The sequence below is a fragment of the Sus scrofa genome, chromosome 2 (assembly GCF_000003025.6).
Source record: "Sus scrofa isolate TJ Tabasco breed Duroc chromosome 2, Sscrofa11.1, whole genome shotgun sequence".
NCBI classification, from domain to species: domain Eukaryota; kingdom Metazoa; phylum Chordata; class Mammalia; order Artiodactyla; family Suidae; genus Sus; species Sus scrofa.
Window position 1 is genome coordinate 129,499,944 of NC_010444.4, and position 144,179 is coordinate 129,644,122.

At 42.6% G+C, this 144,179-nt stretch overlaps 1 protein-coding gene across 5 annotated transcripts; it reads left to right on the forward strand.

Annotated features, from left to right (window-relative positions):
- Nucleotides 11,129–119,747, forward strand: GRAMD2B (GRAM domain containing 3). 5 transcript variants are annotated; one of them, XM_021079888.1, is made up of 15 exons: nt 11,150–11,402; nt 40,422–40,524; nt 89,014–89,133; nt 93,713–93,824; nt 96,962–97,028; nt 98,419–98,522; nt 103,421–103,516; nt 105,346–105,417; nt 105,532–105,612; nt 108,842–108,953; nt 109,497–109,619; nt 110,221–110,308; nt 111,479–111,583; nt 115,769–115,862; nt 118,501–119,747. In XM_021079888.1, the coding sequence occupies exons 2-15, from the start codon at nt 40,439–40,441 to the stop codon at nt 118,540–118,542; spliced, it is 1,302 nt and encodes a 433-aa protein (XP_020935547.1). In that variant the 5' UTR covers nt 11,150–11,402; nt 40,422–40,438; the 3' UTR covers nt 118,543–119,747.

Below are 144,179 nucleotides of genomic sequence, written 5' to 3' on the forward strand. Positions count from 1 at the left end.
GAAAGAAGCCAGTCACAAAAGATCACATATAGTATAATCCCACTTATATGAAGTATCCAGAGTAGGTACTTCCTCTCTCTAGAGCTGAGAATGAATTGTCTCATATATAAAGAGAGAGAGCATCAGCAGATTAGTGGTTGCCTACAGGCAGAGAAAAGAGAAGTCAGAGGAATGGAAAATAACTGCCATTGGGTACAAGGTTTCTTTCTGGAGTGATGAAAATGTTCCAAAATTAGCTGGTGGTGGTGGTTGTGTAACTTGGTAAATAAACGAAAAACCACCAAATCATACACTTTGAACAGATAGACTCTATGTAAATTATATCTTAGGCTATTTTTAAATTTTTGAAAACATACAACTAGTTACTTTATAAAGGCCCTACGATTTTATTATACATGTTGGTTAAAAGAATTATAAATGTTGGCAGTAATATTTATGGCAACTTACTGAGTTCTCATTATTTGCCAGGCAAATATTCAGTCTTTATAAGTATTAACTAATTTCCTTTCCCAATATACCTATTAGGTAAATACTATTATTATTCCCATTTTACAGTTTAGAAAACGAAGTGGCATTGTAAAGATTCAAACACAAAGGATCTGGGCTGTTAATAAAATATGTGCTGGCCCTGGAATCCAGTAGCAAAATATGGGGTGAAAAATCCCTGAAATTCAAGGAATTGAAGATTTTTTTTTTTTTTTTAAGGGCACACCCACAGCATATGGAAGTTTCCAGACTAGGGGTCAAATCAGAGCTGTAGCTGTTGGCCTGCACCACAGCCACAGCCACAGCAATGGCAGATCCAAGCCACCTTTGTAACCTATACCACAGCTTCAAGTAACACCCAGATCCTTAACCCACTGAGCGAGGCCAGGGATCAAACCTGCGTCCTCATGGGTACCAGTCAAGGTTCGTTACTGCTGAGTCACAATGGGAACTTTGCAAAGGGAACTTTTGAAAGGGACCTTTGAACTCCATGAAGGGGAACTCCAAGAACTGAGGACATTTTAAAATATTATAATTAACAATAAAACACTAAAAAGTTAATGCCTAAGAGGAGGTGCCATCTTGACTCAGTGGTTAACAAATCCTACTAGGAACCATGAGGTTGCAGATTCGATCCCTGGCCTCGCTCAGTGGGTTAAGGATCTGGTGTTGCCGTGAGCTGTGGTGTAGGTTGTAGATGAGGCTCAGATCCCATGTTGCTCTGTGGTGTAGGCCAGCAGCTATATCTCCCATTAGACTCCTAGTTTGGGAACCTCCATATGCCACAGGAGCAGCCCGGAAAAGACCAAAAAAAAAAAAAAAAGTTAATGCCTAAGAGTAAAAAAAAAAAAAAGAATTGTTACCTTACTCAATAGCAGTGGAGAGTGAAAGGCTGTAGATTATATGATCACGGCCCTCTCTTGCTCTGTATGAAGACAATAGGAGACAGGCTGGGCTGTTGCTGGGGGTCCGTGGTATGTTTTCACTGTCCTGTGAGTGACAGGAGGAGGAATGGTATGGAGCTATATGGTGTGAACAGGTTACCAGGCCAGGAGTGAAGGGAGAGTCAGGAAGGCAGCACCAGATGTGCCACTAATTCTTCGTGTGACTTGGGGTAGATGGTCTAACCCCTCTGGGTCTGTATCCTGAAGTATCTTTAGGTCCCAATTTGTTTCAAAATCTCATCATCTACCATCTAGTTTCTAGACGAATCTCAGAACCATCTTGGCCAGAGGTACGTTTATTCCAAACAAATCTTCCTCACATCTGCTTCATGGAGTTCTCGGAACATGTCTTTTCTGGTTCTATGTCAACGCCTCCGGCCCCTTGTGCTCCAACTGTGGGGAGGGAACTGAGAAGATGTGCCTGTTTGTTCCTCATTTTGATTGCAAGTCCTCTTAAAAATAATAAAAATTTGTTTAGTACATGTTGGGTATGTTTCCAAGATTGCCAAACAATTCGTTAGAGGAAAGCATAATTTTGATGATGTTAAAATATCTGATGTGATTACCTCTGGGAACTGAGGATTACAGCTGATTTTTAAATTTTTTTCTTTGCATTTTAAGTATTTTGTTTTATGAACAAAGTACATTTTAAAAATGTTATGGAAAGAAAAAAATGCTGCCATGGAGTTCCTGTCGTGGCTCAGTGGTTAACGACTAGGAATCATGAGGTTGTGGGTTCGATCCCTGGCCTTGCTCAGTGGGTTAAGGATCCGGTGTTGCTGTGAGCTGTGGTGTGGGTCCCAGACGCAGCTCCGATCCCGCATTGCTGTGGCCCTGGCGTATGCTCATAAATATTTCCCTGGTAATAATTAACAATTAATATAAAATCAAACAAAATAGAATATACTATGTTATGCAATTTATCAAATGATAATGCTACTTAAATTTTTTTTATCTTTTTTTTTTTTTTTGTCCTTTTTAGGGCCACACCCTCGGGATATGGAGGTTCCCAGGCTACAGGTCCAATCAGACCTACAGCTTCCGGCCTATACCACAGCCACAGCAAGGTCGAGTCTACGACTGACACCACAGCTCACAGCAATACCACATCCTTCACCCACTGAGCGAAGCCAGGGATCAAACCCCCAACCTCATGGTTCCTAGTAGGATTCACTTCCGCTGCACCACAACAGGACCTCCCTAAATAGTTTTTTAAATCTCGTAACACTGGAGCCAAATTCATATATTTACCAAACATTAAAGTTGGAACATTTAAATGTTTACTGTATTGTGAGAGAGTCATCTTGTACTGATTCACAAAGCAGGTTGTCAGCACCTCTTCCTAAAGCCATGTTCCGTGGCATCACGTTGGTAGCTTAAAAATCAGCCATGGTAGGAGTATTTAGACCCTGGACATTGACAAATGTTACAAATCAGAGAACGTGGGTTTTCAAGTCTCTTTTCCTAATACGACAGGGACCAAATGCATGAAAAGAAAGATTGCCTTAAGTCTGAGACTGCCATGGTTTACTGGAACAGCAAGATCATCTTTCTAATCTTTCTGGCAGTAAAACTTTTCCTAAAGAGACCAACTGCTGCAGATAGAAATCATTTTCCATTATAGGCAACAGTCAGTCTGTCTGTATCCTCTCAAAGAAGGGCTTAGAACTTAGGAAAGGAATTAACCCCTCTTCAAGCTTAGAAATCACAGAATAAAAGAGCTTGAAGCAAGAGGAAGGGACTTGAGATATGATCATTCAAATATTAGACTAATGGCCAGGCCATTAGCATCAGTGTCAACAGTCCATGGCCCCAAATTATTAATACCTTCTCTCTCTCTGCGGTTAAGTCTTCCACAAGCCTCATGCAGACACACAGGGGATGTGACCTTCAAAAAAGAAAACTGTTATCTTTCAATTATAATGATCCACTCAACTTCAGAGAAAATGACCAGCTCCAATCATAATCTTCCCTCCTTCTCATCAACAGTGTCTTCTGAATGCTCACTATGTTCAGGCTTCATGCTTGAACTTAACATTGTCATCAAGTGCTCACGATGGTCTTTTAATGATACTACTGTCATTACCATTCTTACAGAGGCGTGGAAAGGTTAAGTACCTTTGTAAAGTAACATAGCAAGGAAATAATGGAGCCACCCTTCCAGTCCAGGCAACCTGACCTCCAAGCCCACATTCTAAACCACAGCATTACACAGCCTGCTCCAGAAATGTGGGTAAATTCACATTACACCCAACACTGGTTTTCCACATATGGCGATTCCTTGATAAAGTCCGAATCTCCCTGTGACAACCAGTCCACAGGCTCCTTAGCTCAAATAGCAGCAGTTTATGCTCAGAGTAGATGAACTTATTAATACTAGCCTGATCCATCAGATAAATACTAGCATAATCCATCAGATAAATCTTAAAGCATAAATATTTATGTTACTTAATTGTAGAGGAAATCTAAATTCTTTATAAATGGAAATTTATATTCCATTCCTTAGAAAGCTGGTTTTGAAGCTCTCTTTAGCTGATGCTTTTGGTTTGATCTTGTGCCTCCACATCCAACTCCCCACCTCTAGAAGGAAGAGGAGAATATACAGTCATGAATTCCTCACCTCCTATCTAGCCTGACACCAGTAGGCATATCTATTCCTTATTTGCAGATTTCAGAATGGTTGGATATAATAACCAAAGATGATCATCCTTCCACAAGATGAAATCCTTGGAACTATGGACCTTGTTTCATTGAAAAAAAAAAAAATCTCAAAGAAAAACTTTAATGAGCAGGGTTATAAGAAAGAAAACTAGGAGTTCCCGTTGTGGCGCAGCAGAAATGAATCTGACTAGGAACCATGAGGTTGTGGGTTTAATCCCTGGCTTCACTCACTGGGTTAAGGATCTGGCATTGCTGTGAGCTGTGGTGTAGACCGCGGACATAGCTCAGATCTGGTGTTGCTGTGGCTGTGGCGTAGGCCGGCAGCTGTAGGTCCGATTGAACCCATAGCCCGGGAACCTCCATATGCTGCAAGTGTGGCCCTAAAAAGAAAGGAAGAATGGAAGGAAGGAAGGAAGGAAGGAAGAAAAGAAAGAAAGAAGGAAAGAAAGAAGGAAAGAAAGAAGGAAGGAAGGAAAGAAAGAAAGAAAGAAAGAAAGAAAGAAAGAAAGAAAGAAAGAAAGAAAGAAAGAAAACTAGAACTAGAGAAGACTCAGCATCATCTAGGCTGGGAGTTTTAAACTCAAGTGCAGCTTCTTTTTTTTTTTTTTTTTTTTTGTCTTTTGTCTTTTTGTCTGTTGTTGTTGTTGTTGCTATTTCTTGGGCCGCTCCCGCGGCATATGGAGGTTCCCAGGCTAGGGGTTGAATCGGAGCTGTAGCCACCGGCCTACGCCAGAGCCACAGCAACGCAGGATCCGAGCCGTGTCTGCGACCTACACCACAGCTCACGGCAACGCCGGATCATTAACCCACTGAGCAAGGGCAGGGACCGAACCCGCGACCTCATGGTTCCTAGTCGGATTCGTTAACCACTGCGCCACAACGGGAACTCCCAAAGTGCAGCTTCTAAGAAGAAATGAAGCCAAGGAAGCAGAGTGAGACAATAAGGAAGACTGGAGACTGAGGTCAGCTGCATGGCAAGGGGGCTCTACAGCTTAGAACAAGCCAACTATTGCCACATTCTTGTCAGATCTGGTTTTCCAGGCAAGGCTAGATAACCATGTTCTGCATGACGTGTATAGGAAATTTCTACTTACAAAACATGGTAGAGGCCAGCCAGAACATGTCAGCAGGCCAAATCAAGACTATTCTCTCTTCGTGTAAGAGGAAGAAAAAAGTCCAGAGATGTTAACTGAACTTGCCAAGTGGGAGAGCCCACATTCATTGTTCTCTTTTCTGTGTCAGTCTCTTTTACAGTCTCTGTTTATACAGGTACAACATTGTGACTTTTTGGAGAGCATCAAAAAAGAATGAGCTATTTCCTTCATTGGTTGTCTTATTTAAAACTGCCTACCAATTGTCAGTTTTTGTCTTGTTTTGTTTTCTTTGGGTTTTTTTGTTGGTGGTGTTGTTTGTTTTGTTTTGTCTTTTGGCTCTTTAGGGCCACCCCCAAGGCATATGGAGGTTCCCAAGCTAGAAGTCAAATTGGAGCTGTAGCCACCAGTCTACACGAGAGCTACATCAATGCGGGATCTGAGCTGTGTCTGCAATCTACACCACAGCTCACGGCAATGCAGGATCCTTAACCCACTGAGCAAGGTCAGGGGTCAAACCTGAACCTCATGGATGCTTGTCAGGTTCGTTAACCACTGAGCCATTATGGGAACTCTTGGTTTTCTTCTTAATTTCATCTTACGTGGAAAGATTAAAAATGTCTCTGCTACACGTGGCATATGGAGGTTCCCAGGCTAGGCGTTGAATTGGAGCTTCAGCCGCTGGCCTGCACCACAGACAGAGCAACGCTCGATCTGAGCTGCGTCTGTGACCTAAACCACAGTTCACGGCAATGCCAGATCCTTGACACTACAGCTCGTGGCAATGCCAGATACTTAACCCATGATCGAGGCCAGGGATTGAACCTGTGTCCTCATGGACACTACTTGTGTTTGTTAAACTCTGAGCCAGAAAGGGAAATCCCCAAGGCTCATATTTCTTCAATGTCTGTACTATTTAACATCTTTTGAGTCTATGTAGCATTTCTGCATTTAATCCTTGCCAAAACCACCTTTTTACAGATGATGAAAATATATATTAAAAAGATTAAGCAGTGTGACCATAATTAAGTGGTCATAAGTATGTGGTTTTGCCAGAATTGATAGATTCCTTCAAAAAATGTGTCGCTGTGGCTGTGGCGTAATGAAACACAGTATGTTGCTGTTTTCCAGGCAGGTTTGGATTTTAATTGGGGGCAAAGCTTAACTCAGGACAACATGTCTCTAAAGGAGGAAACCCCAGTGTCCCTAGCTAGTCTTTGGGCATATTTTTCAAAAGAGGAATTTTCTTAATTCTTAATTCTCATTCCATCAACAATGTTTTATCACCAAAACTCCATGCTAGCTGCTGTGAGTGATACAAAAATATTTTAAGAAGTAGGTCCCTGCTCCAATAATGTAGCTAAGAAAATATAAATAATACAAAAGTTAACTAATAATAAAAGAGGAGGAGAGGCAGTAAGTCAGGCTCATATTTCTTTTTCTTTTCTTTTCTTTGTCTTTTTAGGGCTGCACACGTGGCAAGGATTAAATGAAATGTGATTATGAAATTATCTAGATTTTGAAGGGCTGCTGCTAAGATATGTATTTACTATATATTTTCTCCTAGGCTAAAGGTACAATTTAGAAAAAGAATTTTTGATTTTTATGAACTTGCCTGAAGATATTTTTTTACATCAAACTAATGTGGAAGATGCAGTTACATGTGTATGCAAATGTGTAGGCATTTCTCTTAAAAATAATCTGCTCGTGACATAATGTGTTTACATTTGGGTAGAGAAGTAAAATTGCGAAAGAAACTAATTTTTGCAGTTATTAGGATCCTTTGAATTATGGTCATTTTAACAATTGTTTGGGAGTGGAGTGATGGAAAGAAAGGAGGAAGCTCATGAGTGAAGGAAAGAAGGAAGAGGGATAAAGGGACAGAGAAGGTAGAATGTCTAAGAAATTCTAAGTGGCCACAGAGACCTTAACTGCTTCTTTCCTTGCATGCACTTTGAGTCCTGCACTATGATATATTTAGTAACTCACTGGTCAAGTTAAACAATTCTGATGTAATAGAAATTTATTGTTCTGGAAAAAGACATCCCTTCACTTCCCTTTTCATATATATTCTAGTTGATTTATGTGGTTATTTGTTATAAAAAGAGCCAGGACAGCCGACAGATCCTTCTACCCTCCATGGGACAGAAGGTAATTTTTAGTATTTGCAGGAAAGAAAAGGACTGAATCAGAGTCCTCCTGCTCAGGGTTTATTTCTCAAGAGTATGTCTTAGCCATGACATCTGGGCTAATAGGAATAGCTGGGTTGATATATATTTCCAAGGTGTGTCATGAACTCTCTTCTCGGTGATGAGCATTTTGGCCTCCATTCATCTGTAGGAATTCTTTCTTGAATGCCAAGGCCAAAAGGTAAGCATCAAAGAATCTTTGTAATTCAGCTATACTTCTTTGTACTGCTCCTCTGGAAAGACACACTGAAGCCAAGAAAGCACCAAGGGTTTCCTTTCACTTGGAGAGCTGGAACGAGGAAGGCCGTGATGGGGGTAATTGTCAGGACTTAAGCTAGAAACTCCAGGGACCACTTCAAAGTGATCAGGCCTAACTGGCTCTAAGGCTATGGGATCAGTCCTTTTGCCAGGGTTGTAGGTGTCAGTGGATTTCTGACCTGAGAACCAAACCTTACAGTATCCCTTTGGCCTTGAAATCCCACTGAATCTACGTCAGAGTCTCTTAGTCCTCTTCTTCTTTCCCTCGAGGACCTGTCTTTGTTGGATGGTGGTTTTGAGATCTTTTCTACCCCTGTGTGGAAAAGAGATAACACAGCAGGCCTGAGACTGCTCTTAGAAAGATAGGTTTGCAAGTTTGCTTCTTAGTTGGCATTGGGGAATATGGGTTTTTGGCGTGTTCCTACTGTTCCTCAACTGATGGAAGTGGCTCAGTGAGCCTAGACTTGGCAAATAATACGATTGATGCCAATCATCTTTTTTTCCTGGGAGTTTACATAGGGAGTATGGACTAGGCAGAGGGTGCCTACCTGACCAGCAGCCAATAAAACCCTCGGGTTGAGTCTTTAATGGGTATCTCTGGACAGAAACATCATACGCATGTTCCCACATTTTTTTTTTTTTTTGTCTTTTTGTTTTTGTTGTTGTTTTTTGTTTTGTTGTTGCTATTTCTTGGGCCGCTCCCACGGCATATGGAGGTTCCCAGGCTAGGGGTTGAATCGGAGCTGTAGCCACCGGCCTACGCCAGAGCCACAGCAACGCGGGATCCGAGCCACGTCTGCAACCTACACCACAGCTCACGGCAACGCCAGATCGTTAACCCACTGAGCAAGGGCAGGGACCGAACCCGCAACCTCATGGTTCCCAGTCGGATTCGTTAACCACTGCGCCAAGACGGGAACTCCAGGAACTCTTGATTTTTTTTTTTTTTTTTTTTTTTTTTTAGTTCGCAAGGCCTATCCTTTTTTAAAATTCTTGTTAGAGTTGATTTACATTGTTCTGTCAATTTCTGCTTTTATTGAAGTATAGTTGATTTACAATATCATGCTAGTTTCAGGTGTATAGCAAAAGTGATTCAGTTATATACATATTTTTCCAGATTCTTTCCCATTATAGGTTATTACAAGATATTGAATACAGTTCCCCATGCTTTAGAGTATGTCCTTGTTGTTTACCTATTTTATATATAGTAGTGTGTATCTGTTAATCCCAAACTCCTAATTCATCCCTCTCCCACCTTTCCCCTTTGGTAACCAACCATAAGTTTGTTTTCTATGTCTGTGAGTCTATGTCTGTTTTGTAAATAATTTCATTTTGTATCACTTTTTTAGATTCCACATATAACTAATAGCGTATGGTATTCATCTTCCTTCTGTCTGACTTATATTACTTAGTATGATAACCTGTAGGTCATGATGATTTGATTAATCCTCTTTAGTATAACTTAGCTTTATCTTTCCAACATAACTCCAATGCAAAAGGCGAACGTGAGAAGTATAAGGGGAGAAAGAGACATACAGACACTATCAAAAATGGATAAGGAGGGCAGCTGGGTGCAATGCAGCATTAGAATTGTAGCACGAGAACAGTGGAACCAGGGTGATCACCTGCTTCAATTTCCTTGGCCCTAAGAGGTTCCTATGATGTGGGGCATTCAGTGATAAAACTAAGAAAGTCCTGGACCAAGTGGGATGAATTGGTCAACTTTTTTTTTTTTGTCTTTTTGCCTTTTCTAGGACTGTTTCCCATGGCATATGGAGGTTCCCAGGCTAGAGGTCTAATCGGAGCTGTAGCCACCGGCCTATGCCAGAGCTACAACAACTCGGGAACCAAGCCGTGTCTGGGACCTACACCACAGCACACGGCAACGCTGGATCCTTAACCCACTGAGCAAAGCTGTGGATCGAACCTGCAACCTCATGGTTCCTAGTCAGATTTGTTAACCACTGCACCATGACGGGAACTCCAAATTGGTCAACTTATTAGGCACCAGCAAAATCCCACTGAAAGATATGCGTTAATTTCAAAAGTGTGCTTAGAGTCAGTGCTGCCATGGAGCAGCCCAAACCTGTCCCTGGCTGGTTATCAGCGGGTTAGAGCAAAGTGCTAACAAGGGCCAGGCTCAAGGTTTGATTTCTGAAGAAACTTTGCTCTCTTCCACAATCAGAACCTGTGTACTTCACTTAAGCCAGTCATTCTCCAATGTCACTGACTCATCACAGGGGGAATCGCAGAGAGAGTACAGAGCTACACTGGACCAAATCCTTCCCTGCCACTAGTAACACTGGTGAAAAACTGATGTTTTTCTTGTGCATAAACAGTCAGTGATTAAAGATCGTCGCAAAGGAAATTCACTTCCCCTCTTGCTTTTATTAGGGTTCCTCATAACTATAATGATAATACAGAGAATATTCTCCTATGTGATTTCATCCTAGTCTTGGAAGAAATGCGAGGCTAACACCACACTCACCAGGACTGGCATCACCTGTGGTTATGCAGCCAAAAGCAAAGGATGGAGCCCAAACCCTTGCTTCCTAGGTTTTTTGTTTTTTAATTGGAGCATGGTTGACTTACAACGTTGTGTTAGTTTCAGGTGTACAGCAAAGCGAACCAGTCGTACATATAAATATATCCATTTTTTTCCCATATAGGATGTCATAAACAATTGAGTAGATTTTCCTGTGCTCTGCAGTACATTGTTGTTAATCATCTATTTTATACAGTCGTGTGTATATGTTATTCCTACCATCCCAACTGCTCCCTTCCCTCAATGGTTTCCTCTGTGGTAACCATAAGATTGGTTTTGAAATCTCTGAGTTTGTTTCTGTTTTATAAATAAGTTCTTGGTATCATTTTACTCCACTCCACGTATAATTGATATCGTATGATATTTGTCTTTCTCTGTCTGATGTATTTCACTTCGTAGGATAATCTCTAGGTCCATCCATGTGGCTGTGCCTAGTGTTTTTTTATTTGTCTTTGTTGCATCACCTTTTTGGTACAAGGCACAACCTCCTGTAACCAGCAAAATACACAACCTGAATAGTGAGGTTCCCCTAACTTGTACACCTGGCTTCCATGAGAACCCCAGAACTCTTCAACTTCTAAGGACCAAGCAGCGCAGCCTTAAGGCTTCTGTGTGTTTTACCAAACGTGGGCTGGTTAGTTTCTGTGTGTGTAAAGGCATAAAGCACATCCACATTCCTTGCCCTGCTGATCAGGCTCTGGGAGTTAAAGAAAGCATCCCAGCTTTCTATGTTTAGATGCTGCTAGTCTCTGCACCTTGTTGTTTGAAGTCTTTTACTTTTCCATAGACTTTTCTGCCTAAATTCAGAGTCATATGGTGTTCATGTTAGTAAACCGAAAGCTGTTTTTCCCAAACACGTTTATTTTTCCTTTGGAGCAAATGTGAGTAGGATGAAAACCACTCTGTGTCATACTTACATGTTACTCATTAACTGACTTCAGAAAAAATCGCCTCAGCTAGATTAGGAGTCATGTGAAGAAAGAGCTTCCTGCAATGTGAGAATTGAGCAAGGCTGAAAGGCAGAGACTTTCACGTTACTGGGGAGGAGGAGAAATGAGCCCTTGAGTTTATTTCTCGGCGTAGCGATTGACAAGGGCACAATGGTGAAAAAGAGGCTGTCGTCATCCAGCGACACGACGTGGAGGTCTGAGGTTCCGGGCGGCCCGAGCAAGGTGGGCACCGAGGCCCCGCACAGCGCCCCTGACAGCCCCGGCTCGGTGTTTCTCAGGTGAGTACATCCCACCTGCCTCTGCAGGTGTTGCTTGGAGAGTTCCTTCCTCCGGAGGATTTGACCAAGGAGAAAGAGAAGGCACAACCAGGCGCATGGGCGGGTGGGTTTCAAGGAGATTCACAGCAAAGGATGTGATGTGCTGAGCAAATAGAACTCTTCACCACCATGAAGGGATAAAAGTTGTTAGTGCCTTCTTTAGTACTTTTTAGTCCTGGAAACCTGGCCGGCTATGTCGTTACTCAATGCCTTACCCACTCTCAGGTTCACAGACAGTGAAGTCAAAGAGTTAAACTAGGGAAGGGGTAGGGAGAGGGGTGGACTAGGAGTCTGGGGTGAGTAGATGCATATTATTACATTTACAAAGGATAAACAGTAAGGTCCTACTGTATAGCACAGGGAACTCTATCCAGTCTCCTGGGATACATCATGAAGGAAAATAATATTAAAAAGAACATATATATATATATATCTACATATATATCTGAGTCACTTTTCTATACAGCAGAAATTGCCACAACACTGCAAATCAACTATAATTTAAAAAACAATTTAAAAAATAGTTAAACTAAAAACCTCACTTGGATGGACAATTACTGTATTCCTATCGAAATAGTAATGTATTAAAAATATTAAAATAATCTCCCTCTTTTGAGCTTTCTAAATTAAATATTAAAATAGTATTAGCTGTGCTCTCGTTCAACTACTTGCTGTAAGTGATTTGTAGCAGCTTTGACTAGATTCAGAACATGTCTTTTTTTGGCTGTAAATATTAATATCCACATCATCACCACTCTGATAATTACATATTTCTAATGAAAATTCACTTAGGTATTCTTCATTTTGTCTCTTAATAATTCTATGGCAACTTGTACAATACAAAAATCAACTGCAAGTGGAAATAAATAACAAGAAAAACTTCCTCATCCAGCTTTGTTTTTTAAATTGAGGTATAGTTGATTTACAATATTAGTTTCAGATATATAACATAATGATTCAAACTTTTATAGATTTTACTTTCACTTTGCTGCAAACTTTTTTTCTAATGAAAGAACTTTAGGTGATGACATTACATAAGTTTTGTGTTTACAACATTATATTTCTTTCTATATTGTCAAGGTCTAAACAACAAAAATTTGCTTTTCTAATGTTGTAAACTTTGATGTCACTTTCACGTAAACTTACCAAGTCAAGCCGGATGAATAACCTCCACGCTGAAACTTCGCTTTAACATAGTACCATGTTAGAAAGTCGATCATTTATTTTTAATCATTTCTGCAAAAAAGTGCTCAACATTATAGCTTTTTAAAATCAAGTAGAAAACTAAGAAATCTCACTGCATTTAATAGATGTCACCTATCAAACTGTCCGGTGAGGAAAATAAATTCAATAGTCGATAATTTTTTTAAAGAGGTGTTAGGGACCAAGAGTCTGAATCTATGAAAAATGTTTCTTAGTAAATCTATCTAACGTTGGCCTAATGTTTCCATCCCTCATTAAAATGACTCTACCTAACTTACGTTGTGGTCGGTTGAGCAAGAGCACAATTCCTATGATTGAAATGTAAAACTCTTGCATTATTTCCATATTTTGCTGAAGTTTGGGTGTTTCTTAAATCAGTTCATCTCCTTCATCCTTTTCTTATGTTGACTGTAATGCAGACTCTTCTTAGAGCTTAAGTTCTAACCAGGAAAAATACTATTAAATTAAAATACATAAAAATACTTTTAAAATGATAAAGTATACAAAGTATAATTTAAATAAATATTATACATATGATTTAAATAAGTACAGGTAAATAAATGGAATAAAAATAAAATAAAAACCTATATCAACGCAAATTCAAGAACCCTCTTTAAAAAGAGCCCAGGCCTCTTCCACCTGCATATTTGATATATTTCTAAATGTCTTTACAATTTTTAAATGTGTATTAAACCCAATCTAAAACATTACATGTACTTCCAAACAGTTTGACAGTAGATACTGTATGTAAAAATCGTTGAAAATAATTTGTCAGGAGTTTCTGTTGTGGTGCGGCGGAAAAGAATCCAACTAGTATCCATGAGGATGCGAGTGGGTTGGAAATCTGGTGTTGCCCTGAGCTGTGGTTGTAGGTCGCAGATGCAGCTCCGATCCTGAATTGCTGTAGCTGTGGTGTAGGCCGGCAACTGCAGTTCCGATTAGCCCCCTAGTCTGGGAACTTCTATATGCTCTGGGTGCAGCCCTAAAAAGCATTAATTAATTAATCAATTAATTAATTGTTAAAGCTCTCAGGCACGTGTTGGCTAATGATTTGAGGTCAAAAATAAGATAGAAACCAACAAGGACCTACTGTAAAGCCTAAGGAACTATATTCCATACCTTGTAATAACCTATAGGAGAAAAGAATCTGGAAAAGAATATATATACTCATATATATAAACGTATATATATTTGAATCACTTTTCTGTACCCCTGATACTAACACAACATTGTAAATCGACTATACTACAATTTTAAAAAGAACAAATAAAAAGATAAACACTTCCCCTCCCTTCTAAATAAGCATGAAGAACTTATGTGACTGTTTATCCAATTATCCTTCCCACGGACTAGAGGAATCAGGTGTACTCCCAGGTCAACAAATCACTCAAGTAAACACAGACGCACTTCACGCAGACTTTTTATTCAAGCATTCACTTCAACAAAGATTCGCTCAGTAACCCTTATAGGCTATGTGGAAGGCACCGCAGATAAAATCATAAGCCGGTTTGACCTAGTCCCTGTCTTCCTGGAGGTCATTTGTTTAATGTCAAAGACAGGCCAAAAAATTAGGAATGAATGCACGTACACATACATACATCATTCACATATTAATATCTATTACTATCAAAAACAATTATAGGGCAGAGACGGAGAATAAGATGGGGAAAACAAATTTGGATGTGGTGGCAAGTCAGGGACTCTCCTGGACGTGGTATTTAGGCTGAATTGGGATGAAAGCAGAACCAAGCATGAAATGATTGGGAAGGAGCCTGTTGCCCTGAGAGACAAGCAGAGGATGAAGGGCTTTAGAATTCTCTTCTAAGAGCGACCGATTGGAAACCACAGGCAGGTGTAGAGTAGCAGACTATCACGATGGGGTGATCCCTTCAGAAGGACGTTCTGGCCCCTCACTGGGTTAGCTGAAGTTTCTTTCTCCTTCAGGCATTGCTCCTTCTTGCGCATGTCTCCAGTGCGCTTGTGCCAGGGCGTCTCTAAGGTTCACACCTAGGAGAGGGATGCAATGTGGGCATGACCAGCTTTTCTCGTTATGTCATATCTGTTCCAAAGTTCTGTGTTATCCACGCTCAGACCAGCAGTTACTCCACTGCCCCAACAACACAACAACATTGTCATTGTCTGACTTCTTATTTTTTCTAATCTGGAAGGTAGGAAATGGCATCTCGGCGTCAACAGTTTGAATGTGCCTGTCACTTATTAACATAAGAGAAGCGTCTTTCCACATGTTTATTGGTCATTTTCGTTTCCTCTTCTTTGAAATTCCCACTTATGGGTTTATGACCCTTTCGGGGAAAGGCAGAGGGAGAGGTTGCTATCTTTTCCTTATTTTTATGTACTTTTCGAAAGACTTCAGATACTGATCCTTTGTTAGCCGTGTGTGTTGTAAACGTTTTCTTCCAGTGTATGACTTGTCTGTTCATGCGCTCTGTTGTGTCTGAGCTCTTCTTTTTAATTTCCCAAGTTATTTTATTTCTTTATTGAAGTTTAGTTGACTTACAACTTTACACTAGTTTCAGGTGCACAGCATAGTAACTTGATATTTATATTGATTTTAATCCATATGAAGTTATGATACAATATTGAATACATTCCCTGTGCTGTACTTACATCCTTACAAGTTATTTATTTTGTACCTAGTAGTTAGTACCTTTTAATACCCTTCACCTATATTCCCCTGCCCCTACCTCTCTACTCTGATAACCACTAGCTTTTTCTCTGTCTGTGAATCTATTTCTGTTTTGTTATGTTTATTTGTTTTATTTTTTAGGTTCCTCATATATGTGAAATCATACACTGTTTTTCTCTGACATATTTCACTAAGCATAATACCCAAGTCCATCCATGCTGTCAAAAATGACAGATTTTCAATATTTTTTGTGGCCAAGTAATATTCCATTGGATGTAAATACCACATTTTCTTTATCCATCCATCTGTTGCTGGACACTTAGGTTGCTTCTGTGTCTTAACTATTATAAATAATGGTGCTGTGTACATTGGGGTGCAGGTAACTTTTCATTATCATGTTTTTGGTTTCTTCATATAAATACCCGGGAGTAGAAATACTGAATTGAATGCCAGTTCTACTTTTAAGATTTTAAAGCACCTTCATACAGTTTTTTATAGTGACTGTATCGATTTACATTCCCACCAACATTGCATGAAGCTTCCCTTTTCTCCATAGCCTCGCCAACACTAGTTATTTGTAGACGTTTTCATGATAGCCATTCTGACTGGTGTGAGGTGGTTTCTCATTGCCTTAATGATTTGCACTTCTGTGATTTAAGAAATCCTCCCCTACTCTGAGGGTATAAGAATGTTCTTGTGTATTTCCTTCTAGAAGTATGTTTTCTTTTCAAACTAGGATCCTTTTGTAACTGGAATTTCTTTTTGTTTCTTCTATGAATTAGCACATCATTTAATCTTGTATATGGGTAATTAATTGCCCCATGTTTATTGACTAGTCCTTCCTTTCCCCATTAATCTGCAACGCCAGCTTTGTCATACATTGCCGACCTCATTAATGTCGCATTATAATGAAGGTTTTGTTACCTGATAAGGTAAGAGGTTTTACCAAATTCAGAAGTGATGGGCTACTTTTGACCCTTTGTCCTTCCATTTAAAGTTTAGAATTATAAAATTTAGCTTGTCAAGTAACAACTTTTCTGAATTTTGAAATTACATCAGATTTCTTGCTCAATTTGAGGAAATTTGGCATTTTTATGGTGTTGAATATGCCTATTCATACACATGGTGTTGCCTTTATTTAGGTCTTTAATATTCTTTGATAACGTTTTGGAACATTCTACACAAAGATCTTATGCATCATTTGTTGGATTTATTGCTGGGTACTTTACACTTTGTTGCTTTTGGAAATATATTTTTAATTGCATTTTCTTTTGTTGATGTAGTACAGAATGATAATTAAGTTTCTAAATTGATCTTATATTCCACATTCTTCCCAAACCTTATTAATTTTAATAATGTGTAGACTAAGTTTTTTGCAGATAATAATATTATTTGAAACAATAAAATTTTTTCTTACCCTTTCTGAACATTAGTCCTTTTAAATCATCTTTATTTTATTACGCAAACAAAGAACTCCATTATAATGTTGAGTATAAATAGTATTCTTGTTTTGTATTCAGGCATTCTTGTCTTATCCCTAGTTTAAAAGAGAATACTTTTAATATTTCTGGTTTTATCAGCCCTTCTCGTGTTAAAAGTTTCCTTCTAATTGCGGTTTACTAAGAGGTTGCTGAAACTCTTGGATACTAACCCAGCCTCCACTGAAATGATTCGTATTTGAAAATCCCTGGCACTCATAAAGTGGACAGTCCCTCAACACTGAAAGTTCACAAGCCATCATTTCCCAAAATATACAGAACACTGGACAGCCTTGAAAAACATGAATCACTTTCAGCTTTATAGAAAGACTGGAAAAAACTCAGATGAATTAATAGTTCCATAAATTAGTCATAAGGCAAATAAAAATCAGGAATTTTTGAAAATTATTTTCAGGGGATTTATTATGCAAAGTAGTCACTAGATCTCTTGGTTTTAATAAATTTTCTTTTCCCCAAATATTTCTCTTTAAAGCTTCATTCTATTTCAGTTGTAGGCAAAGAGGAAAGTTGCGCAGTGAAGCTAATGTGTTGAATAGGTGCCATGGGCTTGGCGGGAACAAACAAAAATGACAACCAAAAAAGCCAACTGTGGGGCGGCAATAAACTGGAATGTGAATCCAGTTTAGTCGGGTGGGACCAGCCCAGGGCTCCTCATCCTCCCTGGGCTCTGGTTTGGTGACCACTCCAGGCCACAGTCAACAATCACGTTGGCAGGCCCAAGGCAGCCTAGACTCTCATTCACCGTGTTCTCACTCAGTGGCTCCAAGGACTCTGCTTCTTCTCGTCTACTCATCCAGGTGTCACCCTGAGCGGAAAAGTAGATGCTGGCCTTCTTCTAATTCACTCTCCCCTCCCAAGAGCCTTGCTTTTTCTTAGCTCATCCCACTTCTCCTGCTTTTGGGCAAAGGACAGAAGCACTGGTACCTAAAGAACAGGAACAGAATAGACATCATACCTTGACCCATGTTTACTAGGTAGCTCCATGGCCCCAGCTCCTGTTGTAGAGTTAAGTGTGCTATTTAGACCCTGAAGGGAGTCTGAATTCTAGGAAATGAGTTTCTTTCTTCTGGAGCAGGGAGGAGGGGTTGCAATCAAAGAAAGCAGAATTATGTTAAGGGGAAAGAGTAGTTAGTGTCCTGAGCGTGAGGCAGGTATTTCAGTGGATGGAATAAACTCTTTCTGATGGGTGAGGTCCCGCTCCTGCCGAGCCTCACAGAGAGTGAGGGATGCCAAGTGAGAAGGCAGAGAACAAAAGGCCCCAGGATGTAGCGAAGCGGGGCTGTGGAAGTTAGATGACGAGGTGGCAGCAGAATAGGCCTCTTTGATAGGAAAGTTAGAAATTTCCAAGAGAACAGAACCCCCTAGCACTAGCCAAAAAGAAGAGACCTACAGTATCTTTCCCAGAATCTTCCCCACAGTCTCCATATACAGAGCACTCAGCATTCCATCAGCACACGTGCTCTGTCCTGTCACCAGGCTTTTGTACATGCAGGAAGTCTGAAAGTTCATATGCATCCTTCCAGATCCACCTCCTCAAAGGTCCTGTAACCTCAAAGAGGTCTCCCCTTTACCCCTCACTTCCACCCCTCAGAACTAGTAATCTTTTCTTAATTGCTGGTACTATATCCCATATTAACCACTTACCAGAAGGTATCACCATCAGGGGAGTATTTATTATAAAAACCAAAGAAACTTAAGCTTCTATCCTCACTTGTGTGGGTCCCTTCCAAGACCCTGGAATGTTCCTAGCAATATGTTCACATAGTCGTACATTTTTGTAAACGTTTCAGACAACATTTTCGCTACACCTCTAATTGCTGCCTCTCTCCACTCCAATTTTCCCTCCCACCAGTTGGATAGCCAAGGGCATTTTTGGCTCCATGATCCTAAAGGCAAGTTGTTTGGAAATACATTTAATTTGAGATGAGTGAAATATATTTGTATGATTTGCCGTCACTTCTATGTGCATGTAAGTTATTGCTAGTCACTCTGGCTTCCAGGATTACTCTGCTAAGCAAATTCACCCTGCTTGGAGACACAGAAGTTCAGGGTCAGAGGTGGTCCCATCATATCAACATATCCTCCAAGTGCAGTGCATCAGAGGGATGTAGGTAATGGAAGAGAAATGAGGTTGAAAGTGTACAGAGCCAGAAGGTTGTCTCTAGCAAATTCTTCCCGCCATCACACGTGTAAATTATAGCTGCTGGATTCTGTTCTCCTTAAAGCCAAGACAAAGCAGAAATTCTCTCCTGTTAGGACTTGCTGGTGCAGCTGATAAAAGTATATCAAACTTTGCTTATGCTTATTGCGTACTTTATCAGAATCCCTGTGTTTATGGCACACAAACCCCAGGTGGTACTGAAAGCAACCACTGTCCCTGTGTAGGTGACATAGTACCTCACACCTTAGCATGACATCATCAAGAATCATTTTGAATCTGAAAGAAAATGCCTGACCTATCAATAAGAATTAAGCTTTCTCTAGAGAAGAGACTAAATTATCTCTTCATTGGAAGTATTACAGAACTCTCGCCATATGAAGAGATCAACAACTATCAGTTAAAAGTAAGAAAATAAAAATAAGAAAATAGCAGCATTCCCTTCATGGCTAAGGGAAAATGAATTTGACTAGTATCCATGAGGATGCAGGTTTGAGTCCCGGCCTCCCTCAGTGGGTTAAGGATCCAGGGTTGCCATGAGCTGTGGTGTAGGATGCAGATAGGGATCTGGCATTGCTGTGGCTGTGGTGTAGGCTGGTGGCTTCAGATCCTATTGGACCCCTAGCCTGGGAACCTCTATATTCTATGGGTAGGGGCCCAAAAAGACCAAAAGAGAAAAAAAAAGAAAATAGCATATAGTATGTCAGTCAATTTATGAGTGTTTCATTCATTTTCTGAATTTGAAAATATTTATAGAATTGGTCAGCTAGCTCATGGATACTAGTTAGGTTTATTTCAACTGAACCACAACAGGAACTCACATATGCTACCTTTGACTTACTTTTTAAGTGAGATTTTTTTTTTCTTTTTTCTTTTTGTCTTTTTAGGGCCGAGAGTTAGAGCTATGAAGGCACACAAATGAACCTGAGTTTTAAATTTTATGGCCGCACCCATGGTGTGTGGAAGTTCCTGGGCCAGGGATTGAATTTGTGCAGCTTCGGTGGCAACACCGGATCCTTTAACCCACTGTGCCAGGCCAGGGATTGAACCTGCATCCTATCATTTCAGAGATGCAGCTGATCCTGTTGCACCCTGGTGGGAACTCCAATGAATCTGATTTTTGAAAAAGCATTTAATCAAAGTGGGTCTTTGAGCTTTTAATGGAAGTGGGACTTTGAGTTGAGCTCATCTGTAATAGATTTCAATGAAGTTTTAAAATCTCACTTAAGGAGTTCCCTCCCCCCGCAACCCCTACCTTCGTGTTTAGCAAACAAAACCAGCCAAGGGTTATTGACGTGGACGTTCTAGGAGTTGCTTCCGTGTGTGACTGCGTGGGGCCACATGAGGGCAAGTGGAAACCCCTGCCAAGAAGCACATAAGTGATGAATGAGGGTTTCTATACAACCGAATAGTAATAATAATAATAGTCTCCTCTATTTGCACAGCGGCTTACTCATAGGAACTTTTTACAGACGTGACCTTATATGCCTTGGTGGCTTTTTACTGTGGTAGATGGATTATAGTCATTCTCTAAGTTGCCTGGGTGAGGAAAACAAGGAACAGAAGAGGAAAAGGAATTTTTGGATATCTCCGTACGGCACAACTGAGCCAAAGAAATAACTTCAGGTCATGATTGTGCAGTCAGTTGCATGACCCAAGCAGCATTATCCAGCCTCACTGGCCCATTTCTTCACCTGGCTTGGCTCAATTGATTTGAGCTATTTCCCCAAATCAAATCCATCTTCAAGGGTCATTTCATTTAGTTTCTTCATCTCACCCGGGGTGACTTTTAATGCCCCAGAGGGGACACTAGTTTCAGAAGCAGGCAGGATTCCCTGTTTGAAAGATTAAAGAAGACCTATCTGGGATTCTGATTTCTACATTGAGTCATTCTGTGATGCCGTGGGTTTCAGTTCAATGTATCCATAAAAAGACAGTGGCGTTTGCTCTGGGCACTTGCATGCGGTTAGAAAAAGTATGGTGGATAATTTCATTGAACAAAAAACCTGGGAGCCCTTTCTACCATCTCTGTGGGGGGAGGCTCCGTCTGGGGAGGACTGCCTGGCAACCATCTGGTCTCATCACTTTCTCGGCTGGCAATCCCTCTGTGCCTCAGTTTCCTTAACTGTAAGATCGAGTAATCGTGGGGGTGTGGAGAGGGTTCGGTGAGATAATACACAAAGTGCTTGGCACACAGCACGTGTTTAAGGGTTGCTACGGTTCTTGCAGGGCAGTGGGGGAGATCCACAGAGAAGTCATGCCAATATTCACTTATCACCTAGAGCTCTTAGAGGCTAGGAATACGTCCTTTCCTCTGTATCCCCAGCAACTAGCACAAAGAAGAAACTATCGAAAGAGAATGGATGTGTGTACTTATGTAACTGAATCACTTTGTTATATAACAGAAATTATGCCAACATTGTACGTCAATTATGCTCCAATAAAACTTTAACAAATGGGAAAAAAAAAAGAAAAAGAAACTACGATGAGGAGAGACTCTTGCAGAGTAAAGAAATGGCTGAAGACCCAGATCCTGCTTCCAGGGGCTCCAGTCTCTGTTGGCGACAGATACACACTCTGGCAACCCTAGAGGGTAGGCAATGCGCATGCACCTTGAAAATTAAATTATTAGCCTAACTCTCCAAACTATAATTTCCCACATGTTTCCTGTTAATCCCCATGTTGCAATACTTAGATCTAGAGATAAATTGCGTATTTCAAACACTCAGTGGAACAAAATAAACTTTGCTTATGTGAAAGACTCACAGCAGCCAGATGATCCTGGAGAAAAATAAACTTCTGTTTTATTCCTTCCAGTAAACCCAGGGGCAGAACGTTCTCCTGCAAAAGGGGAAAGAACCCTGGAGGCAGGAACGATCGGGTCATACAAGTGCGTTCATTTATCTCCGAGCTTTGTCCTTTGGACTGTGAGGAGGACATTCAGTGACCTGGTTGGCTTTCCCGTCACATCTCTTGCCCTCTCCATGCCCGGAGAAGATCACAGTCCAGCCATGTGTGCTAGTCTGGGCCTTTGAACCTTCTCTGCCTAGGACACTTGGGCAGAGTGAATTCTGAGCTATCCTTCAAAGCCCGAGCAGGTATCCCTGCCTTGGGACAGTCTGGCCCCACCCTGTCTCCCTTTCTCTGTGCCGACACTGTACCTCTTGGATTTCCATTGCAGCCTCCATCACACACTCAGTGTCGCTTATTGTTGTGTTTGTCTTTCTCCCTCACTCTGCTGCCTTTTATTCCAACCAATCACTCAGCACAAAGTAGACAACGATAAGTGTACAACGATGTGTTGGGCAGATGAATAAATGATGGCGGGTGATGGATAAATAAAGAGCTCCCCTAAGTTGACAAGTGAGGCTGACCCTTGCTGAGGTGCTGCTGCCCTCATCCCAGGAAGGCTGAGGGTCAGCAGCACCCCCTGGGCTTGCAAATCAGTAACAACGAGCTTGATGCACGGAGGACAGCTAACAGCAAAGCCACACGAGCTCTCAGACCCTCTCAGGTCCGAGTCCAGGAGCTTTTCACCCTTCCACGATGATTCATTCTTAGATCTCAACTGGTATTTGCCTCACTGGGGTCCCAAGTGTCATACCCTTGCCAACTGGGAAAAGAGAGGGAGAAATTAGGCTGCAAGGAACAATAGAAGCTGAAATTCCTTTTTCCGTAAATGTAAATACAAGCTTACTTTTAACTTAATACTACCCTGAATTAATTTAAGTTGAAAAATACACCTAATTGCTATAAAATTGAGTTAAATTAGACATAAAAGAAATGATGTAATAAAATATTGGGTTTTAGTTTAGTAAATAATCCCTCACACATGCCACACGTTTTCCTATCTTCGTGCCTTTGTGCCTGTTTTCTCTCTGCCTGGAATAGCATTTCCCTCAAGCAATACTTAACAAATGTTTCGCATTTTTGCAATATCCTGTTGGTTACCCAAGTCAGTCCTGGGTGTTCCGTGTGGACGGGGACCGTCCAAGGAGGAGAAAACCAAGGGGGGAGTCACATGGGGCCATGTTGGAGGCTGGCCAGCATGGTAGTCATGACAGCAGCAACACTAGCACTTATTTCTACTCTGAAAGGTGATATCCGATGAAAGGGCTGTAGTCTTGGAGTTACTCAGACTTGCATTTGTGGTTTTTTAAAAAAATTCTTATTCATTGAAGTGTAGTTGATTTACAATGTTGTGTTAATTTCTGCTGTACAGCAAAGTGACCCAGTTATACACCTATACACATTCTTTTTCTTGTATTATCTTCCATCATGTTCCATCAAAAGTGATTAGATCGAGTTCCCTGTGCTATACCACAGGACCTCATTGCTTATCCACTCCAAATGCAATAGTCTACATCTACTAACCCCAAACTCCCAGGCCATCTCACTCCCTTCCCTTCCCCTTCCCCCTTGGCATCCACAAGTCTGTTCTCTAAGTCCATGAGTTTGTGTCTGTTCTGAAGATAGGTTCATTTGTGCCATATTTTAGATTCCCTGTATAAGTGATATCATATGGTATTTGTCTTTCTCTTTCTGGTTTACTTCACTTAGTATGAGACTCTCTAGATCTACCCATGTCGCTGCAAATGGCATTATTTTGTTCTTTTTTATGACTGAGTAGTATTTCATTGTGTGTATATATATGTACCACGTCTTCTTAATCCATTCAACTGTTAATGGACATTTAGATTGTTTCCATGTCTTGGCTATTGTAAATAGTGCTTCAGTGAACATAGGAATGCACGTGTCTTTCTGAATGAAAGTTTTGTCCATGTGTATGCCCAGGAGTGAGACTGGATCACATGGTAGTTCTATATTTATTTCTCTGAGGTCCCTCCATACTGTTTGCCATAGTGGTTGAACCAACTTACATTCCTACCAACAGTGTGGGAGGGTTCCCTTTTCTCCATGCCCTCTCCGGCATTTGTTATTTGTAGACTTATTAAAGACAGCCATTCTTACTGGTGTGAGATGGTACCTCATTGCAGTTTTGATTTGAATTCCCCTAATAATTAATGATGTTGAGCATTTTTTTTATGTGCCTGTTGGCCATCCGTATGTCTTCATTCTTTTTGTATACGTTCTTTTCCGTTATGGTTTATCTCAGGATATTAAATATAGCCTCCTGTGCTATATAGTAGGACCTTGTTGTTTATCCGTCCTGTGTATAATAGTTTGCATCTTCTAACACCAAAGACTAATGTCTAACTCACACGACCCCTCTCCCTCCTCCTTGTTCTCTTTGCTCAGATCTGTATCTGAATCACAGTTCTAGCACTTTCTGCAGTTTTATTTGTATTTGGGGCAGTGGGTTTTTTTCTTTTGCTTTTTTTTGTCAAGTTATCTAAGCTTTTCAAACCTCAGTTTCCTCACTTGTAAGATGGCGCAAATAACACCTACCTCTTCTTAGTAACATTTTGAGGATGAGGAATGGGTGGCTGGCAAGTAGGACACTCAGGAATTGCTGTTATTAGAGTTGCAAGGTAGGTGAAGTGTTACTATAGAAACAGGGTTGGAAGTCATAATCCACACATCCCGGTGTCAAACCTTAAGGTTTTTTTTTTCTTATTTGTTTTATTATCCCCAAACATTCTCTTATAACTTATGAAGGACATAATGAGAGCTAAACGGGGGAGGTGGGGTATGGATGAAGCTAAAAAAATAATTTCCTTTTGAGAGTTCCCGTTGTGGCTCAGTGGTTAACGAATCTGACTAGGAACCATGAGGTGGTGGGTTCGATCCCTGGCCTGGCTCAGTGGGTTAAGGATCTGGCATTGCCGTGAGCTGTGGTATAGGTCGCAGATGTGGCTCAGATCCCGTATTGCTGTAGCTCTGGTGAAGGCTGGTGGCTACAGCTCTGATTCGACCTCTAGCCTGGGAACCTCCATATGCCGCGGGAGCAGCCCTAGGAAAGGGAAAAAGATAAAAATAAAAAAAATAAAAAATTATTTCTCTAAATTTATATACTGAAAGAACAGTGGAAAGAGTCCACACCTGGCCCACACAGGTTCCTGTGCCCTGGAGCAAAGCACTGACCCTCTCCTTTTCCTCATTGCACATGAACAGGATTTTTCCAGACAGTTGAGAACTTAAAAGGAGAAAAAAAACAGTCAAATAAAGCGATATGTATAAAGTTTAAAATTACAAACTCCTTCGGCGGGGAGTGGGGAGTAAAGAATTCTTTTCAGGTATTATTTTTTTCTTCTGATTTTTTTTTAAATTATTGTAGTTCTCTCTGAAGTAGTGGGTTTACCATGAAGCTAATGAAGCTGTAAACTTCAGGGGGGCTATCATTTGTATGAACCTCTTATAAGTTGAAATTCACTCCCTGCACCTAATTTTTTTTATACTGAAAGAAGTCCCGGGTGGGGAAAAAAATGTAAGTGTAATGTATACATGTAAGGATAACTTGATCCCCTTGCTGTACAGTGGGAAAATAAAAAAAAAGAAAGAAAGAAATTTTTAAAAATTGAAAAAAAAAAATAAAATTGCAACATCTTTCCTGGGAAAAAAAAAAAAAAAAGAAGTCCCCCGCATGAGATAAGCTTTAGGTCCTACAAAACTGATTTTGTCCCAGTTTCTGGTATTAACATAATGATGCATTTGTCAACCAAGACCAGTTTTCTGAATATTATCATCAGTATTTCACACCAGTCCATGGGATCTTATTTACTCACAGCTTAACAAATCTATACAGTAAGGTACTGTTAGGGTATGAATGGGTACTTCCAAAATCATTTTTTTCTGGAAAATATGGACCCCAAATTTATCCCCCACAGAGACGTAATCTGGGAAGGGGACATTCATATTGTCATTATACAAGAGTACTACTTTATATAACCCATACTCACTAGAGTATGTGACATAGAGTTCAGGCAGAATTTAATTTAAGAATAAAACATAAAGGTGGTAGCATCTTTAAAAGAGAGAAAAAAGTTATCAAATCTCATTTATCAACATCATTATAGCCCACATTTTGAGGGTTTTGAAGAAGTAGAGATTCTAGGAATTCAGAAACTACTCTACAAATGGTAATTGCTTGTTGAGTTGAGAAATAACATAGAAGAATAGTTAAGAACCCCAACTCCTCAGCCAGGTTGCCTGGGTGCCCGTCTCATTCGAGTGGCCCAGCATGTCTGTACTTCATTTACCTCTCGTACTACAAGGAGGGGGTAAGAGCTTCCAGCTCACAGGGCTGCTGCTAGGATTGGATGAGTTACTGGGCTTGAGAACTGCTTAGAAAACCACGTTGCATACATGCTACTTATAACATCTTTGACCAATTTCTAACTTGGGCTGTCATCTCACAAATTGCTTTATCAACTTGAGTAATGATTGAAAATTTTTCATTATATCCTGCTGTCATTCTCCCATTAGTGACGATATCTTGTTTCTAGATCACCCACTGAATGGCTGAATTTTTCATTGAAAAAGTCTATTTTATTATTCACCTTTGGAGCCCCCTCATGTTATTGGTTAGTCTTCTGTCACAGAAGTAACCCCTAAATGCTTATTTGGATTGCAAGTTAAGATAGGAATAACTAAAATAGAAACCTGTGAAGCATAACTCAAATGTTTTCTGGCATAGGGTTATTATGGGTTGTTTTCAAAAAGGGTTTTAATATTTGCTAAAATGTCCACATTAGGAAATATAATTACAGCAATTACTGACCAAGAGTTGAACTTCTGATGATAAATTAAGTACCAAAATTTTAGATTGAGTTGTTTAAACAGAAAGTTTTCAAAAGTCTCCTTAAAAAAAAAGAAAGAAAATAACTAAAATGTTGAGACACTGGGGGAAAAAATTCTCCTTCTATTAAGTATTAGTAAGCATATCTCTGCTGGAAGGTGCCTCATTTATTAGTCTTTCTGCCACTCAGGAGGAGTCTGAGAAGATGATTTTACTTTGAACTTTCACCAATGTCTGAGTTTATCATAATAAAACAGAGTAGGTTTTACTGTGGCCCTAAACTGCTCTGTTCCTAAGAATCCCAAATGATTGGGATGTTTATATGAAAGTTCTAAAGTAATGCTGTCACGTATGGTTAATATTTCATGAAAATATCAAGTGACCTTTCTTAAAGGCCTCTACCTAAGTAACAGGGAAGGAGTGGTGTTTGTTAGTTTCCATGCAGTTATATAAATGGCCCCTAATAAATGATAAGTAATAAGAAGCAGGCATCATGGTGAAATATTCAATCATGCTGACAGCACAGGCTTTTGGTTTAGGGCTCTTCTTTGCATCCCAGAAGAGCAATAATTTTGTTTATTCCTGAATTCAAAAAAATAAAATTCTCGGGCTGTGTGCTTCTCAGGTTTTTTCCACGGTGCCAGAAAACTGCATAACCATAAGCAAAGTTACAGCAGCCTTTCCAAACGCACAGTTAGAAGCAGAGTGATAACTTTAGTTCTATTGGGTAATTCTTAATCAGGTTCAGCTCCAGTTCCCACCCACTCTTAATAAAAATGACGACAGCTTAACATTTTATTAGTGGCCTCCTCTGTGCCAGGTACAGTGCAAGGATCTTTTTGCAAATTAGCTAATTCAAATTTCACAAGAACATTGTGAAATAGTCCTTATTATGACTCCATTTTCCAGAAAGAACACTGAGATTTGGAAAAATTACCTAATTCCCATGATAAATGGGCTGGATTCAATCTTAAGACTCTAAACCTCATGCTCTTTCTATATTGCTGTCCTCCAGCCCCTCCCACCTTTAATCTCCCTCCGTCATGGAGTAACAGAGTTGGGCTAGTGGATGCAGACAACCTAAAGTAAGCATGGGGGTTGAGATCTGATATGAGACTGCAATGTGATGCCAAAAGCGTAAGTTACGAAAGAAATAGTAAATTGGACCTCATTAAAAATAAATACAAAAAGACACCATCAAGTAAGTGAAAATCCACAGAAGGAAAGAAAATGTTTGTAAATCGTCTATCTGATAAAAGTCTGGTAACCCGAATATATTAAAAAAATTCTTAAAACTCAATAATAAAGAGACAACACATTTTAAAATGGGCAAAAGATTTGAACAGCTTTTTCTCCAAAGAAATAAATGGCCAATACGTTGCAATATGGCAGTTAACATTATTAGTCACTAGAAAAATACACATTGAAACCACAATGAGATAACATTTCACACCTAGTGAGATGAGTATAGTCAAAAAAAAAAGAAAACAGTCAGTGTTGGTGAGCATGATGGAGGAATTGGAACCCTCATACATTGTTGGTAGGAATGTAAAATGGTGCAGCCACTTTGGAAAACAGTTTGGCAGTTCATGTAAAAGTTAGATATGATCCAGAAATGCTACTCCCAAGTAAACACCCAAGGAAATTGAAAACACAAGTCCATGAAAAAATTGTACATGGATGCTCACAATAGCTAAAAAGTGGAAATAACCCAAATGTCCATCTACTGATGAATAAAATGTGGTCCACCCACAGAATGGAATATTATTTGACCATTAGGAAGAATGAAGTACCAGGAGTTCCCCAGCTCAGCAGAAAGGAATCTGATGAGTATCCATGAGGAAGCAGGTTTAATCCCTGGCCTCACTCAGTGGGTTAAGGATCTGGCATTGCCTTGAGCTGTGGTGTAGGTCACAGAAACGGCTCAGATCTGGCATTGCTGTGGCTTAGGCTTAGGCCAGAGGCTACAGATCTGACTTGACCCCTAGCCTAGGAACCTCCATATGCCACAGGTGCAGCCCTAAAAAGACTAAAAATAAAAGAAGAACAAGAATGTTCTTCTTTTACATGCTGCAACATGGATGTTAGAAGCTAGTCATGAAAGACCACATGATTCCATTTTTATAAAATGTCCAGAAGAGGTAAATCCACAGAGATAGAGAGTAGATTAGCAGTTCTCAGGGACTAGGGAGAAGGGACAATGGGGACTGAGCACTAGTGGTTACAGTCCCCACAGTCCCTGAGCACTGTGGTGATGAAAATGTTCTGGAATAAGTGGTGACAGCTGCACAACTCTGTTTGGTGATACTAAAACCACTGAATAAAACTGCTGAATTATACATAGACTTTCAAACAGTGAACGTCATGGTACATGGATTATATATCAATTAAGCTGTTCTTTTTTAAAAAGCTAATGAGAGATCCTAAGAAAGAATTTCTTTTTTTGAAAGTTCATATTCTATAAGTACAAAGTACATAAATAAGTTTTGGATGACTGATAAATTGGCTTCCTAACTTTAAGTAGGACTGATGCAGAGTTCCTGCCATGGCACAGTGGATTAAGAATCCGATTGGAGAGGCTCAGGTTGCTGTGGAAGTGCAGGTTCAATCCCCAGCCTGTGAACTTCCAGATGCTGTGGTTGTCACCATGACGTGTTTGGTTTTTTTAAAATTTTTTCGAAAAGGACTGACACATTTTTATCCACGCACATCTTCTAGATCAACAGTTTCTGTATTTGCCATTTAACTTTTCAAAAATGCTTCCCCATGATCCTTTCCCTGGAATTTCGTAGAGTTAGGATAGGGACATAAGAGTACTGTGAAAAGGAGTACTGAATCCAACTGGGAACCATGAGGCTGCGGGTTCCATCCCTGGCCTTGCTCCGTGGGTTAAGGATCTGGCGTTGCCATGAGCTGTGCTGTAGGTTGCAGACGTGGCTCGGATCCCGCATTGCTATGGCTCTGGTGTAGGCCGCAGCTACAGATCTGATTCGACCCCTAGCCTGGGAACCTCCACATGCCTTGGGAGCAGCCCCAGAAAAGCCAAAAAGCCAAAAAAAAAAAAAAGAAAGAAAAAGAGTATTGTGAAAAAGGGTGTTATACCAGAGGTCCCCCAAGACCACCCCATACTTGGAGATTTACAGAGTCACAGAACTCAGAATGTAGGTGTACACATGGCTAAGATTTATCATGGGGACATGGTAAGCCGGGCCATAAGGGGAAAAGATGCAGGTGGAGTTTGAGGAATCCATGTAGAAGCTTCCTCGTGCTCCCCCTCCTCCCACAGAGGGTCACAGGGAAGACACTCCGCCCCCAGCAACAAAAATGTGGGAACATGGAGTTCCCGTCGTGGCGCAGTGGTTAACGAATCCGACTAGGAACCATGAGGTTGCGGGTTCGGTCCCTGCCCTTGCTCAGTGGGTTCAGGATCCGGCGTTGCCATGAGCTGTGGTGTAGGTTGCAGACGTGGCTCGGATCCCGCGTTGCTGTGGCTCTGGCGTAGGCCGGTGGCTACAGCTCCGATTCAACCCCTAGCCTGGGAACCTCCATATGCCGTGGGAGCGGCCCAAGAAATAGCAACAACAACAACAACAAAACAACAACAACAAAACAAAAAGACAAAAAAAAAAAAAAATGTGGGAACATGCGTATGATGTTTCTGTCCAGAGATACCCATTAAAGACTCAACCCGAGGGTTTTATTGGCTGCTGGTCAGGTAGGCACCCTCTGCCTAGTCCATACTCCCTATGTAAACTCCCAGGAAAAAAAGATGATTGGCATCAATCGTATTATTTGCCAAGTCTAGGCTCACTGAGCCACTTCCATCAGTTGAGGAACAGTAGGAACACGCCAAAAACCCATATTCCCCAATGCCAACTAAGAAGCAAACTTGCAAACCTATCTTTCTAAGAGCAGTCTCAGGCCTGCTGTGTTATCTCTTTTCCACACAGGGGTAGAAAAAGATCTCAAAACCACCATCCAACAAAGACAGGTCCTCGAGGGAAAGAAGAAGAGGACTAAGAGACTCTGACGTAGATTCAGTGGGATTTCAAGGCCAAAGGGATACTGTAAGGTTTGGTTCTCAGGTCAGAAATCCACTGACACCTACAACCCTGGCAAAAGGACTGATCCCATAGCCTTAGAGCCAGTTAGGCCTGATCACTTTGAAGTGGTCCCTGGAGTTTCTAGCTTAAGTCCTGACAATTACCCCCATCACGGCCTTCCTCGTTCCAGCTCTCCAAGTGAAAGGAAACCCTTGGTGCTTTCTTGGCTTCAGTGTGTCTTTCCAGAGGAGCAGTACAAAGAAGTATAGCTGAATTACAAAGATTCTTTGATGCTTACCTTTTGGCCTTGGCATTCAAGAAAGAATTCCTACAGATGAATGGAGGCCAAAATGCTCATCACCGAGAAGAGAGTTCATGACACACCTTGGAAATATATATCAACCCAGCTATTCCTATTAGCCCAGATGTCATGGCTAAAGACATACTCTTGAGAAATAAACCCTGAGCAGGAGGACTCTGATTCAGTCCTTTTCTTTCCTGCAAATACTAAAAATTACCTTCTGTCCCATGGAGGGGTAGAAGGATCTGTCGGCTGTCCTGGCTCTTTTTTATAACAAATAACCACATAAATCAACTAGAATATATATGAAAAGGGAAGTGAAAGGGATGTCTTTTTCCCAGAACAATAAATTTCTATTACATCAGAATTGTTTAACTTTGACCAGTGAGTTACTAAATATATCATAGTGCAGGACTCAAAGTGCATGCAAGGAAAGAAGCAGTTAAGGTCTCTGTGGCCACTTAGAATTTCTTAGACATTCTACCTTCTCTGTCCCCTTTTATCCCTCTTCCTTCTTTCCCCTTCACTCATGAGCTTCCTCCTCTTTCTTTCCATCACTCCCACCTCCCCAAACAATTGTTAAAATGACCATAATTCAAAGGATCCTAATAACTGCAAAAATTAGTTTCTTTCGCAATTTTACTTCTCTACCCAAATGTAAACACATTATGTCACGAGCAGATTATTTTTAAGAGAAATGCCTACACATTTGCATACACATGTAACTGCATCTTCCACATTAGTTTGATGTAAAAAAATATCTTCAGGCAAGTTCATAAAAATCAAAAAATTCTTTTTTCTAAATTGTACCTTTAGCCCTAGGAGAAAATATATAGTAAATACATATCTTAGCAGCAGCCCTTCAAAATCTTCAAGGTTCTACCTTAACTATCAGGCAGCCCCCTGGGGATACCTTGGTTTCCCAGGATCAGACTTGGCAGGCCTGGTGACTGGTTTGGCTGCCATGGACAAAGCATTCCTGGCAGGGATCACCAGGGAGAGATGCCCCATCTAACTCTCCAGGTGTAATCTTCACAAAGAATCAAATTATCTTGAATCCAAATAAGTCATCTTGGAAACAAGACACAACAGATGAAGCATTAGCAGCCTAAACCTGCCTCCAAGGTAATAATTATCACCCATTTAATCCGCCTTCCTTTTAGGTAAGGTTTGTTAAGACTAAATTAGAAGTCCTCTCTGAAAAGCTGAGAAATTGGATTCCTTCAAAAACTTAAAAAGTTAGTTTGGTATCAAAGACCATTTTATCAAATAATTACACTGAAGGCTCAACATTGGCTACACTTAAACTAGAGCTGCAGATCATTGTCATTTTGCTGTTTGAAAATAACCAGTATGTTTTTAAAACTTGTGTAATCTACGTTCAGTGTCAGTGCAGAGTTGTCTTATATGTAAACTGCATGTTCGACATTTGTTTTTTTTTAATTAAAATAATGGTATTAGGGGATAAAAGTGAATGAAAAAGCCATGGTTTCTGTTCTCACCCATCTTAGAGTCTGGTGGGGTTATGGGTCAGATATATACGTGGGGTCAAGCATTCATCTAGACCAGCCTGTGAAGTTTTTCCTAATCTCTAGAAACTAATTTGATAAAGTAAAACTCATGATTTTTTTCTATATTTGAAGGGCCCCAAATATGCTTTTATTCTGACCATGAATGAGCCAGCATGTTAGTTGCCCTGTGGCTGTATAGAGAATATCTGGGGGGACTTCCCATCATGGCTCTCAGTAACCAATCCGACTAGTATCCATGAGGACACGGGTTTGATCCCTGGCCTCGCTCAGTGGGTCAGGGATCCAGCCTTGCCATAAGCTGTGGTGTAGGTGGCAGATGCGGCTCAGATCCTGTGTTGCTGTGTCTCTGGCGTAGGCTGGCAGCTACAGTTCTGGTTCAACCCCTAGCCTGGGAACATCCATATGCCGTGGGTGTGGCTCTAAAAAAAGAGAGAGAGAGAGAGAGAGAGAGGAGTTCCCGTAGTGGCACAGCAGAAACAAATCCGACTAGGAACCATGCGGTTGCGGGTTTGATCCCTGGCCTTGATCCATAGGTTAAAGATCTGGCATTGCCATGAGCTGTAGTGTAGGTCGCAGACATGGCTCTGATCCCGTGTTACTGTGGCTGTGGTCTAGGCAGGCAGCCGTAGCTCTGATTGGACCCCTAGCCTGGGAACCTCCATAAGCCATGAGTTCAGCCCTAAAAAGCAAAAAAAAAAAAAAAGAGAGAGAGAGGGAGAGAGGAAATATTTGGAGTACTATTGGGATGGAAGCATTAAGTTATAACTGTGGGTCTCCAGAGTACATGAATGAGGGACCCTCAAATCCAGTTTCCTAAAGTGAGCTATTTAGCATCATCCGTTTGCTCTTGTTCACAGTGCCCATAACAGAGTTACATATACTTCATGTTAGACAATACTTTTCCTTTGGAAAAATGCAATAACAGTGTTTGGTAGTTAGGAAAGAAATACAAAGCTGGTGTAATATGTTAAAGAGAAGAATTTGTTTCAATGGTTAACATTTAGTCTCAGAATTCAACTCCTTCATGAACAAAGCTGGTTCAGTAGAATGTATTCTTGCTATTCATTTTAATTACTGAAGTTCATTTTCTAATTACCTAATCAGCACATTTCCAGATATGATGACTTGACCTTAATCTGAAATTTAACAACTTTGATCTTGGGCTTGGATCACATGATGATCTGGAAAAATGACCTGTTGTCGCCTAGCTTAACAGGAGGCAGAGGAGAGAAGCTCTGGGGAAATTCCAGGTGAGGCTCGCTGACCCTCCCAGCGTGGCTCCGGGTAACACTGAACTCACAAACATGCCCTCATGGAAAATACACCAGCATTAACAAAAGCTCGATTCATTTCTTTTTTTTTTTTTTAAAGCTTTCTTTTTATTGCTAAGACTAATCCCCCAAAAAATCTATTAGCAAACTAGGTATTAATCAATGCTAGGATTAGAATATCAGGGACTGAAAAGTCAAAAGCAGCAGGAAAGTCTGCTACTCACTCAGTTTCCAGAATAAGAGGAAGTGTGTTATAGAAACTTCTGGATACAGATCTGCCTTACTGGTCCTTAAACAGGAAAGTTTACTCTTAATCAGGCAGTGATACTTTGCATTCCTATAGTTTTCTAACCGTGTGTCTTGGGTAGACTACATCTACTTGAAATAGTCCAGCTATCTTTGTTGCTGGCTACAGCTCAGATAGTTAAATCCGGAGGCAACCCTTATGACCCCATGTCATCCGCTGAGGTCGGAAGTCTAATCCTAAGCAGATGACACAAATGTGTAAATCATGGAAGTGAGATAATAAGGACCTTTGGGCCACCAGCAAATTGGAAAGTTCCTGGTTTACTGCTAGGCTTTCAAATTCTAACAAAACATACTGGTTTGGCATATTTAGCGGAGGGTCATGATTTTGTGGTTGCTGAACCAGGACAACCCAAAGCCTAGGTGGGGATCCCAACTGAGTTGGGTTTCAGACCCTGCCTTGTCCTCCAGCACCTTCAGTAGAATCCCACCCTTTTCATGTGTCTGTGGGGCTACTGCCAATATTTCCCAGGTCCCGCTGGAGGCCAGGCCCACCCTGTGCCTTCCTGGCCCCCACCCCATGTGGAGAGAAGTCTTCTCTCACATGTTAATGGTTCTTTCAGCCAACTCAGGAAGCCTGACTTCATAAGCAATGGGCCCATTAATAACACACTGGCTAACAAGCCCAAGGGTTGGCTGAGCTGGAGGCACTGGTGAACCACCCAGGTGCCTCCAGTCTTTTCAAAGGTAGTGGTTTTCCTGTCTCCCAGGTGGCTCTCTGCTGCTGGAGAAACCAGTCCAGGATTCTGGGATTGGGACCACCTCTTTTTTGAGACTTAAGAATCTATCAGGAGTTCCTGTCGTGGCGCAGTGGTTAACGAATCCGACTAGGAACCATGAGGTTGCGGGTTCGGTCCCTGCCCTTGCTCAGTGGGTTAGGGATCTGGCGTTGCTGTGAGCTGTGGTATAGGTTGCAGACGCGGCTCGGATCCCACGTTGCTGTGGCTCTGGCGTAGACTGGGGGCTACAGCTCCGATTCGACCCCTAGCCTGGGAACCTCCATATGCCGCGGGAGCGGCCCAAGAAATGGCAAAAAGACCAAAAAAAAAAAAAAAAAAAAAAGAATCTCTCAGTCTTGTGGGCCCACAATCCCATGTCAGCACTTCTAAGATAGAAAGAGCTCTGGAAACTAAACAACATTTATGACTTTACTGCAACATCGGAATTTATTTGAGGCTAGCAACAATATCTGTTTACCTCTCTTGGTGGAAGTGTTCACACCTTTAGCTGAAGAAATATTATTGTGTTGACCTACGAGCTGGGGATATTATGTAACAGGGAGCATGTGTGTCACATTACCTTCCTAAAACCCCCCAAATCTCTGAATTCCAAAACACACCTGTCCCCATGGGTTTTCCATCAAGGCCTGTGGATCTGTAGTGGCTTCAAAATTAGTTCCAGAGATTGGTTGGTTTGTTTTCTTTTCCACTATTTGCCTCAGGGGACTGAAGTAATTATACAGAATGGGTGGCTAAAAGGAGAAGGTCACTGTAGAAATTAGATGTCCTCAGAACTGAGTGGGAAATTCAATGGAAAGAGCCAGAGCCTTCGAGAAGACAGTATTTACCCCTTAATGGCCAGGTCCTCCTCTCTCTGGATACCTTGCCTGACGGTCACCCAGGAAGGAGACCACCTAGAGGGAAACTTATTCTTGAATTCAGTAGGAAGTTCACTGTAGGATAAGAATTCCATCACCGTGTAACCAAGTTTTAACATGAGGGTTCCTGAGATTCACATCCCCCCCACCCCCCGCAAAAGTTTGCTCCTAGCAAAACAATAGAGTCTACATCATGGGATCAATTCACCCCAGGAGTGAATCTAGGAATCTACTTTCACGTTACTGTTTCATGTGAGGAAATACGTTCTGCAGCCCAATTAATGAAATACTAAATGCCATTTAGAACACAATGCATTTCTATACTAGGTGTTGTCTGTGTTTTTTGCTTTTTTCTTTTTTAGTTTTTCTATTACAGTTGATTTATACTGTTCTGTCATTTTCTGCCATACAGCATAGTGACCCAGTCATACATATATATATATTACACATTCTTTTTCTCACATTATCCTCCATCACGTTCCATCAAAAGTGACTGGATATAGTTCCCTGTGCTACACAGCAGGACCTCATTGCTTATCCACTCCAAATGCAACAGTCTACATCTACCAACCCCAAACTCTCAGTCCATCCCACTCCCTTTCTTTTCCCCTCCCCCTTGGCATCCACACGTCGGTTCTCTATGTCCATGAGTTTGTTTCTGTTCTGAATTGAAGATAGGTTCATTTGTGCCATATTTTAGATTCCCTGTATAAGTGATATCATATGGCATTTGTCTTTCTCTTTTTGACTTACCTCACTTAGTATGAGAGTCTCCAGGTCCATCCATGTTGCTGCAAATGGCATTATTTTTTTATTTCTATGGCTGAGGAGTTTTCCATTGCATATATATACACCACATCTTCTTCTTTTTTTCTTTTTTTTGTCTTTTTGCTATTTCTTGGGCCACTCCCGCGGCATATGGAGGTTCCCAGGCTAGGGGTCCAATCGGAGCTGTAGCCACCGGCCTATGCCAGGGCCACAGCAATGCGGGATCTGAGCCGCGTCTGCAACCTACACCACAGCTCACGGCAACGCCGGATCCTTAACCCACTGAGCAAGGGCAGGGACCGAACCCGAAACCTCATGGTTCCTAGTCGGATTCGTTAACCACTGCGCCACGATGGGAACTCCCACCACATCTTCTTAATCCATTCATCTGTCGTTGGATATTTAGGTTGTTTCCATGTCTTGGCTATTGTGAATAGTGCTGCAATCAACATAGGGGTACATGTATCTTTTTCAATGAAAGTTTTGTCCAGATAGATGCCCAGGAGTGGAGTTGCTGGATCATATGGTAGTTCTATATTTACTTTTCTGAGGTCCCTCCATACTGTTTTCCATAGTGGTTGTACCAGTTTGCATTCCCACCAACAGTGTAGGAGGGTTCCCTTTTCTAGTCATTGTTTACTGTTCAAGAAATATTTACTAGGAATTCCTGTTGTGGCACAGCAGAAATGAATCAGACTGGTACCCATGAGGATGCTGGTTCGATCCCTGGCCTCTCTCATTGGGTTGGGGATCCAGGGTTGCTGTGAGCTGCAGTGTAAGCTGTAGATGCAGCTCCGATCCTACATTGATATGCCTGTGGTGTAGGCCGGCACCTATAACTCCGATTCCACCCCTAGCCTGGGAACTTCTATATGCCATGAGTAGAGCCCTAAAAATCAAAAAGAGAAAAAGAAAAGAAATATTTGCTGAGCACTTAGCATAGGTACTAAGAATAGAGAGCTCAACAAGAGAGAGTGAACCAGTTTAGATACTAGGGAGAGAGACAGCGGGGAAAAGAACATGCAATACAGGTAAAGTAAACTCATTTTAATGTAAAATGAACTATTTCAATCAAATTCCATTTATCGTATAATTGTACACATCAAGACATTCGCATGATGAGTTTTATCTTGTGTCAAAGCAGATTTCTAGTTCCTGATAGTGAGTTTGACATTCTAGAAGATTCACATCAAACAGCTTAAAAGTCCCCAAACCCTCACAAAACTCAGGAAGACTTTCTAAATACATATATTCAGGCCCAGGTTTTGCTAATAAGGAAGAAGCTATCTAGAAAGGAACAATGTCCCAAGTTCACAGTGGAGTAACAGCATCTTTTTTCCAGAACTTAGAGATGTTGAACAATATTTGAATCTTAAAACAACAGAGCTGAATTTGTCGCTTTAAAAACATCCACAACTTTGCCAAACAAGGATGGAAGGCTAATGTCTGATTGCTATAGGCCACATTTTTGGAAAGCTTGTCACAACATTCCACATATCATACTTGGGAAAACAATAGTCTCGTGCTACTGAAGTGCTGAGGTTAAATTTTCTGAGCAGAAATCACAAAAACAATAGCTACCTTCCCTGAAGTCAGGAAATCCCAGGATTCCACAGTCTCGACACAGGCCAAGGAAATGGAGACTTTTACTTTTCTGTGATGGTAGTGTTTGATAGCGGAATGGGAAGGGAAGCAAAACAATGAAGGGCCTTAACTTTTTCTCCTGGTAGTTTGAAGGGGAGGTTGAAGAAACAGTGCCAGAGGAAGGGGGAAGCTGTAGGTAGAAAGCATGTACTAGGATTCCTTGCTCATTACATTTAGCCTCGTTTCTACCAACAAAATAATACCAAGGATAGAAAGCCAGTCTGTACTTGATGCTAACCCCCAAAGGACCAACATAGAAATAACGAATTCCCGAATTGCATCATGGGCATAGGCAACAACCCCTGTATTTTTAGATTTCTAAAAGCAAAGAGGAATCCTGAGGCTAAAGGCCAGTTGGAAAATCAATAATCAGAATCATTGAGAGTAGCAGAAAAATGTTTGGGAGGCTTGGCTTCTGCCCTTGATGGAGCCGTTAACTGGGGAAATTTGGAAAATGTGAAAAATTTGGAAAGTCATTAATTAGGCAAATGAAATCAATCCAGTAGGCATTTGTTCCGTGTCTGAAATTGTTATTAAACACTCATCTTGGCTCTGAGGGAAGAATTACAAAGATGTGCAAGACACCATCTCCCTCTCACTGGAAAGATGTACACGAGTAACCATAAATCAAGAAAGAAGTATTAATGCAGCATAATAACAAAAACTAACCACTGATATTCACGAGACAGTTATCACATGTCATGCCCCATTATAAAGGGTTATCCATGGTTTTTTGTTTGTTTTTCTCATAGAGACAGATTCTGTAACTCTAGGACCCTTAAACTTGAACTTCTGCAAGACATGGATACAGCCAAAAAAAAAAAAAAAAAAAAAAATAGAAAATGGTAAATGAAAAAGAATCCTAAACCTGATTTTTTTGTTTTCAGGTGTGTGCTGGTTTTTCCTTACAAAGTTTCCATGGGCTGTTTGGTAACTATTTAGATACTCAAGGCTCTAAGGAATCAGCTCTCCAGGTGGTAAACTGAAAACCATCACCTAGGGTTTAAGAGAGGTAGCAGCAGCCTTCAAATTCTTACTGTAGAAGAGTCAGATGACCCGCTTCTTTCTTCTAGAGCAAAATGATTAACGAAAGCATCTGGGGAATTCAGCCAGATTATTTACAACTTCAATATCAACATAAGTGTGACTCCATCAGGTCCAAGCACAAATTCTGCCCTGTGGTTACCAGAGCCAAGATAAGTAATAACCGTGAGTCACTTAGACCCAAACTCTTGGTTGGATCATGAACCTGTCAACTCTGTGCCTGCTTCTGCTTTGCTTTCAATGGAGCATGAGCTTGAAGTTGTTTTTCAAGTAATTGTGGCAATTTGACATCCTTCCATACATTGATTTTCACCCTGGCGTTCTGATGATGTTCAGGTCATTTAATAAAAGCTGGCAGCACAGTAAGTGACAAAAGGTACCCTACTGAGGAGAAGACCATCAGATCCAAGAATTGGTTCATTAGATGCCTCACCTAAACAACAGAGCTAATAAAGTGTTTTACTTTGGCTACTACTATCCATTGGATGTCCATAATTTATCCAAATAGGGAAGCCTTTTGAGAGGGAAAGGGGATACTATCATAATTATGCCAGAACAGCTGACCCAAACCAGGACTGATCCAAACAAACTAGGACGCACATTCACCTTAGGTATCATAAGCCTCCAATCCATGAGAGTTCATTAACTCTTAATTATAAACTAGTAATTCCTTTACTAGTTAAGCTAAAGCTTTTACAGTGGCAAAGACATCTGAGAGAGGGAGAAAACCCAAGGACATGTGAGAGATTTTAGCGAAGTTCTATCAAGTTAAACGTATCAATATAAGGATGCAGCCTTAGCTTCTGATGTAAGGAAATCAGCCTAAAGGGTTCTGAGGACTCAGGAACAGAAGCTACGTCTATACCTTTTGTAAATCTGTCTAGCACGTGATGAAATACTCCACGCACTGTCTTTACCTACTGAGGGCTAATGAACTAAAGCAGGACGATATCTTCAATTTGTTAAAAGATTATCCTGGTCAGTCATAACGTAATGATGGAAATCAATAGGTTATATGAATTGACTGCTTACTATGTACCTGGCATAGTGTACTAATTCCTTAATATGTATTTGCTCTTTAAATTCCCCAGTGATCCTATATGAGAGATACTACTGCTTTTCTCCTTTATTTCCCCACTGATGAGAAAATTGAGGCTTAAGGAGGTTAAGTCATTCATCCAAGGTGGGACAGTGCATACTGGGATTCTTAGATCAGTCAGACTCTTAGTGATTCTTTTATTTTATGTCTCCTCCTCTGCACCTCCCAGGGCTCTTTTATTGCCAGATGAACTCAGCTAGCTCAAACAAGGGACGTTTACCGACGGGATTGTGGACAATCCCTTGGACACCAAGGGCAGCAAAGCAAATACGGTAGGACTCCCTGGGGCAGAGGGGTGGGGTGGTGTATAGTTAAAAAGCTAGGAACCAAGACCTTTCCTACCGGCTCTCATCTCTTCTTTCTTTGCAGTGTCTACAACAAATGTATCCAGACTTTTCTTGAAATCTAAGGGCTTGCGATTCTATAGGACCAAGCATGCCAATGTCTAAATCTCCCTCTAGTATGTGTCTTATTAATGAACTTATAGGAGTTCCCTTGTGGCTTGGGGATTAAGGATCCAGCAGTGCAGGCTGTGGGATGGGTTCAGTCCCTGGCTTGGGAAGTTCCACATGCCATGGGCATGGCCAGAAAAAAAAAAAAAAAAAAAGAACTATTCTTACACTTTTAAAGTGAAGAACATATTTTTTTTGATATGGAGGATGTACCTTTCATTTTGTTGACTATTGCTGAAAATAAAAATTAGATTCTGATTTTAATTAGTCTGTGATCTTAACACACAGGGAGAAACATTCTGTTTTCAGTAGCTTTTCAAAGTAGAAACGAATACAACGAAGCCCTAAGCCCTTAAGGAAGGAAGTCTATGCACTTAGGTCCCCAAGTGCATAGATTTCCATAATTACCTGGTGAAATGTTTTTAAAATTGGTATTTTTGCAGTTGGTAAACACAACATTTCAGGGTAAAAGTTGTTTGCTTTGTTTTCCCCCTTCTTCTTAGAGTTAGTCTGTATGAGGCAGAAAACGATGTTGCTGTAACTGTGAGGTTTAGGGTCCTTTCCTTGAGGCCGGCTTTCTCTTACTTCAATGCTGTATCCCATTAATAGATTCACATTCCAGCACAAAGCACAGTGCTTGGACTACAGCCCAGTCCTCTGACTTCTAGCCTGAGGCCTTTTCTACAAGTTGGTCGGATGTCCGGGGATGGGAGGAGTGGGTGGCTTGTGTGTGACGCAGAAGAGAAGGACTTGAAGCATCACATGGCCACCTCCTGCCACTCCCACTATTTTACATCATGATGTTACTTGGTCCAAGTATCTGGTTGTGATATATGGACAATATAGTTTTGACTAAGTTTCTGTGTATGCATGTTCTGTAAATATCTGGGTATTGAACTCTCCCACTGGGACTGCAAACTCACTTAGAGCCAGCAGGTGCTTCTTTATTTTTATATTTTTATCACCTAGAAAGAATAGAGCCTGGCACATAAGAGGCATCAAAAAAAAAAAAAAAAAAAACAGAGTGTTGATCAGAAGGAAGGAAGGAAGGAAAGAAGGAGAGACCGACAGACTGCACAACTTGCCTCAAACGTGGGGTCTATTTACAATTTTCAGCTAAAAAGAAAACACAAAGTGAACCTGTAGCTACTTGAGAGAAACATAAAAACTTTCTTATCGGCCACAGGTGTTTTTTGTGTTTCCTTCTCCCATGTTCCTTCTTTGCCAGCTTATGTATTTGGTAATGTTTTTAGGTATTTTTTCAATGATTAGAGCTACATAGAAAACAGATTGGAAGAAGAGATGACAAAGACTGATAGGAATTGTCAAAAAATATGAGCGTATGTAAAGAGAGAATACAAAGCAATGAAAAGTGTACAACAAAGGTGATATGAAGAAAATTTATCTTGCAGGATGTAACACTTTTACAATAATTAAATATTACCTGCGTTGAAACAATGTGCTGATCGTTCTGCAGAGCCTGACTTGTCAAAATGTTTCCCAGGGAGGAAAACAGAACATGCCACGCCAGGGAGAAGAAAGAGAAAGGCCAGTCCTCACATGGATTACATGGTCCTTGGTTCCCATTCCCAACACAAGGAAAGGAAGCAGCTCTGTGAATGTTTCTCTAAGAAAACATGAGTGACTCCATAGCTTTAAATTGTAGCCTGTGGGTTATAAACAGTAATTCTTGGACTTGCTGCAGAGCTAAACCATCTGGGAGTCATGGGACTTCTGTGACCTATTTGAAGCCCTTGCACTCAAATAGCGGACAAGTGAGAAGCAGCATGGGCCAAAGTTTTCCTTTCTAAATTGGGCAGGGGGGAGCTTTCACGAGGGATTTAAGTTCTATTTCTTTTTCACACACTCTTTTTTTTTTCCCCGCTGCACATTGAAAAAAAATGACCAGTGTTATTCACCATTAACCTCTCAGGTCAGCTAGATGGGTGTGGTTGAGAACCACTGCTTGGAGACAATCACTGATTCATGCATTCATTCATTCACTCATTGAACACATATTTACTGAGCATCGACATGAACCAGGCACTGTGGATACAGTGGCGAACACAACAGACAAGTCCTTTATTTTTGAGAAGATTCCTTTCCTGTAGGAGAGGAAGATGCCAAGCTCAGTCATGAACAGTGGCCCTTTCTGTCCCTCTGGCTGGTGAGCTTTGCTCCCAGACTTCACAGGGCTTCCTCCTTCCCCCACTTTGAAGTCTCAGCTGAAATGTCACCAGTCAAAGAGGCTAACCTGATTCTCCTAGGTAAAACCGGCCTCTGTCACTCTCCCTGATGTTCTATTTTATTTTCTTTATATGTCTTATCTGTTGAAACTGTGTTTTATATATCCCTTTTTTATCTTCAGTCTCTCCCACTAGAATGTAAGAGCCACCACAGTATGGATTGTGCCTGTTCTGTTGATTTCTATATCTCACACATTTAGAACAGTATTATTGGAAATGACCATTTACTCACATGCCCAACGACAAAGTATCTGTAGTCAGAAGACCTAATCTCTTATCTGCACGGTGGTAGCTGGTCTCCAAAAGTGGCCCCTAGTGAACTGAACTTCTGGTAGTCACACTTTGTGTAGTTTTCTTCCCTTGAACCTGAGCCGGCCCTGGCGGTCACCTTTGAGCAACAGAATGCAGCAAGGTTTAAGATGCCTAACATGCTAGGCTCTCTCACAGGAAGCCTTGCAGATTCCATCTTGGTATTGTGGAACACATGCATTGGAGGAAACCAATCACCAAGTAAAAAGTTCAACTGGGAGTTCCCATCATGGTGCAGTGGTTAACGAATCCGACTAGGAACCATGAGGCTGTGGGTTCGGTCCCTGACCTTGCTCCATGGGTTAAGGATCCGGCGTTGCCGTGAGCTGTGGTGTAGGTCGCAGACTCAGCTCAGATCCCTCATTGCTGTGACTCTGGTGTAGGCCGGTGCCTATAGCTCTGATTAGACCCCTAGCCTGGGAACCTCCAAATGCTGCAGGAGCGGCGCGGCCCCAGAAAAGGCAAAAAGACAAAAAAAAAAAAAAAAAAAAAAAAATTCAACTGAAAGTCTGCCATTTTGTAAGGAAGCCCAAGCTAGCTGTGTGAGGGGCCATGCAGAGAAACTAAAACGCTCAGCTAGTCCCCAGCTGTTCCAGCCAACTCAGTAGAAGCGCCAGACACGAGAGTGCACATCCAGTTCAGTGAAGCCTTCAAATAACTCCGAACCAACCCTGTGTGCCATCTGACTGCATCTGCATGAGAGACCACCTCATAGTGAAAACTATCCAGCTGAGCCCCATCGATCTACCATATCATAAGAAAAAAACATACATTATTGTCTTAAGCCAAAAAGCTTTGTGGCGGGTTAGTTACCCAGCAGCAGATAACTGAAAAACGCGGCCACCAATGACAGTGTTAGATTCAAACATTTCTTTCCCCCACAAACTTTATATATAACTAAGGGTTCTCAGTCTTTGCCCCACACATTCTCTCCCATAAGGCACATGTCTCTGCCATTAACAAACTTTGTTTACAGTCTTCACTCTCCTGCTCCCCTTTATAAGCACCCACTGGAAGTTAGAGAAGCTGGGTCTTCATCCTTCATTCTGGGACCACTCTAATTTTGGTCAAATTCCTAAACTCTCTGAAGCTTAGGCTCTGAAAAAATGAGGGCAAGGGATGTTTTCATTTTGTTTAGTGTGTGGCAGACAACACTTTTCCCTTCCCTTGAATAGAAAATAATACAGTACACAAATAAATGAAAGAGATACAAGTGAAGCAGGGCAGGCTGTATTTTGAAATAGTGGTCGGGAGTAGGGACTGGAATCAGAAGACCTAAGCTTCAACACAAGCTCCTCCCCTCACCAGTTCCCCCAGAACCTGGCATGAAAACCTTTAGACTGGGTGGCCTCAGAGGCCTCCCCATGTCACATGTAGTGACTGCAACCTTTACAATACAGAATATAGACACATATTTTAAAACGTCAGGGTAGATTTGAATTTATTGTTCGTATGATACCATTTATTTTAATTTAAAAATAGAGCATTGAGAACTCCTGCTGTGGTGCAACAGGATTGGAAGCAGCTTGGGAGTGCTGGGATGCGGGTTCAATCCCCAGCCTGGCCCAGTGGGTTAAGGATCTGGTGTTGCCACAGCTGCAACTTAGTTTGTGCCTGTGGTTCCTATCTGATCCCTGGCTGGGCACCTCCATGTGCCAAGGGGTGGCAAAAAAAAAAAGTATTAAACTGGAAGGGTTTTTTTAATTGCTTCTACTTTCTCACAGAACCAAATTTATACTACTTTTTCCCAAAACCATCTGCCCCAAGAACAGTGAGCCTTTATGATCTTGCCTATTTCTCTCAACACAGGCGCTAAACTTAGTTCTTGCCTCATCCCTAAAGAGAGAAAGAAAGTATTTCAGATTTCCCCATCTGCAGTATAACTTGGCTTAGAAAATACTGGTTTAAAACTGTTCTATTCAGGGAGTTCCCGTCGTGGCGCAGTGGTTAACGAATCTGACTAGGAACCATGAGGGTTCGATCCCTGGCCTTGCTCGGTGGGTTGAGGATCTGGCATTGCCATGAGCTGTGGTGTAGGTTGCAGATGCCACTTGGATCCCTCATTGCTGTGGCTCTGGCGTAGGCCAGTGACTACAGCTCTGATTAGACCCCTAGCCTGGGAATCTCCATATGCCATGGGAGAGGCCCTGGAAAAGGCAAAAAGACGAAATAAAAATAAAAATTAAACCATTCTATTCAGAGTTCCCATTGTGGTTCAGTGGAAATGAACCTGACTAGTATTCATGAGGATGTAGGTTCAATCCCTGGCCAGTGGGCTAAGGATCTGGCATCGTGCTGAGCAGCCATGTAGGTCACAGTCACAGCTTGGATCTGGCATTGCTGTGGCTGTGGCTGTGGCATAGGCCGGCAGCTGCAGCTCAGATTCAACCCCTAGCTGGGAACTTCCATATGCTGCACCTGCAGCCCTTAAAAAGCAAAAAAAAAAAAAAGTTCTATTTGATTTTTTAAAATATTTTCAAAGACCTCAGTAGTAGGAGATTCCATAGCCTACTCTAAATTCTCATTTCACTGTTTCATGGCTGTATTCATTAGGAAACTTTCCTTTCCTTCATATTTGACAGAAATCACTCAATAAATGTCCCTTTCAGTGTTCCCATTGTGGCTCAGCAGTAAGGAACCTGACTAGTATCCATGAGGATGCGGGCTTGATCCCTGACCTCATTCAATGGGTTAAGGATCCAGCAGTGCCGTGAGCTGTGGTATAGTATAGGTAGGTCACAGACACTGCTGGGATCCTGCGTTGCTGTGGCTGTGAGCTTCCGCAAGCCTTGGCTTCAGCCCTAAAGAGACAAAAAGTCTCCTTCGTATAATGCTTTGCAAGTTTCATTCTTACAACTTTTTTAAAAAGTCATATAATTAAACTCTTCAGTGTCACTGTATAGCTCTCTTCTGAACTCCCTTAATTTTTTCCCATTTTGTCCTTTGCATAGTGACCTTAAATGGAACACAGGGATGGTCTGAAGAGTATTTCTGGAATTCTTTGACTCCTAATGTTGTATATTAAATATTACGCATAGTTAAATTTTTATAGAGCTTCCATTTGCATCTTGATAAGGACACTAACATCTTCTAAAACATGTGTCATCAGACAACATGCATAAAATTACAGGCATGTAATGACACTTTATGTGTACCTATATTAGCTAATAAATATGTAACCTGCCCTGCATTATAAATTAGGTAGCTACTTGACCACACTGCAACCAAATAGCCACTTAAATCTCCAAATTCATATTTGCACTCTGCCCCAAGACTATGGACAGATGCTCAGTTTACCTGGTCAATGTTAAAAAGACACCGCAATCAGATCCATATTGTTGACTGAAGAAAAAGTACGTACACAACCTAAAATTTTCAAGTTGAGTTTTATTCGAGGATGTTATTTAGAACTAAGGTCCGGGAGCCAGTCTCTCAGATAGCAATGAGGAACTGCTCCAAAGAGGTAAAAGAGGAGCCAGGAAATATATGAATTTTTGGCTGGGGGAAAATAATGTAGTCAAATATCAAAGATGACTGTGAATTACAAAGAACAGATATCTCAATGATTTTAGTATTTATGCATGGGAAAATACAAGAATCTGGGTTCATTCAAGTTGTTCCTTAGATACACGTCTTAACTATCTAGTATCTAAGGCCAGTATCCAAAACACAGAATGCTTCCTGGTTTTCTCCTTCCTGAATTCTCCTTGGAGTGCCCATCAGTGGGTACCTGCAGTGGTTAATGGCTTGATCCTTGTAGAACAGGAATTCTTTATGCACAATATTCTAAACTGTTGAAGACAGTTCTCTACCTCCTGAAAGATGATGGGTTAGGCATTTTCTACTAGACCTGCTTCAATAACTGGAAAAAGTATTGCCTAGGACTTTTCTTTGATATTAGCAACAAGAAATGAGTGCTCTTGTGCAGCAGGTTAAAGGTCTGGGGTTGTCACTGCAGCAGTTTGGGTCACCGCTGTGGTGTGGCTTTGATCCCTGGCCCAAGAACTTCCACATGCTTTGGACATGGCCCCCCAAAATGCAACCAACCAAACAAACAAAAGCAAACAAGAAATTACGTCGCAGAGGCTTGGAGGAAGGAAAATAAAGGGTAGAGTTTTTATTGGTGCCATATCAAAGAGTCCCCCAGATGTATTTCAGACATAATCTTATGTCTCTATTTTATAACATTACAATTAAGTTTCCCCATCATTTTGCCACTGCTGCCTTTTAAATATTGCATTCCATGTTATTGTATAATAGCCCCGAGAATAAACAAATTGGGAAGCTGTTTGACAAAGTCTTTTAAACTTAAGAAAAGGCCACTAAGTAAAACGCTGTAGTTGACTAGCTGCTTTCTAATTCTTCCCCACTCTAGGAAAGGGCTATTGGCTATTTTCTCCACCTGCCTTTGTTCCATTCCCTCCACATCCCACCTGCACCTTTCTCTCCCTTTCTCACTTAACTGGAAATCCTCATTCCATACACGGAAGAACAAATTTCAGGGCAACTGAGTGCTCCTGAATTGAGCTGGGAAAGTTGGGAACATTTGACTTTAGTCATGCCTCTAAAGAGGCCTGTCCATGGTTTCTCAAAAGGTTAAGCATAGAACTACTGTAAGACCCAGCATTCCACTCCTACATATATACCCCAAAGACTTGAAAGCAGGGACTCACACAAATATTTGTACATCAGTTTCATAACAGCATGGTTCACAGTAGCCAACATCCAAGTGTTCAAGAGATGAATGGTTACACAAATGTGGAATATACATACAAGAGACTATTATTCAGCCATAAGAAAAGAAATGAGTACTGATATGTGCTACAACTTGGATGGAACTTGAAAACATGACGCTCAGTGAAATAAGCCAGACATAGAAGGAAAAACTGTCTGATTCTACTTCTAGGGGGTATGCAGAATAGACAAATTCATAGGGATAGAAAGTAGAATAGAGGTGCCAAAACCTGAGAGGAGCTGGGAAGGAGACATTATTATTAAATGGATACAGTTTATCTTGTAGATGACTTTCAAGTTTCGGGTAGAGGTAGTGGTGATGGTTACACATATTGTGAATGTATTTAGTGTCACTAAATTGTACACTTACCAGTCGTTAAAACGATAGCTATTATGCATATTGTACTGCAATAAAAAGTTACATAGGAGGCAAAAAAAAAGTCAGTTCTGGCCTGAGTTCTGAAGTGGGGGTAGCTTGAAGTGCACCTGAGTTTTAAGGAGAGAGTCACCACCCAGAGTTTGGGATGGTGACAACCTTCTCTATATTCCAACCTCCTCTATATTCCTCAATGCTGAGTACAATGGAGAATTCCAGAAGGGACCTGGAGGCTGAAGCTCTGATTTGACCCCTGGCCCAGGAATTTCCATATGCCACAGGGGTGGCCATAAAAAGGAAGAAAGAAAAAAAAAGTAATTCTCAACTTTTAGGTTGTGCTGTTGTTTTCAGGTGGCACTTTTAAGCCCCAAATCCCTGCCCCCTTCTTCTCTCAGGTGGCATATAAGCCTCAATTGCCTAACTTGTCCTTGGGTCTTATATTCTTTTTTTTTTTTTTTTTTCTTTTTTGTCTTTTTAGGGCTGCACCCGCGACATATGGAGGTTTCCAGGCTAGGGGTCCAATCAGAGCTACAGCTGCCAGCCTAGGCCACAGCCAGATCCAAGCCGTGTGTGCGACCTACACCACACCTCATGGCAACGCAGGATCCTTAACCCACCGAGAAAGGCCAGGGATCGAACCCGCAACCTCATGGTTCCTAGTCAGATTCGTTTCCCATGCGCCATGACGGGAACTCTGGGTCTTATATTCTTAAGGCAGCCCCCTGTACTCAGGTAATTAAATTTGATTTTCTCCTGCTCATAAACCCTCACGTGGATTTAATTCTTAGATCAGCCAGAAGAACCCAGAAGGGGAGCAGAAAATTTCTCCTCCTCTCGCACTGTAATAAGTGGATGTTCAGACTATTGCCTGTAGCATGGTAGCTCTCAAAGTTCCTTAAATGAATAAATGGATGCTTCGAAGATAAAATTTCAGCCAAAGCCAGCAAGGTGGGAAGAAGAGGCATTTGTTTCATTGCTTGGGCGTATAGTCAGTAACTTGCTGGTGTGGTTTTGACGGATGCTTCTCCTCCACCTCGGCCTCCACCAACTGGAAAGGGTTAACGAGGCACCTCCTGTTACCTTTGTTACGGAACCAACCTATTGTTAAGTCCTGACAGGCCGGCCTCTAAGAGGCTACATCCTGTTTGAATAATTTAGGCTGGGGCACAGGCCAGCCCACACAGTGCCTCTCCGTGGAATCCCTGGGGCTGCCCACTTTTCAAATCCCTTAAAGTCCGGGTGGGGGAGGGGAGAAGCCAAATTTACCAGGAGGCTCATCCCCGGCGCCTGGTTAGGCAAATATTTCACCTGCTGGGCCAATTAGCTTCCTCTCCCAGAAGGACTAGTTCAACAGGTTTCCTCTTTCTCGGCCTCGGCCTCCTGGGTTGGGGAAGGAGGCTGTCACTTCGCTTCGACCCTCCCCTTCCCTCCCTCCCGGCTCGGCCCCCCTGGCTCGGACCAATCGCGCCGGCTCGAACTTGTCCAGGTTGGCGGCCCCCGGCGCGGGCGGCCCGGATGCGCCAAGCGGCCCTGGGCAAAGGGAGGGCGCGGTGGGCTCGCTGGGCCGGCGCCCCGGACGGTGGGAGCCGGGGAGCGGCAGGAGGAGGAAGAGACCTTGGGGAGGTGGCCTCCAGACGCGGCCCTGATGACTGAACTACAGCAAGATGTGGACGACACCAAGCCTGCCAAAGTGCTCGGGAAGAGAGAGGGCAAAGTTGGCTCAGCCCAGTGAGTATCCTCCGCTGGATGCCATCCGCGGCGGTAGAACGCGCGCTGCCCAAACTTCGCTGCCAGAGATGAGTGGGGAGTGGGAACGGGTTTCTGGAACTTTAGCATGGGCAGCCCTGTGCCTTAAACTCTTCCTGTGGCGCCCGGTCTCTCTCTCTCTCTCTCTTTTTTTTACCCCTCGATTTCGAAGGAGAGAAAAGGCACGGCAGCGTTTCAGGAATGCTTGGCAGCTTGCAGCCCGGTGGGGATGGGAATTCTTTGAGCCGAGAGCACGGTTGGTGTTTGGTAATTCTCCCGGGAGGTCTGGGGAGACCATTCACAAGCCAGGTCAGGAAAAAGAGCCCTTAACATTTGTTTTCATTGCCGTCTTCGTGACGTGTGTGAAGATGCAGTTGCCCCATCGATGCCATCTGGTCATTAGCTTCTTAATGATGCGGATTTTTCGTATTTTTTGAGCGTTTGAGAGCTTGACGGTGTTTTCCCCCCACCCCTTTCACTTTTTCCCCTTTAGAGAGAGGAAAGAGTAGTGGAAAACATGAAAAACGCGTTATTTTGCCCCTGAAAGACTCCCTGCTTTTGTTGGGTACATAAAACAAACTTGTGCTCTTTTCTTTTTCTTTCTTTCTAGAAAGAGAGGGTGTAGGTGTTGGGTAGGGACGCATAATGAATGTATAATAAAATAAAACCCATCAAATATTCTTTTATTATCCTCTTAAAAGATCCGTGTGCGTAATAGGGTTTGCTCATTGTTTGACTTATAAACTCTTCTGGTTTAAGAAACTGAAAACTCAGATATTTGATCACAAATATCTGTAATGAAATTTATTTGTCTTCGGTACTTTTCTTTTTTAATCCAGAAATATGGTTATTGACTTGGTGGTTATTCCCAAACTCATCTTTGGGGGGGAAAAAGAATCTTTAAGTATTTGCTTATTTTCTATATCACTATAACATGAAGTGAGAACATTGAGGTTAAGATAAATCTCTAAATAAGACCAATTTTAATTTTTATGGCACCAAGCTGTTGGATATCTAAAAGGCTTTATTGGTACTAATATAAAAGGTGACGAAGTTTTTAACAGTAAAGATTCCATCCCCATCATTCATTATTTCAGCATTTAATTATTTTTAGAAGCGTCCTCTGGTTCCACATAAAGGCTTGTGTTTATAAAAGCATAGTCCATCCATTTATCGAAGTTTGGGCTGATGTTTTGGAAAAAGAATAGCTTTTATTAGCTGCTTTGATTTGTGGTTTCAAAGACTTGGGTCATATTCTTTGCCACTGCCTGCTTTCCTTGGCTACTCTTGCCTTTCCCCCCTCAGCATTGTCAGCTTAAGCTGATGTTCTTTGCTCTTTACTGATAGAAAAGAAAAAAAAAAAAAAAAAGTGTTTGAGAAAAAGTGCTCCAGGCATAACTCTCACAAAATATTCTTGTTTTCTCACCCAAAAATAAAATCCTTACTTTATACCAATAATTCAAACCCAAGGAAAAGGTGAACAGGCAAATGACATGTATTTCCTTTGCACATAATTATTCTTTTACAAACTTTACTTCCCTGAAGAAGAAGTATTGTGGCAAGACTTGTCACCATTTCATAGATGTTTGAGGTGACAGGAGGAGTAAGTGGCCGGGGACTTTAAACTCCTGGTTCAGAACTCATTCAAAGGCAGTATTTACTTCCAGCTACACAAAGCAGAATTAGTGAATTCCACCCAGCAGCTACTAAGTTTTAAATCCCCACATTCCCAGTAGTCTTAAGTACTCAGTTAAGCAGATCCCTTTGATTGAAAATGTCTGCTAAAGTGTTGAAACTTAGTCTGCTCAATTTAGTCTCTAGACCCTGAGCAAATAATTATGTGTAAGCATAGTAAGGCCCTCAACAGCCCTTCATTGGGAAAGGCCAGTTTCACCAATTCGCTTCAGTTCAACAAATGCTGGAATCCCTACAATTTGCTCATAATGGTGGAGAATACAAGAATGAATGTGATGAGCTATTTGTCCTGTAACTCGGAGTAGGGTTGGGGGTGGAGGCACTTAGCTATGTTACAGTACTTCAAGGGACGTTGGTGGCTAGTGCCGCATGCAAAACATGAACAAAATATTATACTAAGTTTGACCTATAACTGAAATTTCTACACTCTAGGGATGTTTATCCATTGGGCAGTCTCTGGATTATTGGTTTTGTATTTGTTTTTCCGAGCAAAGCGGTAATTCCTAGGTCTGCTGAAGTCACTTCTGATTCAGTCTAAGATTTGAGACACTTTTCTTCAGAGCTCTTGGTTTGGTAACAGAATAAAAGTAATTTCAAGACAGGTAGGTAAGTTATCACAGTGACACATTGATGAGATAACTCCATATTTGAAAACATGTTGAGTAGCAAAATTTTTAGATCTTGGAAACCTAGTCTCACTTCTGTGTTTTGAACTTCGTATTTTAGATTATTTATCACTAAGCCCAAAGTTGTTGAAATGTCGGTGTCCAACTTCAACTCTTCAAGAGTGTTAGAATGACTCGCTCCTCCTACTTCCTTGCATCTGAAATGTAACCCACATAAACCTCATCACCTAGAACCTTCGCCTCTTAATGAATAAACCTACCATGTGTAGAGAATGCTCGCTTTGTGACTGGCCGTGTACTTAACACCCTGTATTCATTCCCATACCTACTGAATAAGGTCCAGACCATCGTTTTCTCTATTTTACAAATAAGAACCTTGAAACTCTGAGAAGTAACTGAGCAGGCAGAGATACAGTCAATAAGAGAACAGCCCAAATTCAAGTCCAGGATTCCTACCTCTGGATCCTGAACTTGAATCTTTTCTATGATGGGCCTCCATGGCCTCCTCCAAATATCGGACTCCTCCGCCAAGAATTTAAGATCTTTAATGACCTGGACACACCTGGCCCATTTCAACCTCATTTCCTAATAGCTTCTGTAGACAAACACACCAGCAGCCCTGGGATTCAGAGGTGATAATGCAATAGAATAAGGAACATGTGTGCCAAGTGTAGTGCTAACTAAAGGTCCCTCATTTTCCCTTCTCCTCAGCTCTATTACTCTGCTCAAGCAGCGCCCTCTCATCTTTCTCTTAATATACTTCTACAAATCAACACAAGCTTCCCTTCTTTTAAAGTGTCTCCTTATCACTGGCCAACCCCTCTCTCTTTTTTTTTTAACCAATCCCCACCTTGTCTCTATGTGGTCAACCCAAAGAAAGTAGCCGCTGCTGTTATTACTGTTAATGGACAGTTCATGTTTATGTAACATTTAATATGTACAAAGTACTGTTTTAAGTTGTTAATATGTATTAACTCATGGGACTAGTCCAGGGTATGCCTTTGTTGATTTCCCACAGTAGCTAGGCCACTCCAATCACATTTTTTCACCCTGAATTTCTCAGCATAAAATCATTTTCAGTAACAATGTGTTGGTGAGCTGGGGAAGTCAAGACCCCCCCATCCCCTCAGTTAAGGTCTGTCATATGCTTAAAGCTGGCTTTCAGTTTGACTATCTCAGGGGAAATTCTATTCTTAATCAAATTTTCTATCAGTAGCACTGGAGTTTTTAAGAACATTTACTTGCACAAGAGCTGTGGCTTTGGGCTTGCTTTGGTTTTTTTTTTTTTTTTTTTTTTTTTTTTTTTTTTGCTTTTTAGGGTCGCAGGTACAGCACTTGGAAGTTCCCAGGCTAAGGTTAAATCAGAGCTACAGCTGCCAGCCTACATCTCGGCTGCAATGGGATCCAAGCCACATCTGCCACCTACACCACGTCGTGAGGCCAGGGATCAAACCTGCAACCTCATGGATACTAGTCGGATTTGTTTCCCCTGAACCACAGCAGGAACTCCCGACCTGTGGCTTCGTTATTCATCTGTGTGCTAGAAGTGAAACTGCACATTTATGCACCACCAAAATACATATTTGATCTTAAAATAACCCCCTCTTTTACCAAGAATTGTTAGTTTAGCTGCATATTTCCTTTTGAGATCCTAGTTTTTTCTCCACTTTATCTTTCCTTCTTAATTGTGTGTTCACAATACACAGGTGTTTCTAACATAGCCTAACTTTTTTGGCAGACATTTTACTAGGTACACTTTTATTTCTTAAAGACGGGTGGATCTGATTTAGTAATGGCCTGGTTACTTTCAAGGAATTTCAAAAATTATCTAAAACTAATACTGCTATATTGCTGGGCAACTGATTCATATTTCATATAGTGAATTACATCATATGTACATGTGCTTGTAATGCACTTTGAATTTCAAACATTTAAATTTTAATAACTTGCGATATAAGAATGCTAGAAATTTGTTCAATTTTATATATGTGTAGAAAGGGTGGATGTACACAATATAGCAGTTTACCTTGAAAGGAAGTTCTCTGGGGTTATCAAGAAATAATTTTAGGGACATATTTTGACTTTAAATGGTGAATTCAAGTAAAAATAAATGACCTGAATTGAAAGCATCGATCATCCCCTATCCCATCTTTGTGCAAATAGGGGTGCTTGACAGACAGAATAAGGGTTGCACTTGGGAACTGGCCTTGCACTGGAAGTGAGAGGAGCAAAGATAAATAATCATTGAGTATAGCTCAATGTCTTATTGCTTGCTTAACTCCAAACATTGAAAGTGCCTATTTAGCAAGAAAATCTATATATATTATCTATCTTTCAGTACATGTGTGTGCTTTTTTTTCTTTTTTTAATTCTTATTTCCAGGTTGCCTCATCTGGCAGGTTATCTAGGACAGAGTGTACATTTTATTATTTTGTTTTATTTATATTTTATTTTATTTTTGGCTGCACCTGCAGCATGCAGAAGTTACTGGGTCAGGGATCAAATCCATGTTGTAGCAGTGGCAATGCCAGATCTTTAACTGCTAAGGCCACCAGGGAACTGCCCCCCCCCCGCCATGTACTTTTTCATATAAACTTTGGGATAGGAAGAAAAAATTACAACATATTAGAAAATATTAAGATTATATTAAAGTAAAACAATCAGTTGAAGAGTGAAAAAAATGGAGAAGAATAAACAGTATTCTGGCTTTAAATGTTTTGAAAAAGAATTTAATGAATCAAATCGGCTCTGTGGCTCCATGTTGATATCATTGGAAATTACTGATTTGTCAAGGCATCGCACAAAGAGGTGAAGAAAGCAGGCTCGTGAGTTCCTGCTGTGGCAGGAACAAATCCCACTAGTATCCATGAGGATGGGGGTTCGATCCCTAGTCTTGCTCAGTGGGTCGGGAATCTGGCATTGCCATGACCTGTGTTGAGGGCTGAAGACACAGCTCAGATCTTCATTGCTGTGGCTGTGACCGTGGCGTAGACCAGCAGCTGTAGCTCCGATCGGACCCCTAGGCTGGCAACTGTCATATGCCTCGGGTGCAGCCCTAAAAAAAAAAGAACACAGGCTCTAGGAAACCAGGATTTGCAATCTGACTTTCCTATCACGTAAAACCTATCTCTTGTGACCTTAGTGAGTTCCTTAGCACCTCCAAGTCTCAGCTTCATTATCGGTAAAGAAGAAAATCAACTATTTTGGTACACACTTGCTTTGACGTTTAAATGGGAAATGTAAGAAATTCACAGGTCACCTAGTGCCTGACATCATCAGCTCTCTTGTAAACTACAGCTGTGGTGGTCCTCACTGTTGAAGGTGGGGGCGGGAGGGTGACATAAAACTTAATCAAACAAAATAGTCAAGGTTCAAAAGGCTTCACTCTTACAGAGGCAGGCACCCAGTGTTCTATTGACTAAGCCTCTGTTCCATCAGCTCAACCTAGAGGGCACTTGTGACAGTCGCTGAGCATTTCCAGGAATCCAATATGGTATCTTGGCTTTTAGTTTATGTTAGAATTATCTCATGCCGTAACTATTTAGTGACCTCCCAGCTTATTTCAGCGTTGCTTACTGTTATGGTGTTCTCACATCCTCTGTCTAGCGCTTTTATCTCTGATCTGTTGATGTCTACATCCTGCATCCTGGCACTGAGCTTTCCTTTCATGGCTCCTCATCTTTAAGCTGCTGAGTTGTCTCCATTTGCTAAACTCCAATAGAACTCTTTTCCCACATCCTCCTAATTCTTAAAAATGCTCAGCTTTAGGCATTTGACACATTTTCCAATGACATAATGCACAGGTCCTGGAGAGAAACTGTGCCACAACCACCTCAATGGCTGTTCTTCTTCCTCAAAGAGAATGTTTTTATCCACACTTTTTTTTTTTTTTTGTCCTTTGTCTTTTTAGGTCCACACCCACAGCATATGGAGGTTCCCAGGATAGGGGTCTTCATCAGAGCTGTTGCTGCCGACCTATCTATGCCAGAGCCACAGCAATGCCAGAGCCACAGCAATGCCAGATCTGATCTACATCTTTGACCTACACCATAGCTCATGGCAACGCCAGATCCTTAACCCACTGAGCCATGGATCGAACCTGCAACCTCATGGTTCCTGGTCTGATTTGTTTCCACTGCGCCACTATGGGAATTCCCTATCCACACTTAAATTTGATGATTTACTCTTAGAAGAGAAGCAAGACCAACTTAAGCTGCCATCTCTAAGGTAAACTAGTTGCTATGTTCTTATTGGTCATTCCTTGTGTGCCAGAAGTTCCCACATTCATGATGGGACACGATGCCCCAAGATGCAGATTATTTTTAATAGGTTTATTGAGGTATTTTGCAAATCATAAAGTATACATATCAAGTGTACTATTCAGGAATTTTTAGTAACTTTACTGAGTGGTCTTCTACTACCACATCTGGCTTTAGAACATTTCATACACCCTCCAAAATAAGATCCTTTGGGTCTGTGTATACTAATCCCCATTCCCACCCCAGCCCCAAGCAGTCACTAATCTACTTTCTGTCTTTGTAAATTTGCTTTCTGGGTAGTTCATATAAATAGAATCATATATAGCATGTGGTCTCTTGTATCTGGCCCTGTTCACTTACCGTAGTGTTTTGAGATTCATCCATGACGTCGCATATGCCAGTGGTTTCCTCCTTTTCATGGCTGAATAGTATTCCATTATATGGATAGACCACAATTTGTCTTTTCACCTGTTGGTGAACATTTGGGTTGTCTCCATTTGTTGGTTATGATGACCAATGTTACTTTGACTATTTGTGTGCCTGTCTTTGTATGGACATATGTTTTCATTTCTCTTTAGCATATACCCAGAGTGGAATTGCTGGGTCCTCTGGTAATTCTCTGTTTAACTTTTTGAGGAACTGGCAAACTTTTTCTAAGAAGCTATGCCATTTTAGATGCCCACCAGGATCGTATGAGGATCTGTGGTATAGATTTAAGAGAAAGTGCTTTCACATAGCAGGGAAACAAAGTTGTAAGCACCTTAGAGGTATGTCATTGCCTTAGACTTTATAACATAATAAATCCCTGTTAAATATTGACTGAATGACATTCGTACTTAGGATCTTGAAAACTTTCCCCAGACTGTAATGGTAAAAATAACTCCAGCTGTCATACTTGGGTACTGTTTTTGCAGCCTCTTGAAATTTTGCATGTAACACTGATTACTTGGGTTTTGTTTTTGTTTTTAATGGCAGAATAATACAGAGAAGAAATGTTTAAATGGGAGTGTAACCTTCCCCCATCCTTGCTGACATATTTTCAAGCAATACATGTGTAAGGCTAGAAAATTTGAACAGTAGAAACAGGCACAAGGGAAAAGTGAGTGTCTTCCTCTAACTCTCACCTTACAGTTCCCTGTCTCAAAGGTCACCACTTGCAAGCATTTGGGTTTTGTTCTTGTTTTTGTTTTGTTTTGTTTTTTAGGGCTGCACCAACAGCATATGGAGGTTCCCAGGCTAGGGGTCCAATTGGGGCTATAGCCGCCAGCCTATGCCAGAGCCACAACAACGCGGGATCTGAGCTGCGACTGCCGTCAGAGCTCACACACAGCTCACAGCTGTGTGATCCTTAACCCACTGAGCAAGGTCAGGGATCGAACCCACATCCTCATGGATGCTAGTCGGGTTTGTTACCGCTGAGCCATGGGGTTTTGTTCTTATGCTCTTGTCATTGAAGGGCAAAATGAAGTTTTTTGTTGATTTGTTTTATTTTTCCTTAGAATATCCACCTTCCAATATGCTTCTAAGTGAGTTGGGCTTTGGGCAGTGAAGCATCTCATGAGGTTCTCATGAGCATTAAGAATGATCACAAAGTTGCTGGACTGCACCACAGCAGAGCTCACTCAATACATGGCATATGATAGTCTCATAAACCCATTTTTTTCCAGACTCTTTTGTAGAATAGTTATCTACCAGTAAAGTGACCTACACAGTTTTACTGTTGATGGATAAATATTTTTTAATTTTTATCTTACTGAAGTAGTTAGCTGATGTACAATGTTGTGTTCATGCCTGTGGTATAGCCAAGTGCCTCAGTTATCTCCATATGCGTTCTTTTTCATATTCTTTTTCATCATGGATTGTCCCAGGATATTGGCTCGAGTCCCCTGTGCTGTACAGTAGGACCTTGCTGTGTATCCTTGGTGGATAAATAAATGCATCTGAACACACCTTTCCTAAGTGACCTCAGCCAGGTGGACTGGGGGTGTTGATGGCAGGGTGGGTGTCTGACTGGGCCATCCTCAAGTTACCAGTTCACCTTCTAATCCCTTCTGTGTCCTTGTCCTAACTCGGGGATCCTAGGCAGCCCCCAGTCAGATGAGGCAGCCATCAACCTGGGCCCACCGTGTAAACAACTTAATAGGAGTCACAGTAGTGATGAGACCTGTTTAAGAAGAGCGGAGACCAACGCGGAGAGATGGAAATATGACATGGGAGATGATGAGCAAGGAGGTGGGGAGGGAATGGAAGAGAGGTAGAGAAAGAGAGTGAAGTTGAGTCATAGGGAAAAGATGGAGATGCCTGGCCATTCACCTGTGTCATCTCCCCCTTCCACCCTGGCAGACCCTCCTCCTCATCTCTCCCTGCGCTAGTCCGTGTCTTGTCACTGAAATCTCAGCCACTGAGCCAGGTAGCTGCCGGGCCTCTTCTTCCCTCATGGAGATGCTGATCTGTGTATAAATGCTGGTGTTGGAGTTCCCGTCGTGGCGCCGTGGTTAACGGATCCGACTAGGAACCATGAGGTTGCGGGTTCGGTCCCTGGCCTTGCTCAGTGGGTTGAGGGTCTGATTGGACCCCTAGCCTGGGAACCTCGATATGCCGTGGGAAGCAGCCCTAGAAAAGGCAAAAAGGCAAAAAGGCAAAAAAAAAAAAAAAATGCTGGTGTCTTCTTAAAGTCCTTAAATATCAGGTTTATGATAAAAGCCAGGTTTGTCATCTTGCAGACTTGGCAAATGATTGAATTCCATTCTATGCAGTGAGTCAAAAACTGGGAAGAACCTACAAATCCTCTATCATTTTTGTGTCTCTTACTATTAAGATTTATCATCTGAAAACAATTACCTTGGGATCCCACAAATGATTTGGAAACCCGAAGGGGGTAGTGCTGTAAAAGGCATATGGTGCCTTGAGTTCACGATGTCAACAGTGAGGAAAAAGGAATTTGTCATGACACCTTTTGTCATCCCTGTACTGTTGCCCTAATTCATTGGAAAAGAGCTCCTCATTTGATTCTAACAGGTTAAATCTTGTGCTGGATACTTCGTATAACACAAAATGTGGTCTTCTGAGAGCATATAGCAACTGTCAGGAATATTTTTTTGCCCTCCCTCTCACCCTTCCTCTCTTCTGAAGTTGTTTTGACACAATGTAGGTGGATCTCATACTCGTTCTGGATTTGATCAGAATCTTTTCTGAAAATTTTCTGACACATTTTCTAAGCTCAAATTCTACAATCACAAAATCTCCCACGTTTCATCAGACCCTAAGATGAGGGACTACTACATGGCTTGTGGCCAGGAGAAAGGCAATATTGACCAATTGGTAAGGACCAGAGAGCTTTGCTCATGTTGTCACCTGATACTTACTGCGTAGTTGTGTGTGCTGGGCCCCAGGTTGGGTGTCATGGCAGCCACCAAGCGAAGAAGATAAGGCCTTTGCCCTTAAGACTATTTTGTCTTGAGATTTGATCTTCTTGAAAAGAAATGAGGTAGCTCCAGCAAATATATTCAATATCTGACGTATGTGAGAAAATACACCAAACCAGTGGCTCCGGAAAATATATCACATATACCGGTTGACACGTTTAGATGAGATGAGGTAATACTGTCCCATGCTATACATTGTTCAATGTGCGTTTACATATATACATGTAATAAGTAGGTACAACTATCATCACATGTTACGCAGAACAGAAACACAGTGACTTGCCCAAGTTCATAACAGCTGTTGAAGTTGGAGCCAAAATTCAAATGCAGGCAGTCTCATCTGAACCTGGCTCCTACAGTCATTCATTGTACAACTTCACTAGATTTCAGAAGAACAAAGATGCAGAAGGCAAAGTGGCTCCCATTCGGTGCCTCAGCATCCCTCATAGATGTCTTAACTTTAATAGGTAGGTCTGCTTTCTCGACTGTCAAACTAAGACTCACTTCCTTTCTACAGTTCTAAAGTTGAAAAGATTGCTAATATTCTATAGAGGACAGAGTAGAGAGAGCGCCTTTGGCTGTCATTGGGCCCTGGTGTTTTTCTGTGTGCTGGCAGACACAGGTGGCTCTCTGGATTCATCTGTGCGCAGACCTGACCGTAGGGAACTTGATTGTTTCAATTACAGCTTTATGTTGTGATTGGCACAACAGTCATGTCTAGGGTCTAATTTTTAAAAGCTATAGTTGGGTTCTTCTTTTGCCCAGGTACAGAGTGTCTATAAAGTAATGTGATCAATTTATTTTAAAAACCCTGGTGACATTTAGAATGGAAAAAAAAAAATTTTTTTTAAAGCAGTCACCAAAGGAACCCAACAACTTTTTCAAAAATGGTGCAGTTGTACAAAATCTTTTTGAAATTCTTCTTGTGGAGTTACTTTGAGAGCCTGAAGCTCATTCTTTGAATAGTCATAAGGTTGGCAAATCCTCTTTCTCTGAGCATGAATTCAATTTTTGGAAACAGCCTGAAGCCACATTTGGTGAACAAGGTGGATAAGAATAGTCTAAATATCTTTAAACCGTTCTGTGGGTAGGATCATTTTTGATCCACAAACAAGATTTGACTATAAAATATGAAAGACTCTCAGAGGCTGTTTCTGATGATATTACCAACCAATTTCCAGTCTTCTACTTTTCGGGTTATTTGTAACCTCATGAGGAAAATAGTAAAATGTTGGAGTTACTATTCTGTCCTAAAATAATTTTCCAGGGCTTATAATATACCCGAGTAGGTGTTGGGCATATCATAGGCATTAAAAAAAAATGCTTTGACATTTGAGGATGCAAATGTAACTGGTGATGATTTAAAAAAATTTTTTTTATATTTTTAAAACTAAAGTATGGTTGATTTATAGTATTGTGTCAAATTCTGCTGTGCAGCATAGTGACCCATTCATTCATTCATTCATATATATATTCTATCTTCCGTCATGTTCTACCTGAAGAGCTTGGGTATAGTTCCCTGTGCTGTACAGTAGGACTTCACTGCTTATCCGGTGATGACTTTTCTTGAAGAATACCCACTGTGTATTGTGGAACATAGCTCCTGAGAAAAGTTTCCACGCGTCTAGACAGTGAAATGAGTAAAGGCTCCGCCGTCGCAATCATCTTGTACTCTCTTCTTTATCACACACTGTGGGAATTTGTGTACAGATGGCATTTTTTGCAGGTCCCCTCTCCATGGCCTTGTTTTATACTGGTGGACTTGCCCACTGTATGCAAGGCGTTACTCCTGACTTTCCATATGATAGCAATCAATCTGCTATGAAGCTGATGAAGTTTTCCCTTTTTCCTTTTTTTTTTTTTTTTTTTTTCCATTCTAAATGTCACCTGCTGGTTGATATCCATGAGCTGATTGATCTCCTACTTGGTCATTCCTGGAGCCTACTCAAATACAAGCATACTTTCCTATTCCTCTCCTTGACGTTGGGTTGGAATGGATTCATTAGCATAGTATATCTCAGATCTGATGTTAATCCTGTGTTGTTTGGTAACTTCTATGTGACTTATCTCCACGTTTCCCTAATCCAGTGTAACTCAGCAAGCATTTCTTTACCGCTTACTCTATGCTGGGAATGCAGGCCTGAATGAGATGTGGGTGATGCCCTTTAGAAGCTCCTGGTCTTCAGAGAAGAAGGGACATACACACACAGATACACAACTGTGTGATAAGGATTACACAACACTTACCAAATACTGAAAGGAACAGAGACGTAAGCAGTACACCTTGTTTTTTGAAGTGAGCTGAGATGAGAGGAGATATCTCATGTGAGGTTGGTGGGTAAGAAAGACCTGGTCTCAGCTGGATGGAAAGGTTATTTCAGGCAAGGGAAGAACAAGAAAAAGCTACCTGAGAAGTTCAAATTCATGGTTTTGATGAACACTTCGGGGACTGCTGTGGCTAGACTTGTTGAGTGGTTGGGGCAGGAGAACAGAACACGGGACTTGGGGACTCCCATTGAGAATTCTCCTTGCTTATTTCTCTTTGCATCATTTCTGGCTTGGGCTCCAGCATTGATTCTGTGAACCTTGAGGGAAGCCATTCTCTGGGTTTCAGTTTCCTTCTCTGTAAGGAGAGAGGGGCTGAATGACCTGATTTGTTAGATCCCTTCCAACCTGAAGAGTATGAGGCTTTGAAGAAACTGCCCTACTTCTCTGTGCTCTTCTGTAGCCTTTGTGTAAAGAATTCTCTCAGGCTGAACAAACTGAGGAAAGTGTTTTGAATATGAATAGAATCCCTGCTTTTTTACTTGGTTTGACCTCTTTTATGAATTTTTGGTCTTTTACTTCTTCCCTTTGGTAAACTTGTACCTGGTTAAGGCAGGACTGCCCGCTGGAACATACCTCAACTAGTCTCTTACGCATTTCTAGATACATATCAGCATAGCATGGTTGCATTGGGACAGCCCTGTTCTGCCCTCTGGCTGCAGGTGACCCGCCACAGTGCTTTCAGGACAACTCATAGTAGAAAAGTCTAATCAAGGAACAACAAAACTTAAAACACAAATGGGGAACAAACTCAGTATCAGTATTGAGTTTCAATAGAATTGCAGGTTTCTCTGGTATAGTTCAGGTCTGAAAATAATATGTTGCACTTGAATATAGAACACAATTTAAACTTAAAAAAACCTGCAGCAGAAATCAACAGCACATTGTAAATCCACCATAATTGAAAAAATAATAATCTTAAAAATAAATTAAGTTTAAAACCCCTTTCCTCAGAAATGAAGTTGGGGATTCTTGCTTACCAGTTCAACTTAATAATTAGCATAGCATTTGTAAAGCACTTTATATTCTTGAAAGTATTTTCATTTACATCAGTAATTGGAATTTAACACATTTTTTGAGCATCTATAGTATGTTACAAAGATAGTAGGAAGTATTAGAGGTGGACCTTGCCCTCAAGACATCACAGCATCACTGTAACTAGAACAATATCTTACCAGGACATTAAATATGATTTTCCATATAATGTGCAAAATAGGAATATTTGTTTTTTTAAGGCATTGTAAGAGAATAGTGGAGGAAAAAAAACAGCCCAGTGTGGGGATTGAGTAAAAGATGTTTCTTGGAGGAAATGATGATTCTTAAATTTTGAAGAAGGAACTGGAATTATCCAGAGAGAGAGAGAGAGGTCATTTTATCCAGAAAGAATAGCCCAAATGAAGACACAGTGTTGTGAAACAGCCTGGTATTAAGGAGAACTAATATTACTGAAACATAAAAATGTATATTGAGGTGTTCCCTTGTGGTACAGTGGGTTAAGGATCCAGCATGGTTACCTAGATCCACAGGTTGCTGCTGAAGCATGGGTTTGATCCTTGGCCCAGAATCTTGGCCATGGGCGTGGCCAAAAAATTTATATTGAGTGGTAATATTTGAGGAGCAGTAAATTGGAGAAAGGTCAAAAAGGACAACCTTTTATGCCATGAGAAGGAGCTTGGAGAGCCACTGAAGTTTACCCAGGAATGTGATAAAGTCAGATTTGAGTTTCTTAGAAATGACCCCAGTAGCAAGGTTTAAGATAGATTTCATGGCGAACAAGCTAGGAAGCAGGTATTAGCTGGCTGTGCAACAATCTGGATGAGATTGTTGTAGCAGGAAAAATGGGAAGATAAGTTTGAGAAATGTCAAGGGGGAAAAAATTGGAAGAACCAGGTGATGGGTTGGATTGACAGTCGGAGGAAGGTAGAATGTCTTTGAGTTTCTCCAGGAGGATTGCATGGATTGTAATTATGTTGCATTAGTTAAGCCATGGAACATAGCAGGAAAAGGAGATTTGGGGTATTAAAATGATGGTTTCTCCTTTTATAAAAGTTGAGATTGGGGAGTTCCCTGGTGGCCTAGGGGTGAAGAATTGGGTATTGTCACTGCTGTGGCTCAGGTCGCCCCTGTGGCACAGGTTCACTTGCTGCCCCAAGAACATACACATGCTACAGGCACAGCCAAAAAAAAAAAAAAAAAAAAAAAGAAGTTGAAATTAGGATGGAGGCCTCTGTAGTAATAAGAAATGTATTTGGTCTTTGTTCTGAGTTCCTGGCAGAGCTCCTAGAATTGGCATTTCCTGAGCGATAAAGGAAGGAGAGTCTCCTGTTAATCACAATGACCTCTTTTGATTACACCTGAGTTTATGCAAATGCGGGGTTTAGGGTAGAGCCCCTAGATAGCCTCAGGATGGGGCTGATCATGGTGAAGTTTGATTGATGAGAGGTTGGGAGCTTTGATCCCTAACCTCCTGGGAGGAGAGGGCACCTGGAGATTAAGCCCTGTAACTCTTGAACAAGATTTCACAAGCTTCCAGATTGGTGAACACACCAAGGTGCTAGGAGGGCAGTGCACCCAGAGAGGCCACGGAGCTCCACAGGCCTCCATACCCTGCCCCATGCAACCCTTCCTTCTCGCTGTTCTTGAGTTGTATCTTGTATAATCCAGGAGAAAATACAAGTTAAGCATTTCCCTGACCTCTGTGAGCCATTCTAGGAAATTATCAAACCTGATGGGGGAGGGGGTTCATGGGAACCCCTGATTTATATCCAGTTGGCCTGGAACTTTCAGCTGGCATCTCAAGTGGGGGCAGTGTTGTGGAACTAAGCCCTTACCCTGTGGGGTTGGCCTCAACTTTGGGTAATGAGCGCCAGAATAGAATTGAAGTGTTGGCTACCCCGTTGGTGTCCTGAGAATCAGAGAATTGGTTGTTGATGTTAGAAAACACTCCAGAGGGTCAGAGCTGGGAGATCGATTTGGGAAATGGTAGGATACAGGTGGCAGTTAAAGTCTTGGGACTGGATGGAGTTTTCCAATGGAGGGAAAAGCAGAGGATCAACAAGAGAGTCTAGGAATGATCCTATGTTGGGAGGAAAGTCAAAAGAAGAGGCTACAGAAGTGATGGAGAATAAATAACAGCAGAAACTAAAACAAAAGCAAAATTCAACAAACACAATGGAATAGAAACATGAAAAAAAAACAAGAGGAGAATCTCAAAAGATGGTAGGTGCTACCAATAGCAGTATTTAGAGAATGCCTTGGAGAGATCACTGGTGTACTTAGCCAGAGTAATTTTAGTGGAGTACTGGGAATGGAAGCCAGACTCTAGTGGACCGGGTTAATGAGAAATGCGGGAACACACCCAGCATGGATAGACTGGCTCTGAGAGCCTTGGCTGAGCAGTGGAGGAAAGAGAGGAAGGTAACTTGAGTAAGTGATATCTAGGGAAGGTTTTGGTTTTTAGATGAGAGCGTTACGTGAGCCTGTGCATAGACTAGGAGAAAGAGAGAAGCAGTGAAGATGTGGTGCGAAGATGGAATAGCTGAGAGAACAAGCCTAGAGGTATCGGAAGGTGGGCTTGAACATCAACAGAAGAGAGACCTTGGGGTTCCCATTGTGGCTCAGTGGTTAACAAATCTGACTAGGAACCATGAGGTTTTGGGTTTGATCCCTGCCCTCTCTCAGTGGGAGAGATGTTGCCGTGAGCTGTGGTGTAGGTCACAGACGTGGCTCAGATCCCACATTGCTAGGGCTGTGGTGTAGGCTGGTGGCTACAGCTCTGATTAGACCCCTAGCTCGAAAACCTCCATATGCCACAAGAGCAGCCCTAGGAAAGGCAAAAAGACAAAAAAAAAAAAAAAGAAAAGAGAGAGAGAGAGACCTTGTCTTCTGAAACTAGAGGAATGTGGGGTGCAGTAGGTGTAGGTGATTGTAGGTCGGGGGAAGACGTGGCTGGACTTGTCTGAATTCTTCAGTTTTTAGTTGTCTCAGCTAAATCATGTTGGGACCGCTTTTCTCCAAAGGGATGAGTTGTGTTTGGCTAGCGGCTTGCCAGCAAAGAGGGTGGAATGCAAGTGGAGGGAATAGGCCAGGACCATGTCCAAGGAATGCTGAGGGCCCCGGCGACAGCAAAGGCACCAGTCCATTTTTTCCCCTTTTGACTGTGCTCAGAATCCAGGGACTAGAAATCAGAAAGGCTCATTTTGAGCTGAATGGCTGTGCAGAAGAATGAACATAACTGGAAACTCAAGGTGACCAATCCCATATACGGTCTGAGCTGCTTTAACAAAGAAGTCCAGGGAGTTCCCTCTGTGACTCAGTGGTAACAAACCCGACTAGTATCCATGAGGACACAGGTTTGATCCCTGGCCTTTCTCAGTGGGTTAAGGATCCAGTGTTGCCGTGAGCGGTGGCGTAGGTCGCAGACGCCACTCGGATCCTGAGCGGCTGTGGCTGTGCAGGCTGGCAGCTGTAGCTCTGATTTGGCCTGGGAACTTCCCATATGCCACAGGAGTGGGCCAAAAAAAAAAAAATAATAATAAAGGTCCAGAAGATTAGAAGAACATGGAAATATCAAGGACTATATCTGCCTCTGAGGCCAAAAAACACATGTGGTGGGACTTGGGAGAGGATGCCAGGCTGTCTGTAGGAGATTAGAGATGTCACACTGACAGAGGATTGCTGGATGGAGTGATCTGAGCAGTGATAAAAGCCAGGCATTGGCGGGGATTTATGTCAAGTGAAAATAAAGGTCACTGGTGTTAATGCCACATTGCCTGGACATTGCCTCGTGCAGGCGTCAGCGTCCTCCAGAAGGGGAACATGATCGGGAAGTTAGAGACGGAAGGCCGTAAGGGACATTAGAGGCAGCAATGTCAGGGTAGCCCACGGGAGAGTGGACTTTCTATATGCTGAGTGTAGGTGAACATCGATTTTATTTCTTAAACTCTAGTGAACTAAGAAAGTTAGAAATGAGTTTCCAATAAGTTGACAGATGATCAGAAAAATTTTAAAAATCAATTACCTTTCTTACAATAAAAAATTTTTAAATAAATTGGAGGAGAAGGTACCAACAAGCCACACAAAATAGAGATTCCCAGAAATAGATTTAATAGGACTTAAAACAACACACTTACTAAAGAGACAATGTAAATGGAGAGGTTTGGTTTTCTGTGTTTTTGATGGACACACCCACGGCATATGGACATTCCCAGGCCAGGGATTGACTCTGAGCCGCAGCTGTGGTAACACTGGATCCTTTAACCCACTGCTCTGGGCCAGGGATCGAACTCACGCCTCCGCAGGGACCAGAGCTGCTGCCGTCGGTTTCTTAACCCACTGTGCCACAGCAGGAACTCTTGAAATCTTTACCTTCTTTAAAAGGAAAACTTCCCATTATCAAGACAGCTGTATTCCTTAATCAGTTCAGTGCAACCAAACAAAATCGCAATGGCTCTCTTAAAAAAACATTACAGAATGATTCTGAAATTCTGAAAGAATAAGCCTAAATCTGAATGATTGAAGGTAGACTCATGGCTTGTCATGATGTATTTCCAAGCTATAGAATTTAGTACATTAACTCATTGACTCCTAATCGCATCTTCAACCACCCTCTTTACCGAAATATTTACATCAGTCATAATTTTGAAACAAACTCATTCCAAGCCTATTAAAGATGCATTTCCAGGGAGTTCCCGTTGTGGCACAGTGCTTAACGAATCCGACTAGGAACCATGGGGTTGCGGGTTCGGTCCCTGGCCTTGCTCAGTGGGTTGACGATCCAGCGTTGCCGTAGGCTGTGGTGTAGGTTGCAGACGCGGCTTGGATCCCGCGTTGCTGTGGCTCTGGCTTCAATTCGACCCCTAGCCTGGGAACCTCCATATGCCGAGGGAAGCGGCCCTAGAAAAAGTAAAAATACCAAAAAAAAAAAAAAAAAAAGGCATTTCTAAGGTGTATTCAAATACACGCATTAGAAGTCTTCTAGATTTTCTTTGAAGCCTCCTGCTTGGAAATCCCTCCCTAAAAGTTTACTTGGAATCCCCTCTAGTTTAAGATATTGGGTATAATTAGCATCTCAGAATCTGATGTTACCCCTTCTCCCTTTTCTCTTTTTAAAAGAACTTTTAAATAAATGAACATCTATGATTATAAGAAGCTCATTGGAGTAAACTTGACAACCACAGTTCATTGCAGAAAATAAAGCAAGTTCACCAGTAATTGCATCTCCCAAAGAAAACTCAAACATGGTTATATTTCGATTTTTTGGGTAGTGGCTTTAACTGACATAGAGACTTCATTCCTGAAGGCAGCATTACCTGTTCGTCATTGACGAGGATTATTTTTCAAAAGTCCTGGTGTATTCTGGTAAATGTGCCCCCCTCTCCCCACCTGTATCACAGAACTGCTGAGAGAAGGCAACAAAGTTAATTGACTTGCTTCACCCTTGGCTCCATAATCCTGGTTTGGCTGACCCTCAGCTCAATTTCAAGATTTTGGTGGGTTTAAGACTTGAAACATTCTGCAGCTGGGCTAAGAATGTGCACTGTTACAGGGCCCCCCTTCCCCAACCCCAGTTGTTTCTGACACAAAAGGTCCTTAGGCCCAACTTTAGGACCACTCAGTGGTGGACTTCACAGACTGATCTTACCAGAAACCATATGGTAGTCCTGGGAGCGAGAACCATTCTTTGGCCTCATGTGTATTCTCAACCCTGGTTTCGATGAGTGGCCTTTCAGTCTGTGTGTTTACATCCGGAGCCAGGGTTTCGTTAGTTAAAAGAAAACGGGGTCCAGGCAAAACCTCGAGGGCACGGGGCCCTCCCACATCCTCTTTGACATCGCTCTTCCCCTCTGTCTCCAAAGACACCCTTCACCTAGTCACCTGCTGCTGTCCCAGTGAGATGTTGACACAGCGATGACTTTTCTGCATGGTCACTTTGCTATCTCTCGTCCCTAAAACCAGCTTTCTCTGAGCTGTGTTGGAAAGATGCCGTCAGTGACTTCATGCTTTGCTTGCATTACACTTGTAAGAGTAACAGATAGAGATGCCTTCTACTCCCCGCCCCCTCCTCAATCCTGACTTAGCTTTTCAAAGGAGATTATTCCAAAGAAATACAGGTGGAGCATGTTGGGGAAGGGGGCATGCAGGAATGGGGTGAGGGGATTCAGGGAATGCTGCAGAAGGGGGGCCTCGCCTGCGATCTCACACTTTTGAGCCAACCATACCACGCAGATAGCTGCCTGAAAAACAAGCTGTCCTTCCAGCTTAGCAAAGATGTTTGCTCAGTGTCCTTTCTAAGGGAACCTGCCTGTTTGGTAGGAATCCTTGTTACCTAAGAGCTATTGTTCAAGAACAGAATCCTGTGAGGTTTTGTTCCAAGAATTGGCAAGAACCTCCTGCAAAAGGTCAGGGGACAGGTACCATGTGCGGCATGTATTTGCGACGGACAAGTTCGGAGAGTCTCATGCTTGGGAGAGCGCTGATTTTTACACCTAGAACTCTTCGGTTGTTCCTCAAAACCACCTGCTGCTTGCATTTTAGAGAGGTGCAGAACTGACCCTGTGTTCAGGCAACGTGACATAACCCTGCAAGGTCTCAAAGGCAAACCAGCATGTCTGTGGGAAGGCCCAGATAGTCTCCAGGGCCGGCACAGCCCAAGGCTCTGTGACTCAAGTATTAATGGATCAGAGGAAGTGGGTGGTTGGGTTATCACGTCACCCCCTCCATCTGCTCTGCTCAGGTCTCTCTCAAGGCTGCCCTTTGGGTGTGAGCTGGGGGAGGTTGCAGTGGGGGCAGCTGCTGCGTGAGATGCAGGCAACATGCAGGTGCAGCTCCAGCACTCTTCAATGAGTTCTATGGTAGTTTATCCAATTGGATACGTTTCTTCTCACCATGACACCTAGCTTCATGTTGACCCATGTCATTTCAAATCTCTTTTCCTTCACTCCCCCAAGAAAGCCGAATCTGGTCCAGGTGTTGAGATTAGGGCTTGCCATGTCTGTTGCTTCCTCTATCCAGAGTAGCAGAGCAGCTAGAGTCCCCAGAGGAAAGGCACCCCAGCAAGTTGGAAATACCAGTGTGGGTACGTTCTCTTGCCACACTGGACTAGTATGTGATCTCTTCCAAATCCTGTCCTGGATACTCAAATTCCTAGCTCTGTCCTAAAGATGATTTAATCTACTCAAGTCCTAAATACTGGGCAGGAGGAAGAATAATGATCCTTCTGCATTCTTAGCTGGGACCCCCCCCCCCCAAAATACAAGACAGATTAACAAGAGAAGAACAAACAAATCTGTTATACACAGGCGATTCCCCAGGGGAAAATAACTCCCCAGGTGGCTGTAGAATTTAGGATTAAATACCAGCTTAATAAAGAAAGAAGAGGGAGGAGATAGGCCTCCTAGGGGAGAATAAATAATTTCGGGGAAGGATGAAGGGGAAAAGATAGAATAAAGGAGAGGTATGTAGTTTGGGACAGAGTTTGTCTGGGTGTGGTGTAGGCTCCTAGTTTCCTCTGTACAATAAGAGTCAAGCCGCCCTGGTTGATGAAACTTTGGGAGGGGACTTATGAAAATTGAGTTCCTTTTCGAGGATCTGTCTTTAGGCTAAGGGACATTCAGAGAAAGCCCCTCCCTGCATTTGCTGTTCCCACGTGCCTGCAGCTCAAAATCACGTGTGAAATTGGCAGCATTTGGAGGTAGCAGGCCCTGCTACTCTTCAATAATGATACATGGTCACACTAAAATCCTTCCCCAACAAACAGCTAGATTTCACTTTTTTAAAATCAATGATAATTGTTCATCTTTTTCAAGTTTGTTATTGATACTGTGTTATCTTTTTTTTAAAGTCCTCTTTTAGAGCTACAGACCCCCATAATTACAGATATGAATATAATGTGGGGATTTCCTTTAAAATAAATTAGAGGTGAGAGGAATAGGCAGAGCTATAGATGAAACAAGATGGGCCATGAGTAGATAATCATTCTTCTGCCTAATCTGTATGTCATAAAATTTTCATAGTAGGCAGTTGGAAACTTTTATAATCATTTATGAAAAGAAGTGAGTACCATGGCTTGCATCAGCTATGATGCAAATTAAGTAGTAATCCCCAAAAGACCAGTCTCAGTTTTCCTAATAAAATCTGTGCCAAGTCATCAAACGTTGCCACTGTTCCTTTTGCAGTGCCACCTACCTTCATTGGTCAAAGAGAAAATGCGTGCCATCCCTTACACTCCATATTTTTAAAAAATGAAAACCCATGTGTTTTCTTTTTCTTTTTTTGTCTTCCATCCTTCTAGGGCCACACCCACGGCATATGGAGGTTCCTAGGCTAGGGGTCGAATCAGAGCTGTAGCCACCGGCCTACGCCAGAGCCACAGCAACGAGGGATCTGAGCCGAGTCTGCAACCTACACCACAGCTCACAGCAACGCCGGATCCTTAACCCACTGAGCAAGGCCAGAATCGAACCCACAACCTCATGGTTCCTAGTCGGATTCGTTAACCACTGTGCCACAATGGGAACTCCCCGGCGTTTTCTAAATTCAAGTTTGATGTGACAGAGAGCAGCTCAGCCCTGTAACACATGACTGTGGGTGAGAAAGCCGGGCGCTTATTAAGACACTGAAATACTATAAACCTCCCTTAGGAAGTTGCTGCTCCCAGGAACCATGCATTAGGCTCCTCTTAGGAAGCCACAGATGATGGAATCGATTCTTCTCCTCAAGCTTTGTCCAGTTCAGAGGTATCAAATGAAGAAAAGCAGCCCTGTTTTCTTCTTCTTCTTTCTTGAACTTGGCAATAACCAAGCCTTGCCGTTTATGTCTTTTTTGCCGTTTCTTGGGCCGTTCCCATGGCATATAGAGGATCCCAGGCTAGGGGTCGAATCAGAGCTGTAGCCACTGGCCTACGCCAGAGCCACAGCAACACGAGATCTGAGCTGCGTCTCCAACCTACACCACACCTTACGGCAATGCCGGATCCTTAACCCACTGAGCAAGGCCAGGGATCGAACCCACTACCTCATGGTTCCTAGTTGGATTCGTTAACCACTGAGCCACGACAGGCACTCCAAGGCTTGCCCTTTAAACTCAAAGTAAGGCCAGCTCAGGTGTGATGGCCCCTCAACCAGCAGGGATGACAGCTCCTTTGGCCTTCCTAAAGCAGACCCCACTACCTTTACCCCAGGCTGGTGGGAAGAAATGGCAAGCCATTCATTGCCTCATGGAAACTGCCCCTGACCAGTTTAGTCCAAGTTGGGACAAACACAACCCAGCCCCCAGCAGAAAACTTCTCTGGCCTTTCCCATGCCAGTCTTCCTAAGTCCAGGAATTTCTAGTGGAGTACATCCCTTCCTGTTGCTATGTGTATGGTCTGGTGTCGTCAAGAAGGGCTCTGGCTAGAAATCGGAATGCCTGGCTTCTAGTGCGAGTGTAAGGAATGTCAAGGCCTTAAGGGAACTGAGTAGAGCACCCCCCCCACACACACACACACGTCCCCCAATAGAGAGAAGTGATAAGACCAGGGACCAGGCATCCAGGGGTTATGGTCTAAGGAGAGTGAAGACAAGCAAAGAGTAGCCCACTCCTCATTTTTAAACAATCCCCATGTTAAAGTATACAGTTTCCATGGCAGTCATAGCTTTTAGGGTACTGGGGAGGATCATTAAAGGGGGTGGGTCCTCAGGGCACAAAGAGGGCTGGGGAAGTCTTCCGATAGGAGTTCCCGTCGTGGCGCATTGGTTAACGAATCTGACTAGGAACCATGAGGTTGCGGGTTCGATCCCTGCCCTTGTTCAGTGGGTTAAGGATCCGGCGTTGCTGTGAGCTGTGGTGTAGGTTGCAGACGCGGCTTGGATCCCGCGTTGCTGTGGCTCTGGCGTAGGCCGGCGGCTACAGCTCCGATTTGACCCCTAGCCTGGGAACCTCCATATGCCACAGAAGCGGCCCAAAGAAATGGCAAAAAAAAAAAAAGTCTTCCGATAGAAGGAGGCCCCAGCCAGAGCTAAATCTTGAAAGATTGTCCAGTGTGTGTTGGGACCAAGAGAAATGGCCTGGACAGCCCAAGCACAGGGCTGGGTAGACCATGGCAAGAGGTTAAATGCCAGGGAGGAGGCTCCAAATGGCAGAGAGCTTCCTGTATTTAACATCGGCTTCATCTTGTAGGCATTGGAGAAGCAAAAGGGTTTTTCACAGGGTGGGATTGGAGAGATGATGTGACTATCATGTCATATTTGGACTTTCCAAAGATCACAGGGCAGAGTGATCTTCCATATAAGTGGAAGGCAATATGAGAGGCAGGGAGGGAGAGCTGCATCTAACTCAGATGAGGTGCAGATGTTTAGGGGTCCGGCGGGAGACATTGAGGATCATTGCTAACCCAGCCCAACTGGGAGGGAACAGGAGGGGGCATAACTGGAAAATACTGGAGGAGATGAAATCCACAAGTCTCTGTGTCCGCCTACGTTTGGTAGGAGATGGACAGTCGAAGCATGAGAGCAGCGGAGCCTCCGTTCATTCATTGTTGTCTCTCAACACTCTCATCTTAGGTTCCTGGTTTGTGAAATATGGATACCACCCGTCTTACACACCTGCCTCATAAGGTTGGCGTGAGGACTCACATGGTATCGTGGAGTGGGTGTGGGTGCCCTTTGAGAACAACAATGCCAAGTGTAAAGTCATCTGGAAAATCCAGTAGGAAAGAGTGACAAGGAGGAGGGAAGGAGCCACAAATAGATGTTTTCCCAAAGCAATAGGTATATTTTTTAGCACAAGGAGAGAAAAATCCATATTTGTAGTGAGGAAAATAAAGGACAGGGAGTAAGGCTATCAGATGTAAGGTTACTTAGACTTGGTGCTTATTTCCTCGAAAGAGGTACTAATTATCATGTATAAGTTACTCTAATTCTAATTCTTCTATCCTATGCAAGTCAGCTGCCTTTAAGATACTGAAAGAAACCTTTCCTTTCACCAGCAGTGAGGGGTTCTCTGAGTTTTAGAGTTAATCCTTATTTTGATTCTATATAATGTCAATTATATATAATGGCATATATCATGTATGATTTTTATGATATTTTATGATATAAATAATATTCTGATATGACATTGTTTACATCATATATGATATATTATGATATAATTATGGAATTAATTCCATCCTGAAATAACTAAAAATGTACTCTTTTATTTTCTGCCATAGGATAGCATGAACTATTCTTTCTTTCCGTGTATTTTGTGTAGACGTGTTTGGGTTAAACCAAAGCCTTTTTACAGAAAGCTGTTTTCGCTCACGTAGAATTATCCCATTCTTTAAAATGACGATGTCTTTCTTCTCTAGAAATTGAATCCCATTAATTTTTCATCCGAAACGAATCCTGAATTTCAATAATGCTACCTAGCATTTAAGCAAAGAGGATTCGATGTGTGCTAAAACATCCATAATGTCTCATGTCTGTTTTGATTACTGGGGATGACATGACATGAGGTGTGAAGCTGACCTTTGGGAAATTCCTGGATGGTACATCCTGAGCTGTCCTCATACACGTGCAGTTCTGAGCCATGAGATCAGAATGTAGAACGAGGCCGTGGTACTGCCAAGTTTGAGTCAGGGAATCAAAGGACAGACAAGTTTCTGGACTGCTCTCTGTTGCAATTTTGGACTGTTGCGGCAACTTTTAACTCTGCTGCCATGCCTACGCACCTTGGTCTTTTACGTCTCTGGCGACTGATCTTTTTATCCCCCTACGTGGAACAGAAAGCCTGAGTTCCAGGAAATAAAAGGTGTAAGTGGAAAGAAAGCGCTTTAGTCATCACAGTTGACAGCCAGGGTGGTAGGAGACTACTGCTCCGGTATCTCCGATGCTCTGAGCCCAAATGCCTCCTGCAACAGCTAAGGGCCAACATAGCGTGGTCATCTCCGTGGAGACGAGGCTTCCTCAAAACAAAAGCAAACATTTCTCTCTTCCCAAGTTGGCTTCTAATGGCCTTGGGGCTTTAAAATTTTTTTATTTTATTTTTTTCATCTTAAATGTTACTGTACTATTAATAAGTAAAATATTCCCTGCTGGCTAAATACATGTATTTCTGGCATCATACATTCTCTCTCTCTCTCCAAATAAAAGTTCGTATCGTAGGTATGGTAACAAGGGAAAGGCAGTCGAACGCAAGAGGAATTTCTGTGAACAGAAAGGACATTTCCTCGGACCATCTCCCTTTGGGGTGTCTCTCCCTCCTCCCTTTTTCTTTGCCCACTTCCCACCTGGTGCTCCTTCCTTCACTCCCCTGCAAGAGTGCCTCTAAATTGGGTCCTGACACGACTCCCTTCCAGGAAAGACACAGTGATCTTCTCTCAAGAGTCACATTTTCACAAAACGGAGCCTCATCTAAGGATACCATGGCCGGGCCCCATTCATCTCTTGCAAGCTCCAGGCTCCTCTGCCCAGCTGGTACCCTCCCTCCTTCCTCCAGCTGTAAGTACCCACCTCAGATGCTCAGCTCCTTGTGGTTCGAGGCACCTCTCAGGTTCTTACAGTACACATGCCATCTTCGTGTTGGCATTCCCGATGCACCAGTTACCTGTTCTCTCCTTTCTCCTTCTTTGCCTCCTATCAAGTTCTTATGACTTTTGCCTGAGGTCCTCGTCCTCCCATTTTTGGACCATCCTTGATCCTCTGTTCCTATCAAGTGAAGTTCCAAAGTGATAATCGTGTGATGGATTCTGCCTATTTCTGAAAAATCCAAGACCGAGGTCTTAACATATTTTTATTCTGGGTTCGAATGGGGTTTGGGATGGGGGACGGGGGTATTTTTTATATGTGCTTCATCTAAAGTGCTTGGGGTACTTTGAAATCTTCTTGATGTTTTGAATATTTGCCATAATAGCCAGTGGTTTGTGAATAGTGTACTTTCTCGAGAAGCATTTTCCTGGATGTCATGCCCTGGCCTTTTGCATTTTTATCTTTCTGTTCTGGAAGTTTCTCGTTAAGTTTTAGGATCTAGTTCTTCCTCAAACCCTTCTTTCTGGCTGAAGCCCTCAGTTAAATAGATTGCCTCTAATATCTCTCAGGTATATGAAAAGTGGCTTATTCTGACATTCGGCAGTTGCTAGTGGAAGAACACCTTCAAAAAAGGAATAGAGATAAAAATGCAAAAACTGTTTAAAGTCCTTGTCCCTGAGAAGAGTATTAGTTGGAAGGAGATAGATATTTTTAGAAACTTGGTTAATACTAAGCAATGCAATATAGAGTCCTGTGTACATGCTGATGGTGTAAACAACAAAAAGGAAAATATGAGCAGCATCAATCTGCTTTTCCTGGCAATTGAAAAAGTCGACTGCTCTTTCCTTAATGCAGTTTCTTGTCCTTTTCCTATCGTGCTTGGCCTCAAAATACCATCGCACGGAAGTTACTTAGTTTGATTATGATTTTGCTTAACAATTGTTGATTCTTCCCGCTATGAAGACAGTCTGTTGACATTTCCATTTAGTTTCAAATTATTGCTTACTGAACCAGTGATCAGATGGAAAGCTAAGTTCACACACAATGGGGATTCAGTGAAAGGGAAAGTGGAGACACAGCCTTTTTTTTTACCGGCTTCCACCTTCAGCATGGCCCTCTTCCAGGAGAACTTGTACATCAGACTTGGAAAGGAGTTTACTGCTTAGGTCTTGAGATAAAATTTAAGCCCAAGCCCCTTTGCAGGTGCTGATTATTGTTCTGAACCACAGATGTTCTCAAAGTTGTCCACACAAGTATCGATTGAGTCATTTCTTATATCCAGACATTGGCAGTAAAGACTTGGGGCCCATATCAAGAGGGTGTGTCACCAGCCACGTCCTGGGCACTGGGCATCGGATAGTTGGGGGTAGTTAGGAAGGGGCAGAGGGATAGTCCAGGCTACAAGAGCCCTGCTCAGAGGAAGGATGGAACGATGGGAGCAAGGCTATGGTGAGAAGACCGACATGCCTAGAATGGAGAATTGCTTTTAGAAAGTGGAGGGGATAGGCGTTCCCATCATGGCGCAGTGGAAACGAATCCGACTAAGAACCATGAGGTTGCGGGTTCGATCCCTGGCCTTGCTCAGTGGGTTAAGGATCCAGCGTTGCCGTGAGCTGTGGTATGGGTGGCAGATGCTGCTCAGATCTGGTGATGCTGTGGCTCTGGCACAGTCCAGCATCACAGGCCAGCGGCTCCAATTGGACCCCTACCCTGGGAACTTCCGTATGCCGCAGGTGCAGCCTGAAAAAGACAAAAGAGAAGAAAAAAAAAAAAAAGAAAGTAGAGGGATAAAGTTCAGGAAATCTGAATATCCCTTCTAGCCTCTCCTTGACTTCACTTTGGATCATATGGAAAAGCCTTTCCATTTGCATTTAGATGATTCCTTAGTGAAAGGCAAGATACAGTCTGTCCTAGTTTGGAGAAATTGGATCTTCAGCTCTGACACTTGATGTGGAATGAATAAGTCCTCTCCTGATTAGAAATAATATTAAAGTTAACCTCTCAAAAAAAAAAAAGAAAAGAAAAAAGGGCCACTGCACAACCCTGGAGGGTCTTGGCTCCTATCCAGATGCCTCCTCTGATGCTCAATAGAAAGTCATTGTTGGTTCCAGAGCCAGGGCGTGACATAAGGGAGGCGGCGTCGCGCGAGGATGAATCGGGCATTGATGTCCCCGAGGACTTGGAGAGCGCGACCCTGGACATCACAGCTGGGGGTGTGTTCCCGAGGTTGAGGGGACACATCTGCGGCTGTTCTCTGCTCATCTCGACACCATCTCTACTGTTGACTTCATCTTAATGCAGTGACAGAAGCCCTTGTGAGTGGTTTTTAAAAAATAAATAAATGAGCCAGTTCGAGTTGGGTTTCTACCCCCTCAGGATCAGAATGTTGACATTTAACCTTTTTTTGGAGTTACCCGAGTTGCCTTAGGCTATTTAAGAAAAGCAGTGATTTAGGAAAACAGCATTGGAGGTAGACACAAAGGTGGAATGAATCACATGATGGCTCCTGGGACCAGGCTAAGGAGGCGTGTTGGGGCCGGTGGGTGGCCTGTGCTGAGCCGTCGTCGTTCCTCCAGCCCTGAAGTGCAGCTGACATCGAGGTACTGCTCCCTGCTGTGGCAATGAGCTGGGGAGCCAACCTTTGCTTGGCAGTATCTCCTTTTGTTGTTGTTCTTTGGGGGCACTTCTGGCTTTTAGATACAGGTTTTTACCTGCGGGCCCTGTGTGTCTATTACATCGCAAACCGGATTTGCAGAATCCCTCCCAGCCCACTGCATTGCCTCTTGCTGCTCCCTGTAGCTATTCCTGCTGGTGCTAATTCTCCACTCCCCAGATGCCCTTTGCCTTATCTCGGATGTTCCTCCCCATTGCTGGCCCTCCCACCCGTCCGGGGATTATCTCTGGATTCTCTCTGCAGTGCAGGCTCTGCATCTTGGCTTCGAATGCCTCCCCGTCCGCCTCTCCATTTTCTCACCGTCTCCAGCTCCACCCCCACCCCATCCCCATTCCTATACACTGAGGCCAGTGGAATCTTGGAGAAGCACCTGTCTCATCAGGCCTCTTGTGGTATATGCATGGGCTCAGGTGGGCACTCAACACCGCATCCTCCTTGTTGCATTCCTCCTGTCTAAAAATCTTCAGTTAACCCCTCCTGCCAACCGAGTGAGGTCCAACAGCAGCCACCTCTCATTAGGAGTCAAAGGTCCCAGCAAGGGTGATGTGTTTCTTTCCCCTGCCTTACTCTAGAGAAAACCAGACTGCTGGGTTTTTCATCTGCCTCCCCAGTCGCTCTTTGCTGTACCTGATTTTAGTGGTAGTGGTTACTTGAGTATCTCTAAAAATACATGCATCCTGCTCTTTCTTGCTTACTTATTCTAAACTGTATCTCTCAACGTCCTGTTTTGATGGAACAAAAGAATCAATGCACTCATGCTGATTCCCTGTTTCCCTTTCTTCCTGCTCCGTGTTTTAGGTAGGCCTATTGCTTTCTGTTTCCTATTTTCATACATTTGCCTCTTTAAATAATACAATGACCTAAATCTCCTAGTAGATTACTTTGACACGTGACTTTTTTAGAATAAGAAATGTGTAGCCTCTGCGCTTCTTTTACCTTTTTATCACTCCCATTTTTTTCTTTTTTCTTTTTTTTTTTTTTTTTAATCTTTTTAGGGCCTCACCTGTGGCCTATGGAAGTTCCCAGGCCAGGGGTCGAATCCAAGCCACAGCTGAGGCCTAAGCTACAGCCATGGCAACACCGGATCCCAGCCACATCTGTGTCCAGTGCTGCAGCTTACAGCAACACCGAATACTTAACCCACCGAGTGACACCAGGGATCAAACCCGCATCCTCACAGAGACAACGTCAGGTCCTTAACCCACTGAGCCACAACGGGGCCTCCTTGTTTTTCTTTAATAATAGCTTCTCCTTTTTTTTTTTTTTTTTTTTTTTTCTGTGTAGAATTCCTGTTCATTTGAGTTACAAGTGCCTGGCTTAAACATGCCTTGTTTTTCCCTTCTTACTTTTCTCCTTTTGAATTTGATTAAATAAATAGGTCTCATTGAGAAGGTGACACTTGAGGAAGCCTTGAAGGAGAGGAGGGAGATAGCCACGTGGCTTTCTGGGGGCTACAGCGTTCTGGGCAGAGGAATAGCCAGTGCACAGATTTTCTTGTGGGAGCCCAGACTGAGGAAAGGTTAGGGTTCAGGGAAGTCCGGAGGGCAGACGGGGCAGGTCCTGACTTGCCCTGAAGGCTGTTAAGGATGTGGACTCCAAGAGAACCGAGGAGTCAAGGGAGGTATCCGTCCCCAGAGTGGTGTGATCTGTTTCATGAGTCCCCTGTTCTCTCTGAAGATAGCAGTTAGGAGGCTTGAGGTTTTTGTTTTTCTTGTTCGCTTGTTTGTCTCAAGCTTTCTTCTGTTTCCTGAAGTCAGTTTTCTAAGGGTTTTACTTTCTGGTTGGTTTATCTCAAGTCTTTAAGACAAGATTTCGGAGTTCCCGTTGTGGCACAGCGGAAACGAATCCGACTAGGAACCGTGAGGTTGTGGGTTCAGTCACTGGCCTCACTCAGTGGGTTAAGGATCTGGCATTGCTGTGAGCTATGGTGTAGGTCACAGACCTGGCTTGGATCCCGAGTTGCTGTGGCTGTGGTATAGGCTGGCAGCTGTAGCTCTGATTAGACCCCTAGCCTGGGAACCTCCATATGCCATGAGTGCAGCCCTAGAAAAAACAAAAAAAAAAAGAAAAGAATATTAATAACAGGAGTTCCCGTCGTGGTGCAGTGGAATCCGACTAGGAACCATGAGATTGCAGGTTGGATCCCTGGCCTCACTCAGTGGGTTAAGGATCCGGCATTGCTGTGGTGTGGTGTGTAGGTCACAGACTCTGTGGCTGTGGCTTAGGCTGGCAGCAATAGCTCCGATTAGACCCCTAGCCTGGGAATGTCCATATGCTTTGTGTGTGACCCTAAAAAGACAAAAACAAAGACTTAAGATTGTCTTCAAGGGTCCTGCGAGTCTTTGTTGTCATTTCATATTTAAGAATGAAGGACTAGAGTAGCTTTGGCAGAATGTGAACAGGGAGTTGGCACTTAACCTGGGACCATTTTATTCAAAATGGAAGAAGGAAAAGAAGGGATTCACCGTGGGGTTCTGTCCGCCCCCCCATGCTATGTACCCTGATTTTCTGCAGTGAAGTTATTCAGTTTATTGACCAACAATTCTTCTCTTATTTTTGCCTCACGACCTAAGTAGCTGACTGCCTGCCATTTAGGTCTTGACGATGGGGGTGGGGGAGTAGTCGGAGATTCTTACACACACACACACCTTTAATCTAATCTAATGTTGTGGGCAACTTCTTGTATCCTCCTCCTATAGCACCTTGTTGGACTCTGACAAACAGATCACTATTCTTTTATCTTCCATTGATGCCCAGATTCTGAAATAACAAGCTTCCTCCACTTGGCTGCATGGATGAATAGTGCACACACTTTATTTTCTCCTTTCCAGTTTCCAGAAATTTGGGGAAATCAAACTGGTTGATGGTCCCCCCCCATTATCATAAGCAAACTCATTACCTCTTTTATAAATTCTCATCTTAACAGGCCTTGGAAAGGAGAGGCAAACGTCTATGTTCTTTTCTCCGTCTTGAACTGGAAACCTGTTGGGGTTCATCACTGATTTTGCTGAAACCAAAGAATGCTATGTTTTTGGCATTCCTTTTTGTTCTACCTGCCAGTAAGCCTTTCAAGGGAAAAAAAATATTAATTTGTGATTGATGTTTTAATGTTATGCTGGCCACTAATATCCACTTAACTTTCCTAAATGTTTATTTATCTAATAAATCAGTTCTACAATATTGCCAAGCATTGGTGATGCAGTTATAAGAATTGTTTTCCCTAAATATTTCAATCAACAGCCCACTAGAAAAATTGGCAAAATGTACATACAAACAGCTAATTCACAACGCAGGGGATTAAAAAAAAAATACTCTTAAATATATGAAAATACATTCAACCTTACTCAGAGAAAAATGTAAATCAAAACTATAGGGGGACTTTTTTTTTAACTCTCACATTTGTAGAGATCAAAAAGTTTAACACTTGTCATCACTAAAACTGTTACTCTGTGTGCTAGGTACTGTTCAACGCTTCGCTTTTTTTTTTTTTTTTTTAAGTGTAACACTTTAATTAGAACGTGAAAACACTTCTACGTCTTATGGGTGTGAGTCACAAAACCTCTACTGAGGGCAATTTGGCAAAAACTATAAAATTTTAAAATTTGTACATTTAACTCCGCAGTTCTATTTCTAGGAAATTATCCTATGGATATATTCACACACATAATAAACATGAAAGACATCTTATGCAGTGTTGTCTGTATTTGTGAAAAGACTGAAAATCATTTCAATGCCCATCCGTAAGGAACTGGTTAGATTGTACTTCTGCCATTACAGTGGAACTCTATGCAGTCATTAAAAGCATAGGGAAGCTCTATGTATACTAATAGCCAAAAGCACCACAATACTATAAGTTCCAAAAGGGGTGGGGGGTAGAACAGCATGCTGTCACTTGTGCTTAAAACATAAACACACATATGCACTTAGACTCCCAGTGCCTCTCTGGAGAGAAACAGGGCCACCCTGAAAACGAGGGTAAGTAGAAGGGAGATTCATTTTTTCCATTTGTAACTTTTGAAATGTGTTCTTGTTCTTCTAGTACCTATTCAGAAATAAATATGTAGATGGATAAATACAATTTAAAGTTTCCAGAGAGCTCCTATTGTGGCACAGTTGTGGCTCAGAAGGTTATGAACCCAACTAGGATCCATGAGGATGTGGGTTCAATCCCTGGCCTCCCTCAGTGGGTTAGGGATCCGATGTTGCCATGAGCTGTGGTATAGGTCGCAGACGCAGTTTGGATCTGGCGTTACTGTGGCTGTAGTGTAGGCAGGCAGCTGCAGCTCTGATTTGATCCCCCCAGCCTGGGAACTTCCATATCATGTACTTGAGGCTCTAAAAAGAAAAAAAAGAGAAAAAACTTTCCAGACAAAAATATACTTTCATCAGAATTGCAAATGAGTTCCCATCGTGGCTCAGCAGTAACCAACCAGACTAGGATCCATGAGGATGCAGGTTCAATCCATGGCCTCGATCAGTGGGTTAAGGATCCAGCATTGCCATGAGCTGTGGTGTAGGTCACAGACGCGGCTCAGATCCCACATTGCTGTGGCTCAGTGCATAGGCATTGTCATGAGCTGTGGCATAGGTCGCAGACTCTACTTGGATCTGGCATTGCTGTGGCTGTGACATAGGCTGTTGGCTGCAGCTCCAGTTTGACCCCTAGCCAGGGAACTTCCATATGCTGCAGGTGCAACCCTAAAAAGACACACAAAAATTGCAAATGAAAGGCTCTTCTTCCTGACTTAGAAAAATCTAATTTGAGGGACCGAGTTTCCTTTGCAGCTGGAGAGGCCGAGGGCTCTAGGAGAGGTCCTGATCTCTATCACTGACCTTCTGCACCCCATTCTGCTTCCCACTTACTGTGAGGTCTCTGTTTGTGCTGTCCTACAGTCCACAGAACTCTCCTCCATCCCAACAGCCCATGTCTCTGCTCCCCAAGTATTGCCACCCTTGATTGCCAGCCAGGGAGCCGCCAAACGGATGGCACACCAAACGCAGGAGCCTGTGAGAACTTGGCGAGTCCAGGTGCGGCTTAGTTTTCAGTACAGGGTTTCAGTGACACTCTACTTTCACAAACCTGACCATAGTTGTAACCATCCCATTTCTAGGATTTTATCTTCCAGAGATCCTCTGTGGAACATAGCCTATTTTCAAGTCACTTTTTAACCTGTGTTGGTCCAGACTGGTTTTGAGAAGTGATAATCCGGGAGGTTTTTTTAAATGATCATGAGTGTAAAACTATCTCACCTGCACTACCATGAGGGCATTTAGGGATATTTTTATGCCTAAGCTTAGACTAATCCAACCCGAAGGTAGACAAATGTGGGTTTATCACTGTAATTAGGCAGGAACACAGCTTCCTGGACGGAGCCACAGTGAGGCACTTGACTGCATTTACCGGAGGTACAACTTGACTCACTCACTTGAGACAGATCTTAATCATCACTTATGTGTGATGATGCCCAAGCCCAGGACATTCCCAGCAAGAGAGACAAAGAGCCTGGGCGACTGAGATGATGGGAAACAGGAGGTTACTCTAACCCTGCAGAGTCTCTTGCCAAGAGCAATGACCATGAACCCCATACAAGAATTCAGATTCTGAAAAACTGAAATCTGAATCAAGCCATCAGCAGACTAATAAGGTTTATTAAGTGATGAAGAGTCGATAGGCATTGTCCCACCTGCTTTTTTGATTTATAGAGTGGGGAACGGTGTGTGGCAGTGTCTTATTGAAACCAGCACTTCTTAGCTGGCCATAAAAATGCTGTTGCCTCGTGGTAAAGTCAGGTTTGGTTATTAGATATGTGCCTCACTGCTCAGAAATTCCTACTTAAGAGCTTTCAGGGCCCGTAACTGATGCTTAAATTGGGTGAGAGATGGAAGAAGAAATACCTTGCCAACATCAAGTGAAGGAGGGCCCATGTTCCCAGCATCTTCTGCTGCTGCTTCGGATCCTTAAAACTCAGTGATCTGTCTCTCCTGCCCAGCCCCAGTCAGCAGGGACTCTTCAGTAAACACTTGTTGAAAGAAGAGGATTGTTGGCTTGGTATTTTTAGTTGATTCTTTGAGTCAGTGTCCTTGAAAGAGACTTATCTTCTTGTTTAAAAAAACAAAACAAAACTGATTTCTTTATTTTCATGATTGTGGGGAGACCTACTATTTCATCTCCCTTGTCAGTGAGAGTTCAGCTTCACTGCGAGAAACTTTAAAATTACTGAGAGGCCTTGAGGAAGCGGTCCATTTGCCCTCCCACGCCCTCCTCACTCAAATACAGGCATCTCTGCTCTTCGGATTCTACATTTTTCCATTTGCTGTGCCCAAAAGACCTCAGCTGTAAGGGGTCCCTCCAGGAATCATCTTGCCTGTGTGGGGAATTCACTAGCTTGGGTTTCCGTAGCATCTTTAAGTAAACAGATGCCTAAAATTGTATTGGCCCATAGATGACTTTCACTTCCGTTCTAAGATGCTACAGAATTAATCCTGCATCAATCAACTCTTAGAAATGAGCACAGTGAACAAAATGCTGAGCCGAGTGCTGGGAGAAAAAAAAAAAAAGGCAGAAGTTCCCTGCTTTTAAGGAACTCAGTCTCCCAGTTGGATGCATAAGCCAAGTGGGAAAGAAGAGTTAACAGTCCAGAATGTAACTGGTTAGGGGCCCAGGGAGTTGCAGAGCCAGCAGCAGTAGGGCCCAAGACACTGGAATGGAAGGCTCTGTGGAATTCACGCACGCTGGGAAGGGCCTCCAGCCGAGAACCAGTGCTAGAGACCGGGCACCCGCTAAGGGAAGCGAGGGGAGGAGACTCTAGAAAGAAAGCATTTTAACAGGTGCAGACCTCCATGCTCTGTTGACCTAGAGGCAAGCATGGTCATCGTGTGACAAGCTAGGGACCCTGAATCAGGGCCAGTGCTCACACTGAAGGCTGAGTGCCCACCCTGCACGGAAAGGCCTGGCCAGGAAAGCCTGAAATCCAGTGGCTTGGCTACCTCTGCACCTTGGTGCTGGGTTCTTTTTGCTCAGAGCCAGAGGCAGTATTTCTCTGCCAGGCCATGTGTCCCTAGAGCTATGTCCCATCAGAGAGCACTGTTTTATGAGTGCTTCTGGCCAGGAGTGGCTCTTTCTGAGTACACAGAGAGGCTGCACACATCAGCTAACGCCCAGCCTCTTAGGCGTCATCTGACCCTGCATACAATTCGGTAACTATTGGAATGAGTGCTCAGGTGGATTATTGAAGTTCCGCACACACTTCATCTCCCTGATGAAAGAGGGACTCTCATGGATTTTTTTTTCTTTTTTTTTTTTTTTTTTTTGGTTTATTGTATTCAAGTTACTTGACTAGCATATGAGAACTTTTTGAAGTGATTTTCTGATTTACTTTTTTTTAACCATTTAAAAACATTTTTTATGATTTTAATTTTTTCCATTATAGTTGATTTTTTTTTTTTTTTACCATTTTTTAATTGAAGGATAGTTACTTTACCATGTTGTGTTAGTTTCAGGTGTACAGCAAAGTGATTCCCTTACGTACCTATGTACTTTTTCAGATTCTTTTCCCATTTAGGGTATTACAAGATATTGAAGATAGTTCCCTGTGCTGTACAGGAGGTCCTTGTTGGATATCTGGTTTTTTGTTTGTTTGTTTGTTTGTTTTTGTCATTTCTTGGGCCGCTCCCGCGGCATATGGAGGTTCCCAGGCTAGGGGTCTAATCAGAGGTGCAGCCACTGGCCTACGCCAGAGCCACAGCAATGCAGGATCTGAGCCGCGTCTGCAACCTACACCACAGCTCACGGCAACGCCGGATCATCAACCCACTGAGCAAGGGCAGGGATCGAACCCGCAACCTCATGGTTCCTAGTCGGATTCGTTAACCACTGCGCCACGACAGGAACGCTGGATATCTGTTTTATACATGGTAGTGTGTCTGTCTATGTTAACCTCCACACCCCCGAACTCCTCATTCATCTCTCCCTGCCCCCACCGCATCCCCTTTGGTAAATATATGTTTTGTTTCCTCCATCTGTGAGTCTCTTTCCATTTTGTAAATAAGTTCATGTTTGTGGATTCCTTATTGCTGTTGAAGGAAGAATCGGAGTGATGTGTGTATGTCTTGGGGGGTAGAAGGAAAAAGGCAGAAAGGTACTGGAAGGGTTCTTCATAGCTCTAAAATTCTTGGAATTCTTAAATTAGACCTGATGCTAAATGAAAATGAAATCCTCTGTTTGAAACCAAAGCAGTGTTTTTCTTTTAATATTTCAAGATGGGGCGTTCCCGTCATGGTGCAGTGGTTAACGAATCCGACTAGGAACCATGAGGTTGCGGGTTCGGTCCCTGCCCTTGCTCAGTGGGTTAACGATCCAGCATTGCCGTGAGCTGCGGTGTAGGTTGCAGACTGGGCTCGGATCCCGCGTTGCTGTGGCTCTGGCGTAGGCCGGTGGCTACAGCTCCCATTAGACCCCTAGCCTGGGAACCTCCATATGCCACGGGAGCGGCACAAGAAATGGCAAAAAGACAAAAAAAAAAAAAAAATTTCAAGATTTTCCGTGTGCTTTTCATCATGTAATGCAATTCAGTTATGGCCTCTACACACACGTAAGTTCTTTAAGTACTTTGAAAAGAATTAAATAAATTGAAGGTTGGGTCGATGTTCTCAGATATTTATCTGCTTAGGAGAAGAGAAATGCTTAGTACAGAAATGAGAGTATCAACCATTTGCGGGCACGATTACTCAGATACTGGGTCAGAATTTTTACTCATCAGTGGGACGCCGTAAAGTCCTATTTCCGTAAGCAAGTAGTCCAGTTTCCGTAAGTGGTCAGCAAGCAGCCCCAAGTCACCAATACCATCTCCTGCCTGTGCAGTCATCTGCAGGGGAAGACACCAAATGAGTGGTAAGTTAGAGTTAAAATTAGCTCAACGATCACAGCAATGCTGCCTCCCTTTGCCCTCAGCCACTGTGGAGTTCTCACGCTCTGCACGTGTTTTGTGAGTCCTGGGCTGTGCAGGCTGACACCGCAGAGGGTCTGATGCAGGCAGAGCACCCTGACCTCATTCCTTCTTCTCTTCCCACGGTGAAGTGGCTTCCCCACGTTCCCCAGACCGAGAGAGCTCAGCTCTGAGTGTCCCCACGGGCTGTCCTCCATCTGTTGTGGTGCAGCGCACAGACCCTCCTGACTTCTGTCCCCTCAGGTCAGACCTCGTCTTCCCAGAGCGTATTGAGCACGATGATAGGCCAGCCCTATCTTTGACCGAGTGGTCAGCATAAAGATCAATGATTTTCGCACCCCAGCCCGGGATTCCCACACGAAAGAGCTAGTAGGAGGGCTTGAAGGACAGATAAGTGGTTAGGGAGATGGCTGGATATGGATTAAAAAAAAAAAAAAAAAGGAGAATGGGGCGTTCCCATTGTGACTCAGCAGAAACAAACCTGATTAGTATCCATGAGGATGTGGGTTCAATCCCTGGCCTTGTTCAGTGAGTTAAGGATCCGGGGTTTCCGTGAGCTGTGGTATAGGTCACAGATGTGGCTCAGATCCCGAGTGGCTGTGGCTGTGGTTGTGGCTGCGGCTCCAATTCAACCCCTAGCCTGGGAACCTCCATATGCCCAGGGTGCAGCCCTAAAAAGCAAAAAAGGAAAAAAAAAAAAAAAAAAAAAGGAAGAAAAAAAATATGAGAATGGGCACATACACAAAAGGTCTCCCGGGTGGATAGTCTGAGTTTGAATTCCAACTCAGATACTAGTTCTGTGAGCTATTCACTCCCTGAGAGTCTCCGATTGCTCAGATTGCTCAAGAGTCTATGAAATGAGAGGTAATAAGTCCCTTCTAGCCTGGGTGATGGTGCAGCTCTGAGACTGTAATTGCTGAGAGGAGCGCTTGGTGACATTACCAATCACCCAGATGGGGACAAAAGGTGCTAAGTGACACAAAGGTGATAGGCAACACAAAAGGCGATAAATGACGCGAGTGCAAACAAAGCGGGGTGGGGCGAGGGGGAACTGCGCGCCTCTCTGGCAGGAGGCCACGCTGTGTGTGTGTGAGCTCCTGTATGTGTGCGTGCACAGGGGCCCTCCCAGCCTCCAGGTGATCTGCCGCCTCTCTGCTGGGCAGGGCAGAGCCGGGCAGCACGGGGCCCATGGGAACCAGTGAGTCCCAACAGAGCTGGACATTTACCTGCACATAGGCCTGCAGGTGTACCCGAAGCATCCATGACCTGGAGCCCCTCCCCTTGGGGCACCTGCTGAGGGCAGGTGGGATGGAGAGATGGAAAGGGCACAGCTGCCCAAGTTGATTCCAGTCTGTCATGGGGATGGAAGATCATTCCCCTCTCCGGAAAGCAAGGTCACTTGACTGTTTTTTCCATCCTCCCCTCTCTGGATGGCTAAGGTGAAGCGTTTTCTCTTCTCCAGCTCAGAGGCTGAGAACGGTGTGGAGGAGAAAAAGAAGGTCTGCAGGTCGCCAACAGCCCTGTCCCCTGCCCCGTCCAGCGAGGCCGAGTCTCCAGACCAGAAGAGAATCATTTCCCTGCGGTGAGTCCTCACCTTGACCCTGTTCTTTTGGCCTTTGGGGAGGAGGGGTTTCTAGCTTGATGGGGGTTGTTAAGACTGAAGAGTTCCTACAGGCAGATAATGCCACCGGGAAAGAAATAGGGTGTTGGAGTTCCTTGTGGCATAGCGGTAATGAACCTGACTAGTACTCATGAGGAAGCAGGTTCGATCCCTGACCTCACTCAGTGGGTTAAGGATCCCAAGTTGGCGTGAGCTGTGTGTAGGTCACAGATGCAGCTCAGATCTGGCATTGCTGTGGCTGTGGTGTAGGCCAGCAGTTGCAGCTCCAGTTCAAACCCTAGCCTGGGAACTTCCATATGCTATGGGTGTGGCCCTTAAAAAAAAAAAAGAAGAAATGGGGTGTTTTTCCTTGATCCCCAGGCACTGACACCTGCCTTCCTCTGTCAGCTCTCCCTAGCAGCCTCTTTTCTCCTTCTCACCCCAGAATTTCTGCCCCTTCCTGCAAGCACTGACTTTGCTACGTGATAAAGCCGGGGTTACCCCGTCTCTTGGAGCCTGTGCTCCGCCCGTGGGTGTGCACACCTGCTCTCTCCCTTTCCTGGCAGCCGCAGAAAAGAGCAGAGGGGAAGCCTGCCTGGGATCCCCGGACTGGGTGTGCACATCTCCCGGGGGCTGCCTGTTTCCTGGTGCTGGAGGCCAGGCTCAGTTGGGTTGTGTGGCTGTGAGGGGACAGGCAGTTTTGAGATGGGGAGCTGTGGACCCCATCACTCTCAGGGGCACCCACTGGGTGCTTTCTTTCACATGGAAGATGTAGGAACTTAAAGTTGCTTTTTTGCCCTTAAAAGAAAATGATTAAGAAGTTTCTGTGTGGCTCAGGTGGGTTAAGGATCCAGCGTTGTCAATGCAGCAGCTTGGGTTGCTGCTGTGGTGTGTTCAATCCCTGGTGAGGCCAAAGGGGGAAAAAAAAGAGTGGTTAAATCAAAGATTAATTACGAGTAACTGGGGTTGTTTATCTACACCTGGTTGAGGAGTGGTTACTCTCCTCTTATTAGAACTGTCAGAACTGCTACCTTCTATGTCTTTTAGCCTCTGCTAAAGGATTGTTTTTTATTTTTATTTTTTGTCTTTCTAGGGCTGCACCCGCAGCATGTGGAGGTTCCCAGGCCAGGATTCGAATCGGAGCTGTTGCTGCTGGCCTACACCACAGCCACAGCAATGCAGGATCCAAGCCATTTTTGCAACCTACACCACAGCTCATGGCAATGCCAGATACTTAACCCACGGAGCTAGGCCAGGGATCAAACCTGTGTCCTCATGGATGCTAGTAGGGTTCGATAACCACTGAGCTACGACGGGAACTCCTACTAAAGGATTATTAAATAACATCTGCTTTTCCCTTCCTCCTTGGCTACCCAGCCCGTATCTTCTCTGCAAATCTATACCTCTCTCAGGACCAAGCGTAAGTCTTCCCTCTGCCCCAGGTTTTTCTTTTCTGATGATCACTCCCAATTCTCCCTCCATCTTTTCTGCATGCCTATCTTGATGCATCTCACTTTTTTTTATATTTTTAGAGCCACACCCATGGCATCTGAAAGTTCCCTGTCTAGGGGTCGAATTGTAGCTGCAGCTGCCGGCCTGCACCACAGCCACAGCAACGCAGGATCTGAGCTGCACCTGCAACCTACACCGCAACTCACGGCAACACCAGATGGTTAACCCACTGAGCGAGGCCAGGGATCGAACACACGTCCTCGTGGATAATAGTCGGGATCGTTACTGCTGAGCCACAAGGGGAACTCCACATCTCACTTGTAACCATTCTTTCCATGGCTGTTTGCTGTCAGAGCATCCTGCCACACTCACCCACCGAAGGCACCTGTTGTTTCTTGTCTTTGACTTCTTTGATCAGCTATCGTAGGCACTCTGCCCTACACGTGTTACCTCCACCTCTCCCAGGCTTCAGATGAAGAATCATACACTCCTCATCAGGGCATGCTGGTTAAACTTCATGATGTGTGATCCATATGTTGCCAAGAGCCCTGTGTTTGGTTTAAGACTGTTCTCGCTGTCTGGAAATTCGGAATTTTTGAATAAACATGTTGCACTGGGCTTCCGGTCCTGCTCATAATCCCCTATGGGACAGTGAGACTAAGACAGCTGAAAAGACACAAAGAAAGAATGTATGTAAGTAAGCACCCCTCCCACCCCCACCTGAGAGGCCAGCACTGTGCAAGCAAGTCCTTCTACTGGGGCACAGCCCAGGGCACAGCTGCCCTTTTGTCACATTTGCTTCCAGTCCATGGTTCTTCGAAAGGTCTTAGCATTGCCTTGACAGCACCATTCACGTTTTTTCCTTTGAATCAGGAGAGGTGAAACGTCAAAGCAGTGGACAGTATAAGTAATGGGTAATTTGACATTTGTCAAAACAATTTTATTTTCAAGGAGAGTACAAATATTTGCTCATAATTTTGTTTAAAAAAATCGGCTCCTAGAATGCCAAAGGAATTTATCTGTGAGCTGGTTCAGTGGCCAGTAGCTGAGTCCGGATCTGTGTGTCTTAAATTAATGATGGTTTCGGCATCTTGGACTCAAACCGCTGGGGCTGGCAGAGGCCTAAAATAGCATAGAGTCCATCTTTTCACAGCTGCAAAAACCAGAGCCTGAAATCTCTCTAACTTCATTTCTCTCTCTGAAACACCCATGTGCCACCCAGATTGCTTAAGAGTCTTCTTAATCACTTTGAACCAAACAAACAGTTGTGTTTATGGCCACACCCACATCTTATGGAAATTCCCCGGGCCAGGTGCAGCTGTAGCCTAAGCCCGATCCTTTAATCCACTACTCTGGACCAGGGATGAAACCCAAGCTGCTGCAATTGGAGTCTTAACCCACTGTGCCACAGTGGGAACTCCAAACCAAACATCGTTTTTAACTGAGCCTTGTTCTAAAGAATCCTGTTGTGGAACCACGGATTTCATGTGCCAACCACTCCCCCCCAATAAAGAGAAAAAAAATCTACATAATTGCATCGTAAAACTTGTTCGTGTATATCCCTCCAAAAATCACGCATCCCTTCCGCTTTGAAATAGCTGCGTTTCACTGTAGGGTTGAAGATGTGTGCAAATTCTACTCAGATGAAGAGTCAACACTAAAATCATTTTAGTGCTATATATATAGCACAGGGAAGTATATATCCCTGTAATGGAACATGATGGAGGATAATGTGAGAAAAAGAATGTATATACATATATGACTGGGTCACTTCGCTGTACAGCAGAAATTGACAACATTATAAAGCAATCATAAAAAAATTTTTAATAAAATCACTTTAGAAGGAAATCTGGGAGTTCCCGTCATGGCGAAGCAGAAACGAATCCAACTAGGAACCATGGGGTTTAGGGTTCGATCCCTGGCCTTGCTCAGTGGGTTCAGAATCCAGCAATGCTGTGAGCTGTGGTGTAGGTTGCGGACATGGCTCAGATGCTGTGTTGCTGTGGCTGTGGTATAGGCTGGCGGCTACAGCTCTGATTAGACCCCTAGCCTGGGAACCTCCATATGCCATGGGTGTGGCCCTAAAAAGACAAAAGACAAAAAAAAAAAAAAAGGAAGGAAATCTGGGAGTTCTGCCCTCTGCCCTCATGAGAACAAAGGAGGGACTTCCAAACGTGTTCTTTTTGATCCTGATTTCACGTCTCTTTTCCTCACACCTGATTCCTGCCCATCGTGTTAGGCCCAGTGTATTAAACCCACATTGTCCTACTGGTCTCTTCTCTTACCTCCTGTTGGACTTACTGTCTGTATCCCTCCTCCTAACGTCCATATGTGTTGTTTTGGTGCCACAGCAGGTCCTGCCTTTTTTAAAAGATGCTTGATGCTGGTATAGACTCCTGAAGAATAAAAACTGTTTTGTGTGCCCCGAGGCATTTAATGCATGGCCCCACTCAATTAACATGTGCTAAGTATTAATAGAATTCTGAAACAAAAATATTCTTGGATTGAACTATAGCTACTATGTGTATAAGTAGCCTCTAGTACTCTTCTTTATATTGCTCAAATACTTTTTTTTTTCCTGTCTTTTTAGGGCCATACTCGAGGCATATGGAGGTCCCCAGGCCAGGGGTTGAATCAGAGCTATAGCCACCGGCCTACACCACAGCCACAGCCACGAGGGATCCAAGCCTTGTCTGCGACCCACACCACAGCTCATGGCACCTCGGAATCCTTAACCCACTGAGTGGTGCCAGGGATTGAACCTGCATCCTCGTGGATACTAGTCAGGTTCATTAACCACTGAGCCACAATGGGAACTCAAAATACTTCTGAGTCAAGACAGCTATTTTCATAGCTCAACTGATACTTCTCCCTTCCCTAAGGTCTGGTTTCTGAAGCTTGGAATCAGCCTGCTTGCAGTCACCCCATCTCCCTCATCACATGCTGGATCACTGCCCTTAGAATACTGAAGGGTTGTGGATGTCTTGAAGACAAAAATGAATGTCAGGTTTTTTTATGAGCTAGTATAATAATCCAGATGTACTACCATAAAATTAAGGAGTGGCGTAGAAAATAAATCTTAGAGACTCCCTGGATTTTCTTTCCTCAGGTCCAAATCCAGCTTTGACGGTGCCTCTTTAGCAAGCGAGAAGAACGACTGTAAGACAGAAAGCAAGAATGACGCGAAGATTGAAAGGAAAAAGTCCTCCTCATCCAGCCAGGTGATCCAGGAATGAGACGTGTATTGTCTCAGGGCCATGGAAGCGCTAAAGCCGATGGAAGGAACCCGACGGTCAGGACAAATGTAGACAGAGATTTCAGACAGTCATGAAGAAAGGACAGGCTGCACTTCCTTCCGGAAATCTTTTCGTCAGTCTTATATTTCATAACTGACCTTTCAACACACAATGAGTGGTAGGAGTCCCCCACTGTGACCGCTAACTCTTACAAGTGCCCAGAGCGCAGGGGCCAAGCCAGGTCATGTGCTCGTCTAATAGCCAAGACCAGGAGAGGCATAACATCCTTGCATTATAATTAGAGAGTCGGATAAGGCACCACGTGAATAGAAAGCCTCCCAACTGCACGTGGAGGAGGAAAACCTGGGAACAGGGTTGTGATTGTCCTCCAGAAGCAATGTGGGGTCTCTTCTACCACACACGAAGATAGGTAACAAAGCCCAGTTCTGTGTCACAGAAGGTGGCACACTCACTGGGGCGAACAGTTTGAGGTTTTTTAACCTTTCACCCCTAAATACTTGAATATGTGTCTCCTAAGAAGTAGAATAAGAAACTCTTGGCTCACCCTAGAAATTTAACATTACATGCAAAAATATTACCAATATAAAATCCATTTTCAATTTCTACAATTGGCCCAGTAGTGAATGTCCTTTATAAAGTTTTTTTTGCACCCCCCCCAGAGTCCAGTCAAGAGCCATGTGTTGCATTTGTCATGTTGCCTTTCATTAAATCAGTCCTTCCTTTTTTGTAGATTTTTGTTAATTTCACATTTTTGAAGACTCCATGGCCCAGGATTTTTTTTTTTTTTTTTTTTGCCTTTTTGCCATTTCTTGGGCTGCTCCCGCAGCATATGGAGGTTCCCAGGCTAGGGGTCCAATCAGAGCTGTAGCTGCCAGTCTATGCCACAGCCACGGCAACAACGCGGGATCCGAGCCGCGTCTGCGACCCACACCACAGCTCATGGCAACACTGGATCCTTAACCCACTGAGCAAGGCCAGGGATGGAACCCGCAACCTCATGGTTCCTAGTCGGATTCATTAACCACTGAGCCACGACGGGAATTCCACGATTTTTTTTTTTTTTTTGTCTTTTTGCCTTTTCTTGGGCCGCTCCCGCAGCATATGGAGGTTCCCAGGCTAGGGGTCGAGTCGGAGCTGTAGCCACCGGCCTACGCCAGAGCCACAGCAACGCAGGATCCAAGCCGCGTCTGCAACCTACACCACAGCTCACGGCAACGCCAGATCGTTAACCCACTGAGCAAGGGCAGGGACCGAACCCGCAAGCTCATGGTTCCTAGTCAGATTCGTTAACCACTGCGCCACGACGGGAACCCCCCAGGATATTTTTAAATAAAGTGTCCAACCAGTGCTCACCGTAGCCTAGTGATGAAAAGAAAATCTCACAAAAGTCCTGCTAGAACACCTAGCTTTAATTAAGGAAACTTTCTGAATGCAAGGTGTATTCCTGGGAGGCAGCACAAGCTAACCTCCCTTAGGAGATATGTTCGCCTATAAACAGTTAACTTGAGGAATTCCCATCGTGGCGCAGTGGTGAACGAATCCGACTAGGAACCATGAGGTTGCGGGTTCAGTCCCTGGCCTTGCTCAGTGGGTTAAGGATCCGGCGTTGCCATGAGCCGTGGTGTGGGTCGCAGACGTGGCTCGGATCCCACATTGCTGTGGCTCTGGCGTAGGCCGGTGGCTACAGCTCCCATTAGACCCCTAGCCTAGGAACCTCCATATGCCGTGGGAGCGGCCCTAGAAAAGGCAAAAAAAAAAAAAAAAGACACACACAAAAACAGTTAACTTGGGGGAACTGTCTGTCATCTTCATGACCTGTCTGAAGCTCTTTATGGCAGTGCTAGGGCTATTTCTGCCATTGAACCTGTTCCTAGTTTGGATAATCAAGCATCAGGGGCCTCTGTGTCTCTGTTCCGCTCATTAGACCCTGCCTGATAGGATGCTTTGGAAGAAGATGGTCCTGTGGACAGAGGACCCAGCTCTACATCTTGGTAGCTTTGTGGGGCCAGTGCAGTCACTCGGCATCCCTGAGGCACAGGGTCCTGACCCTATGGAATGGGGACGTCAGTTCCCAGGTTCTTGTGGGGCTGGGAGTGGTGTTTGTGACATCACTTAACAGCCTGTAAATTGCTGTCCATATACTGTTGTCACAGCTGCAGAAACAGGTGCCTTGGTTTTAGACTTTTGGGCCTTCTACTGCCCTGGAGAGCTGAGAGTTTTGTGTGAACGCCTGCTTATCATCTGGCCCTGGCTGAGGAAATGCCTTCACGGCAGTGATAGTGATAGTGACAAACCAGGCAGCCAGGCCATGCGATGTATGACCCCATGTAATGCGCTGATGGCATCCCTATTTGGCCCTCTGGCACAGGAGAGAAAACTTGGGCCCAGAGAGGTTAAGTAACTAGGCCAGGGTCACATACTACAGAAGAGGCATAGCCAAGACTTAACCTCAGGCTTATCTGATACAGAGCTTTCAACCACTGCTCTGTTCTGGGTCCTTAGTGTCCACGGATCTATGGCCTGGTGAGATTTCTTAGAATCTTATCTCCTCTTTTACTTGGGACATCCTTGTCCAGCCAGCAAGTCACTGATCTTGTTGGGAAATGAAACCTCTGTGCCCTGCTGGCCACTATTTTCCACTTGAAGGGCTGTGTTGGAGACTCTAAGATCAGGGAGATGGGAGTTCCTATCGTGGCTCACTGGAAGCAAGTCCGACTAGTATCCATGAGGATGCATGTTGGATCCCTGGCCTCGTTCAGTGGGTTAAGGATCCCAAGTTGTTGTGAGCTATGGCCCAGGTCGCAGACATGGCTCAGATCCCGAGTTACTGTGGCTGTGGTGCAGGCCAGCAGCTGTAGCTCCGATTCCAGCTCTAGCCTGGGAACTGCCATATGCTGCACCTGCGGCTCTAAAAAAAAAAAAAAGGTAGAAAAATAAAAATTGTTTTAAAAATAAAAAAATAAGGTCAGGGAGAAGGGATTTCTAAGGATACTTTATCCAGGGAGGGGAGATTTGGTATGTCATTTATATTGAAGTTAAAATTTGTAACGTTTCATGAGAATAGCAGGAGCAGTGACCCCTGTGTTTTTTCCTCTTTGCAGGACAAAGCCAACATGCATTTCCACAAGCTGTTTCTGGATGTCCCCACGGAGGAACCCCTGAAGCAAAGTAAGTGCTGACCTGGTTGATTTTGACAAGATGTTTATTGGTTTGGGAGAGAAAGAGTCTGGGGACGGAGTCACCAGGGGGAAGAGGTGAAAGTCCTGGTGTAACAGTAATGCTGACTTCACTCAGCTTTCACCGAGCACCTGGAAAGATAAGGGAGCAGAATGGGAAACTGACTGTCTCCACACAATGTTACCATCCAAGAGGATTCCAGAAGGTCCTCGCCTTCCATATTTATTCACTGCTGAAATGCACTGGGAGTGGATGGTGCTGAGTTGCAGGATAGCAAGACTGGGGCAGGAGGGAGTTCCCGTTGTGGTGCAGCGGAAGTGAATCTGACTAGTATCCATGAGGATGCAGGTTCAATCCCTGGCCTGGCTCAGTGGGTTAAGGATCCCTAGTTACCATGAGCTGTGTGTGTAGGTCACAGATGCAGCTCAGATCTGGTGTGGCTGTGGCTGTGGTATAGGCCAGCAGCTGCAGCTCCAATTCAACCCTGGCCTGGGAACTTCCATATGCTGCAGGTGCAGCCCTAAAAAGCAAAAAAAAAAAAAACCCACCGATGCAAGAGGCTGTGCCATCCTAGGTGGACAGATAATACTGACCCCTGTGCCATGCAGGGCCCAGGGGTTACACCCAAACACCTGGCCCAGCAGACCAGTTCAGCACCTGTCCCACTCCACTGAGTGCACGGGGCATGAGGTTCCTTCCCGCCTCTCTTGGTACACAAACCCCAAGGCACCTTGCTGGATGTCTGCCTGATCTCCAGGGAAGCTGTGGGTCATGTGCTCTGTTTCCAGAGAGTCATTAGTGACCATCCCTGGGGAGGAGGGGCAGCGAAGCTAACATGAGCGCAAGGGAGACACACCTTCCTAAATAGAGGAGATGTCTGAACCATCATTCTTGAACCGTCACCTGCAGTGATAGACTTGCCTTTCCATTTTGATCCTTATACCAAAGTCTATAAGCCTTTGAATTAAAAAACACTCTCAGGGAGTTCCCATCGTGGCACAGCGGAAATGAATCTGTCATCCATGAGGACGCAGGTTCGATCCCTGGCCTTGCTCAATGGGTTAAGGATCCGATGTTGCTGTGAGCTGTGGCTGTGGTGCAGACCAGCAGCTACAGCTCTGATTTGATCCCTAGCCTGGAGACCTCCATATGCGGTGGGTATGGCCCTGAAGAAAAAAAAAAGAAAGAAAAAGACAAAAATAAGTAAATACATAAAAAAGACTCAGAACCATAGTTTTTATTCTGGAAAATGAGGAGAGAGATCTTTAGAGCATATGAGTATATTATCTCTGCTCATCCCTGAGTTACCAACATATATCACAATTTTCATTTTAAATGGAAATTCTAAATATATGACACCTACTTGTGTATATTTTCCCAGGTTTTACCTGTGCCCTGCAAAAAGAAATATTATACCAGGGGAAGCTCTTTGTATCAGACAACTGGATTTGTTTTCATTCCAAGGTCTTTGGAAAAGACACTAAGGTGGGTATAATTTTTTTAAAAGGAAGCTAACCCTGAATTTTCTTAAATATTATGAATGGTAATTGTTGTTACTTTATTTTATTTTGCTTGTGGGCAACTCGGGATCCTTAACCCACTGAGCGAGGCCAGGGATCAACGCTGCATCCTCACGGATGCTAGTCAGATGCGTTTCTGCTGAACCTCAAGGGGGACTCCTGAATAGTAATTGTTTTATTTTTTTTAATTTTTTTTTTTTTTTTTTTGTCTTTTGCTATTTCTCTGGGCCGCTCCCGCGGCATATGGAGGTTCCCAGGCTAGGGGTCCAATTGGAGCTGTAGCCACTGGCCTACGCCAGAGCCACAGCAACTCGGGATCCGAGCCGAGTCTGCAACCTACACCACAGCTCACGGCAACGCCGGATCCTTAACCCACTGAGCAAGGGCAGGGACCGAACCCGCAACCTCATGGTTCCTAGTCGGATTCGTTAACCACTGCACCACGACGGGAACTCCAGTAATTGTTTTAAATAACAGCAGTGTTTATAGATAGTGTCATTATTATACCTTTTTACCAACTTTCCTTTGCTGTAGTTCCAAATGCCACAGGTTCTTAATGCCTGTAAGCAACCCTCACCTCCCTTTTTCTCTAAACACCCCTCTCTCCTTCATTTCCTTGTATACGTATCTTTCTCTCACCTTCCTACCGTAAATCCTTTTTACCTGGATGTCCCTGGCCAACTCTCAAAGTTCTTTACATGGAAAGTGCCCCATGATTTGTTTCAAAGGCACTAAACAATGCCCATTACACCCAGAACAATTTTTAAAGATGAGCAAATTTTACATTAAACCCAAAACAGTTTTTAAAGATGAGCAAATTTTACACCATATTCAGAGCTGTCTAGACAACATGCTGAGAAATCAGCTACTTGTTAGAGCTCACTTTGTCACCAGCACCAAATGAGCAGGCATTGGAGCATCTCAGGCCTAGTCGGGGAGGGTCCCATACCCACAGTCCCCAGTGGACAGTGATTGGCAGCTTTTCAGTCTCACTACACACAGATTTGGGAGAGCAGAGGCCCATGACACCTGAGCCTTTAAGAAGAATGACGTGAAGGAATTGGCAGTTTTCCCAGGGCCCCACCTTCTAAAATAAGGACCTTGGGACTTCAGCCTGAGAAGGGAGAAGCTAATTCCATCCCACTGACATTCTTCCCCTTTGAACCGCCGTGTCACATCATAGGGTTCACGCAGGCCACCCGAACCAGGAGTCAGAGAAACCCCGGGGCTCTGCATGACCTCAGTGAGTTTGTAATCATTCTGACTCATGATTATGAACAAGCAGCTTTAAGTTTATGAAGGAGCTGCTGAAAAATTCCTTTTGTTTTGACTGGTAGATATGTTTTATTTAAATATTCTCCCTAAAGCCTCTGGCAATCTTATAAACAGACTACTTAGCAAATACAATGGAAGTTCTTTATTTTGTTGGTGTTGAGTCAGCAGACTAGTATCAAGCATGTGATTTTTATTACAGGGTGATATTTAGGTAAACATATTTTAGATTCACAGCGTTATTAGCATCAGTATAATGCAAAGCAATCCTGAGTAGTATTGCACCATATTTCTAGGTTTCTGCAGTATAAGCACTTATTCGTAGAGTGGGAGGGGGTGGTGGTTTAAGATTGGTCCCCAGCTCAGTGGGATAAAGATAATTCTCAGGAATAAGAGTGAGCCAACACCTCTGACCCAAGCAGCAGGGGTTGAAACCATTAGTGAAGAAGGAACTAGGCTTTGTGAGGGAATGGGGGCTTCACAAAGCCAGCACATGCAATTTCAAGCTAATGTGATTCCAGCCATGGTGTCAGAATCTTCCCTCTCCCTAAGACAGACCTGACCAAAAAAAAAGCTAAAAGGAGTGACCTGATTTTTTCAAGACAGGGACACACTGGGATGGCTTTTGCATGTGCTATATCTAATCTCAGAGACCAGAGGGGTGGGAAGCTAAGAACTGGGATAGTGACACATTCCTTGCACATTCATCCCCGTGGAGGGTGGTGTCCAGGAGATTCGGGTTTCAGCTCTGTGGCAGAAGGCGCTCACTCCCTGCAGAACTCGGTCCATCATGATCCAGTATGAACTAAAAGCCACCAAACAATCTGCTCTAGGAAGAGGAATTTCTAAGCACCCTACCCTGAAACATATTAATAAAACGTCATCTGAATTTAATCAGGACCTTTTCGTCCGCCTGTGTGTATTTTCAGATGCCAGTAAAATTAAAGCCGTGTATCACATTCCATCTCGTCTCAAACTGCGAGGTGATTCATGCTCTATTTCTCAAATGTTATCTAGTTGTCATCTTATACTCAGGAAGTAGTTGATTGAAAACTCCTTAAGGGTGTTCCATGCCTTAGATTATGCAAAAAAATCCAAAATTTACAGCCCCTTGTCACTGTGTGCTTGTGTTGCTGCTCCAAAACAAAATTAGACTCATTTTTATATCATCATCTATCTTGGAAGATCTTAAATTCTTTTTTCCAAAGTAATGCCATTTTATAACTTCTGACTTATACTTATCACCCCAACTTCAAAAGTTTTGTGTGTAGTGTTCTTTGGCAAAACAGTCATTTTTTTTTTTTATGTCTAATTTAGATTAGCCCCTCATTCTTCCATGGTCTTCCATCTGGAACTTGGAGGGGGAGTAGAACAATTCCATTTCATAAACCTGAATATGAATGCAAATATTCAAAATTAAAATTTGAGAAGATTTGGAGTTCCTGCTGTGGCTCAGTGAAAACGAATCTGACTAGCATCCATGAGGACTCAGATTCGATCCCTGGCCACACTCGGGGGTTAAGGATCCAGAGTTGCCGTGGGCTTCAGTGTAGGTCATAGATGCGGCTTGGATCCCACGTTGCTATGGCTGCGGCAGAGACTGGCAGCTGCAGCTCTGATTTGACCCCTAGCCTGGGAACCTCCATATGCCATGACTGTGGCCTTAAAAACACCAATCAATCAATCAATCAATTTAAAAAAATAAAATTTAAGAATATCAAAAGCTCAGTTTTGGACCTTCAAGCTGCAGTACCTACATAAAGCACTCCTCTCCCCCACTGAGCTTGCTGATTTCTTTCACAATATGTGAAGCTTTTTTACAGAATAGATGTTCAAGTGAGTGTGTGTACCTGTGGAAAGATTCTGGTCCTTTTCTTGTTACGGGGGGTAGAATTTTACTGTGAGACAAAACCTGGTTGAAGGAATACAGCATTAAAATAGCAGGAACATCTACTGTTCTCTGTGGCATCTGGTACAATGTGGTACCTTCTTTTATTTTTTTAATTAAAAACAATTTTTTTTTCTTTTCTTTTTTTAGGGCTGTACCCACAGCATATGGAAGTTCCCACGCTAGGGTCGAATTAGAGCTATAGCTGCTGGCCTGTGCCACAGCCATAGTAACTTGGGATCCAAGCCAGGTCTGCGACCTACACCACAGCTCACAGCAATGCCAGATCCTTACCCCACGAGTGAGGCCAGGGACTGAACTCACATCCTTATGGATACCAGTTGGGTTCATAACCCTCTGAACCACAGTTGGAACTCCGTTTTTTTTGGGGGGGAGGCGTGCCTGAGGCACATGGAAGCTCCCAGGCCAGGGATCAAATCCACGCTGTAGCACCTACCCAAGCTGCTTCCGTGACATCACCAGGTCCTTAACCCACTGCACCACAAGGGAACTCCTATGAGACATTCTTTGTGGCCTCCAGTACATTGTAGCAAAATGAACCCTTATTTTGGGAGTTCTCATTGTGGCACAGCGGAAATGAACCTGACTAGTATCCATGAAGATGCGATCCCTGGCCTCACTCAGTGGGTTAATGATCCGGCATTGCCGTTAGCTGTGGTGTAGGTCACAGATGCAGCTTGGATCCCAAGTTGCTGTGGCTGTGGTGTAGGCTGGCGTCTGCAGCTCTGATTCGACCCCTAGCCTGGGAACTTCTATATGCTGCAAGTGAGGACCTAAAAAAAAAAAAAAGAAAGAAAGAAAGAAAAAAAAAACCTGAACCTTTATTTTGGATCAGATTGGCTCAGATTTTGTCTTTGTAACCTTGTGTTTATAACCTTGAGCAAGTCATATACCTCTAAGGAAATATCCTTATCTCTTAGAATATCTACTTTATGGGACTGTCATAATTGAAAGACACTGCCATCTGCTAAACAGGTAGAGATAATTATAGCTGCTATAATTATCACTGATGTTCATCTTTATTGTTTGAACCAGAAAAGAACTTAGAGTTCTTTTATTTCACCCATCCTCTTTTTATGAAACAAATGAGGAAATGAATGACATTTTGATTGAGCATTAGCCATTTTCAATCTATTACCTCACTTAATCCACAAAAAAATCCCAGGACGAAGGTAAGACTGTCTCTATGTTAAAAGTCAGGAAACTGAGGTCCAGAAAGGACAGCTTCCAAGGCTGAGTAGGTCACGTAGGTAGTAACAGAACTGAGAATTCAGGACACAGACTTCCCGTCCAATAATGAGTCGGCTACACCAGTGCTTTTCAGCCTTTTCCCCAAGGCCAGAGGAGAGCGAGGCTCGTGGATGCCATAAGCCTGTACCTTCTTTAGCGCCTTCAGCTGCCCTTTCAAATGATGGCACATTTTGTGTTCTATTCCCATGTCTAAAGATAAAGGTTTCCCACTAAGCCCTTCTGAGGGTCCAGATTTATCCTCCAGCTTTGTAAAGACCCCCTTAGGATCTCTGTGACACAGCCTTGCCTCTCTTTAAGAATCCCTTTTTTCCATGGAGGGTGGAGAGCTTGCTGCTGGTTTTGATTTATTTTTATTTTTTCCGTTAACGTAAAGATTTGAAGTGCTGCTCTGCGAAGCCCGATCCCGTATTAACTCCGCGATTCTGTTTCAGATCTCGATTCCAGCTTTCTCGGTAACCCTGATAAAGAAAACCAAAACTGCCCTTCTGGTGCCAAATGCCCTGATTATAGCGACGGTCACAGACAGGGTGAGTACGCAGCAGGCCTGGCACCCAGCTTTATCCTACTCTGGGTCTCATTGCCTTTGGGGCTTCTTGCCAAGGACCAAGACCTTGAACCATAAATACCATCACCTCCGATGCTGAATCAGGAGACTAATTTTTAGGAGACTCATTTATGAAATCACAGCCTTGAGACATTTGTGTAGTGTTGCTTCCCCTGACAAGGTGATTTATTCTAATGTGATTGCTGCCAATTGTGAATTTCCTGCTGACTTCATTATACTTGTTTGACCAAGGTCAAAAAAATAAAATTCTTTCCCTAACATCCATCAGGTCAGGTCAGGCTAAATGGACCTATTTCACGTCTTTAGCATTATTTATAACACCACCACCACTACCTTGTTCATGGGGTGGGCTTGGGGAGGGGTGCGGGGAGGGTGATACTGGGGAGTCCCTGGGGCAGGGCCAGCCAGCCTCTGCATAACCTTCATCAGTGCGGCTCCAGAGCCAAGCCGGAGACATGAAACCTGAGCTTGCTATTCAGGAGCAGCTTCAGGACCAGTTCCCAGGCCCTCTTTGTTTCCAGGTTGCCTTAACTACTCCTCTGCGGTACAGAAGTTCATTGACTATTGGGCTGCCCCAGGCGTGTGCAACCTGAAATATTTGCACGGGGAGTGGTGTTTCACCTTGGCAGGGGAGAGGGAGTGGACCAGTTTGGTTACTCATTTTTCCCTTGAAATTATTTTTTAATATTTTACCTACTGTTTCTAGGAAAACAGAAAAGCTGCATTTCATTTCTAACCACACTGAATAATTTAAGGAGGGAAGGAGAGGGAGAGATAATAGAGGCTATTCTGATGAGCTAGGACAGACATTAATATCTACACTGAGTTTGGGGTTTTTTTGTTTTGTTTTGTTTTGTTTGTTTTTAATAACTCACGACTAACAAGCATTAGGTACTTGTTGCCAGGTGTACCCAAAAGGCTTTCCTTATTTTTACACATTTATGCCACACTACCACACTAAGAGAAAGGTAAGGAAACAAACCAGGAGGGACTAAATAAGCCATTTGCCCACTATCACCCACTTGGTTCATATCAGAGCCAAAATTTGCAACTCGTTCTATGCCAGAACCCATAACGTTACCTACTTTGGAATAAGGTCTTTGCTTGGAAAAGTCCATCAGGTTCTCTCATGGGAAGTGAGAGGGTAATTACAAACTTTGGAAAGGGGGTGTAAAAAGATTCTGTGGCTCCAATAGGTGGAACAGCATGAGCATTTTTATTTTCTCAATATATGGTTGATGGTGAAATCGTTTTTATGTTATTTGTCTTACAAATTACTTGTCTAGCTCGGATTTTACTTCTTTCCCATAACTTATTTCAAAGCATCCACTCAAAAATCTCTATATTTGTACAAGAAAGAATCTGGAAGTGGCTTGAAAAAGAATAAGCCTATTAAGAGCCGCTGGGAAATTTTCAATGGAAATCTAGGTCAGAACAGAGAAAGCAGACCCTTGGGAATTGTTAAATACCTTTTTTTTTTTTTTTAAAGGGGGTTGGGGAAGGGAGGGAGAGAAATTTTAAAGAGGACCTAGCAAATACTTCTGGCTTTTCTATATTATTTAAAGTGTGTTTGAGGGTTTTGTTGCTATTGTGGGAGAACAGATTCACTTTATGCCAGGAATAGAATAAAAGCTGTGTGTGAGCAGAATGAGAAGGTAGACTCTGCCCAGAATATAGTCTACATCATTTGAAAATTTTTAAAAATTATATATATATATATACAGACAGATAAATTTAACTCTCACTTCTCATCAGGCAGTATCTGTTAACAATGATGATTTTGTTTTTCAGTACATATTTGTCTCCTTACTCTCCAGAGATTCAACTTACAAACTGCTAAAATCTGTGTGTGGACACTTAGAAGTGAGTATGACAGCCCTGAGCCTCAGTGGCTGGCTCCATTCTGTATTTCTTACAGTTTCATTGTTGATCTGTTTTTTTCCTTTTGTGAAAACAGTTTCGTTTCAATCATTGCAGAATGCAAGCATTGGCAACAGCCCCAATCCGTCTTCCCTTGAAAACAGTTTCCGGGCAGACCGCCCTTCATCTCTGCCTCTGGTGAGTTGCCTGCGTAACTGACTATCCACATGCAAAGAAAGTGAATACGGCAGTCGCAGCGTCTCCTTACACATGACCAGGGTGTCAAATCATTTTTATGTTTGGAACTAAGGACAGCGATATTTGAGGCAAAGTTGAAGAAACAGAGCATTTCTGCCCTGAAGAAGCGGGGACTGTAAGAGCCCATAAACTTTTCCAAGTAAACTGAAGGGGCGTCCTGCAAAAGAAAGGTGGTAGTGGGCACTCCTGGCCAGTTACTGGTCCCTGAAGGTATTCTTAAAATTTTGCAGTTTGTCGGTGTTGTTTTAGAGGGATTCACTAGTCTCTTTGGGTAGGGCATGATTCATTCCAAAAGTCGCTGAGTGTCTTCTATGTTCAAAGCACCAGGCTAGTGTACCCATAAGAACGCCAGGAAAAATCAAAACGAGTTGCTTTTTTAAAAACTTTATTTAACTTTGTATTGAAGTTGATTTACAACACTTTGTTAGTTTCACGTGTACAGCGCATTGATTGTTATATGCATACATAAACCCATTCTTTTTCGGAGACTCTTTCCATAAAGGTTATTACAGAATATTGAGTAGAGTTCCCTGTGCTATACAGTAGATCCTTCTTGGTTACCTATTTTATATATAGTAGTGTCTGTAGGTTAATCGCAAGCCTCTGATTTTTCCCTCTCCCCTGTGGTAACTTTAAGTTCATTTTCTTTGTCTTTCCAATTTCTCTTTCTGCAAAACTAGTTCTTGCCTTCATCACAACTTAGTAGAGAAGATGAGGGATACCCAGAAATAACTGTAAAAGAAGAAAGCTGTAGTGGCCAAGTGCAAGGTAGAGATTCTCGGATTCCCTTAGACTTTGTTGATCAAAGACTAAATTTCCAATGGGAAGTAGATCCCCCCATTTGTACAAGATTTGTACCTGTGATGGTAAAATGTCAGCCCCAAAGAGTCCTATTGTTCAAATTATTGTTCCCAAATTGATTACTGTGAATAGAGACAAACTATTACATTTAGAATGGATAAGCTGTAGTTACCAATATGGCTCAGCAGGTTAGGGACCTATTGTTTTCTATGAGGGTTCGATCCCTGGCCTCACTCACTGAGTTAAGGATCTAGCACTGCAGCAAGCTGTGGCAGAGGTTGCAGGGGCAGCTTGGATCCAGCGTTGCTATGGCTGGCAGTATTGTTGCAGGCTGGCAGCTACAGCTTCAATTTGACTCCTAGCGTGGGAACTTCCATATGCTGCAGGTGCAGCCCTAAAAAAAAAAAAAAAAAGAAAAAAAGAATGGATAAGCAACGAGGTCCTACTATATAGCACAGGGAACTCTTCAATCTCCCGAGATAGACCATGATAGAAAATAATATAAAAAAAGAATGTATAGGAGTTCCCGTCGTGGTGCAGTGGTTAACGAATCCTACTAGGAACCATGAGGTTGTGGGTTCGGTCCCTGCCCTTGCTCAGTGGGTTAACGATCCGGCGTTGCCGTGAGCTGTGGTGTAGGTTGCAGACGCGGCTCGGATCCAGCATTGCTGTGGCTCTGGCGTAGGCCGGTGGCTACAGCTCCGATTGGACCCCTAGCCTGGGAACCTCCATATGCCGTGGGAGCGGCCCAAGAAATAGCAACAACAACAACAACAACAACAAAAGACAAAAAGACAAAAAAAAAAAAAAAAAAAGAATGTATATATGTTTATGACTGATTCACTTTGCTGTACATTTAAATCAACTATATACTTTAATATAAAAAAGTGGAAACAACCCTAATAGCCATCAGCTGATAATGGATAAACCAAATGTAAGGTATCCATACAATGAAATATTTTTTGACCAGAAAAAGAACTACCGATACATAATATATCATGGATGGACCTTTCCACATTATGCTAAGTGACAGAAGCCAGACATAAAAGACCGCATATTGTATGATCCCATTTATATGAAATGTCGAAAGTATAAAAATCCACAGAGGCATTGCATTAGTAGTTGCCAAGGGATGGGAGGAGGGGGAAACTGGGAGTGGGTAAATAATTTCTTTGGTTGGGGGGAGAAGGAAATATTGTGAGATAAGACAGTAGTGATGGTTATACAATGGCATGATTACTCTAAAAACTACTAAACTGTATACTTAAAATGGTGAATTCTATCTCAAGGGTTTTTTTTAAATGTACCTTAAAAAAAAAAAGGAGTGGGAAACAGTTCACAATAGATGGAAACGCATGACTTGGAATCCAACAAACCTGGTTTCAAATTTGGGTTCCACCCAGCTGAGCTATGCCATCAGACAAGCTCTTGAACTGCCCTGACTCAGTTTCTTTATCCAGTAAAGTGCCAACCTCCTGATGAGGCTGTGAAGATGAGGGGTGATTGTGTGTGTGTGTGTGTGTGGCTTTGGCATACTGTCTTATCTATGCTAGGCATCCAATAAGTATGAAATAGGAGAGACTTGAATTTTTCCATTTTCCTTCCCCTATAAATTCTTGCATGAGATTGAAATGACTGTTGAAAGGATCAAGAGACAGCACATTGAAGGGGACAGGCTGGTAATTTGCTTACAAGACACGTCCCCTCTTCTTGGCCGCTAACTAAATTGTGAAAAGGTCGCCTAATTGTACCTTTGATGGGACATTTTAATGATGCCTTCTCTTCTTGGTTCTTAAGCACTTTGGGGGCAAAGTGGTAAAGTTTCCACGCTTTTTCTCTTCTCCTCTGTCACCCTTCTGTCATTTAGAAGTAACAACAGTGACCCTGTTTTGATTTGGTTGAAGAAAAAAACTAAAGCTTTCCTTTCCGAGTCTCATTTGCTAGGCATCTTCCTTCTTGTTCCCAAAACTTTTTTTTTTTTAAGTGATTTGAAAATACCTTTCTCTGCATTTCGAACTTCCTTCAGTGTGTCTGTTCAGTCACTTTTTCTCATTACAAAGTGCTAATGAGTCTTAGGCAGCTTTACGCCTGGAAGCTTTTCTGTCATCACCATTTCAGGTTTTTTTCCTGGCCATTTGCTCTTTCAAACAAGTTGGCTACTGTTGGTCGACAGAATTCTAACTGCCCAGAACAATCTGTCTCAGTAACCAGATGCTCTGTGATCTGCGGGGCCAGCCCACTAGCATGGGGCAGCCCTTCCTTTTCCATGTCCTATACGTTAAGCCTAAGTGAAAAGGCTGGAGGTTCCAAAGGCCTGTCTGTTGAATAAGGGAAAATGGGCTTCTCTTCTCTTCCTATTTCCCCTCAGGATTTCAACGATGAATTCTCGGATCTGGATGGAGTGGTTCGGCAAAGAAGGCAGGACATGGAGGGATACAGCAGTTCTGGATCTCAGACTCCTGAATCTGAGAACTCTCGAGGTCTGAGAGATTTCTGTGTCTTGACTGAAATTGAACTGTCCACAATCCATCTTTATCTCACCCCTAAAAAACCAAAACCAACCAAAACCCAACACATCTTTGGAGCTAATAATTAAGTGGAGACTCTAAAGAAGAGGTGGTTGGGACATTCAAGGAAAAGGAATTGCCTACATGGTAAAAATCCGTTTCCCTTTATGACCATGGAACAGATCTCTTTTAAACAGACATAATCCTGGGGTGGTTGAAAGACAGAAACATACAATATTTTCTTACCTCTTCTGTAGTGATGTTTTTAATTATTACAGCTGAAGCATTCCCCCCAGTCAGTGGGCTAAGGACAGACTGCTCGTGTATCATTTTATGACTTCTTTGCTTAAATTGAGTACTGGATTTCATCCCCAAACCACTCAACCAGCCTATGAGATGATCTGTTTATATTCTTGGCCCTTATACATATGAAGGGATTGATTTGCTTTGTGGTTGATCCTATGCATTGAAATGCACTGGGGAGAAAACTCACCCAGCCACGTTTCGGCTTGCTAGATTTCCATGTGACAGAATCCCAGACAGTTCTCAACGTGTCCAAGGGAGAAGCAAAACCAACTCGGACAGATGCCCTCGTGAACAGAGTGCCTGAAGGCAAAGCCAAGAGTCTTCCCACACATGGTGAGGAATGGATTTTTCTGGGGGACGGTAGGGGCATTTGCTTGCAATTTTTACGGGATCCTCAAACGTTTCATTTTAAGACTGCCTTTCCCGTTTCCTCCCCTCCCTTCCTGCTATAGGCTTTTGCATATTAATTCATTTAATCACTCAACAAACCATACCCAGTTCCCTGCTTTACTGTGGGGGAGACAAAGATGCACAGCCTTCATGGAGGACCCATCCTTACTCTGGATACGTTGAGACTGTGATTCACGCATCACCAGTAAAAGTCACATTAGTTATTATTTACTGATGATTCTAATAAGTGGTTCCCGGCTGTGCTGTTAGGAGATCAAGGATGGTGTCAGTCTGGTTCACCAGCCACCCCATCGCCGTGCTTGGCACAGAGAAGGCTCTCACCAAATAGGTATTGAATGGCACCTGTGGGAAGGAATTGTAACCACTGGTTAAAAGAAGAACCGAAGGCTTGGCTTCGTATTTTCTCTGCTTTCTATTACCTGGAAATAATTCCCTCTCTCAAGGACTTCTTTATAAGGGACACTCCTGCATGAAGGAGACGTTATCATTATAAAGCAATCGCTTTTTGTTTTCCATCCAACAGGTCAGTCGGAACTCAGTGGAATTGTACACAGAGTAAAGTCTCAGAAATGTCCAACTCTCCACCAGATTCTTATATTCTATGCAATTGTGTAAGTAAATGTATTTACTCTGACTTAAGAAAATGATTCATTTCACTACAGGAATAATCTCCTCACATTACCAAGAACTATTGGGAATCTCAGTTGTCTCTAATGTGACCCAAATCTTGGGGGGGGGCAATTTTTATCTACTTCAGCATCTTTTTTCTTAAACTTAGGTCCCATTTTCATATTCATCCCATTCTTAAATAACTAGCAAGAAAGCAGGAAGGAAAAGCAAAAGATGCCAGATCCAGCAGAGGAGTAAATTCTGAATAGATACTCTTAGTCGGGAAATTGTTTCCTGAATTATGAAGCATCTTTTTTCTTTTTTTTTTTTTTTCTTTTTTTTCTTTTTTTTCAGGTCTGCACCCACGGCATATGGAGGTTCCCAGGCTTGGAGTCGAATCAGAGCTTTATCTGCCGGCCTACACCGCAGCCACAGCCACAGCCACAGCAACGTGGGATCCAAGCTGCATCCTCAGCCTACACCACAGCTCACTGCAGTGCTGGATCCCTAACCCACTGGGTGAGGCCAGGGATCAAACCTGTATCCTCATGGATTCTAGTCAGGTTCATTACCACCAAGCCACAATGGGAACTCCTGTTCCTGTTGTTTATTTTGCCATCTGTTCTGTGTCCTCCGGATAGAGACCAAAACAACTTTTGGTCAGCACATTGCATCCCCTTTATTGAAAACTTGGGCATCAGCTTAACTTCCCTCTCAGCTTCCAGTCTATAACCAGTTGTTCTAAAAATAGCCTGACCTAGTTCTAGGCTGTTCCTTATAACCCAGAAGGACACACCCAGTTTGGTTTCCAGATAAAGCAGGGAATTTTTGAGTCACAGGATTGGACACTTGCTGGCCCGGGCCTTCGACAGTACCTGGTGGGAAGAGAAGCACCAGCTGGGTAATCGACCTTGGCTGGCCTTGCATGACACCCCGGAGTGGCCATTATTTTCAATTGAGGCACTAGAGACTTTTCAGTGTCCTCTAGTTCTCAAGTTTAGTGGCAACTATCAGTCTTGAAAAAAAGTCTGTGTAAAGTCTCTTGAGCCACGTTATTTTGGAAAAGAGCTTGCTTCAGACGTAAAGTGTTGCCTCTGAGTTTATTGTTTTATGAACATCCATTAGATCCTGGCCAGGAACCTACTGAGAGTGTTTCTTTTATCCTTTCCCAGTGTCTGCGCACTAATCATCTCGACCTTCTACATGAGATACAGAATTAATACGCTGGAGGAACAGCTGGGGTCACTCACCTCCACTGTGGACACCCACCAGCCCGAGTAAGACAGCTCCCTCCAGTGCTCTCATCTGCTTGCTGTTCACATTAGTATAATGTTTGATCTGAGCTTGGCCTCCTTCCTAGCGAACATTAGTTGAGGATATATTTCTGTAAGAGACATTTTACTAAGTGTGTATATGGAAAGTAAAGAGGGAGGAGAGTCCTAGAAAAGAATGAATGACCTGACTCTGCATGTTCCTGAGTTGCTGTCATGTCTCCAGTGATAAGCCAAGAAACAAGCCTAATTTTACATTATCTTGTTCTCTCTCTTTTTGAGGGGTGGGGGGCAAGGGGGGGTCTTTTGTCTTTTTTAGGGCTGCATCCGTGGCATACAGAGGTTCCCAGGCTGGGGATCTAATTGGAGCTGTAGCTGCCGGCCTCCACCAGGGTCACAGCAATGCAGGATCCGAACTGCATCTTCGACCTACACCACAGCTCACGGCAATGCCGGACCCTTAACCCACTGAGCGAGGCCAGGGATCCAACCCAAGACCTCATGGTTCCTAGTCGGATTCGTTAACCACTGAGCCCCGACGGGAACTCCTACGTTATCTTGTTCTCTTATCTCAAGACTCCATTGTGACCTTGGCCTGTGTATCAAAATATTCAAGTTTATCTTCATAAAATGGCAGTGAGTCAAGATATGCATAGAAGAGAAACAATTCAAGTAATTGGAATATTTCATCATATATACCTCTTTATATAAATGAGTTTAGACAAAGAGTTATATACGTAAATGGGTTTATATAAACTCATTTATTTATAAAACTCTTGACCTCTATAGAGATCCATGTAATCAGTTGAATGCATCTGTAAAGATTTTCTACCACACTATTTTTAAAACCTAATTAAATCTATTGACATTAAGGAGTTCCCATCATGGCTCAGCGGAGATGAATCCGACTAGGAACCATGAGGTTGTGGGTTTGATCCCTGGCCTCGCTCAGTGGGTTAAAGATCTGGCGTTGCTGTGGCTATAGTGTAGGCCAGCAGCTGTAGCTCCAGTTAGACCCTTAGCCTAGGAATCTCCATATACCATGGGTACGGCCCCAAAAGAGAAAAAAAACAAACTATTGACATTGAGAGCACACCTTTAAATCCATTTACATGAGGATTTTTGACACATTCCCTAAAAGTAAATCATTTCATGTTAAAAGCATACTTTTTAGCCCAAGTTTTAAAAGTACAGATATTTCTTTACATAGTACGAACCATGAGACTACTAGAATAGATGCATTTACACACAAGTACAGTTTCCTCCCATTATATCTTCACCATAACCTTATAAGATAGCTATTGTTCCCATTTTATAGATGAGGAAACTGAGACTCGGAGAGAGAGTTAATTTAATGTCTTATTAAAGTTTGTCACAGAATCAGGACTGAGGTCTGTGATTACAAAAACCATAGACTTCTCAGTCCACCAGTGGTTCCTTGCTCATGAGGAAGAGCCTAAAAGTGCATCCCGGATATTTTCAGTGTGTGCAAGAATCATTTGGAGGGCTTATTCGTGAAGGCCATCAGGACCCCTGCTCCCAGTATCTGGTGCTGGGCTGGAGTCTACACTTTGAGAACTATCATCCTACACAATTTTAGGGCCTTTTGGGGGGCGGGGTGGAATGGGGGGCATGCCTGTGGCACAAGGAAGTTCCCAGACCAGGGATCAAACCTGGAGTTCCTGTCGTGGTTCAGCAGTTGTCAAACCCGACTAGCATCCATGAGGGCATGGGTTCGGTCCCTGGCCTCGCTCAGTGGGTTGAGGATTTGGCATTGCTGTGAGCTGTGATGTAGGTCACAGACACGGCTCGGATTCTTCATTGCTGCAGCTGTGGCATGGGCCAGTGGCTACAGCTCTGATTCGACCCCTAGCCTAGGAACCTCCATATGCCACAGGTGTGGCCCTAAAAAGACCCAAAAAAAAAAAAGTGTACCACAGCAATGACCCAAGACACAGCAGTGACAATGCAAGATACTTAATCCACTGTGCCACAAGGGAACTCCTCTAGGGCCTTTCTTAAAACTCTAACAGTTACCTAAACACCTTGTTCTGTGGCTTATGCATATGCTAGTGCAGGTTGTTTTTAAAGCATAAATATGCATTTGAACCAATAATACAGAAGTGTAATGTATGGGCTGTGATGGAGCCAACCCTGCCCTTACTCTGTCTCCTGTTGTTCAGAATGTTAATGTGCTCAGAGCTAGGAGGCGACACTGCATTACTACAGACTGTAAGTTCACCGTCATATAAGGGGTTGATTGTATTAGGAAAATGTACCTCACATCCTGTTATGATTTAATTAGCTTGGTGATGATGAGGGGGAAATTCCACTAATGAAAGGCAAATGGAGTATTTATTCTACTGTTGAAATCATCAACCCAGCAGGTGGTACAATCTGAAAAACAACATTTAAAGGAATAAAAGGAGTTCCCGTGGTGGCGCAGTGGTTAACAAATCTGACTGGAAACCATGAGGTTGCAGGTTCGATCCCTGCCCTTGCTCAATGGGTTAACAATCCGGCGTTGCCGTGAACTGTGGTGTAGGTCGCAGACTCGGCTCGAATCCTGTGCTGCTGTGGCTCTGGCGTAGGCCAGTAGCTATAGCTGCGATTCAACCCCTAGCCTGGGAACCTCCATATGCCGCAGGAGCGGCCCAAGAAATGGCAAAAAGACAAAAAAATAAATAAATGAAGGAATAAAAATCACAAAGGTCACATATGACATGAGGTCAGGGAATTAATTTCCCTCCTATGCTGGGACATTAACAAAGTAATTTTACAGGACCTCAGCTTCCTCAGTCTCTTTATCCAGGGCCATCCATCCATAGTGCCCAGGTAGCTAAAGCCACACTTGCAAATCTCACTGTTGTCATCGGTACAGAACCCGCCATTTGAATATATGCCTCGTACCAGCTTTGTTATTATGTTCACAGCCTGTAGATTGTCAGAAGTTCATGTGAAGAAATCAGTACCCTGAGTCTCAGATCCCTCATCTAGAAAACACAAGATTTAGATTCAACTTCCTTTTTAGGATCTAAGATTTTGACACTATAGACCAAGGATAAAGAAAAAACTTTCAGTGCTACTCAACTGAGAAACATCTGATTGCTTTCTTAATATTTAGATAGTCATCAAAAAGCTACCAAATATCAAAAGTGGATCCCATATAAAATTGACCAGTCAATGCCATCTGAAAACATGACAGCTAAAATTAAATCACAACCAAGGGAGTTCCCATCAAGGCTCAGCAGAAACAAATCTGACTAGCATCCATGAAGACACGATCCCTGGCTTAGCTTAGTGACTTAAGGATCTGGCATTGTCATGAGCTGTGGTGTGGGTCACAGATTCGGTTCAGATCTGGCATTGCTGTGGCTATGGTATAGGCCAATGGCTACAGCTCTGATTTCATCCCTAGCCTGGGAACTCCACATGCTGCAGGTGTGGTCCTAAAATGCAAAAAAAAAAAAAAAAAAATCACAACCAAGAAAGAGAGAGGAGATACAGACCATGATTCTTAACCTTAACAAGAAAATCTGAGAAATGGTTTCAGAGCAGCTCTCCGGGAAAATGTACACACATTTCAAATTTCCTCCAGTTTTAGCTGGTACAGGACCCTAGTGGTGGCCAGATTAAGAGCCCAAGCCTTTAACAGTCAAATGATCAACAGTGACTACATCAGTCAGTTAATGACAAGACAAGGGCAACTGCATTTGTACGGCAGGTCCCAAAGGAGGAACTACAGAAGTCTCACACATCAGGAGAAGTTTTCTTCTAACCGTCAGTAAATGGTTGCTTCTCCCATAAACGATACGTATACGACTGAGAAGAATAATTCTTGCCAAGGTGTGTGCTGTCACGGGCAGAGAGAGGATACGAGGAGTTAATAAAAGGGGTCTAGGAAACCACATGCTTGAGAATAATTGCTTTTTGTTTGGAAGCCAAGGCACAACACAGCCACTTAAACCAAAAATAGCTTAAGAGATGTCCAGCTCAGCTTGGAAGAATGAGTCCCCTGAACATCTAGTCTGGAGTGGGGGATCACTGCAGGGCCTTTCTATGTTACCAACTTAAATGCACACTGTCTTCTCCTATAACCTAGCTTTCTGTTTAAATAAATTTAAGAAGTGTTCATTCCACTTCTTCCTTGGCTGTCCCTACCCACAATGATTTTTCTCTTTGGTCTTACAGACAGCCAGCCCCCTCCGGCCTGGGATCACAAGTGCAGTTAAACGTGGAAGTCCTCTGCCAAGAGCTTACAGCCAACATAATGAGATTGGAAAAGGTGACAGCTTGCTTTCCTGTCTTGCCGGCAGTTGTGGGAGTGCCTGTCGACCGCCCCAGTTCAGGGGCGTGCAACAGACAACGTAGATGAGCAAACCCAGCCAGGGGATCTCCCACAAATAGCCTCCTACCTTCTTTTCTTTGTTAGTCAACCTTGTAGTTTTCCTCCTAGGTTAGAAATAACTTTCTGTATCCCAGGGCCCAATGGTGGTAAGTGACAGCTGACACGGGCTTCGGGGGAGGGACACAGTAGGGAGTGTCCCGACCAGAGAGAGCAGCCTCAACTCCACCCAGACGGGTTGTTGCTATACATAAAGTCTTGCATTCAGTCTCTGTATGCTTGCTGTATGTCATTGTTCCCATTGGACAAAAGAATCCAAGTTTCAAGTTAACTGGCTCAAGGAGACACACCTGGGGAGTTGGCAGACCTGGAATCTGAAGCAGATCTGATGCCAAAGCTGTGCTTAGAAGCTCTCTGCTTTTTGCTCCTCAGGATCCAACCCTGGGGATACGGCCACTGAATAGGCGGGTGAACAAGAGACAAAAGTAGGCACCTAGAAACATTCCCAAGTTAAACCCAGCTCATGTTTCTTACTACGTCTTTCAGTGTGTCTCTCCCTTTCCACCTGATGCTTTATTTTGACCTTTATCATTCAAGGTTCAGGGTGAATTCTTCAATTCGAATCGCTGCCACAAACGCCCAGTAGCCTTGCATAATAGAGCAGTTTCTTCTTGGGAAGAAAGGTGAAATACAAAGGAGTCAAATTATGCTTGTCCTGGGTTACTAAATCATATCTAGCATTTAATCACTCAAGTATGGAGAGCAAAGGAGTCTGCAGACTCATGTTCTAAACCAGGACCTGACAGATAAATTTCCATTGACTCATTGTATCTGTGGGCAAACTTGAAAACTTTTTCTCTTGGAAATCCACAATTAGCCTGGAGAAAGAATGGGGTAGCCATCAGAATAGTTTCCCTTTCTATAATGTTAGTTGCTGATAATTTTTTTTTTTTTGAATCAATGAAATGCTTAGACATGTTTGGCTTGCATGCTGAGCTGGAGAAGGGGATGGGGGTCCTGGGCCATCTGGCTTCAGAGGTCTCCTCAAGTTCTCTAAGATGCGCACCGTCTCAGGCCACTCTGGCCCCTCCTACCAGTCTAAACAGTGTGAAGTCAGATCTCCTCATGGTTTGGATTTGCTTTTTCCTGATGACTACTGCTGCTAAGCATCTTTTCACGTATTTATTGGCCATATGGATTTTCTTCTGTAAATTGCCCATTTATTTCCTTTGTTTGACTTTTGGGGTTTTTGTCTTTGTGTTTTAAACATTTTGGCTATCAGTCTTTTTTTTTTTTTTTTTTTTTTTTTTTGTCTTTTTGCCTTTTCCAGGGCCGCTCCCACAGCGTATGGAGGTTCCCAGGCTAGGGGTCCAATTGGAGCCGTAGCCGCTGGCCAACACCAGATCCGAGCCACATCTGTGACCTACACCACAGCTCATGGCAACACCGGACCCTTAACCCACTGAGCAAGGCTGGGGACCGAACCCTCAACCTCATGGCTCCCAGTCGGATTCATTAACCACTGCGCCACGACGGGAACTCCGGCTATCAGTCTTTTATTTCAGTTCTTTTTCTACCTTCCTACTCCTGTTTTCCCATTTATCTTTGGTCCTTTGGGAGAGGTAGGGAGATATGAAGTAGGTATATGGGGGATGAAAGCAATAGCTTTCATGAGTAAAGAAGCAAATACTGGAGTTCCCATTGTGGCTCAGTGGTTAACGAACTTGACTGGCATCCATGAGGACGTGGGTTCCATCCCTGGCCTTGCTCATTCTGTTCCCTATTCTGCTACTTACTGTGTGACTGGTCTTGTTACATAGTGTCTCTGGCCCTTAGTTTCATGCATAAAACTTGCTTGTGTGTGTGTGGCATTCGGTCAAGGTGAGCATACAGGACGTTCCCAGCACGGGCTGATAAGACAGATGTCTTTCTCTTCATTTACCCTGGGTATGCCTGTAGAACATCACAGAACGTTCTTCCCAAAGAAGACAATGTTCTCTTTCTTTTGTTCCGCCAGGCTCCTACTCCCATCACAGCTTTGGTTCCTGAGAATTCCTGTTGTAAATTCTATAGTTTGTTTACCCATCAAAATTTTACCACATGCATTTTTAAAGCCCAGCACTGTACTCGGATACACAGGCACGTTTCCCATGAAATTCTCAGTCTTTTGGAAAGTATTGTATCTAATAGGAGTGTTTGACCTTATTTGTGGTGTTTGTCTGAGTCAAAGCACTAAATGGGTTCTGTCAAGACTGGGTTCCCATCGTCTCTGAATGCATTTGGGTCACACCTGGTGTTGCCATTGCCTTGTGTTCTGTTTCTCTTCGTCTCTACTGACATTTTCATCCTATGTGCCATCTTTCATTCTCAGCACTTTTTTCATTTTAAGGTGGATTGTCAAACAGAATTCTATGCCACGATACTGCATTTATTTGCCCGGTTGAAATTTAACCCATGTGTAGCTGTCTGTTCAAAGTAGAACAGATTAGTCTCAAGCATCTGTATAGACCACAGCAAATATGCCCATAATATACTCCATGCTATTTAATAATAACAAGAGTTTTTCTCTTATTTCAAGATACAAAACAACTTACAAAAGCTGCTCGAGAATGGTGACTGACCGCCCAGATGGCTTGGGCCAATGGAATACCTCGCACTTTCCCTTTGAAGTAGGTGCTCCCCGAGGCGTTCTGGTGGAGCGCCCCCTTCTGGCCAGAAGAGTGAGCAGACGGGCGTCCCCAGCCTCGCTTGCCCCTGGTGGTCTCCGGCTCAGCAAAACGGAAAGGGAATAATTTTGGTTCCCGTGCAATAAAAGTGGACCTTCACTCTCTGAGGAAGTTTTCAATGCTGCTGCCTGAAGAAAACAGACCCATCTCTGGAGGTCTCAGGAAGGGCCCAGTGGACATCCTTGGATGGTTGTGATTTAGCAGGTTCATGGGACTGTCAGCAAATACACTCCACTCCAGGCCTTTTGAGCCCTCTCTGCCCTCCTTTGCTCTCCTGTACACCCCTCTTAACCGACCTGCAAACTAAGGGATGGATAGATCATGTGCCAACAAACTTGATTGATGGAGTTCTTTAAAGAATTAGCCATGGCTCTCCAAAAAGAAAAAAAAAAAAAAAAAAACGGACAGACTTGCTTTAAACAAATAACATTTTAGTCTGTGTTTCTTCTGTTCACGTGTTCTGGTTTAAGTCGCCTGTGTATATTAACTTCTCGGTGGAGTACTGGCAAGATTATCAGACAAAACAGCTTAAACTATCCCATTTTGTGTTCTGTTCCTCTAGCTAATAACTTAATAGAACTGATTCTCACCCAGCCCAGGTCAAGAATCTGTGAGACGTGAAACTGAAGTACTAATTCAACTTACTTTGAAACCAAAACTAATGTTTAAACCAAAAAGCATAATAGTGATTTTGAGGCAAGATGAAAAACTGCATTTTAAAAATTGTAGGTGGACTGTTTTCATTTCGAAGCAGAATGTCTGTTGTGAATGCTGAAACCCATTTCAGGATGATGATAGCATGCTTTTCTCTTTTGCTGACTAAAATATATATGGTGGTTTGCTAACTTCTATTGACCATATGGGCTGGCTGGTTTTTATTAATAATTATTTAGGTACCCTAAGATCTATAATATAAAAGATATTCTGTTTATCTACAATGCATTTTATAATCATTTCTATGAAATGTATTTTGTTTAATCGAATAAGCTAATAAGTGAATTGGTTACATCATTTGTATTTGTTAGCCTACCAGACAAGAATCATGCCTGGTGTACCCCTGGCTTTTAATAAATACTCATTGGTTAAAATGTCCTGCTAACCCTCTGTTTTGTCAGTTTGTAAATTCTTTTAACTAAAACAATATTTTTTTTTTTGTCTTTTTGCCATATCTTGGGCCGCTCCCATGGCATATGGAGGCTCCCAGTCTAGGGGTCCCACCGGAGCTGTAGCCACCAGCCTATGCCAGGGCCACAGCAACATGGGATCTGAGCCACATCTGCCACCTACAGCACAGGTCACGGCAACACCAGATCCTTAACCCACTGAACAAAGCCAGGGATCGAACCCGCAACCTCATGGTTCCTAGTCGGATTCATTAACCACTGCACCACGACGGGAACTCCCAAGACAATATGCTTTTTAATTGCTTCTCACCCCCTCCTTACTGCTTACAACTCACCCACACTTCTTTGTTCCCAGTTATTCATTCTCCACCCCTCCCCCCAAAAAAGATTTAAGTTACGGTTGCAACCATCTAAGAAAAAGAAAATGAACCTTGAAATCAAAAAGCCAATGCTTGATTCCTAGAGCTTGATTTGATGAGTTATGTGACCTTAAACAAGCTATTTGGTCATTTTCCTCCCATCTTATTGATCAAGGAAAAGTGCCAACAGAAAATGTCATTGTGAGCATTAAATGTGATCATGTGTCTAAAAGCACATCGTCAAGGAAGCAAGTAGTGTACTCTCTTACCAGGAACTATGTTATTTTTTAAAATATGTCCATTTCCAATGGTATAGTTTCATAAAAGTTCTGTGTCACAACCTAATAGTTAAAACCCACTAGAGATTCAAGAATGGACGAGCCACCTTGGGAGAGATTGTATAACCGGATGAAGAGCCTTTAAAAGGTTCAAATTTCAGGGAATTAGTAATCTATCCAGGAATTTATCTCAAAGCAATAAGCAGAGATCTAGTCAAAGATTTTTATACAAAAAATATTGTTTGAATCTCAAATGGCAAAATATTAGAGACTATTCAGTAGCACAGCAGTTATTATGTCACTATTTACAACTGTATTGTCAAAAATGGCATAGAAAATAGCATTAAAAGGGTTAGTATAAAACTGTGGTATAACCAGATTTTATGAAGAAATTTCTATGTGTGTATGTACACATATACACACACACACATACATGGAAGCATACATACTCTAACCGTTTCTAAATTTTATAAGTTCTAACCTTTTTTTAATCAGATAAGTTGATTTTTAAAAGTTGTTTTGTTTTTTTTTTAATCTTTTTAGGGCCACACGTGCAGCATATGGAGGTTCCCAGGCTAGGGGTCGAATCGGAGCTGTAAACGCCGGCCTACGCCAGAGCCACAGCAACTCGGGATTTGAGCCTCATCTATGACCTACACCACAGCTCACGGCAATGCCAGATCCTTAACCCACTGAGCGAGGCCAGGGATCGAACCTGCGTCCTCATGGATACTACTCAGATTCATTTCCAATGAGCCATGACAGGAACTCCTGATTAAAAATATTAAGTGGCTCTCAGCTAACAAGTACACCTCCCCCTCCCCACCCCCTACAAACAACACTGCTGCTAACTGTCCAAGGAGCCACTTTTTAAAGTGGTTTTCCCAACAACCGCTACAGGCAACTCCTCCAAGGAGAAAGAAACACCTTGTAACTTCTAGATTTAGAAAAATGAAGTAATGCCATCTGTAGCAACATGGATGGACACAGAAATTACCGTACTGAGTGAACTAAGTCATACAGAGAGAGACAACGATCATATGAGATCACTAGTACGTGACATCTAATAAAGAATGATACAGGGGAACTTGTTAATAGAACAAAATCAGACTCAAAGATTCCAAAACCAAACTTAGGGTTGCCAAAGGGGAAATGTTGTGGGGAGGGGATAAAATGGGAGTTTGGGATTGACATAAACACACTGCTATGTATATATATGGAATGGATGAGTGACAAGGACCTATAGTACAGCATGGGGAAATCTACCCAATCTCTAGTGACCTATATGGGAAAAGAATTTGAAAAGGAATGCATATATGCATATACCTAACTGAATCACACTGCTGTACACCTGAAACTAACACAACATTGTAAATCAACTATATTCCAATAAAATTTAACCTAAAAGATTGCTGGAGTTCCTGCCGTGGCTCAGTGGTTAATGAATCCGACTAGGAACCATGGGGTTGCAGTTTCGATCCCTGGCCTTGTTCAGTGGGTTAAGGATCCAGCATAGCCTATGAGCTGTGGTGTAGGTTGCAGATGTGGCTCGGATCTGGCATTGCTGTGGCTCTGGCATAGGCTGGCAGCTACAGCTCCGATTTGACCCCTAGCCTGGGAACTTTCATATGCCGTGGGTGCAGCCCTAGAAAAGAAAAAAAGACAAAAAAAAAAAAAAAGTTAGCTGGTTATAATACTATTTCTAGGCATTCTGACTTTTTAATCAACGATTAAACATATACTATTTTGGCAACTAGAAATCCCTGTCTTATATAAGTAAAATAGAAATGTTATTATTATTGACCTCTCAAGCTGAGTGAATATTTAAGATTCTTCCCTCATATACCCCACCACTCCAAGGCATTTCCCAGGTATTCATTTATGCAGTCCTTGGGAACCATCCCAGATGCATTTTTTTAAAATATATTAAGCCTTATTTATTTAGAAAATAAAAACAAACGCTACTTATACATACAGATTCAGTAAGAGCAATCTTTTCAAATGATAAATGCATCCCTGTCTTCCTCTGCTGGCTTCCCATTGTTTTTTTTTTAATTGATGTATAGTTGACTTAACAAATGTTGTGTGTTTCTTTCTGGTGTGAAACAAAGTGATTCAGATCATAGATATACACACACATACATATATTTTTCATATTCTTTGCCATTACAGGTTATTACAAGATATTGAATGTGGTCCCCTGTGCTATACAGTAGGACCTGGTTGTCTGCCTTTTTTATATATAGTAGTGTGTATCTGCTAATCCCAAGCTCCTCATTTAGCCCTCCCCCACTTCCCCTTTGGTAACCATAAGTTTGTCTTCTACCAGACACATTTTTAAAATGCCTTTTCCTTGCCTTCCACAATTCATTCTATTTCATAAATTCATGGAGTCAGATTGAAAGTTTTCCAACTTATATATGATTTGTGCTGTATATTGTTTTGATGTATGTACCCCAATAATTCGAGTCAGGTGATTCTTTCCCTGTTTATCTATTTCTGATGATCTAAATGATGGATGGACACCTATAATATGGACACTAGTATGTTAGAAAGAGCCCAGGTGGTTTTGCTTTCAAGCTTTTTTTTTTTTTTTTCTTTTTAGGGTCGCAGGTGTGGCATATGGAAGTTCTCACGCTTGGGGTCGAATCGGAGCTATAGCTACCGCCATAGAAATGGCAGATCTGAGCCACATCCTCAACTTACACCACAGCTCAAGGCAATGCCAGAACCTTAAACCACTGAGTGAAGCCAGGAATGGAACCCACATTCTCATGGATGCGTATCAGGATCATTTCTGCTGAGCCACAATGGGAACTCCTCAAGCATTTTTTTGTTTAAGTCAAAAATCTACTCATCAGTAACAGTTAATGCTGTCATTTGAGATCCATAATCTGATCTTCTTACAGAGGAGCTCAGTGATACAATATTCTTTTCATGCACTTCTTTTAAGCCTGTCCCTGCTAATAATGATATTACCAGTTCTTGACTTTAAAAAAAAAAAATCAGAAACATCAAATGGAGCATCTTTGACCAGTAAATTTCCAGCATGTTTGTCTTTTCTAAATTCCAAGCCTTACTCAAAGCAATCCACAGATCAACACAATCCCTATGAAGATTCCAATAGCATTTTTCACAAAAATAGAGCAAGCAATCCTAAAATTTATATGGAATCACAAAAGACCCCAAATAGCCAAACAAAGCAATCTTAAGAAAGAGGAACAAAATGGGGGCACAACACTTCCTGATTTATGAGTATATTACAAAGCAATAGTAATCAAAACAGTATGATACTGGCATAAAAACAAACACATAGATCAATGGAACAGAAATGAGAACCCAGAAATAAACTCACACATATAAGGTTAATTATAACAAAGGAGACAAGAACATGCAATGGGGAAAGAACAGTGTCTTCAATAAAATGTGTTGGGAAAACTAGACAACCACATGCAAAAGAATAAAATTGGCCTCTATCTTATACAAAAAAATTAACTCAAAATGAATTAGACATTCAATATCTGAATAGATATTTTCCCAAGTAAGACATACAGATGGGCAACAGGCACTTGAAAAGATGCTCAATGTCACTAATCATTAGGTAAATGCAAATCAAAACCATAACAAGATATCAGCTCATATCTGTTAGAATGGATATTATAAAAAAATAAAAAATAATAAGTGCTGGTGAGTTTGGTGAAAAGGGAACCCTTCCTTGTACAGTGATGGTGGGAATGTAAATTGTTGCAAACAGTATGAAGTTTCCTCAAACAATTAAAAATAGGACAACCATACAATCCAGCAATGCCATTCTGGGTGTCTATATGAAGAAGACAAAACACTAACTTGAGAAGATATATACACCCCATGTTCACTGTAGCATTATTTACAACAGCCAAGATATGGAAACAATGCAAGTGTCTATAGATGGATGAATGGATAAAGAAAAAGTGATGTGTGTATTCTCTCTCTCTCTCTCTCTCTCTCTCACACACACACACACACACACAGAGGAATATTAATCAGCCATAAAAAGAATGAAATCTTACCATTTTTGCAGTGTAGATGGACCTTTAGGGTATTGTGCTAAGTGATATAAATCAAACAGAGAAAAACAAGTACTTCATGAGCTCACATATATGCAGAATCTGAAAACATAAAATAAAAACCAAGCTTGTAGATACAGAGAACAGTTTAGCAGTTGCCAGAGGCAGGGGGCAGAGGTCAAAAAGCGTGAAGGGGGTCAAAAGGTACAAACTTCTAGTTATAAGTTCATGGGGGTATAATGTACAGCAAAGTGATTATAGTTAATAATACTGTATTGCATATTTGAAAGATGCTGAGAGTAGGTCTTAAGTTATCACATCAAAAAAAATTCAACTATCAGCAGTGAATGATATTAACTAGACTTGTGATCATTAAGCAGTTTATACAAGTATTGAATCATGATGTTGTACACCTGAAACTAATAAAATGTTGTATGTCAATTATATCTCAATTTTTAAAAAAGAAAAAGGAAAGAAGAACTCGTTTCTAGCTACCACTGCTAGGGCAAAATTCCTTCCATTGTCTGCTTTTAATCTCCTAAGGGATTCTAAGTCTAATTCTGTCTTCTAGGGAAGAGCATTTCCTCAAAGAACATTTATTTAATTATTTTTATTTTTTTAGGGCCATAACTGCAGCATATGGAAGTTCCCAGGCTAGGGGTCCAATCAGAGCTGTAGCTGCCGGCCTACACCACAGCTCATGGCAATGCCAGATCCTTAACCCACTGAGCGAGGCCAGGGATCCAACCTACAACCTCATGGATACTAATTGGGTTCTTAACCCACTCAGCCACAACAGGAACTCCTCTTGTTTGAAGTTTTAGCAGCAAAATATTAGAGACTATTCAGTATCAGAGCATTGCAATTATATCACTATTTAGAACTATATTATCAAAATGACATAGGAAATAGCATGAAAAGAGTTAGCATAAAACTATATGGTATGATCGAATTTTATGAAGAAACTGCTATGTGTGTGTGTGTAACACACACAAGTCCCTGAAAGAGAATACAAAGTAAAGAATACTTGTTTTGGAGTTCCCGTCGTGGCGCAGTGGTTAATGAATCTGACTAGGAACCATGAGGCTGCAGGTTTGGTCCCTGCCCTTGCTCAGTGGGTTAATGATCTGGTGTTGCCATGAGCTGTGGTGTAGGTTGCAGATGCAGCTCAGATCCCACGTTGCTGTGGCTCTGGCGTAGGCTGGAAGCTACAGCTCCTATTAGACCCCTAGCCCGGGAACCTCCATATGCTGCGGGAGTGGCCCAAGAAATAGCAAAAAGACCAAAAAAAAAAAAAAAAAAAAAGAAACAACTTAAAAAAAAAAAATTGTTTGGTTGAGATGGTGCAATTGTAAATAACCAATCATCTCTGGACCCAAGCAATGTAGGCTCTTCTCTTCCCTCACTACTGGGCCCTGGCCAGGCAGTGATCCTACTGGCCCTTCATCCTTTCTCATTCAAAGACGATGACTGAAATCCCATTCCGTCTTTTCTGCACATACATAGGCCACAGTAGGAACTAACAGCAACTTTTCCAGGACCTACAGCTAAGGACTGCTTGCCCGGGTTGAGCGCTACCTTAGTCAGAGCACAGTGCAAGACAGCAGAGGTAGGAGAGAAATAGATATGTTGGCTGCCAAGGGGAATGTTTATGCAGATTTATTTAAGCTGCATTTCCGTAACAGCAGCCTAATTTGTTTTAACTTCCAGTTTTTAACATCTTGATTGAGGTGTAATTTATATATAGTAACACTACACATGTTCAAAGAGTACAATCTAAGTTTTGACATAAGTATATACTTATGAAACCATCATCAGAATCAAGAAACATATCCATCACTCCCAAAAGTAATCCCTCTGCAAGCCCTCTCCTGTACCAGTCTCCGCAGCCTCATCCCCAAGCAACCACAGATCTGCTTTCCATTTCAATATATTAGTTTAAATTTTCTAGAATTTTATATAAATGGAACCATACAGTCTGTACATTTTTGTCTGGATTCCTTCATTCAGAATAATTCTTGTAAGATTTATCTACTTCTTGCACATTTCAATAATTCATTTCTTTTATTACTTAATAGTGTATCACTGTACATGTCTACACATATCACAAATTATTTATTCACCTGCCTGTGAATGAACATGTGGCTTGTTCCTAGTTTTTGTCTGTTACAAATAAAGCTTCTAAGAATATTTCTGTACAAGCCTCTGTGTGGACATACCCTTTCATTTCTCTTGGGTAAATACCTAGGAGTAGAATGGCTACGTCATACGGCAGGTGTGTGTTTAACTTGTTAACAAAGTGTCGAAGTGTACCATTTAACGTTCCCACCAGCAGGGTATGAGAGTGCCAGTTCTTCTACATCCTCAATGACGCTGATACAATCAATCTTTAAACATTTTTTTTTCTGTCTTTTTAGGGCCACACCGGCAACATATGGAAGTTCCCAGGGTAGGGGTGGAATCACAGCTGTAGCTGCGGGCCTACACCGCAGCCACAGCAAGGCAGGATCCAAGCCATGTCTCTGACCTACACCACAGCTCATGGCAATGCTGGATCCTTAACCCACTGGGCAAGGCCAGGGATGGAACCTGAATCCTCATGCATACCGAGTTCCTTAACCACTGAGCCACGACGGGAACTCCAGTCTTTTAGAGTTTCTATGCCACGTGTGTTGTAATATCTTGTAGCTCTAATTTGCGTTTCCCTAACGTCTACTGATGCTAAGTATCTTTTCATGTGCTATGTGACATTATTTGTATGCCTTCTTAGATGAGGGGTCTTTTACTCATTTTTAATTGGACGGTTTTCTTATTACTGAGCTTCGAGGGCTCCTTATGTATTCTGAATAAAAATTCCCCATCACATATGTGATTTGCAAATATTTTTTCCCAGACTATGGTTTGTCTTTTCATTCTCTTTATGCCTTTCAAAGAGAGCTTATCTCCTCACCAATGCTCTGCTCTGCAAACTCTAGACACCTGGGCTTTCTCCCAGCTCCATTTCTGCAGCTCATTTCTCCGTGAGTTTCTGTCCTGCACCCCAGCCCGATCCCTCTCTCCAGGAACTCAGCTGGCGATTGGAGGGCTCACCTCCATTGTTTCCCTTCTCTCAGCCTTAACTGTCCTTCCTTAGTCTCCAGCATCCTGAAAACCATTGTTTGTCTAGATGTGTTTGTTTCAGGTGTTAAAAATCAAAATCAGGGAGACAGATTTGAAAATTCCCTGAGCAGACAAAACCCATTTAGTCATAAAAGCAAAGCTCAATGTAGCTTATTTGTACAAGATTCACTTGACCTGGGTCATTGCTTGTTTATGCCTCTGGAAATCATAATAAGCACAACAAACTTTTTCCCCAAGTTCAGATGAGGTTAATACTGTACAATTGTCCCTATCAGCTAAGAAAATTCTAATGTGAAAACCAATCTCTGTAAAAAAATAAACAGTCCCTGCCTTCCCACTATGGAAGCTGCTCCGTAAATAACAAACCATCCCTGAGTCTCATACCATGAGCCTCATTCCACATTTGCTTCCAGTATTCCCAGTTCATGAGCCGTCTTTTTGGTGCATGCAAGATAAGCTTCTACTAATGACCACTTCAGTGATTCAATGGTTTTACTTTGCCTGATGCTGAACTTTTGACAGGTGAGAAAAGTCCCTGTTACTCCAACTGGGATAGAAATGGAAGTCCCACACCAGGAAAAATATGATGTCAACGACTGTGAAGCAGGTAGAAAAAACTGTTGCCTTGGTAACAGAAAAGGGAACCAGAACTCTAAGAGAGCATGGAGGTAGCAAGCCCAGCTTTGGGGGAACAAAGAGAGAAGTAACTGAAACCATCAAGAGGGGCACACCAGAGGGCGCTAATGTCTCGGAGGGGGCGTTAATGAGGCTGGTTCTGCAAGTGAAGGGAAAACCGCAAGCTGATCCAGCTGCTGCTCCAGAAACACACCGCCATTGCCAAGCTTGAGAAGTGAGGAGGCGACACTTGCGGGAACGGGAAGAAATTAAGAAGCTCTGAGGGAGTAAACAAGAACCAACAATCCCGTCTTCCTTTCCAGCCTCACAGGCTCTCACTAGGGCTCCTCATTAGCAGAATCTAATGGTGGGGGTGGGGAGATGGGGAGCAGCTGGCAAAAGAGAACTAGGGTTTGCAGCGTCTCAATGTTAGTATTACAAAGCTGAGTCTAGAAGATTTCAAGCTAAGAGAGAATCCCTTAAGACTGGTCGTAGCCACTCCATGGGCTAGGCAACCTCCATAAACACCACTTCTATATATAGTTAAATTCTCACACAACAAGAAACACAACTCAGAAATCTAATGAGACCCAACTCAACTGCAAACAAAGGAAGATAGTGTCACTCTCACCTGAAAATGATGATGCAAAGTCCAACCATTCGCTGTATCCATTCTGCAGCAGCACAGCAACTTCCACAAGCTGCTTGGAGACCTGGCCCACCCATGCCCAGCCTCTTCCGCCTCCTCCTCCAGGAGTTCCCTGCTTCCTCTGCTTCACCCTCCCACGCCCACCCCACACAGGTGTTTGGCGGTTCAAAGCCTCCATGATCCAGGAGCCTCAGAAGGGGGCTGCAGACACGTCTCTGCACTCAGGAACAGCCCCCAGCTAATGTTCTTCTGGGGAGGGGAAGTGACACGGTCCTCCGAATTGTCTAGAGCCCTGCACATCCTGCCACCTCTCTGATCTCCACCCACCCCTGGAAGGGTCCAGGCCCAGGCCTTGATGAGTCCGGGTGGCACAATTCACTCCCCACAGAGAGCTGGAGCCTCACCTGTGTTGTAGGTGCCAAAGCACCGCCCCCTACTCCATGGCCCCTGCCATCCAGCCCTGCACATTTTTTTTTTTTTTTTTGGCTTTTTGTCTTTTAGGGCCGCACCAGCGGCATATGAAGGTTCCGAGGGTAGAGGTTGAATTGGAGCTGTAACTGCCTGCCTATGCCAGAGCCACAGCAACTCGGGATCTGAGCTGTGTCTGTGACCAACACCACAGCTCATAGCAACGCCAGATCCTTAACCCACTGAGCAAGACCAGGGATCGAACCTGCGTCCTCATGGATGCTAGTTGGGTTCCTTAACCACTGAGCTACGATGGCAACTCCCAGCCCTGCACGTCTTTAACTACAGGAGTAACAAGGAGGTGTCCAGTGCCCCTGCCATGGCCCAGTCACCAAGGCTGAACCTGCCCTCTTGGATTGCTTCTCCAAGGAAGAAGGTGCAGGCCTCAGCCAGTGATGCAGGCAGAGCCCTAAAGCCTGGACCTGGAAGCTTGGAAACAGGGGGCTAGGAAGAGGAAGGAAGACCTGCCCCTGCCCTTCTGAGCCAAGCTAAGGCGCTCATGACCCAGACCCTACGGGAGGAGAAGGCAAGCACCTATTCTGCAGCTCTGCAGGGTTACCAGGCTGGGGAGCACATCCTGCATCAGGGAGATCCCAGGGACCTACCTCCCTGCAGGAAGAGTATGAGGAAGAGAGGTAAGTACCTGAAGCAGGCAGAGAAAATCTTGCACCTGCCCCACCTCCCACCCCTTCCCCAGGACAGCAGGACGGCCAGCCACCACCTCCTCTCCCTGATGCCTGACCGTAGCTCCTGCTCTCGTAACTCCAGGGGTCATTTCTTTCCTTTTTTTCTTTTCTAGCCACACCTGTGGCATGTGGAATTCCTGCGCCAGGGATAGAATCCCTGCCAGAGATCTAATCGGAGCTGCACCTGTGATGTACACCACAGCTGCCTCAATGCCAGATCCTTACCCCTGCACCAGGCCAGGGATAGAACCCTAACCACCACAGAGACATGGCTGCACGGATCATTAACCTACTGGGTGCCACGGTGGCAACTCCCCTGGACAATTTCTGTATGTAATTGGACTATGAATGGTTAAAATAATGAATTCGAGGCTCCTCAAAAAGTTTTAATTAAAAATAAAATCATTAAATAAAATGATTTATTTTAAAAACAGTCCTCATGGAGTTCCTGCTGTGGCTCAGTGGTTAACGAATCCAACTAGGAACCACGAGGTTACGGGTTCGATCCCTGGCCTTGCTCAGTGGGTTAAGGATCCATCGTTGCCGTGAGCTGTGGTGTGGGTCGCAGGCGCAGCTCGCATCCCATGTTGCTGTGGCTCTGGCATGGGCCAGCATCTACAGCTCTGATTAGATCTCCCTGGGGCCCTCCATATGCCACAGGAGCGGCTCTAGAAAAGGCAAAAAGACAAATAAATAAATAAAATAGTCCTCAAATTTGGTCACAGTGCTGTCTGAATTTTCTCTTCCCTAGTGACTAAATCGTAAAGTTAGCCTCCAACAAAACTTGTATAAAATATTAAAGGGCAGGAAGAGAGAAGAGCATGACTGCACACATATAATACACATCCCATACAAATGCATGCACATACATACACAAAACAAGGAAGAAAATAAGTACAGCTGCTATGGTCTTCATTTCTGCAACTAATCACAAAAATATATGTATAATCTCCTTCCATCTTCCACTGCCCATTTCATCTTTGCCCTCAGAAAGAACCTCAGCTGGTCACAATTCCTTACCTGGTAAGGTGACCCAATCTTTACTCCTAAAGGGTCTGAATTTTCAGAGCCTTTCTCTTTCTTGCATCTTTCTCTCCACCCACCCCTTTGGTGTTGTTATTGTGGTTGTGAGTGCTGCTGTTGGCGGTTGCCTGTTGGGTCAATGACATTAACAATCCAACGTGGCTATTTGGCAGTCTTAGCTTCTAATACCTGGGAAACATATGTCCATTGGGAACCAAAATCTCCCAATCAGCAGAGCTCGAAACTGCAGGATGGGAAGCAAGAACTCAGCAAGTAGATTATTAGTCGTAATATTAAAGGAGCTACCTTAACTCCAACCTGGACTCTTGGAGCCATGCTTATCAGACAAGGCACACAGCTGCTGGTTTTTTTTCCTTCACCCTGTAAGAGAGAACCCAGTGCTTTCAGGGTGTCTCTCCTAACTGCTAGCCTAACAGGGCCTTCACTAGGCCATGCCACTGTCTTATTAAGCCAGCAGTTTCTTTTTTCTTTGTCTTTTTTTTTTTTTTTTTTTGTCCTTTGAGGGCTGCACCCACTGCATATGGAAGTTCCCAGGCTAGAGGTCCAGTTGGGGCATAGCTGCCGGTCTATGCCACAGCCATATCAACGTCAGATCCAAGCCATGTCTGCAACCCACACCACAGTTCGTGGCAACACCAGATCCTTAACTCACTGAGCAAGGCCAGGAATCGAATCCACAGCCTCATGGTTACTAGGCAGGTTTGTTACCACAGAGCCACAGTGGGAACTCCAAGCCAGCAGTTTCTGAGTATGTGGGGAAAAAAAAAAAAAAAAAAAGACTAAAACAAAACAATGGATTCTGTGGGCACCAGCCGTCTGATGAAACTCTTGTGCAATGAAATGAGTTTCTTGATCAGGAGCAATGTGGTGTGCCGTAAAGTCACCATGCTGGTAAGGAGGAGAAACATCAAGAACACATGTCTATTCCGAAGACAAACCTCCCCGCTCCTTGCTGAAAGAGGTCCAGCGTAATAGTCTTGCCACCAAGTAGCTGGCTGGCCCACAGAGGGATGAGGCTATGTGGAAGGCTGTTGCCAGGAAAGGCCCTCAGATGGGTTAGCCTTGGTAAGGGAAAGCTCATGAAGTTGAACCCAGGACAAAACTTCATAATATTTATCCCCGATTGAAAGATTAAAAGCAGAATGGGCTATTTTAGCTTGACTGCAAAACAAGGACTTTAGCCCTTACAACCACCCTTTCAAAAAACAGAGATGTTCACAGGTTCCGGTCTGCCTCCCCACCAGTGGTGGATTTGATAAAATACTATTAAGGGGATGCCCAGCTAGGAAGTCAGTCTGAGCCAGTCAGCTGTCAGGCGAGTATAAAGAAATGTCCTAGATTGTTCAGCCTGAAATGGTTCTGAAAACTACTCCAGGAGAAAAGAGTGGTGAGTGAGCAATCTGCATCTCTTCCACGGCATATCCCCTCATTTGTAAGGTTGTGGCAAATTTCCATTTAAGGGTTAAACTTCCCTACAGGAAATCAAGCCATTTCTTGCTAAACGAAGAAATAAGAACAACAGTCACATGATAATGCTGAGACTCTGACACGGTTGATGTACGTAACATTGTGCGTGGGATGTGTCAGCTTTACAGACAAGCATATGTGACCCAATTTGTCTGCCAGGCAGTTGTTCCAGAGAGGTAGTTTACTGACAGAAGAAAAAGGAAGGCAGAGTACTCCCTGCACAATCAAAGCCGCATGGTCGATGAACAGAATAAAACACTGTGTAAATAGAGAAGCCACTCTGGAGTAAAGAAAAATAATAGGAGTTCCCTTCGTGGTTCACTGGAAATGAATCTGATTAGTATCCATGAGGACACAGGTTCAATCCCTGGCCTCGCTCAGTGGGTTAAGGATCCAGCATTGCCATGACCTGTGGCTCAGACCATAGATGTAGCTTGGATCCTGCCTTGCTGTGGCTGTGGTGTAGGTCGGCAGCTACAGTTCCAATTCAACTCCTAGCCTGGGAACCTCCATAAGCCTCGGGTGCAGCCCTAAAAAGACAAGAAAAAAAAAGAAAGAAAGAAAGAAAACTAAATAAAAGGCAGAAGAGGGATTCACTAGAAATAAAATACTGGGTGATTTCTACTTACATCTCCCCATACTTTTTTTTTAACCTTTGGTAACTAAGTAGGTGTGGACTTTCTCCTGTTAGTACTACTTGAGGTATATATTTAATATTCTTCAATTCCCTTTAAACTTACTTTTATGGTTTTGATTTCAGGTTGCAAACATTTAAAATCTGCAGCAGCAAGTTCTCAGTTTTGACAGTTCATTGACTGTCACATAATCAAGTCACTTTGCTGTGGATTTCAATGTAAATACACTTTTGTGTATGTAATTACAAAATTTAGTTTTGCACACTTATTTGTAATGTTTAAGTAAAAAGTGACTAATGCTGTTAAAAAAGAAAAAGGTGGGGGTGAAGGAGCTTAAACCCAGTAATCAGTCTTCATCTGGGCTCAAATGCCTCCCCATAAGCAGAACCTGAGTGGCAATCTTGGTTAAAGGCACAAATAGGCTCTGGGTCTCACTACACACATCCTTTGTTGACATGTTGTTTAACTCTTAGGAAAACTTGAGAGAGATTTTCAAGTGGACTTGACATCCTTTTGTATGAACAATGAGGAGTCTACGATGTTGATGCTTTCCTCTAACGCAGTTTTCTCTAAGGCTACAACATGAAATTCAACTTAAGAAAACTTTGTCTTGTAATTATATGACCCGACTTCCCAAATGGATTTTTAAATTAAGTTTTGTAAAAAGTAATATGATATTTGGATGTTTTGATGGGATTGAGCCCCCTCAAGGCTCCTGATATTTTTCCCCTTGTACTTTCAATGATAGGGATAATCATTAATTTCAAGAATAATATGAAAACAGGTATCCAAAAGGAAGATGAATTTGATAGTCATAGGATACAACTGTAACCTTCCTGAGAAGGTGATTCATTTCTCCTTTTGAAGGACAGAGTATTAAATTGGATGGGAATCCACATTCTGTGTCAAGAAGAAGGATTTAGCCAGGAAAGGAAGGAACATGACTGCCTCCAATCAAAATAAGAGTCTTCCATTTTTACATGGAGCCTAATTGAAGATTAAAAGCTTGCTAGCTTCAGATGAAGATGGCAAAGTAGAAAGACCATGAAATCATCTCCTCCCACAGGCACAGCAAATTTACAACTATTTACAGAGCAACTGTTGACAAAAACAACCTGAGGAATAGCAAAAAAAGACTGTTCACAACCAAAGATATAAAGAAGGAACCACAATGACATGGGTAGGAGGGGCAGCAAGGCAGTATAGGCAAGATCTACATCCCTAGGTACACAACTCACAAAAGTGGAGAATCACCACCATTGCAGAGGTTCTCCCCCAACAGTGAAGGGTCTCAGCCCTATACGGGGCTCCCCAGCCTAGAGGCCTGCACCAGGAAGACAAGTCCCCAGAACATCTGGCTTTGAAGGCTAGTGGGACTTATTTTCAGGAAAGCCAGAGGACTACAAGAAACAAAGTCCACTCTTCAAGGGCTAATGGAAAATGTCATGGGCTCACAGACCCAGCACAGAGGCACTAATTGATAGGAGCTGGTCAGACCCACTTGCTGATCTTGAAGAGCCTCCTAGAGTGGCAGGAGGCAAATGGGACTCCCCTTGGGGAAGTGAATACTGGTAGCAGCCATTTTGAGGAGCTTGCTTTACTACAAGAACACTGGTCCTGGAAAGTGCTATTTTCTAGTCCTCTCTCCAGCCTCTTAGCACCAGGGTTTACCTGCCTGCCAGCTGGTCAGCACCAGCCTTAGGAACCCTGGGCTGTACAGCCATGTGCCCCTAGACCCAACCCTGCCCACCAATAGGCCATTACCAGCCCCAGGACTCCCTGGGCTGTGTAGCTAGCAATGCCATGACCCTGCCCCAAGCACCAAAAGGCCAGTGGCTTTTACATGAGGCAGGGCCCAGCAGCCAACCAGACTAAGGGCAAGTTCCACCTACCAGTGCACCAATAGTAGTCAGTGACACCACAACAGAAAGGACCAGGCAGCTCACACAGGGGGAAAGCCTAGAGCATGTAAGTCTGGTGAACAGAGGGGAGTGTGCGCCTGGGCTTCATGGAATGTCTCCTACATAAGGCCACTTCTCTAGGTCAGGAAATGTAAGTGATTCACCTAACACATAGAAATAAAAACAGATAATGTGCCTAATATATGAAATAAAATCAAGTGACAGAGGAATATTTTCCAAACAAAGGAACAAGAAAAAGCCCCAGAAAATTAACTAAGCCAGGTGAAGATAGGCACTTTACCCCATAAAACGTTCAAGGTAATGATCATAAAGATGCTCAACAAACTCAGGAGAAGAGTGGAAAACCACAGTGAGAAGTTAAACAAAGAGTTAGAAACTACAAAGAAAAGACAAACAAGGCTTAAAATACAGTAATTGAAATAAAAAATACACTAGAAGGAATCAATAGTACATATATGGTTCAGAGGAACAGATTGGTGAACTCAAAGACAGAGTAGTGAAATCACTCACGGTGAACAGAAAAAAGAAAACAAAAATGATGACAGTTGAAGAGATTCTGGGACAACATCAAACGCACTAACATTTGCATCATAGAGGTCCCAGTAGGAAAAAAGCAAAGGGGGCAAAAAAATTATTTAAACAAATTATAGGTGAAAAATTCCCTAACCAGGGAAAGGAAACAAACATCCAGATCTAAGGAGTGCCCCAAATAAGATAAACACAAAGAAACACAATGTGACACATTGCAATTAAAATGGCAAAAACTGGAATTCTTGCTGTGGCCCATTGGGTTAAGAATATGACTGCAGCTGCTCAGGTCACTGCAGAGGCAAGGGGTTGATCCCTATCCTGGCAAAATAGGTTAAAGGATCCAGAATTGTCACAGCTATGGCTTGGATTCAATCCCTGGTCCAAGAACTTCATATGATGCAGGTGCAACCATTAAAATAAATAAATAAATAAGATGGCAAAATTTAAAGATAAAGACAGAATCTTAAAAGCAGCAAGAGAAAAGTAATTAGGTGCGTACAAAGGAACTCCCATAAGACTACCAAGTGACCTTTCAACAGAATTTTTGCAGGCCAGAAAGGAGTGGCATAATACATTCAAAGTGATGAGAAGAAAAAAACCTAAAACTCAGAATGCTCTACTAGAAATCTACTCATATTTTAATGAGATAGAGTTTTGCAGAAAAGCAAAACCTAAAGAATTTATTACACTAGATCACATTTACCAACATAATAATAATAATAATAATAATAATAATAATAATAAATTAAAGGGACTTCTCCAAGTGAAAAAGAGAAGACCGCAACTAGAAATAAAAAAAATTATGAAAAGAAAAATCTCATTGGTAAAGGCAAACATATAGTAAAAATAGCAGGTCAGCCATCTATAAAGCTAGTAGGAAGGTTAAAAGATGAAAATAGTAAAATTATCTCCATCCTTATTATCTCTTAATGAGCAGCTAAGAGATACACAGAACAAAAAGATGTAAAATATGATGTCAAAAACATTAAGTTGGGAAGAGGTAAAACTGCAATGTTTTTAGAATGTGTTCAAACTTAAGAGATCATCAACTTAAAGTAATTACGTATATATAAAATACCAAAAATCTATAATAGAAACATATACAAGAAAAAGGAATTCATACATACACTAAAGATAGTAATCAAATTACTAAAGAAGAGAACAAAAGAAGAATAAAGGGAAAAAAGAACTACAAAAACAACCAGAAAACAATGAACAAAATGGCAATAAGTGCTTGATTACCAATAATTATTTTAAATGTAAAAGGACTGAATGTTCCAATGAAAAGACATACAGTGGCTGAATGGCTACAAAAACAAGACCCATATATATGGTTCTTACAGAAGATTCACTTCAGATCTAAAGACACATGCAGACTGAAAGTAGGGATGGAAAAAGGGATTCCATGCAAATGAAAACAAAAACAAAGTGGGTAATAATACTTATATGAGACAAAATAGATTTTAAAACAAAGATTATAACAGACAAAGAAGGATGTTACATAATGACAAAGGGATCAATCCAACAAGAAGATATAACAATTGTACATATATATGCAACAACAAAAGAGCACCTAAACATATAAAGCAAATATTAACGAACATAAAGGAGAAAGTGACAGTAACATAATAATATTAGAGGACTTTAGTACTCCACTTGCACCTATGAACATATCATCCAGAAAGAAAATCAATAAGGAAACACAGATATTAAATAACACATTAAACCAAAATAATTTATATATGTATATATACATACATATATGTATACACATATATGTGTGTATACGTACATATATGTGTATATACATATATACATATGTGTGTATATGTATGTATACTTACACACCTTGCATCCTAAAGCAGCAGAATACACATTCTTTTCAAGGGCACATGGTACATTCTCCAGGATAGGTCACATGCAGCAAAACAAGTCTCAATAAATTTAAGAATACTGAAATCTTATCAAGCATCTTTTCCAAAAAGAGTATGAATGGTATGAGACTAGAAATGAACTTCAAGGAAAAAAAAAAACTGCAAAAAACCAAAAACACACAAAGGCTAAACAATATGCTACTGAACAATGGGTCACTGAAGAATGCAAAGAGGAAATCAAAATACATCTGGAAACAAACACAAATGTAAATACATAATCCAAAATCTATATGACATAGGAAAAGCAGTTCTTTTTTTTTTTTTTTTTGTCTTTTTGCCATTTCTTGGGCCGCTCCCGTGGCATATGGAGGTTCCCAGGCTAGGGGTCTAATTGGAGCTGTAGCTGCCAGCCTACACCAGAGCCACAGCAATGCAGGATCCAAGCCTGGTCGTCGACCTACACCACAGCTCACGGCAACGCCGGATCCTTAACCCACTGAGCAAGGGCAGGGATCGACCTCAACCTCATGGTTCCTAGTCAGATTCGTTAACCACTGCACCACGACGGGAACTCCAGCAAAAGCAGTTCTAAGAGGAAAATTTATGGTCATCCAAGCCTGCCTCAGGAAACAAGAAAAATTTCAAATAAAAAAATTAATCTTACACTAAAAGAACTAGAAAAAGAAGGATGAACAAAGCCCAAAGTTAGTAGAAGGAAAGAAATCATAAAGTTCAGAACAGAAATAAATAAGAGAATTTTTAAAAATAGAAAAGATTAATGAAATTAAGAGCTGGTTCTTTGAAAAGTAAAACCAAAATGATAAACCTTTATCCAGACTCATCCAAAAACAAAACAAAACAAAACAAAAAACAAAACAAATCGTGGTTTGACAGTTAATGAACTCAACTAGCATCCATGAGGATACAGGTTTGATCCCTAGCCTTGCTCAATGGGTTAAGGATCCAGCATTGCTGTGAGCTATGGTGTAGGTCACAGATGCAGCTCAGATCCTGCATTACTGTGGCTCTGGTATAGGCCAGTGGCTATAGCTCCAAGACAAGGTCCAAATAATAAAATCAGAAATGAAAGTGAAATAACAAACAACGCCCATAGAAATACAAAGGGATTATAAGACATTACTATGAACAATTATAAACCAATAAAATGGACAATCTACAAGAAATGGATAAATTCTTAGAAATGTACTATCTCCCAAGAATGACAGGGAAAAATAGAAACTATGAACAGGATCTGGCATTGTCATTGCTGTGGCTCAGGTAACTGCTGTGGCATAGTTTGACCTCTGGCCCTAGAACTTCTGCATGCTGCAGAAAAAAAAAAAATGAGAAGGAAGAAATGGGGAGTTCCCATCATGGCTCAGTGGTTAATGAACCTGACCAGCATCCATGAGGATGCAGATTCAATCCCTGACCCTACTCAGTGGATTAAGGATCCAGTGTTGCTGTGAGCTGTGGTGTCACGGCTTGGATCTTGCATTGCTGTGGCCCTGGCCTAGGCTGGTGGCTACAGCTCCAATTGGACCCCTAGCCTGGGAACCTCCATATGCCTTGGGTGAGGCCCTAAAAAAGACAGAAAGACCAAAAAAAGAAAGAAAAAGAAAAAGGAAGAAATGCTTTCAAACTCCTTTTACAAAGCCAACATCACCCTGATACCAAAATCAGATAGACACCACGAAAAAAGAAACTGATGAAAATAGATGCAAAAATTTTAAACAAAAATTTGAAAATGAAGTTGAACAATACATTAAAAGAATCATATACCATGATCAAGTGGGATTAATCCCAAGGATGCAAGGATAGTTTAATATCTACAAATCAATCAATGCTACACCACATTAATGAACTCAAGAATAATGTTCATATGATCATCCCAGTAGATGCAGGAAAAGCTTTTCACAAAACTGAACATTCATTTATAATAAAAACTCTCCACAAAGGGAATATAAAGGGAACATACCTCAACATAATAAAGGCCATATATACTAAGGCCACACCAACAACATACTCAACAGTGAAAAGCTGAAAGCATTTCCTCTAAGAACAGAAACAAGACAAAAATGTCCACTCTTGCCACTTCTTTTTTTTGTCTTTTTGTCTTTTCTAGGGCCACATCTGCAGCATATGGAGGTTCCCAGGCTAGGGGTAAAATCACAGCTGTAGCCACGAGCCTATGCCAGAGCCACAGCAACACAGGATCCAAGCCATGTCTGCGACCTATACCACAGCTCACAGCAACACCAGATTCTTTTTTTTTTTTTTTTGTCTTTTTGCCATTTCTAGGGCTGCTCCCTCGGCATATGGAGGTTCCCAGGTTAGGGGATGAATCGGAGCTGTAGCTACCAGCCTAAACTGCAGCTACAGCAACGCGGGATCTGAGCCGCATCTGCAACCTACACCACAGCTCACAGCAACGCTGGATCCTTAACCCACTGAGCAAGACCAGGGATCGAACCAGCAACCTCATGGTTCCTAGTCGGATTCATTAACCACTGAGCCATGACGGGAACACTCTTGCCACTTTTATTCAACATAGTATTGAAAGTCCTAGCCACAGATATTGGACAAGAAATATAAATAAAAATAATCCAAACGGGAAAGGAAGAAGTAAAACTGTCATTGTTTGCAGATGACATGATACTATATATAGAAAATCCTAAAAACACCACCAAAAAACTATTAAAGTTAATAAATTAACCCAATGAAGTGGCAGGATTCGAAACTTAATATACACAAATCTATTGTGTTTCTATACACTAACAACAAACTACCAGAAAGAGAAATTAGGAAAACAGTTCTATTTACAATTGCATCAAAAAGAATAAAATACCTAAGAATAAAGCTAACCAAAGTAGTAAAAGACCTATACTTGGAAAACTATAAGACACTGATGAAAGAAATTAAAGACAGCACAAACAGAAGGAAAGATATACAGTGTCCATGGATTGGAAGAATTAATATTGATAAAATGACCATACTCTCCAAGGCAGTCTACAGATTCAGTGTAAACCCTATCAAAGTACCAATGGAATTTTTCATATCAAGAGAGAAAATAATTTTAAAAATTCTAAAATGGAAACACCTATTCTAAAATACCTAAAACAATCTTAAGCAAGTAGAACAAGGCTAGAGGTATCATGCCCCCTGATTTCATACTATACTGCAAGGCTACAGTCATTGAAAAAGTATTGTACTGGCACAAAAACAGATACATAGATCAATGGAACAAGAAAGAGAGCCCAGAAATGAATGCACACTTATACAATCAATTAATCTATGACAATGGAAGCAAGTATATACAGTGGGGGAAAAGCCATCTCTTCAGTAAATGGTTTTGGGAAAACTAAATAGCTACATGGAAAAATAAAACTGAACTACTTTCTTATCCCATATACAAAAATAAACTCAAATTGGATTAAAGGCTCAAAGGTAGGACTTGAAATTATAAAATTCCCTGAAGGAAACATGGGCAGTCTACTCTTTGATGGCAGTCTTAGCAATATTTTTTGGATATGTCTCCTCAGGCAAGGAAAACAAAAGCAAAAATATAGCAAACTAAAACGTTTGTGCATGGTGAAGGAAACTATCAATAAAGCCAAAAGGCATCCCACTGAATGAGAGGAGTTATTTGCAAGTGATATATCTGACAATAGGTTACTATTCAAAATACATAAAGAATCCATACAACTCAACATCAAAATTTTTTAATGGGCAGAGGACTTGAATAGACACTTTTCCAAAGAAGATATGCAGAAGGCAAATAGTCACATGAAAAGATGTTCCACACTACTAGTCATGAGAGAACTGCCAATCAAAACCACAATGAGATATCACCTCACATCTATCAGAATAGCTATTATCAAAAAAATAAGAAATATCAAGTGTTGGCATGGAGGTGGAGAAAAGGGCACTATCGTGCCCTGTTAGTGGAAATGTAAATTGGTGCAGCTGCTATGGAAAACTGATAGAGGCGCCACAAAAAATTAAAAATATAACTACAACACAACCCAACCATCCCACTCCTCGGTATTTTTCCAGAAAGGGGGGAAAAAAACGCTATAAAAGAATTTTGCCCCCCATTGCAGCTTTATATACAATAACCAAAATACAAATGCAACCTGAATGCCCATCAATAAATTAATGGATAAAGAAGATGTGGGGGTAGTTCCCATCATGGGTCAGTGGTTAACGAATCCAACTAGGAAAACCATGAGGTTGTGGGTTCTATCCCTGGCCTCACTCAGTGGGTTAAGGATCTGGTGTTGCCGTGAGCTGTGGTGTAGGTCGCAGACTCGGCTGGATCTGGCGTTGCTATGGCTCTGGCATAGGCAGGCATCTACAGCTCCAATTAGACCCCTAGCCTAGGAACCTCCATATGCTGTGGAAAAAAAAAAAAAGATGTGGGGAGTTCCTGTTATGGCTCAGTGGGTTAGGAACCCAACATAGTGTACCTAAGGATGGGGGTTTGATTCCTGGGTTCAGTGGGTTAAGGATCCAGCATTGTTGCACACTGCAGTGTAGGCCACAAATGCAGCTCAGATCTGATGCTGCTGTGGCTGTGGTGTAGGCCAACAGCTGCAGCTCTGATTTGACTCCTAGCTGGGGAACTTCCATATGCTGTAGGTGTGGCCTCAAAAAAAAAAAAAAAGATAAGTTTTACACATATACACACACACTGGAATATTACTCGGTCATAAAAAAGAATGAAACCTTGCCACTTACAACAACATGAATGGATCTAGAGGGTACTACGCTAAGTGAAATAAGTCAGAGAAAGCCAAATACCATATAATTTCCTTTACATGTGGAACCTAAAAAACAAAACAAATGAAAAAGATTTACAGATGTAAGAATAGGTGGTTTCCAGAGAGGAGGGGGTTGGGGGAGAATGAATGAAATAGGTGAAGCATAAACTTTCGGTTACAAAATGAATAAGTCACGGGGATGTAATGTACAGCATAGGGTATCTAATCAACAATATTGTGATAACTTTGTATGGTGACAGGTGTAACTAGAATTAGGGTGATGGAGTTCCTGTCATGGTGCAGCAGAAAAGAATCCGACTAGGAAACACGACGTTGCGGGTTCGATCCCTGGCCTTGCTCAGTGGGTTAAGGATCCATCTTTGCCGTGAGCTGTGGTGTAGGTCGCAGATGCGGCTTGGATCTGGAGTTGCTGTGTCTCTGGTGTAGGCTGGTGGCTACAGCTCCAATTAGACCCCTAGCCTGGGGACCTCCATATGCCTTGGGCGCGGCCCTAAAAAAACAAAGAAAAAAAAAATAGACTTAGGGTGATCATTTCACAATGTATATAAATATTGAAGCACTGTGTTGTATGCCTGGAACTAACGCAGTGTTATAGGTCAATTATACTCCAATTTCTAAAAGTTTGCTAAATGTCATCTGGGGAGGTGGTGATTAACATGAAATGAGGACACCTGTACTGTCCCTGAAGCTATAAAATGGCATAAAACTGTAATAAGATGATAGCACTTACAGGGCTGCATTTTCTGAGATGAGTAATCTTAATGGCTTGAATAGATTTGTGTGAAAGGCCAACAGCTTTCCATTTGGTTCTGCTTCGAGTAAATATTCCTACATGACCACACCTGCTACTGAGGTGAATGTATAGAAACAGGAACACTGTCTTCCTGGAAAAAGAGGAGGTGCATCTATTTCTAAATCAATATTTTTAGAGCCTTTTGTTCCAGTACCACCAGGCTTTTCACATATGAAAAACTTGCTGACGTTTGGATAAATATTATTAAATCAATCAGGATATTTAGAAAGAACAAAATAAGTCACTTTCATCCTTTGCTTCCAACTTCACAAACAATACCTGAGACCATGAGGTTAAATAATTTTCTGGAGGCCAACGAACTGGGACTGACCAAAGGAAACTTGCTTTAGACAATTCGATTTCCTTTCAAATCTGGGAACTCATGATATGGATGTTTTTATTCATACACACCTGTACTATCTACACCCTGGTTTGAGGAAACAAACCAGCATGGAATTTACTTTTTCCTTCCATGAATTTGATTTTCATTAAGCCTTCAGGATCTCATAAATACTTTATTTCATGTTTGACAGCATTATTTATTTATTGGTATTTGGCACCAATAAAGAATATGGCACCAGGCAGTATAACTAGACACTGTAATTCCCTGGTGAGACCCTAACTTAAACAGCTAGGACACAAACACTGCCCAAGTTTGAAACCCTTGAAGCTTTAGACACTTGTTTTCCTAGGTATTTAAGTTTCATCACCCTGTAGGCTGTCATAAGCACACGGCCGGCCTGACTTACTTTGGCCCTGGAAAAGCACAGGCCTGTGGTATCTGAAGTGCCGTCGCCTGGCCCTCTTACTCAGTCTGATTCTGTGACCATGGGCCCAGTCTGAGGAGGAATTCCTGGATTATTGGGCTGTTCTGGTCAGCAACTCTATGCTTCTCCACAAATCAACTTGCAATGGGATTAAAGGCACTGGCCCTCCCACCAAAACCGTGTGGTCTAAGCATACCAAGCTCAGACTCCTAAGGACCCTAGATCCTGAAACCATCAGATCTCCTGAATTACAATTTCCAGTGGTGGGTCTAAGAATCTAGTGCCTCTCAGTTGCAACAGAGTAAAATGGTTAAATCCAAATGGGTGCCAGTTATGAACCATGAGGTCCTTTACAAATGTAAAGGGACA

Coding starts and splice junctions, on each gene's coding strand:
- GRAMD2B (XM_021079875.1), top strand. CDS start 11,275: ATGGTGAAAAAGAGGCTGTCGTCATCCAGCGACACGACGTGGAGGTCT. Junction 89,134..93,712: donor AAGAGAATCATTTCCCTGCG/GTGAGTCCTCAC, acceptor TTCTTTCCTCAG/GTCCAAATCCAGCTTTGACG. Junction 111,584..115,768: donor GTGGACACCCACCAGCCCGA/GTAAGACAGCTC, acceptor TTGGTCTTACAG/ACAGCCAGCCCCCTCCGGCC.